General features: G+C 40.0%; 2 protein-coding genes across 7 annotated transcripts; both read right to left on the reverse strand.

Annotated features, from left to right (window-relative positions):
* Positions 1 to 7,489: 7,489 nt before the first annotated feature.
* Positions 7,490 to 77,196, reverse strand: STON2 (stonin 2). 5 transcript variants are annotated; one of them, XM_041400688.1, is made up of 7 exons: positions 77,167 to 77,196; positions 62,204 to 62,411; positions 61,517 to 61,771; positions 55,967 to 56,164; positions 19,486 to 21,321; positions 13,213 to 13,415; positions 7,490 to 11,944 (listed from the first exon to the last, which is right to left on the reverse strand). In XM_041400688.1, exons 2-7 carry the CDS (start codon positions 62,289 to 62,291, stop codon positions 11,861 to 11,863), a joined length of 2,664 nt encoding a protein of 887 aa, XP_041256622.1. In that variant the 5' UTR covers positions 62,292 to 62,411; positions 77,167 to 77,196; the 3' UTR covers positions 7,490 to 11,860. The 5 variants fall into 5 exon arrangements, with proteins under 5 accessions (XP_041256622.1, XP_041256613.1, XP_041256630.1 ...); XM_041400679.1 differs by lacking the exon at positions 77,167 to 77,196 and adding an exon at positions 76,675 to 77,145; XM_041400696.1 differs by lacking the exon at positions 77,167 to 77,196 and adding an exon at positions 76,662 to 77,145.
* A 7,501-nt stretch (positions 77,197 to 84,697) lies between these two features.
* SEL1L (SEL1L adaptor subunit of ERAD E3 ubiquitin ligase) lies at positions 84,698 to 119,263 on the reverse strand. 2 transcript variants are annotated; one of them, XM_041427634.1, is made up of 21 exons: positions 119,102 to 119,263; positions 112,018 to 112,055; positions 111,447 to 111,669; positions 108,235 to 108,402; positions 107,529 to 107,634; positions 105,635 to 105,797; positions 104,274 to 104,327; positions 104,133 to 104,192; positions 103,433 to 103,514; positions 102,971 to 103,125; positions 102,184 to 102,240; positions 101,115 to 101,183; positions 98,569 to 98,646; positions 97,357 to 97,419; positions 96,429 to 96,516; positions 96,034 to 96,182; positions 95,292 to 95,457; positions 93,765 to 93,836; positions 91,986 to 92,158; positions 89,838 to 89,966; positions 84,698 to 88,639 (listed from the first exon to the last, which is right to left on the reverse strand). In XM_041427634.1, exons 1-21 carry the CDS (start codon positions 119,175 to 119,177, stop codon positions 88,436 to 88,438), a joined length of 2,373 nt encoding a protein of 790 aa, XP_041283568.1. In that variant the 5' UTR covers positions 119,178 to 119,263; the 3' UTR covers positions 84,698 to 88,435. The 2 variants fall into 2 exon arrangements, with proteins under 2 accessions (XP_041283568.1, XP_041283563.1); XM_041427629.1 differs by having other exon boundaries at positions 93,765 to 93,839; positions 119,102 to 119,262.
* Between the last annotated feature and the right edge of the window lie 24,916 nt (positions 119,264 to 144,179).

The following is a 144,179-nucleotide window of genomic DNA, read 5'->3' on the forward strand; positions in this document are numbered from 1 at the left end:
GCCCTACAAAAGACGTGTTAATGCAACTGAAAGAGCTGACAGGAGTATAAATAAGTGACTAAAGGAGGAAATGCTTCAAAACAACATTGTTGCCAAATGCTTTGTCATGTAGAAAAGTCTCCAGGCTTCCTTTTATCGAAGAAGAATTGGCCATTACTAAAATGCATGCCCCACTGCTGTAATCAAACTCTCATGCTTGTAGCAGGAAGATTACTGGTCTCAGAGCGTAGACCACCCCTTCGTTTTTCACACGTGTGCATGTTTGACATAACGCTGAAGTCTCTACAAACTGAATGATTCGTAGTTTGAATACAGAGTACCAATGCTTAAATAACTAAAAAAAGTCCCTAAAATTCTGAAGGTTAGAGCTTCTCTGAAAGGGTGTGAGGTGAAGAAGTGCCTCTGAGTTCCACATTCTGCATTAATACCTTGCTGAAGTGCTTTTAAAGTAGTAGCACTATTCACTCAGACTGTTACTGTTATGAATCACAGCTACGCAGCTATGATGTTTCAGCGACAGCCAAATATTGCTGGCTCCGATGTGTGAAACCAAGTAACAAAAGTCAGATTAAAAAAAAGCTAGACTTAAAATACCTATTAGTCTCCTCATACACAATGTCCTACTTTACTAATCCAAAGCAGAGCTGTACATAGCATGCTGATAAATGTTTTTACTGATTACTGCCATATATTCCATCCAATACCTATGATGTGCAAAGGTCCACAGCAGAACTGAATTAACTTTAGCAAAGTTATTCCTGATATATACAAGCATCAGAGGATGAAATATCCATAGAGAAAAATTTGCAGAGTGACCTGTATAGTGTGCCTTTGGAAGCCTTGTGTACCTCAGGCTCCATGTGGTGACCCAAGATAGAGTGATTCACATGGGGTACACCAGAATGCAGACAGGCAGTGTGTAACTATGGCATGGTGCTGCTCTGTGTGAGTGATAACTCTGTGATTCCTTCGGGTGTGTGTGTGTTTGTGTAGCCTCAGCTTCCCTGGCACAGCTGGCAGAGTGGGAGACAGCACACACACTGCTGCTACCAAGCAGAGTTGTGCTGTTATGGATTTTACTCTGCAGTTTTTCCTTCAGCCACATGTTCACACGTCTGCTAAAAATGATTTTGTGTGAGGCAGGTTTGTTCCACTTCAGATGCTCACTGCCTCCCACTTAATACTTCTGTTCCTTTGTGCCTGGGTGAGTGGCCTTGCAGTCCACATCAGCTTCTGGGTTGCTGAGAATTTCATAGAGATGATTTAAGGGCAAGGAGTCTACAGGTTTCATGGAAAAACCATAGGTGTGCCCTACATGTTGCAGGCTGTTCAGAGGTGATCCATGAGCATGAGAGGCATCAGACAGACAAGCAGATTTTTTTTTTCCCTTCCCTTAATGAGTCCTAGGGTTGGTTTTCACAGGACTGGGTGGAATTTGCAGAAAACTCCAGTTCATTTTTGGCTGAATTTAGTCTTCCCAGTGAGGAACAGTGAACATAAACTCAGCTGGAACCAACCTATGGCTTATGAGTAGTTAATGTGGAGTTCTCATTCTGAGGCAAATTATCTAACTGCAAAGCTGCATTAGTGTGAGAGCTGCTGGGCAGCTGGAGTACCTGGCTTTAAGAGAAAGGAAAACAGCAGGAATGAGCCAGCCCAGTTCATCCTGTAGTGGAGCTTTAGGACCCTAGACATTTATTGTCATTCCTAACCTGTTACCCATTTCTAGAGCTCCTCTCTGCTCCAGTCTTCATGGCAATGATATAAAACCTAGGAGTCTTTGGCATACCAAGATTTTGACAGCTGCCAACATGTTAAAAAATGGGAAGCTGCACTTGTAGACTGGAACTCAAATTTTCCCTTAGCTGCTTCCTATTCTCTGCCTTGCTGCTTTAGAGGAAAGGGAGTTCTTCCATCTTAAGCATCATCTTCCACTACAGATCTCCTTAGATTTGCAATATGGCCTACTGACATCAGCCATCTCATTTCTCCCACCGACACTCTGGGAAGACTAGTGGTCAGTGTGGCTGTGACTGTGTCTCTATTGAAAGAAAATATTTCTAGTGAGGCATCCCATCGCATCTGCAATGCTTGCACTATTTTATGGTATGAGCAGAACACTTGCTGAGCAGAAAACAGAACTTCCAGTTTATAGAGTTTTCAGACAGCTGGATTTTTGCTGGAGAGGCTGATCCATGCTCTGACCCATCTGTTCAGATGCAGACACATCTTAAAGTTACAGGGTGAGGATGCAATGCTGCCTTTATTGGATGAGGTCTGTAGGCACAAGGGATGATTTTTCCCAAGGAGTTTTATCTGTCACTGCAGCCAGCCCCTGGTAGTGTGTACTTTGAGCTCAGCGGGCCTCAGCTCCATGAATATTCTCACTGGCCAGCTGTCAAGGAGGTGCTGATGGGTATCATCTAATGTGAAGCAAATGAAAGTACTTCAAAGCCAAAGTGATAAGGTCTCTATCCACATGATCTGAACAGTTATGACTGGTCAAAGCAAGTTCCTTGCCCTGCTGCCAAAGCCAGATGAAGTTGGGGGTGAAGCTGGAGGATGCAACCCAGTGGTGTAGAACTAGAAAGACACTTTGTTTTAGACCAGACAAAGGAAGATTACTGGCAGTACTGTGAACTGTGAACTGTGTGGCTTATTCTCATTGCTGTAGAGCTCTGTAAATGTTCATGTCCCTCCTGCCTACTTTCTAGCTATGGCTTTAAGATAAAATTCACATCTCTTTCTGAAAGGTGTGTCAGGCTATAAAGTGCTATTTTGATATCAGTGTAAATTGCAAAAGAATGAAGGGCACAGGGCAGGTACACTTAAGGTCTGTCATGCTGCAAATACTGTAAGTCTGCTAAGGACTTTGAAGGAGAAGATGTTCTGGGTTGGGGAAGCAATGGAGGGACATTAGATCTGCATTCAGCTGGGGCTCTGCCATTCCAAGACAGCCATTTAATGTTGTCTTGGTTTTCCTGTTATCTTAGAGGTACAATCCTTTATCTAACTCTTCAGATAGCTTGATTTCTTAATATTTTAAAAGGACTATGTAATATTTAAATAGAAGGTGATAGGAAAGAACAGAGTGATATCCTAAAATATATAGGCCTTGAGTTTTTGGATGACTTGAAAATATTATGCCCCCTGAAGTATATCTTAGTAGCACCTAGGTGGAGCTCCTACATGTGGCTGTCTTGAATCCAAACATTCAGACCCAATTACAAAATGTAACCAGCCTGGATTACCACTGATTTTATCAAAAATGGTCAGTTGTTCCCACATGAATGTGAAAAAGAATATCTCTCTTAGGTAGACAATTAAAAAAAAAATATTTTTGTATAGGAGAATCCAGACATAATGGGGCGTTTTCTACTAAACTTAAGGAGGAGACATATCAGGAAGGCACTATAAGGAACTCTGATCATGGCTGCACTGTGAATGCTTCTTTTCCAAGCTGAAAGCAAAAGAGGTAGCCACAAGAGGGAGGCAGAACTCCTATGGCAGTATAGTAACCTTAGAAAAAATAAATCAGAAATACACTTTCAAATTTTCCTTCCTTGGGCTAAAACTGTGCAGTAGCTCTTGCATTGAGAACAGTAATTGTTGGCTGTAACTCCTATGAATGTAGCCTCCACACATGGTAAATACTAAATGGTTAATGTAAGCAGAAAATTAATAACTAATAAAACATTTTCCTAAACCTAAAATTTAGGTAAGAAACTACTTCAGGAGAGATTGAAACTGATTGTCATGTTCTTTTTTGTAGATGGGAACTAAGACTACCCCCATTATTCAAAGGTTGTATTTGTGCTAGGCTCTAATACAGAAATATTTTGTTTCTGGAAGAATACTTTTTATAACAATTTGCTTCTTAGCGAATACATTGTAAAGATGTATTTAAACAGTTCCATTTCCATAGCACCTCAGCAAACAGAGAAGGAACTAGCTCAAATGGTGCTATTATTTATCCTATTAACTACTTTCACTGGGAAACAGGCCTTCTAGATTCAGTGACCTCAAAAGAGAAAGCAATTTACATGGAGGGAGAGGGTAGGTCTGGTGTCTAATTTCTGCTCCAAGGACATAGTATACTCAACAGAATTTCATAAACAGCAGTCAAGGATTGACAAACCTGGTCAGTACTCTAAACCCTCAAAGTCTTCAGTCCTTCTTTTCAGTCTTAAACTGTCTTCACCTCTGTACTCACCCTCTAGGTAGCCTCAAACAAGAAGAAAGGGGTCCCAAACCCGTTCATTTCCCAGCAGTGCAGTGTTCTGACAAGTGCACAGCTTTATAGTACGCAATGCACATTGTGAGCAGCAGGTTGGAATCCTCAAGAGAGGGAGAGTAGGGGAATACCTTGCTTGAAAACACAAGTTGGACTTGGCTGTATAGAACTGTGGTAGTTTGGGTCACATACAGGAACAGTTGGTGTTTGCAGACATCTTTCATGCAAGTTTATGAGAACTTCTGGGAATTATGTACTTCCAGAAAGAGGCAGAAGCTGCATGGGGGTGGATGAGACAAGATTAGTGGGCTTGGCTGCCCGGACTTGGACTGAGCCACAGTGGCTTACCTCGGGGTGGTGGGGAGTGGCTGTCTCTTTTAAGAGTGTCCAGAAAATAAAAAGGTCAAACTTTTTTGTCAAATTGTTCTTTCCATCAATGCATAATTGTACATATCCTTGCATGCCTATACAACACACACAAATGCTTTTTGTTTTTTATAAAAAATAGTTAAACATTATCCTATTACAGCGTTTTTTGTTGGAGGTATTTAAAGTGCTTTATGGATGTAAATTTAAACTGAGTATGTACATGACTATGCAGACAGGTAAGGATACTTGGGTGAAAAGGCTAGTCAACATCACTGAAAAATTAATTTGTCTGTTGTCCTTTTCTTAGCTAAACATGGAATCAGCTGAGGTAGTCAACTCTTACACCCAGTTTTGAGATCCAGCTGATTTACAACGGGCCAAATTCTGCGTGGAGTTCATAGTCCTGAAAACCGGTGAGACGTGATTCGTTGAGGCTGCTTGGTGCAGCAGGTCAGTAGTCCAGGCAAGAACCTGGCAGTGACCGCTAGAGAGCAACAGTCCCTTCACTTCTGAGAGCCCACGGAGGGTGAGCACGCAGCCAAGTGCCTTGTTCCAATCTGTGGTTCACTTCTCCAGGTAAGACCCATACCACGGACCCCAACTTACCAATCAGAAATGTCAGTCAATTCACAATTTCATCATGCCGTGTCTGCTGGCCCTGAACAATTTGAGAGCTGATTTTGACAATGTGGTTCAGATCCAAATTCAAATTTATTTCTTTAAAAGCCTTCCAGTCTTCTATAATATTCACATTAATTTTTACAGCATTTGTTCCTTTGTTCCCAAGATGAGTATTTGTAGACTGGAACTCCCCAAGTCACATGTTTTTTGCATAGTTCCTGACTTGTCACAGGACTTTGTGAGGTATTAGTACACATTTTTCTCTGCTGAGATTGCAACTTCAGCATATCCCATTTTGCCACCAGCACTGCCCTGGATGTTCCCCTTGCACCAACTGTCACTTCCTGAGAGCCACAGCAAAGGGTACCTGTAAGAATTTGGGAAAAAAAAATCTAAGAAACCTGCTGACTGCTGCAGTGAGAAACAAGGTTTGAATAACAGGGATATGGGCACAGGGGATGCCATAGCAGTTGAACTCTTAATCTCAGTTGAAAACTGTCTGCAGTTTTGCTTTTGTTTTGGTTGACCTGAAGTCAGAACTCCGCTACTCTGCCTGCATCTGTGCACTGACATGAGGTTTTCCCACTTCACTCCCTTTCAATCTGAGGACTCTCTGTATTAGTACAATTACTGAACTGACCATGCCCTAACAAAATTGTTTGCTTCCACAGAGAAGTTGAGCTCTCCTTTTCAGTCCTGCATCAGGAAAACCTTTACAAAAGAAGCTCCCAATTTTAGAAGTTACTTTCAGCTGTATTCAGCTTGTATTCAACCTTTTCCTTCAAAAGCTCTTTAGACTGAGCTGTCTGCTCCCAGTTTATCTACAGCCCCTGGGGTAGTAACAACTGGGAAGCTGCAGAAGGCCCCCAACCAGGGAAGGACCAGTCTTCCCAGACCTCCTGAACCCCAGCATGTGTCTGCCACTTGTTGAATTACCCCAGTGCTACTTAAGGCAGTACTACAGTTACCCCTGTCCATTAGGCTTTGCTGTCCCATTGTTCAGAGCTTCATGTTTCAGACACATCTGCTGGGACCCCGGGACCCACACCTGCACCTAAGGTGAAACAGTGGGCTGCTCCTCCATCTTTTGCTTCATCTCCAGCTGACCTTCACCACTTTTTGTCTTAAAAATTTACAATATCTGGACTAGTCAGGGTGGGCAGTCATGTCAACTAAGAGTACTGAAAGAAAACTGTTTTTTTCCTCTCCAGATTGTGCTATCTCCCTCTAGTGATGTCTTTTGTTTGGGTACACATTGCACTGGCACTCTGACCTCCCCATCTCTTGTAGGGTGTTATTTTGGCTTATCTCTAAACACTACACTGTTACCAAGGAATTTTGAGCTCCTTGGTTTTAAAATTTCTGTGTTTTTTTTTTTTCTCTAAATATTTCTTTTAAAAAACATTATGCATATTAGCAAGCTATTAGGGTTAATAAAATCCTACCCTATCAATTTGATATGTTCATTTCCAAAAGTCACTGAGTATCTGAGTTGTAGTAAAAAACTCTTAGTACTAACAGCCACTGAATCTTAACTTTCCTTGTTTCTTCTGGCTGACCTGATTTACTCTTAAATAACAAATATGAGGCATCGTACCTTGTGTACCTCCATTTTCTGATACTGTAAAACGATTGACTGTCAATTGTACTGAGCTCAGAGCAATACTCTGAACAGCACTTACGATGAGTATCTGATTTTATTTGACCAAGAGAAGTACCCAGCTCTTCAGTCTGATACAAGGAATGCTTTTTGAGAAAAACAACAAACTGAAGTTGGTCTCAGTGACTCTGAGAGAAGTGGAAAGATGTATGAAATGACACACGGCTTACTGAACTTTGAGAGAACAGAGAATCATAGCAGAGGTCTCTATATATTTTAGACCTGATACTTGCTTTGCAAACACGTTCTGATCACAGGAAGATACCACTCTTTCATGTACTCCTGATTTTAGTGGTCAGAGAAGAGACCACTGAGCGAGACTTCAATCCTCAATTACTTTGTTTCCCAACGCTGGACCATCTTCCATATGATGTTAGTACTACTTTAAACTGTTATGTGACTCAGGCTCTAGGCCTGCTCCATTTCCCTTGCAGTCTATTGTTCAAGCTGCCTGATCAAATGAAGTTATCTCTTTTCTGTATGTGGTCCCTTAACTTATGTTGTCCTTTATACCATTCAAAATATGCCTTTTCCTCTTCTGAATTCAAGACCTCTGATTTTTCAGAATATACAGCACATATGACTTCAATTTCACAGTGAAAATGTGGATATGCTATTTCATCTTAACATTTATTTAAATTTTCATGTAGTTTAAACAAAAACATGACATCCCGTTTCAAGTGATATAATGAAAAAAAATAAACCACTTCTACGAAGTTAGCCAGTGTACAGACTTACTTATTTTACAAAATAAGAAGGTAGGAACATGTTACAAAATAATAATTAAACCAATCAGTGTCAATAGTGCAAAGAATAAATTGCAAGTATGAAAGAGAGAGATAGGGAAGGAGGGTAGGACGGATGGGAGGATGGATGGCTGAATGTGTGAGGGGTGGCTGGCCGACTGAACAAAACAGGAACATTAGGAAGAGCTGTGCATGTTATCACACAAAATTTTGTATCTTAGACATGTCATGATGTAGATTTAACTTTAGTGGCAGAAGAGGGTAATTATTTAATCCATTAAGTGATCTCTGTGTGCTTTAAATTCTTGTGGTGGTCAGTTCTAGAGATTAATACAGCTATGCACACGAATTGCTAAGAGTCACTGAAATAAATTTTTCACCATCTGGAACAAAGGTGACCTATCAAGGACTTGATTAGTGCACTGAAGGGCCAAGGAAATGACTGAGAATTTTATACAAGCAAAAGAGCAAGCACCTCCAGGCTGAACTTCATACACCTTTTCCACTTGCTTTCATGCTCTTTCACATGCAATTCCTGTCTATCCTGGGAGGTGACTGTTCAAGAGGGAGTTTTAGCAGCTACTAAATAATGTGCACAGGTGTTGGACATCCTATCAAGTAACTGTCAGCCAGCAACCCACCAGAGAAGGAACATTATTTCTGCAGTGATACTGCTGTATCTGACTCCTTCATAGGATGACTAAATTTAAATCTAAATAAAAGAACAAAAATAACATCAATCAGTTTTAGTATTTCTCAGATGAATTCACCCATTTTCCTTTTCTAGCTGAGTGTCCATAGTTAATAAATGTAAGAGACATTAACTAAAATAAGCTCAGCTGCCTGGAGATATTGTTTGTCTTTACCCCTTGTGATCAAAGACATTTCATGTTTCTAGGCAAAATTCCATACAATACCACAAGTCTTACCACAAATATTAAAACCCTAATGAGAAATAGAAAGAGGACTGAAAGTGGGAATTACTTCAGGGAGTAAACGTATGCTTACCTTGAAGGCACATTTCCTGCATGGAGTATTTGAGTACTACAAAGCTTTCAAATATACCAAAGGGCAGTGACTGCATCTTTCTCAAAAGAAGCAGTAATCTGAAACTAGTCGGAGAGATTTTTCCACATGATTAAAAAAAAAATCCTCACTACAGGCACTGCTTGTATCTAAATAATTTCTGCTACTTTCAAACTCACAAACTTCTCAGTTCTTTTCCCTTCATTCCAATCAAGTCTGTTCAAATTACTACTGTACTCACATGGGTGAAGAGTATATGTACATAAAGTACATATATGACAGTGTGTAACACTGAAAAATTGGCACTATTTAATCAATAAAAAAACAGTGGAGACCTCAGTAAGGGCACTTAGGATCCCAGTGTTCAAATTCTCAATGCTTGTAGTGGTGCTGGACTGAAAAAATAATTCAGTTGAGACACCTGGTGACACCAACAATAGACCTTTTAAAGATTTTGGTTATTAGCAGTCTTTTGAAAAATCAAACTACTTAGTTTGATTTTCCTTAGGAGATAAGGAAATAAGATCTTTTGAGATTCTGGCTGGGGAACTCTTGAAAATTCAGTAGCAGGTACATCTAAAAATCTCTCCAGGGATGAGAATGGATTAAAATAGCTTTCATATAAACCAGAACACTTATCCAGTTTTGCCTGCATAAATTATGATGACTGGAAGAAATACTTCTGTGTACAACTACTCAAGAAAGATGAGAGTCAGGTTTTTCATTCACTGATTCTGAATTGAAAAAAAAAAAAAAATTAGTGATGAAGCGGTACAGAAATTAAGTAAATCCATAAAGCTCCAGTATGTTTATCTTTCAGTTACTGGAACATAGAATATTCTGTGGCACAAGTATGATAGAGGCCGAATAGTTTAACAATTCAACAGTGATGGAAAATTATATTCCTTTTATTTTCTCCCCTCTTAAGGTGTACAACATAACTTTGCTATCTTGTATTACTTATTTGTGTTTCCATGAGCTGAGCGGCAATAGGCAAAAAAGTCAGACACTGAGCCTGCAGGTCAGAGTAGAAAATCTCCAATTCTTTCACAAAACATTCTCACATTTCCTCAGTAACATCTCAGCACTGCTTCAGCTTGGGGTTTTCTTTTCTTTTCTTGATGGTGGGATTTCAGAAACTGTACATTAGGAGCTGCACTGGAAAGCAGGAAGACCATCCAGAAATTCTTTGACTGCCTTTGAACAGGAGTGAATTTTGTAGAGGAGCTGCCATGAAACTCATCACAGCCAGCCTGTGTCAGAGCTGAGAATCAGTCACAAATTCAACCCTGTGCTCCCAGATATTTCACAAGCTATACAAGTTATCATTAATAATATCATAAATTTTAATCCATTGATCTCAAAATTCTTAATTAAACTTAACAGCATTCTTCCATTTACAGAGAGATGTTGCACATGCTTAGTATTAACTGGTGTGCTCCAAGGAGCATCCTGGGCCCAGAAGGGCTACCTGCAGTGGGGTATTACAGGCTTGTCAGTAAGTGCTAGAAGGATTGAGACTTTACCTATTTACAGTGGTGTACCTGTCTAAGTATGTGTCACTAGGGTGATGCAGGCTTGAAATGTAGGTGCATATAAAAAAGGCATTTAAAAGTTCCCTACAATTTATTTTAAATTCTACCACTTCCAGTTTCAGACTCAATGAAATTAATTTCATTATTTATTTGTGATTTTAACATTGTAGTAAATTTTAAAAGAGTCACAGTGAAAGTACTAAATAAAGAGTGTATTAATTTTTTAATATTAAAAGCAAAATGAAAAAAAATTATAAAAAAGCTTTCATTTTAATCCATTATGATTTTAAATTACATTGCCAAAGTTTTCCAAATGTGTATTTTATAGTCAGTAGTAACCTTTCAAAAGATAAATGATTTAATAAATTACTTTACATTTAACATTATGAGACAAAATATTACACAAGCCATAGAAATAACTAAAATTGGGTACTTTTAACACTGTTTTCTCTGAAAATATGTGTAAATGAGTGATTTATATCTTCTGCACTTTTATTTAGAAAGAGGTTTTAAGACTTGCTATTACTTTCAGCTAAGTGGGGATAAAAAATCTCCATGATAGAAGCTTGCTAATTTTTGGAAAGAGATTTTGGGGCCCAGTTAATGGGAGTATTATAAAGATACAAGTTACTTATACTGTAGGTTCAAGATAGAACATGAAAATATTGTGCTGGACAGACTTCCAAGGATTTTCAGGAAAACAAACAACATTTTCTGTTGAAGTAATTGTGTTCTGACGTTTTCAATAACCACCCATTTTACCCATCCAAGAAAACATACAAAAACCCCCCAAACCCAAAACTAAACCACCTTGTTTTTCCCTTAAATATCTTTCTAGGCAGGAATGATCTAATCTTAGCAAAGTCCCTCTGGTATCTCCACTATTGTAACACACATTCCCTATTACTAGCAGCCATGACCATGTTTAGTCAAGATACCAGAATGGCTCAGACTACAAAGTAAAAATGTTAAGAAATTGCAGAGGCTTTCTTGTAACTTGTGCAAACCCCATGAAAACGTGCACAGTGACATGTCATTCAAGGGATGAGACAGGAAGGGCTGAACAGAGGGACAGCTCTGTGATCAGCTGTCCTGACTGTAGTTCATCTACTTCAACACAGATATCATTCTCTTGCTTTAAGATGCAGAGTGTGTTGATTCTTCAGAATGATGCTCAGGGTTTTCACTCTGTGGACCATTTCAGAAAGGAGATTTTACATAATTTTTCACTTGATCCTCCCTGAATTTTATTTGGCAGTTCAGAAGGAAGCAATTCAGTCAAAGGCCAAACCAAAAGGCATTGAAACAAAATACTTAACGTGGGAGGGCGAGATTGTGAGATAAAGGCTGTTTTCTGGTGTGGCTGAGATGGTTGCCAGACCATACTTGAGTGCAGAACCTAAACAGTGAAAAGGCAGAAAAGGCAGGCTTGATTGTACAGCTGTACTTGTTCCAGCAAAAGTCTGTGGATCCCCTCCGAACAAACCCTGAACACATTCTTCTCAAAGTAAGGATCTTCAGAAGCAGAAAAAATTATACCCTTCAGAGCATTATTTTAAAAGTAGTAGTCCCTATTCTTTTAAAAGAAAAATACACAACCTCTGCAAGTCCTTTCTTCCAGGTCTGTTAATTTGACCACCCCTCTTGGGACTTGCAGACTGATCTTTCTTTACTGTGTAGCACATTCATTGACATCTGCAGTACTTTCTCCCTTCAGATCCTCATTCAAGCTTTTTTTCTGCTCTATTTCGACCTGGTAGAAGAAAAAGAGGAAGAAAATTTGTAATGAGAAAGGAAAACAAAAGATTCACAAATCTTTCTCAGTGGTGGTTCTTGTGCTCAGGTGAAGAAACTCTTGGTGACCTGAGAGGGCAGTGAGGAAAAATAGACTGAGGATCAGGGTAAATTTGATTTTATTTACTATAAGGATTTTCAGTCTAATCTAAGCAGTTCTACAATTTAGCAGTGTCATGAAATGATTTCCAGAAGAGATAATGTCATGCATGACTTTATATTCATCACCATTCCCGGATGTACTCTGAATATAAGCTCAGAACCAAATCTGCAGACGATAGGTGGCTTTCTACGTGACAGCAGAAAATCAGCCTTAATTATAAATTCTGAGAAGACTGATGTATAAAGAAAAGAGATTTTTTAAATGATCTTGAGTTTGAAGGGACCCATAAGGATCATCAAATCCAACTCCTTGCTTCTTGAAGCAGTGCCTAACACTACCCCAAATCTCAGCACACTCCCTGCTGTCCTCAGGCTCAGAGGTGCTTTGGCCTACAGATACCAATTTGGATGGGACAGGGCCAAGGGGATCTGTGTTTGGGTTCTAAATTTCCACATCTCCAAAAACTTGGGAATAATCCAGTGTTTCAATTCTTAAAAAGAGATACTTAGGAAGATCAAATATTATCTCCAGGGAATTTAAGAAACTACTAAAAATATAATTACAATTACCAATAAAAATATTTGCCATGAGAATCTTTTCATAATCTCTTTATCATTGCTCTCAAAGACGGCAAGTTAGGATGCCAAATTCTCTGCTGAGTATTCAGCTAACATGCAAATCACTGAGATATTTTGGCAGGCATATACACAGTGCACTTTCCTCTCTGCTCCTCTCCTTAGGGCAGGCAGAAGAAATAAGTATTTAAGCAGAGAAATACTGTGATTCTTTTGTCTGCAGTAGGACTCCCACGGTAGCACTCCCACTAGGGAAGAGCAGCAAAACTCCCTGTTCAAACACTCCATATCAGCTAATCTCCAGGAGTTGGCTGTGTGCACGCTCTTCCACAGCCAACTGCAAGGAAATGTATTATTCCATCTTTGCTGAGATAATCCACTGCTTATTTGCCATGAGCCAATAGCTGCACACGGGTAGCTACTGCATGCAGCCTGGCATGAGCCAAATTCCCACCTCCATTGTCCATGGTATTTTATTTGTCTGCCCATACTTTTCAAGACAATGAAGCATGCAAAGTAACCATGGTGATTAGCACCGCTCAGTTTTACCTTGTAACTGTAGTGTGCTGAATAGTTGACCCACTTCCTCACATCGGTCTTGTCCTCGACAGAGATGGACCGAACAGTGGCTTTGGACGCAGAAGTGGTGGGCATGTCAAATTCCACATCTACATAGCGGACAAAACTGGAAGGCACTTCCCGGTCAGAGCCAAGCTCTAGGTGACAGAAAAAGCAGTGAGGATGGCCAGAAGCTGGAAAAAGAGAGCAAACAGTCATTAGAGTTGTGTCAGATGAATCAAAACACAACACCTAGCAGAAAGCAGCATCATGAAGCTGCAGGAAACTGAGAATCTCCCTAGGTGAATTAGTTCATAGCAAGTGTCTTACCTGCTTCAGTGTGGCTGAAGTTACCAAAGGAATTAAACAAAATGCAAAAAGGATTGCTAATCACTCTAGTTTGCTTTTAGTGAGTGAAAATGTAAGAAGTAAGAAGCACAGTAGGGTGGAAGTATTTGTCCTCTTGATTCCCTCAGTGTCTTTCACATGCTAAGTACATTGTGGCACATCCTTCTGAAATGTTGTGCAACGACAGTAAGGAAAGAAGGAATCTGGAAATATTTGATGTTTTTTTGAAATTGTTACCCTCCCTTTTTAACAGAAGAAAATGTACAGGATAAGGTTAAATAACTTTCTCATGTTCAAAAAGCAAATTTGTGCAAAGCTTCAGAGTAACCATTTATTCCTCACTGGAACCCATGACAAGGTGGCTAGTCATTAAGGATGGCAAGGAGAGGAGGTCATGTTTAGCTCTGCCATATGTAAATAACCCTTATTATTCTTTCTTCTTGTTTTCCTGGACAGCAGTAATGTTTAAAAATTAAAGCAGGGACTTCTAGTCAAACAAAGCTGGCCTTTTCTCTGACTGCTGCCAACTCCTTAAGCTCTTGAGCAAGTAATTTAATGTCTCTGCCTCAGTTTCTCTATTTGCAAAATGAGGATGAAAGCCTTCACAGCCACACAAGGCTTTCTGATTGAAAAGATCCTATTATCTACGTATGTGTAAATGAATGTATAAGTAAATGAATGGAATCTTTGCCTGCCTTTATTATAGGCTTTAGGATTCCTGAACACTTGTTCACCAGGAAAGTTCTTCTCCATGCAGGTCAGCAAGGTGTACAGGACAGAGACAACAAGGAGGGAGGAAGGCAGACAAAGTAAAGAGAACTGGGTGGGGAAAGCCCAGAAGCTCCCACTGAGAAAAGCTGGAATACACCTCCTTAGCCCAAAGTCAGCCTTGTTAAACTGAAGCCTGAAAAGCAAAATGTAGGATTTTGAAGTATGACTTGTCTCAATAGGATGAAATTACCCAGTCTTTAGAGGGATTAGGCATTGCAACATCCCACTTGACCTTGAAATAGAACTGGAAAAAAAATTTGATTTGGTGTAAGTCTGGGTAAGAATTTCATCTGGAGTCAGCCTCATACTTCAAAACGGTCTAGCCAAAGTTCCCTCACTGCTGGTAGGTTTGTAAAATAATGTGTGTGCAGCAAATCCAGTGAGAGGCTGTGCAGTTCAGCAGAGACCAGGATATGCAGCACCAGAGCTGGAGACAAGTTATGAATGAATGGGTGCAGTTATCAAGCAGATATAGAAGCTCAAGTTCTAGCAAGCATTAAAAATACATCTGCTTTTTATCAGGATTAATTATCCCAAGCAGAGTACTGACTCATTTGCCCTAGTTCTAGAGCAAGTCAGGATCTCTGTTTGACAGCCCTTCCTGGCTTTTCACAGATGGACATTCTTTTCCTGGATCAAGAGCTGTGGTTCACAGCAGACCTTCCTGGTGGTCCTGCCCACCACAGGACAGCAGCATCCCCAGGAGCTCTCAGAGGGATCATTGTGCCCTCCAGCACCACAGTGCTTTTGCTTCTGGCCAGTTCTTGAGCGTGGCTGTGGTGAGCACAGCCATGGTGGCAGCGCAGTTCAGGATCTGACACCGGGCCCCTGGGTGACACAGCACTGCTCTCTGGTATTGCATTATCAAGATGCCTAAAACTGGCTCCAAAAATCTGTGTTCAGCACTCAGTACTGGCAACCAACCCCCAGTCTCAGGCTCCCCCATCCTTTCATATCCCTTTCCTCACACTGTACCACTCTCTGCAGACTCCTCATTGTAATCCTTTCTGCTCATCTGCTTTGATATGCTTTTCCTGTCTAGTTTGCTGTGGGTTGCTCCCTCCTTCAGACTGGAGAATGCCAGCAGCCCAGGAGGAGTGGCTCTGTTCCCTGGTGTGGGCCACATCCACAGCTGCAGAACATTCAGCTTGTGCTGTGACACTCCTGAGCTGGCACGTGCTCAGCTGCTTTTGGGGTCCATGTGTGTGAAGGTATCCCTGGGAAGCGTTCAACTGGGCTTGAGCACACTGCAGGCCAGGTGCTTTGGAGAGCTGAGCTTTTCAACTCTTCATAATTTCAACTGGAAACTGGACACTTGGTAACACTTCCCCCCCCCTCCCAGCTGCATAAAAATTATGGAAGTTACTAATTTAAACCAGCTCAATGTGATAGGTAACAAGGTGAACAGATTAAGAAAGCAACTCCTCCACTGAAGCTATTACAAAAGTACCTAGCCCATCAGTGTTCATTACTGTCCTGGGCATGAGGCTCATGAGGCTCCATCTCTATAGACTATTCAACAGGCTCATTCAGAGCTCTTTCTCTAATGAACAGATACCCTTCTTAGTAAAATCAGGAGGAATCAACACACTGCTTTTGTTTTGCACCTCTTGTTTCCTTGAGCTACTACCAGTTTGTTCTGACAATCAACGATCTGATGATTAACATGCAAGTGTAACTGTGATTGGAGAGAATGTGTTCCAAATGACTCATGACACTCCAAATGTCCCAATATGTTTGGATTAAAAGATATAATTTACTTCAGAAAGTATTCCAGGCAGCATGCCTGGGATCCACAGCCAAACTAGAGAAAAGTTCAAATCCAGATCCAAGGCTCTGCACAGATGTGACGTCCCTGCTTCACACAAAGAGCATTTTCCCATGATCAAAGACTGTTTGAATGTTTCCCTAGTAGTCTACTGGTGGATAAAAAAAAAAAAAAGGAAAAAAAAAAAGAACATGTGAAGCCCAGCCAGCTGTAAATAGCCTGCAAACAGGCATTCTTCATCAACTCTTTTGTTCATATTAATTTTAAATATGTCACAGGCAATAAAGTTTACCAAGCTGTAAAAATGGACAAATATTTGCTATTTGGATTTCAGCAATGTGTTCAGTAGAATCCAGTCCCAATTTTTTTCCTTAGGTCAAATCATAGTCAGAGTACGCACTGTCCTTCACTAGTCACATGCTTTCTAGTGTTAAGTCATAAGCAGATACTTTGGCTACAAAATAATACAGACAGTGCTGATAACACTGTCTCCTAGAGTGAAAGTGCAAAGGGCTCCAATCTATTAGAAAGCACAGAAAGAAAAGATTTAGATAAGAGGGCAACGCTACTGAAAAAAATTCTTAATAATCTGGGAGCTTAGGATGCTACAGCCTGCATACAAGCAGTGAGTTATGGCAGGGACACACTCTCCTGGGAACTGCAGGTTTGGGAGTCATGCTCCTCACCTCTACACAGAGACTGCACCAGTCCACATTCAGGGAACGGAGTGAAGCACAGGTCCAGCTGGCTATCTGGAGACCTCCGGAGTTCTGGGATTGTGTTTGCAAGGGACTGTGTGTCAGAGCACACACTGTGCACGAACAGAAAGTCCCAAAATGTGTGCCTACATATGTACTCCTGTGAGTATGTCTGGCACACAGGCACATGTGCTGGAGCACATGTGCAATGCACATTCCCAAGTGGTGTGGACCCATTGTGTGGCCTCTGGAGGCAGGTGGAGCTGCAGGCTGAGGCCACCTGCAGCACTTCCCTCAGTTCCAATGTGATGCCATTACTTCTCCATTGCTCTGGAGTCCCAGGCATCAAAGTAGTTCAATAGCAGGCCAGATATTTATGGAAGACCCAGAGTGCTCTTAGGGGTGAGTTACAAGTATCCCAGAAAGAGAGCATAAAGTGTGAGTCAGTGGACTCATAGTTTTGTTTTTGGTGCTTGAGAACTGCATCATTTATGACAACTTTGCAAATACATGAAGTTATTATATGACTGGTGGATGGGGCTGGATACAGCCAAACATGAACAAGGCTGGTTGTTAGATCCCACATGACTATCACTTGGACAAAAGCATATGTTGTCCACCAGGCAAATCTAAGAAGGAGTGGGAATGAATCCTTCTGAGTGCCTCTTAACATACCTCTTTGTTTGCCATATGCTTTGAGAAAGGAGAACCACGGGATGAAGTACCACCAATAAACAGAAATAGTCTCTGAAGGGCAAGGTCAGATTTAAACTACTTGGCCTGCCCTGTCATCACTTAGGGATTCCCTCCCTCTGACATACCTCATGTGTCTTGGCCAAGACAGTGCTTCCAAGGCTCTTCCTTTCCCTGAAATAACATCTGATCTGACCGGAGGGGTGAGGACACTCTCTTCCTCTCAGGATGTAAACAAATACCAACTGCCCTGCGTTTTGCATGATGACACTGATGGATAGATGCTCTGTGGCAGGGGTCCAACAGCAGCAACAAATCTGTAATGTATTTCCTTCCCCCTGTCACAGTGTATATACAATAAAGAGTCACAATGGGAAAGAAGGAAACAAGAGGCACAGATCAGTATCTCCCTCTGAGTAGCAATGAGTAAGGCAGCATCACCCTGCAGGAGGCAGTAGAAACAGGGCCTCTTCTCCTGGTTTGCTACTGGCATGTTCTGTGATTGTGTTAAAGTCTGAGGGCTTTCGTTTCCTCAGCTGTGATATCTGTATGGTACACTGAGATCTTTGGAGAGAAGATACCACAGAAGGCCCAATTTCACAGCATCTCATTCCCAGAGCTCGTCAGATGGCATATTGAGATTTTCCTCACAAGCATGTTACTGCTCATAAACAGCCTGGGGTGAATTTTTCATTCCTGTACTTCTCTTAAGTTTCCAAGCCCTGTCTTCTTTCACCTCAGTCTACAGGAAACCTGGAGCCTTCCCTTTTGTCAATGATATCCTTCCAAATTTGTAACCCGTGGTGTAAACTAGTGTCCTTGGGGTGAAATCTGACGCAAAAGATTAGGACACTTGGATCACTGTTTTGTTGACACTATAACTCAAACTCAGGAGAAACATATAGAGAGTGCCAAATCTGATACCACAATGAATTTTCCTTCAGGGAACACTGAAACCCTCCCAGTGACCCAGATGCATTACTACAGCAATAATACTGAAAAGTCCATCTCATTTGTAAAATCCTAGATCAGATAGGTCAAGAAGTAGAATTCACAACAAATAAGAATAAACCTGAGTTGTCCAGCTTTATTGTGCACCATGGATGACAGGCAGCAAATAGAATGACTAGCAGAAATGGCCAAAGGCAACAGTAGCTTGCCTACATAATTTTCATGTTTAATTATGACCATGTTACTAGAAATACAAAGAGTTGGGATAGAAATACAAAGTGGGTTTCGTGGTGGTATTCTCTCTTCAGGTTTAAGCTGTAATTAATTCCCTGTATGCACTGATTACAGAAACATAGCCACAAAATGGTGTTTGGAAATGTCTATTTTTTTTTAAATGGTTGAGCAATGTCTTCTGTTCTCTTACAATCCCCATTTCAGATAATTCAGAGGCATTAATTGTGGTATATGCATTGAAATATGTAGCATGGGCCCAGTATGCTTGGAAAAGATATCACATGTGCTGGAGCTACAGTAATATATCTGATCCTGTCATTCAGTCCATAGCATAGAATCTTGCTTTTGCAAGTTACATGAAAAAGCCCTGCTTCTAATAACAGTACAGAGCACACAGATATTTGATGCCTAGGTTTCATAATCACAGAACCATTTACTGGAAAATATCTTTATGATTATCAAGTCCAACCATTACCTAGCATGAATCTAGTCTACCACTAAATCACCTCCCTAAGTACCACCTCTTTTAAATACCTCCAAGCAGAGACAGAACACATATTTTTGTATCTAGGAAACCTAAAATTGTTTTCATCATTAGCTATATCTGTAGTATATGTAAAACTATTAAAATGAAGGGTCAGACAAATACTTCATGCAACTAACTTATGCTCTTTGCTATACTACAGAGGATGATATATCTCTCATCATTTAAACTCAGTATTTCCTATCTTTCAAAATATATAACTCATTTTATTTTATTCCAGAGATTTATTTATTGCAGAGATGGTATATGCCACTCACCTGAGTTTTTGTCAGGCAGTCGGTTTATCCTCCATACGATGGAATTAAAGGCATGCTCGTATTTGGCAGTTCCCAAAGTTACTCTCATTACTGGCTCAGAACCAGACAGACTGGTTGATCCAAAAGTGGCTCCCTTGTTCACCTTGGCTTTCAAAGATTTCTCCCCCAGGACACTCTCCCTGCGGAAGTTCTTCACCCACTCACTTGGCACAGGGTAGCGGATCATCACGTTTTCACAAGGGACCTGAGTTAAAGGGTCATGGTTGGAAGAGAACCCTGTGGACATCATCAGCCAGCTCTGCACCTCCACCTCAGCACCATTGATGCTGGCAGCTGTCCTCAGAGTAAAAGGCAAAGTTTTCTCAGCAAAGACAGTCCTGAATCTCATCAGTTCAAACCGACAGGCATCCAAGGGGTTGAACAGGATAATACGGGAGTTATTAAACATATCCTCATCCACACACGAATGGAAGCGGCAGCTGTATAATTTAATCCACTTAGTGGTAGTAGTGGGCATAATATCCTGCCTTGCAACTATTTCATTCCCTTTGATCAGGATATCATTAAGGCCCAGTCTGCATTCTGCCAGGCCAGAAAGGAAGCTGAGGACATAGATATGAGTCAGCACACTGTGCTGGAGAATCACACTATCTCCCTTGGCCAAGATGCCATGAAACTCATCCCTAACATCCACAGTGATTTCTTCTTCTTGATAATTCAGTCCCACCGTGCTTAGGTCTGTTGATGAAGCTGGCAAGTTCATCAGCGTGTCTTGCACAGCAGTGATGAAGCTAAGGAAGTCTTCATAATCTGTAGTCCCAAGCTTGATAATTTGCTCTCTCTCCGCAGTGTGTGCAATGGCTGGCTTAGGCTGATACTTTTTTTTCTCCTTGTATGTTGTGCGATCCAACCTCACGCTGTGTATCCTTCCATTCTCATCGTAGTTCTGTAGCTTGCGCTCTGAAATCTCATGATTGATTTCAAGTTTGAGCTCCCGAAAAGGCTTCTCTAGTCCCTTCTCATAAAAAAGCTGTATACATCCACTGTTAGTCAGCTTGACATATATTGGTCCCCAGTGCCTGGATGACATAATGTTCTTCTTCTCTGGGATCCTCAGCATCATTGGCCATCCATCCTTTGGCTGAGCTGGTGCCAGGTTAAATAAAGCTGCATCCAGATCATATGGCATCATGGGGTCATCATCAGGCAAGGCAGGACTGCTCACACCATCTGGGTCTCCAATCTGGAGCTGTTTGAGCTGCTCTACAGCATCTGTGTGGGTTACAGTCTTGTTTGCCTCATGGAAACTGACAGTATCAGGCTCTTGATGGAGAATAATGAGAGAGTCTCTTTGGCTTTTGCCTGGAGCACTGGAGACAGAAGAGCTTTTGGAACGCCTCTCTTGCTCCTCAAAGAATGAGCTGAATGGATTGATGGGTGAGGGCTGGACATCTCGAAGAGATTCATCCAGAAAGGGATTAGTAGCACTCCATGGGGGTGTTTCAACAGAAGGCAACTTGGTTAAAGAGGAGAGATCTAGTTTTTGAATTTTGGAGAGGTCTCCCAATGTGCTTTTAGGACGTTCTCTTTTCTTTAAAGATGTAGTGAGATTAAAGTTAACATCTGGAGCCTGTGTTTCTGCAGGTGGGGTATCTGTTTTCAAGGGAGAAAGGCTCTGTGGTGCAAAACTGACTTCATTGTCATCAAAAGTCACCCAGCTGGGAAAGCGAACTGTGGTTGGGGTAGATGAATGGCCATTCATGGAGGTGTTGTTCAGCTGCCAGTTGACAGCCTCCATATCTATCTCTTCATCTTCCTGGAGAGACGAGGAGTTGTCTTTAAAAAAAGAGGGGAGGGGAGGAAATTTCAGCTAATTATTCTGGAGTTACCTAGTTCTCTCCTCAGAAAAACCTGTACGCTCAAGGGAGGCCTACTCATATGTTGGGCAAGAATAAGATAGTCAAAAGACTTGGCTAAAATGCTGAGGAGTCTGACAAGAAGTAATTAAAAGATACACAGTTGAACACAGAAAAGGAATCAAGAAAGAAATATTAAAGGAATGACAGCAATGATTGTACTGATCTCATCCCAACTTAATGACCTAAAGGAGAAACCACATGTCACAGTGATTTTTTTTTAAATTTCCCTCTCTAAACTTTCAGGATGCTTTTTTTCTCTAGTTATCTTCTGTTATTTGCCTGGAATGTTCCCTCAGTCTTGTTAACAATTTTCTTCCCTTTTCTGTCCCCATACCCTTTGCTCCAGAGAATAATCCAGTAGGAAGATGAATGAATATTGAGGAAGAGCACATCTGCAATCTGTCCCCACATACTTGCCTGTGCACTTGCCATTACCACAAAAGCACACGGGGCATGGTGACGGCACTACAAAAGGTGCCCAGGTGTGAATTTTTCCCAGGATGTGTTCAGCAAAGAGACTCTTTGCATACCCAGTGTGCAAGAGTCCTTGGATGTCTCTGAAACATCTCTTGGCGAAGCTGTGATCTAGGGATATAGGTTAGAGTAAGGAAAAACATGGTTTTGACTTGTGTTGTGGAAGCTGTCCTCATCCTCTCTCAGAACAGGGCACCTTTGAATGCTATTTTCCTAGTCTTAGGCTCTGCCAAGACACTTCCTAGAAAACTGTATCACAGTGTGCTATTTCAGTCCCAACTCCTGCCAGGATTGTTCTAGCGGTAATAAGATGTTTTCCAAAATGAACACAAATTCTCAGAGTTAAGAAATTTAATAATTTTCTTCCCATTTTCTTCCTACTGAGCTAATGAATCAGAATGCTATGAAAAATGAGCAGCCAGCATGAAATTATACTCTGTAGCTGCACCATGTTTGCTCTACAGCAGTGCTGGCATTTGTGTTTTTTGCTTCTCCCAGACATCCCATGTTTTACACAAGTCACTGTTCTTCAGTACAAGCAAGAAGTAAATGTAAAATATAGCCCTGTGGTATAGCTGTACACCTGTGATTTGAGCATAATTTACAGCAACAACACCACCAAACTATTTTAAGTCATTATTTAAATTGCCACCAGTTCTCAAAAAAGATGAGCTTGATTTCCATTCTGCCTCAACCATAACAGACAATTTGAATTTATATTTCAGCTACCATTCAGAATATGAAATAGGGAATAATCATGCTAGCTGAAGTGCTGCCATGAGCTCATTGTAATGTCTTGGCTAACTCGATATTCTGGCCCTCTCATTCCTTCAATATGTAAGTTTACCCAACCTTCTGATCTAAGGACAAAACACACCAACCAAGTTCTAAGGGTTATTACAATTGAAAATTATATATGAAGGTGAATGATACCAATTTATTTTTCAAGCCACAGCAATACAAAGCAATAACAAGAACAGACAGCTTTTACAGACTATCCATGCATTGCAAAGTGTCTATTAAAAGAAGTGCCATTGTCTCAGTTTCTCAGATTTTCTTCTCTACCCTGCTATCTCTCTCCCAGCTTTGCACAGTGCCTGTCTGTAGCCCCTGCTACTGGTCACACCACAAGGTGCAGTGGTGTATTCCTTATCTGCTAAGTATTGCCACAAGCCACAAAACAGATTTGGGGAGAGGAAACAACAATCCAACTGACTATTATCCACAATCACACCCTGAGTGAGAAAGTAATAAAGAACCCACAAAGAATAATCTGATATTGTTCTGATCCTCAGTCCACACCAATATGTTGCCTGTGCTGTCTCACATCTTTCCAGGACTTTGGTCATCCAGCATGTAGCACCATGAAGCAAAGGTGTTATGGTATTTTCTGGAAAACATTGCTTGTTGCTTTTAGGACTTCTAAAATTCCAATGTTTATAAGATCTGGGATGCTTAAGAGCAGACCACCTCTACTCTGCCTGCAATTTTAATTTCCTTGTGACAAGGAAAGGAAGCTTTGGTTCTCTTTAATGTATCATCTTTTCATTTTTCTATGTGGCTAAACCACGACTACTTTGGCCAAAAACATCAGGTAGTATCATGTTACTTGTGCTGGGGGAAAGGCAGCCATCCAACTGCTAAAGGACATTAATACTGCAAAGTGTTTATGATCAAAACTGTGCCATGGAAGTAGGAAGAAGATCTGAGGGAATTACATACCTTTCAAAAAAGAAAGGCAGATAACAGCTTTTAGAACTGGACCTTAACAAATGCCTGAAATTTCAAATTTCTGAGTACTCATCTATTTTGCCTCTTGAGAGAAATTAGCTCAGAGCTTCATGGCGTGACTGTTCCTGTTACCTGAATATATTAATTTACATATAATTCAGATAGCCCTTTGAACTTTAGTCTGTAGTAAAATTCATACCCTTAACATGCCACACCTTCCGAAGGGGTCCTGACTTCCCTGATGTGGTCTACGCCAGTCCCTCAGACAAAGCAGGCACTGCTAAGATTTCTGTTGGCATAGCTGGATCTATTTTAGGGCTCTTTACATAAAGTCCACCAGACACTGGTATACAGACTTGGTCTCCAAAGATCAGCCAGGTCATGAGGGTGCCAGCAGCAATACTTGTGGCGTCTGTATAAGCAATTATAGAAAAGCAGAAAATGCAGATAGACAGAATCTGGAAGAAATCAAGGACCAGGCTGCTGTGCAGTTATGTCTCCATGACAAAGGTCATACTTCCACAGAGTTTCCATGACATCCATATCTGGTCATTTTCTTGCTTTTTCACATCCAAGTCAATACAACTGTGTCTGTGCACATTTTTTGAGGCAGTCTGTTATGTTTCTGATCTTTCCAAGAGAGATGGTGTAATTTAAAAGATGTGAGTGAGTGGGCCATCACTTTGAGGTGACACAACTGAACTCCTATTTACAGCCTTGACACCAACCTCATATGTGGCTCTGGGAAAACATCACTATCATATCACATGATATGATAGTTCTCTTCCCACTCTTTTCTAATTTCTGACTATAGAAGTGTTACATGTGGAACACTGTTCCTCTGTACCTCAGTATCCAGTACATTTCTAGGGCTCTCCAGAACACAGTGTAAGTGGGTAAATGCCACAGAAGGGCATATAAACCTACAAACTGATTCAATTAATAGCTCTAGTGCATCTATGCACTTGAAAATACTTTCAAGTTTATACAAGCTATGAAGCCAGGCCTGTTCTTGTCAGCTTTCCTTTTATCACAGCTCTGTTAATGGTTGAAGTTGGTCAAATCTGTAACTGCTGCAGACAGCAGCATAAATATACAGTACGAAAGTGCACAGAAACTAGATACAAGAGTATACAGCTCAAAGCACAGAAGACTTTTTGTCAACAGGAGGGTACTACCAGCTTATTTTGCACGGAAGAAATCCTGTGAAGACAGCAGTTATTACATCCACATGCTTCCTATGTACCTTTGCTAAAAATTAGTGTGTGGTAACATAAAGAAATATCCTCTCACAACCTTGCAGGACACCTTCTTCCCATGAGCTTCAAAACAGATTTTGGAGACAGAAGAGGCATCCACCTTGCCTCTTTTCAAGAAGATTACAGAGGGCAGCTGGAAAATCCCAAACTTCTTAATCACCAACACGCAACAGGTTGCAAGATAGATAGACTTGTAAGCACTCCTCAGACTTCTGAGTGTCTCTGCAAGTTCTGGCATGTAGAAGAGGTCACTGCTCACATGGGCCATGCCCTCTACTCTTGCTACTGAACACACCACATGCAAAAATTTAACAGCAATTTAGTTCTCCAACATGTTAACTGTCAGTACAAAAGTTAGATTTTATGGCACAGCTAAGAGACATTTCAAAACCACCACAGACTATATAAGCAGCAAGAGAAGGTGCAAGATGAAAGATGGAAGTCACAGATCTGATCTCTGTAGTTTCCTCTTACTCATTCTCCTCCCACTTGACTGACTTCCCAGGTCACGTTGAATGGATTCATCCTCAGGCAACTTTTCCATTCATAATACTCTGCCAAATCACAACATCTCTTTGAACACAATTGTCTAAATTTAGGCCACATAAATCTGGACTGCTTAAACCTTGTTGCATCCCAAATCTATACTACAGTAGTACGACACAGACTGTTCCCAGCAGTGGCTTAGTGACTACTTAAATACAGTGCCTGATGCTTGGTTAACCATTGCAAATTCATAATAAGTCCTGAAAGAAGTTTAAATATCAAAAGAAGTTAAATCATCTGAGGCTACGAAGAAGTTATATGAGGGAGCTTTGAGATCTCTTTAAAGCACAATGAATTTCATCAAGGTTCAATTAATTTACCCCCATGAGTCTCTGTAAGAACTGCTATATTTCATTTTAAAGGTAAGCCATCATGCAGATACTAAACTGAAGATGAAATACCAGGAAATGATGACTCAGCCCTCACAGATAGGTTGCAGCAGCCCTCTTACTGCAAGAAAACTGTTGAAAAGGACAGTCCTCTACATACTATCTTAAAGGACCCTAGAAGTTTTTGTAGACTTTTTCCATTGATGTTTTGACTTTTTCTAACAATTATCTCTCTACACAGAAGTCTGTGTTTATGGGAAGGAAGAACTACTGTATTTCAGGTGTTTGTGCTTACAGCGCTTCATTGCCCAGAATTATTTGCCTGGTGTCCCCTCCACTCACAGCACCCCTTACTGCTTGGAGAAGGAAAAGAGCATCTTCCCAACAAACAAGACTGAACTAACCATTAAGACATTGGTTTCATACTACCAGAACAATAGTCGTTGCAGCTGTAAGTCTCATTGCACTATGCAGGAAGCTATCAATCATCTTCCTCTTCTCTATCTTTATTCAGCTGGAGAAACTAATTAATTCAATCAGAGCCCTTTCACTCTTCCTTGAATAAAGAAAATGTTCAAGATAACAAAATTAGTTTGTAACATAGAACTTTCTTGAGTGATTTAATTTTAAAATACTCAGTATTTTTATTGTGTTATGTTTATTGAGAAGTTAAAACTCTGGTTCATAAAAAAATTCTGTACCACCAGCATGTCAGATATGGTATGGAATAACTGAAAAAATATTTCAGAAATTCATAGTCTGTGTACAGTGAATTCCACTTTCTCTTGTACAGATCTTGTCTGCAACCACAGTTTTATAGAAGTTCCTTACATGTTCTGCAGTCTGTATTATGCAGTGCCCTAAGAAATCAGAATGTGTCTGGCTAGTCTTAAGACAAAACCAAGCATCTGTAACACATTGTGCACAAAATGGATAAATTAGATTTGTGCAGAAAATATCCATATTCAGAAAATGCTCTTTCCAGATCTACTGCTTAGTTTTTTAGCTTGTAAACACTTAGTGTACTAATATTCCTAGTCAGAATTACAGTCAAGAACAAGCACACAGCCTATCCAAAAATCACCAGAACACTGCAGCAAAGAGAGATATATAGCTTTGAAAGTGTGAGTGCCTGTGTCTCCAATTCATCCCAATTTATCATTTGAACAGTAGACTCCAAATTCATGTAACTAACTCCAATAGTTCATGCAAGTAATGAACGAGGCTTTTAGTATCTTGAATAAACTGTTACATTTTTACATCAGGCAGGAATTACATGTTAGAGGCAGTTACTTTTAAAGGTAATAAAATTCTCCTAGTCATAGCTAGAAAACATTTCATACTCCAAGTAAAAGCACTGCTTATCACTTAAACATAGCTTGCTTTGTTGTTTTTTTTTTAATTTTTTTTAATGGCTAGTCTAAAAAGAAATTGAAGTAAACACTTTTTTTTTCCTCTTTATATACTTAAAAGAGTGGAGTTCTTCTCTTGTGTAACACAATGGTAGTGAATGGGTCCCAGAACTACTATAGAAAGAGACTTTTTGATTTAGCCCATTTGAGAGCCACAGACAGGAAAGCTCATGAAGATCAGTTCATGTGTTTCCATTAGCTGGCCAGAAGGTGGTACATTAACACTGATATAATTGGAAGAAGTGTTCAAGATTTTTACAAGACTTAGACAACACTATGCCTATTCAAAGAATTCACATGCTACATGTGACATAATACTATTTGTTTATAATTAGAGCCAAGTTGTGAACAGATCTCATCTAAGTGGTGGAGAAAAGATTAAAACCTCCTTCTTCTACCTGAGAACTTATTTCTATTAAACAAACAGGTATACTAATAAAGTAATTGTCTTAGCAAATAAGCACACCTACAAGATTCAGTACAAAGCACCTTCATTTCTATCCCTGAAAACATGGCATAGATATGACTGACATATTTTTCCCACTATGTCATCTGTGTTCTCAGCAAGGTGTGCTTAGCCCAGAGACTATCAAGACAGCGACTACACCCCAGACTTAGTCATTGCTACTGCCATTGCTACTTCTACTGGGAGTGCCATTACACTCCCAAGTTTGGGTATGCAAGATAAAGCCTGTGTGTGAAGGGACAGCAGAGCTGGGAAACACCAAATGAACCTGTTTCAGCAGAGAGATCAATAAGAGAATGAGAGAGTCTCTGCAGAAGAATGAATCATGCTACTACATCTTTCATCCAGAAAGAGAACAAGGAGCAAAGGAGAACAACAAGGCATGCACAACATTTTTAAAAAGCAGTTCCTTTACAGGTACTTTGGCAAAGATAAATGAAGACATTTTTCCTCAACGTACTTTGGACTTTGCTTCTCTCCACAGATGTCTGCCTCCCTCTCTGATTTTAATCCACAGTACATACAACATATCCTTCAATAGTGGAACTGCCACTGAGATGAGACTATTGACCTCATGAAGAAATTAGAGTGAATAAGGAAAGAGAAATGTATCAGCAAGCCCAGGATGCTTCATGAAATTGGTATCTGGCAAGCAGAATAAATCTGCAGCCAGCCCTATAAATGCAAAGATAATCCCACTCCATCTTGGAAGAGATGATGCTCCATTGAACAAGCTCTATGCTGCAAAAGGCAATCACTTAAATCTCTCATACACAGCCAATATGTTACTTCATTATGCTGCAACTTTTTGAGCAATATATGGTGGACCAGTAACAAAATACAAAGGTTTGTAGACCTTGTTAGTTTTGTCTTGAGTACCTGAGGTAATACCACATGGAATAAACCTGTCATTTGCAGTGCCAGACTGCAGGTGGAAATGTGCCAGCTACTGCATCCACTCAGAATCTGAGGTCCCACTGAGGAGCATAACCTTTGATACAGCAAAGCAACACACTATGGTCTCATGCCTTGAGTTATGGATTCAAACAGCTGCTGCAGTACACCACAGGCTTGGGGTCTGGCCCCGCTGAATAAATGTGAGAGATGTTCCCATAGCTATAGGAAAATCCAAGGCAGGAGACCATCATGTGTGTTAAGCAGCTGAACCACTCTGGGTTTGCTATTGCCAGTCCATCAGTTCAGAAACTGTACTGGTAGTGACACAAATGGTAACATCAGCTGATGACAACTTGGTAATCAATGCAAAATAACAAGTTCTCTAATTCCTAGGTGGACACTTCATGCATGGCTGAAACCAGTGCCACCCCAACTATCTGCTCAGTCTTGTGCTGATTCTTTAGCAAAAAAAGACAAGTCAATACACAGGGATGTTGAATAAGCCTGTACCACTACTCAATCAATTGCTTACAGAAATAAACACTGCACATCATTTAGAGAGAGACAGGATATTTTACATCTTCAAAATGCACTACTGCAAACACTTCTGGCTCCTCACAATATCTAAAAGTAGTAGCACTAACTTCCTCATTCCTGTGCCCAAGGCATTTCCCAGGATCAAGTTTTATATCCTATCAAGTCAGCAGCTCACATGCTGTCTGCCAGATACGTCTGCCTATCTCAGGTCATGCGGTCAAGAGGTAATCTCATATTTATACACTACCTTCACCCTGAGCAATATCAAAATGATTTACAAGTTATGTTACTGCTGATATTTAAAACAAACCCAAAGACCCATTTAGAAATTTCTAATGTAAAATTCCATGGAAACTTCAGTTTCAGTTATGTATTTTAATAATTTAATTACCTGGTGAACTGTGGAGACAAATGTGTGTCACAGACAACACAGCTGATACATAGCTATAAATTACAGAAGATAGCAGTGCTCAACTTTTGCCTAATGCTAATACTTTTCACCCCTGTAGCTTGTTATGCAAACATTTTCTGTTTAAAATGCAGAGAACGCCATGTAACTGCATGAGAGTAGCCAGTTTTGCCAGTTCTTCTTGCCTCAAATCATATGTGTGCTCCAGGCTACAGGGAAGTTTTATGAGCTAACAGGTGAGGTGCTCAGTGCAAAGGTGAGAAGAGCTGTAACAAAGCCACGTGTATCTGAATTTGGTTTTTTTCAATTTTGGGGGGATTTCTGACACATAACACAAAGGACTGAAGGTAACTGGCTGGAAATAGTGTGAGAAACAAAAAGTACACGATCTACATGCAATGCCTGACCCACATAGATATCACTAAGGTGCACCTGCCAGCTCAATACCCACACCCTCAATAAAAAAAATAGTAATTAAAGGTGCTGGAGAAGCAGGATGATGCAAAGGATGACAGAGAAATGGGCTGCAAATGTCTCAGGTGCTAATCTGAACCATGTGACTGTTTAAGTGACCATCAGCTAGCAATTTACAGCCTCTGCTCCACAAGTTTTCTCTCTGTAGCAAAACAAAAATACTGATGTAATGGGAAGTGTTAATGGTTGTTGTCATGTGTGTTTAATAAATAGACTACCATAAGTCATGTGAAAGCCTGTGGGTTTTCTAGGAACCATACAGCATAAAGGGAATAAGCAAGGAAGATCCTGTCGGGAATAAAACAATTGTAGAGAGTAGAAGCTGTGGCCCTTGGCTGAGCAAAAGCTAACTTATGTGTGTCAAGGTAGTTCTTTGGGCACTGGCCATTGCAAGCAAGTGTATCTGGATGAAAACAAAGAGAAAGGTGGAGAGACTGGAGTAAACAGCTAAGGCTCAATGCTTACATACTGGACTGGCTGTGAACTGCAAGGAGAAATGCTAGGCTTTTGCTTCATCCTGTTTGCTCCTTCCATAGGCTGAGAAACAGGGTACTGTCCACACTATTTATAGGCAAGGAGGATTCTACCAAAAAATACTGGAGGCAAGTGAAAAAGGCCTACCAAGACCTTGGAAAGCAAATGCTTGCAGCAACAGATTGTGCAATTGCTTCTTACAGTGAGATAGGCACCACTTTATTTGGTTATTGTTCTGTTATTGTCTTCAAAATTCATATTGGGCTATTGCTAAGGTGGTTGCAAGGTTGAGTCAGGATGCTGCATTGCCGATTTTCATCTCTTGAGGCCTTTAAAGATGTGTTTTGGATATATGTTGAGGACAACAATTCAGAGAGACAGAACATAGTAGGAAGAAATATTCCTACTATTGGTAACCAAACTCCTGCCTCCTTTACAGGGACACTGATCTCAGTTTTTGCATATCCAAAAAAAAAGTAATGCCACAGGAGTTGTCTTGGAGAGTGTTATGAAAAGCAATGGCTGACCTGTCAAGAGTTTGTGCTTGCCCTGCCAGTCTGATGAGCACAACCTACCACCAACAACTTCAGCCAACTTTGGAAAATAACAAAGTTGACCCAGCTCACCCATTGTACACATATAACAAAAGGACTTCCAAAGAGGGTGGAAGACAGAAAACTTTCCAGCTTGTTCATCCAAATACATTTTAATTAATTGTCCTGCTGTACAGCCCTCTGCCCAAGCCTGAGTCTTGTTATCATCCCCTGGTGTTATCAGCATGTCATCTCCAGCCTCAGGCAGCTGTCCACCAGCCTGGGAGGCTGCTATGACAGACTGGCTCGTTTTACGATATATTGCTGTGATTGATGAGGCCATTCCCCCTTTTCTACACTCATCTGCTCCAGGCCTGAGACTCCCTTAGCACAACCAGTCCAGGCTCCCACCATAAAACCCCAGCTGTTGTACAGCTATTCACAATTGCAGGAAATCAACAGAACCAAATACTGGGCTGTTGCCTGTCTTATGTCATTTGGAGTTTTGCTTTTCCTTTTTTTTTGTATGTATGTGTGTAGCTGCCACAGTACACAGGATTATTCAGGGTCACTCCACAGAAGCAGCCAAACAGAAATGATCCAAAAAGCAATTTCTTCCTCCCTCCCTTGGACGATGGTGGTGTGATTACAGTGAACAGAAAGGCATGGGACTCTGTTAAGTGTGAAAATTTGAGCAAAAATGACCCATACGAGAAGAATGGAAAAATGTAACTCATTACGTTATCACAGCACTGTGGGGAGAAGTAAAGAAGAAACCTACACTTCAGACCTCTGTGCTGATTTTAAATTCCCATCTTTCCATCTTTAACAGGTTTAACAGGCATCTTCAATCCAAGCTGTGATTCTGGCTGAAGGCAAAACACAGAGTATGCAAGGTGAAAATTTCTGAATGCTAGTCCTGAATAACTTCTCTGACAACTGATTTCTTTTATAATTTTTAAGTTTTAGCAACCCTCATCACCACCTAGTCTTAGCTGTGTGCCCTATTTCATCCCCAAATGATGCTCACTATTCCTTTGTTGGGAATGCAGAGAGGGGAGCAACAGGGAATCCTGAAAATTTCTGTCCTGATGTGCCAGAAGTAGGAATTAGGCAGGGCACTAGGGTGGATAGGGTGGAGCTCTGAGTGTCAAGACAATCCCTGTACAAAATACATCACAGAAAGCTAAGTGGAAATAGACTTCTACATTCTGGAACTGTGGAAGGGACCTAACAGATCTCTTCAGGGTACAGGACAAGATTAGGGAGGGGAAAAAAAAAAAAAAGGCATGGACAGAGTGATAGGAAGCCTTACTGCCTCTATCACCAAACTGTGTAGCTGGATTGGTGGTGGCGTCAGAGAGACAAGAGCTGAGCACAGAATGTGACCAATGTGAAGGAAAACAACAGGGCCCCTACAGCTGCTGTGCCCTGTAAACAAAGCTCAGCTTTCTGAAGGGCCATGTGAGATTTTGCAGAAGAGTCCTGAAAGAACTGAGGTCTGCTCAAAGGAAACAACAGGGATTAGAGAAATGAGGAATGTGGGATAATAAGATGAAGACTTCACTGAGCTTAAACAAAAGGTACTCAGATTATAAAAATATATATTTTAATGTACTCTTACAAAAAGATCAAATTAACATTCAAGAAATAAATGGGCAATACTTAATGCTTAACCAAAATACCCGAAAGCAGTATCCTACATAGTGGCACTGACTGGTGGAGGAAATTGACAGGAGTTACCTAAGAACAACAACATTGCTGTGGACAAGAATGACTGCTCATTTCACTGGGGAGCATTCTATTCTGCCGTTTCAAGGACTGATCATGTCCTAGGAAAAGAGATTTTTTTTTTTTTTTGTCATGAGACAATGCTGCAAAATTGCTTCAGTATTATGAAAATGGGGGCGGGAGAAATTTTTTTCATCCACTGGTCTATTTGGATAAAGGACTTATATAAAATGTCAGAAATAGCTGCCAGATGAGAAAGTGCCACCAGCAGACTTCCACTAGGTATACAAGTCTAGAAGAAATATCTAAACTTGTTTAGGAATGTAATGTATTCTGATCTTTTGCACTGCATCTCTTCAGTTTGCAGACTTGTACCACTCATCTAGGTCACATCAAGGTCAGATGGCAGAAACAAAAAGGCCAGTCATGTGGACAAGGATATGCACCCTATGGAAAGGTTTGAATTTAACTTCTCACATGGAATGGCATTTCTTCTAGGCTTTGTTCAGAAACACACACATGAGCACTTGAAGTCATAAAGGAGAATTCCGCCTTCCCACTGGCTTCAGGAAAGCATATTTCTGCTTGAGACAAGAAAAGAGAATGCACTGGGAGTGTGTTTATTTGAACCAGAATTTTAATACTCTAGAAATGCTGACAGCTTACAAGAATAAATCCTGTATTTACTAACTCAGCAGTATCCTCCCCGCTAAATTTCTCCATCATCACCACACCACAAGGGGGAAACTCTAGAAAACAAGGTATCTATTGACACTTGGCAAATCTGCACTTGAGTTCTCTGAGATGGATCTAAACAAAACTGTTTCTTGGGATTAACTCTCATGATTTTGGATATGAAAAGTGGTTCACCCATAAAGCAAATTGAAGCCCAGATCTCTCATTACATGATCTGAACAGTTGTCAGTTGCCAGCAGCCTGACTGTGCGGGGATAAAAACCATGCCACAGTCCTGTGGGCAAGCCAGTATCCTTGTGAATAGTTTCAGGATGCATCAGGAAGCAACTACCAAATCCCAACAAAACCTAGTTATGACCCCTCTCCTTCATCACCAACTATCACTTAAGAGAAGCCAGAATTACTTTTCTCCTCTCTCCCCTACAGTTAAAACATAAATTAAGGGGATTTTCTTTTTCCCCCCTTAAACTTTTAGCCCTGTTCAATCTCTTTATGCCGAGCCTTTTGTCTTCGGGAAGAGGCTATTTCGCTGGAAGCCGATGGAAAGACCACTGTCCGGCAGACAATGGAGCTGTCTGCAGAGCAGGCGCTTCGGAGCGGAGAGCGGGACGTCTGAGCCAGAGGCATTCCTGGCCCGTTGCCATAGCAGCGGGGTGAGCGGCCTGCCCTCCCCGCCGGCCTGCCCTCCCCGCCGGCCTGCCCTGCCCGGGGAGCCCGGGGCTGGGTGTTGGTGCCGGGCCCCGCCGAGGGGAGGGCAGGGCAGGGCAGTGAGGGGAGCCCGGGGCTGGGTGTTGGTGCCGGGCTGCTCCGCAGGACCGGCTTGTACGGACAAGCCTGGGCGCGAATTACAGAATTTGAACTAGATCAAAATAACACGCACCAAACACGTTAAAAGCATTGCGTGCCTGGAACTGGCATCCTTCAGGGTCCACCAGAAATCTCCGTGTTGAGAAAACACGGGAGGTCCCTGGCTACAGTCATTTCACAGGAAGCTCTGGCTGATCAAGGATGTTGAGTGGACGGTTTGCAATTTCAGCATAAGGCAGGAACTAATTCTACACATTTTATCTCCTTCTCCAGCAAAGCAGGCTACAGCGGGAACCATTAGAAAGTCATTCAATGGAAGTGGCAACACCTTCCCGACACAAAGAATAAATACAGATAGCAGCATTATCCTCTGTAAACAAAGGGTAGAGTTTAAGAGGAGGACAGCTACTGGAATCCTACGTGCTTTCCCCAACTTTTGGCTCTCAGCACTGAGTCTCTGTATATACATGTAGCTCTAGACTACACAGATTTTATAATCCACATCTAAGTCTCACTGTCCAAACTGAAAAGTTCTGGTTGCTTTTGTAATAGGCAAGACCCTTTTCTCAATGATCTTTGACGGAAAAAAAAAAGAAAAAAGATCTATTGTTATCTTATTTCCCTTCTTACCTTCTTATTTCCCTTCTTATTTATTGTCATGCTTGGGTACAGAAATTGAGCAAACAACGTCAAGCAGACAAAGCAGCTCCCTTTTCATCCAAGACCAGCTTTACTTTTGATTTGGTTGGAAGAACAAGGATCCTGCCTGCAGCAGCTATCCAGTCCAGCAGTTTGTAAACTATAAGTTTCATATAAGTACAACAAAGTCTGAGTGTTTCTTCATTGTATTTTTGACCTGCAAAGCAGACTGAAAATCTCTCGAGAACAGGAGCTCTTATGAGAGTATATGAACTTCAGGTCAGGACAGAGTCTCCTGGATCAGCATTCCTGACAGCATTTCAGTGATTCTCTGTTGGTCCCAGCTGGAACCTGTACATGCTGAGGCAGCTGCAAAACAGACAATAAGCTCAATTGAACAGCTTCCAGCTTTGGTAGAGCTCTGGAGTTCAGCTTAAATTTGGGAAGGAAAAAGTTCAGGTTGGTTCTTTTCATTTATATTACTTCATTCATTTCCTAACAAGGGACCACCTGGAAAGGGGGTATTGCCCTGTCTGCCCATGGATGGCCAGATGCCAACAGATTACACTGCTGAGTGAATGTATTCCTCAGATGTCTGCACTTGCACGATGCAGTAGATAAAAGGTATGTAAAGCAGAACTGTATCCTGCAAGCAGCAATTCTGCTGAAGTGGCAAAAGGGAGCCTTTCTTGCTACACTGAGCCAGTAGGAGACACTTTTAGATGGAAGTAATTTTGTACACCTCATTTAATGTTGACTGTAAAGGTGTTTTACCATCTATTGGTATGTTCAGTAGTATGTACTTAGGGATAATGTGTGTGGATTCCCCTCAGGTAAAGAGGGTCAGAGGGAAGTAGGCAACATTATGGGATGGATGGCACATTTGGAAGCAGTGATTCTGGAGATTTGAATGATTATCACCTCTGATGTGATCTTGAGACTAAAAGAACCAATATAATAGGATTTAGGAAGAGAAAAACATGAAGAGGATGGGAAATAATTTCACTTGTGTATGTAGTATGGTGTGATTCCTGGTGGAATCTGATCTTTTGTCTAGAATTCAGGAACATAGAAAAACTTAGAACTGTTCAGAAAAGCTTCACAACAATATAAAGGAATAAAAACTCTACCACACACCAAATGACAAAAGCTCAACCTATTTAATTGGCTCTACAGGAGATTCAGAAACAATCAGTCGGTAAGCACCTACACAGAAAATTATTGGAGAAAAACTACTGTGATCTAATAAGTGATATGTGGTGGTTGGTAGGCAACATGGAGAAACTGAGATTAAAAACCATGCAGAGGCAATTAACCACTGAACTGATTTACAAAAAACCCTACTCAGTGAAGTCACAGGAGTGCTTTAGGTAGGTGAGATTATTCTAGTTCTCACAGGAATTAAGGTAGGGATGTGCTATGGTTTGTGACATGCAAAAGCTCTAGCTACAGTGTCACTTTAAAGCTTTTTGACCTTTTAATCTGCATGGGAAAAACCAGCAATGGTTATTTAAGCACCTCCATCTCACTCCCCTGTTGTGTGATCAGTTTCAAAACAGCTGAATGAATTTTAGTGCTGCTCCCTCACAGAAAAAATATTAATAAAACTAAATTAGATGTGGAGAGCTGATGTCAAATTGAGCATCTTGGAACTGGCTGTGAAGAGTGAAAAATTCAAGTTACAAAGAAAGCCAGACCAATATTCAGAAGGCCAAATATAAACGTATCTGTGAGGATGTCCCCACACAACCTACCCCCAAAGTGCTCAGACATACATGATCCTACACGTGATACTGTAGTACTAAATAATGTTGAAAATAACAGAGGAAATAAAATGTTTTGCATGTGATTATCCTTTCTTATAGAGCACAACTTAGCTGAAATTTGCTTTTTTGCACTTCAAAATTCGGTTCCTGATGTACACTTTTGTGTAAATCCAGCTGCTTATTCCTGCATACATGAGGGCAATGTGCTGCTTGTGCTTTCAACAAATACTGAGGCACTGAAATCCCCTAACAATGCAGCCTTGACGAATCTGAATTGCTCACTCACCCACTGAAATTCTATACAGAACAACTCAGAGCTGTTAAGCTCACAGCATAACCTGCTTCCAAACCTTCCCTTTCTGGAACATCTCAGTTTGCACAGACACAAACTTCCATTATAATTTCCACAATATTTGGAGAAAATTAATATAGCTCTTTTAATATGTTTCATTTTATCATCTACTACAGAGAAACAACTAACTTTTCCTCCGTCTGATGAGAAGAGAATAACGTCCCACATAAGTTCACGAACCAAACCACCCTCCTCCCCCACATCCTCCTCGGCTCTACAACACGGTGTTCCTACCAGTCCGGTGCGCGCTATGAACAGGGTACAGAAGGAAATTAAATACCGATTTAGTTACGTACATAAAACGTACAATTCTCTTTTTAATCACTCGTTCTCAGGGGACGAAACGTCAACTCTCTGCCTCATCCTACCAGCAGTGCTCACAGCACCAAACTCTGCCTGTAAACAAAACTTTGCCAAGTCAATAACATTGTATTGGAGGTTCCCTCGGACTTCATGGGCTGGAGATGTTTCCCCAGTCTCTTTTCTCTGTAGTATCAGCCATCTCTCCGCCTGCCCAGGCGCGCACCGGCCGCGCCGCTGCAGTACCTTGCTTCTAAAAGTTTATGCGCCGCTCCTCCTCCTCCCACGGAAGCAAAAAAACTAACCCGAGGCGGCCGAGAAGAAGGGATCTGTCCTGGCTGCACTCACCGGGGTCAGGTCGCTCGGAGGCTGGCTGTCCCCGCTGTGCCCGCGGAGGAAGGCGCCCGCCCGATCCCAGCGCGGCTCCGCGCCGGCCCGCCCGCTGGGCAGGGCGGGGAGGTGGGGAATGTGCAGGTTGGGGGCAGGTCTGGCACACCCAGAACAGCAGGAGGTGGGAGGCGGACAGACAGGGAGCGGCCGGCGAGACGGGAGCGGAGTTTCACGTTAAACTCCGCCGAACAAAACCCCCCGCAGTTTTAGGTTTTCTTCCTCCAATAAAAAGCTTTCTTGGTGTTTTTTTTGTTGTTTGTTTGTTTTGTTTGTTTGTTTGTTTTTTGGCGAAACTAAACCAAACTGCCCAACATTTCAGCTCATCACCTTGCAGAAATGCAGCAGGCTGCTCCCCGTGTCAGCAGTGGAACCACTGTGTCTCGTTAACTCTTCCGTCACCAACTGGCTTTAGGATTGGGATTTCCTTTTGTCCTCTCAGGTGAACTGTTTTGGATTTACTCCAGGCTGGGTAAATACAGAGATAACTTTCAAATGCAAAGCACATACAACATTTTAAAGAACTCTGTCAGCCAGTCATTCCTAATCTCCTTGGAAACATTTTCCTATGTTTTTCAATCAGACACAAGTCTCTCTCAAACTAAAGGACAGAAATTCAAGGGTGGTTCTTGATCATTGGAAGGATATGAGATTCCAGTGCAATCTTACAGATGGAAAATGGAAGGAATAAACCACCTGTTTTTAAACACCAAGCAAGACAAATTTATCGCATCAATAACAGGATATGTCCATTTGTGATAGCAGGAATTAGACTTAATGATCCAGGAAGTTCTTGCCAGCTCTTGCCAAAAGGAAGGAGAAGGAGACCCAACCTACATACCAAACAGCCAGGTCCACCAACACAGAGTGCTCCACCTGCCAAATACACTTCTAGGTATTCCCAAATGCCCTGATTTAGCCTGTATTTGTTTCTTTCCTTGCCCTTACCCCTGCCCAAAGCAGTTCAGGTGTAAGACTGAAAATCACATGAACAATCTGTCAGTGCCTCTGAGAAACAGCTAACATCCTTCTGCTCCTCTGTGACATTCCTGGGGTTATTCAAGATTTTCTTATTTCCCCATATTGATCACTATGTAGAAAAAAAATTACATATGATATTTTGACACACTGAGGAAAACAGACAGATTGTTTGAAGGCAAAGTTGTCTGGATAATTGGGAAGTAATGCCAAAAAATACCTGGCATACAGAAAAATGATTGATTTGCCATTTACCTATTAGATTATTTCAGTACAAAAATAATTTTAAGTACATTAAATTACCCACAGAAGGTAAATGGCTTTATGGTTTGAATGGTGGAGAGTGGCAGCATGCAGAACCAAAAATGAAATGCCAATCTATGACTCCTGGGTTTTGGTACAATGGTGATTGTGAATTAAATGATGAAAGGGGGTGAGGGTATGTGATGGAATGAGTGTGATCAGGGACTGCAGGGACAACTGTGTGAGTCTTTCCTGTGGGAAAGGTCCCAAACAGCATGCAACAAAGCTGGTGCCTGCCTTACTAGAAGGATATGTATGTGTTGATAGGCAAGGAGTCAGAATCAGGGGTTAGATGCCTTTCCCAAGAAAAAACCCAAAACAACTAGTAAATCAGGAATGGTCACATGCTGTCCTTACTTGTGCCAACCTATCTGTCTAGGCTGTTGCCAATTTTAGCCTATACTACTCCACTGAAATTAAACAATTAATGGAAGAACCGGAACATTTGTTTTGTAATCCCCCCAGGTCTGCCAACCGTGAAACTGTCCCTTATGCAACACTGTCACGCCTCACTTCCCTCCCACACCTTGTTGTAACAACTTCATGTAGCAGACAAGGCGTTCTCTGTCAGTGTAAGAAAAAGCTTCTTTCACAGAGGCTAAAAATTCCCAGGCTTATAGCAAGTTGAGGCTAAAGCAGAATGAGATGGAGAAATTAGCCCAAGGACAAACTGCTTGAACAAAAACTTTTAAAGGTGTGGGCTTAAACAAACATGCTGGCTGGAAAAGATGAAAACTCAGACCTGCTCTTGTGACTTTCCAGGTGAACAGTGTTCCTTTTCTCATTTTACCCTTTCTCTCCTCAGCCAAGGGAAAACTCTATGTAGATAGGTTTGTTTGCTGTTCTGTCTGTTGCCTCAATCTTTTTGTGCAGAACAGTAATGTAAGATGAGCAGGGAGATGAAGTCATCTTTCCCTAGACTCCCTCTTTTGTTTCTTTTTCCCAATTAGGGTCCATAATTAATCTGGCCGCCATGACAGAGCACTGCATGGGGTGCTGGGATGTCATAGACATACTGAAGCAAGCTTGTTTCTCAGGAGACAGGTTTTTTCCTCATAAGGTGGCAGTGCCTTGACCTTTTGTCTAATTAAAAAAAAAACCACCCCAAAAAATACATGCACTGTAGAGCTGTTATTATCTCTAAGCACAATGTCTCAAAAACTGTCAACAGCCTTTGTGAAAAATGTAAAGGATAAATTCACTTCAAAATGCCTGTTAAGCTGGTAACTCAGCCTCTGCTTGGCTGAGGGAAATCTAAGTTCAGTTCTGTTTTTCTTTTCACAAGAGCTCAACTTCACATCTCTCAACCTAAAGAAGGATCCTACCCACCCTGCTATTGCCAGTTTGGGTCCAGTCAGTCTGTCAAAACCCCACCTTGGACCTTGAAGGAAGCTCAGTCAAAATCCAGTGTGGCCACAATACCTTTCCAACAACCTCTACAGAAAACTAAAGCCAGCTGATAAATACTGTGTGTCTGGTACAGCATTTCTAAGATTGTCCTTTGGATGTTTGATACCTCTCTGGCAGGTAGTGTTGTAGATAGCAAACCAATAGATCTTTTACTGCTGGGGCATGCTTGGCAGCCTAATGGATCTCACTGCAGAGCAAATCGCTGAGGAGTCTCTTCATTCTCCCAGCTACCCCTGAGAAGGTGTAATTTTCATCACACCTCATGTTCATATTTCTTTTATTCCTATTCACCCTTACAAAATATGAAAGCCTGTTTTAACTCTGTTTCCTGAGGCATTTGAAGCATAGATAACAGATAAGGGCTTGCTCTTGAGCAGTATCTTGTCACTGCTGGCCTGTATTCATCCTGCAGCAGTTGAGAAAGAGAGAAGGAACCAAGCCCAGGCTGAACACAATCCTTGGCCAGCAGCATTTGGCTTGTGTTTATCAATTATTTTGCAACCACTGAATTCCGAACAGTTGCTATTCCAGGATCCTTTCCTTGGGAGGAAAAGATGGCAAAATTAAAGCTCAGTAGTCCAGAATGGCTTTCTGTAGTATCATCCTAGCAGGACAAGATGGTTTAGGCCAGGATATAATCAAAGCAAAAAAACTAAAACACAGAGAATGAAAGGCATCAAAACACATTAGGAGAAAAGGTTAACTGAAAGCCAGATATTCCTATATAACATGTGGCATAATCCAGGCACTAGTCAGAGCTAAATACAACTTCTCATGACTGAAAACATGAATAGCCAAACCCACTGATACCTGGGAAATCTAAGAGACATAATCTCTGACGAGTTTCTGCTTGTTACATAAATCCACATGCTTGAAGCAGCCTTTTGCCAATAAGTGTTTAAGGTCTGTGAGAAGAAAAACCTGTACAGAAGTTCACAGGTGACAGACCATTGTCCAGCTGGTCCAGTTCTCATGCTGAGAACCCTGAAAGATGCCTCCTTCAACCCTAAGGGTGTTCTAACCATGCCTGCCATTTGAAATGGATCCCTTCAGATGCACCTCCTGTCGAAAGTGACCAAAGCCCTCCTTGGCCTCTGAGCTGTAGGCAGGAGCTCTGTGCTCCAAAGACAAGTTCAGAAGTGTCTGAGAATGCTATTTTCCTCACATCCTGGTTGGATTCCAACTGACAGAAAACATTTCTCCTGCTGCTGCAAAGCAATCTGTGCTGTGGCTGAGGAGACCAGGATCTGTGTGTAAAGAGAGGAATGGGTGGGTGAGGAAGCCACGGGGAACACAATGCACTGTTAAGACCTGTCTGACTGAAGAGCACTTGCTTGGGTTGGTCTGATGTTCACCCATCCTTTCCAACAAAAAACACCACTGAGATTTTTGTTTGAAGTCTTTCAAGAATTTACAAATGAGAGTATGTATCCATGCACACCCACACACATATATAGAAATACAGATAATTATATGCATAGACAGAAAGAGAGGGTACCCTGGCTCACCTGCTGCACGCTTCTGCTGCCTTGTGACTTGCAGGCACGTAACAAAGAAAGGCTTCAACCAGTGCCTGAGGCAAAAAAATCTGAAATCTTAACTCCTGACCATAATGAGTAGAAGACATACCACTTGTCCAGTGCAGTAACACTGAAGGGAACAGAGACATAATCTGAAGAAGCAGCAAAACCAGTGCCCAAGTAAATGCATGATCCTCAGGATTTATGAGGAGGAAATAAAGCTTAAAACTCTGGCCTTTCATTCTTCTGGAACAAAGCAAACTCTGACTTGCTCAAGGAGTTACATATTTGTGAAACAGCTCCTAAGCCTTTAATGACTACTACAAAAAGCCATTTCCTTTATTTGTATAATTTATAATAACTTTATCTTCAAGTGGAAGATGATTTTTAATGAAAGACTTGTGTATTCTGCCATGTTACACAAAAGTCACATCTATTGTAACTTACTCCTGGTTGAACAAAGAGGTGGTAAACATCTGGACCACAGTGTCTGGAAGCTGAGAGAAGCCTCAGTCATCTTAATGACAGACATATTGCATAAGTCAGTTTCTTTATCGCAGTTTAGTGGAAATTTTGTCCAATTACATTTCCTAGTAGGTTGCCAGCACAGCCAGTACAGAATGACTATGCTAACTGGGTGTAACCAACTTTATTCTCACCTGCCACTCATTTCCATGGGACTGGGAGTTACATGGTTAAAATCACATTCTACTGAATCACTTGAGGAATGCTCAGAGTGACTTTCCTCAAGACCAGTAGTTACAGTAAGGGACATCATGACTCTGCCTTGGCCAAGGGGATGAGATGCACAGCTACTAATTGTGCTCAGAATGTGAGAAGCCAAACAAAGCCTTTTCACATCTGAGGCATCACGGTTGATTTGTCCAGGTCATGGTCTGAATGGCTGATGGAGACAAATTCTCCAGGCCGGCAACATGCAGTTTAATGAAGACTTGTTCAGTCAGCCTTATTAGCAAGGAATTTTGCAGTGTCTAAGGAGGAGGGGTTGATATGCCTTCAATAGGACACAAAGGGTGCTAATTTCTAATCTCTTCTCCATTCTTTAAAATTCGTAGCCAAATTATAAAGTATGAGAAGCTGAGGGGAAAAAACCCCATGCAGTTCATAAAGGCAGCCTTTGTATTCAAATTTCTGTGGGAGAAAACACAGAGTAGAAAATTATGTTGGAGGATCTTCACTCTTCCCACTATCTTACCTCCCTACAGGAATTAAAAATTACTTTATACTTAGAGTGCTCAACAGTCCTGCCATTCATCACAGAAGACAGAGAGAGCACAAAAACATGCCATGGCCATAGTTCATTGCCTTAGTGAGTCTAGCAGCTATTTTTTAACAGAAGTTGTATTTTCACCATTTTTACCATTTCTTCACTGTTTTTTACAAGTGTTGACTTGAAAATTACTTTAAGGTAAACTGTACTGGCAGATACAGCATACAATTTGGAGATTGTTACTGTATATTCACCATAGCATTTTCCTCTTTTTAAACATCTTCCCTTTTGGTTAGACATAGTCAATGTAGAAACTGAATTTATTAAACACATTGCAAAGCCAGCTCCACTTACATGAAAAAAATACAAAATACTGCATGTACCAAAGTGAACTGGGGTAGAAGGCTTTTGAAACAAAAAAAAAAAAAAAAACAAAAAAAAAAACAAAAAAAAAACCCAAAACCCCAAAAACTAAAGAAATATATAAGGAATGTTAAGTTCTTAAACTTTTCAGGAAGAGTAGTGAGGGATATTTACCTCCTGATGATTACTAGGCAATTAGATTAAAAATGGCACAAGAACATATTTTACACTTTCATTTCAGGTAGGTGACAGGCCTGGTGTGACTCTAGCACTTTGGCTGCATTATATGTCTCTCTGTACTATTGCATGGGGACTCTAGTTGGTTATGATGTTAAGCATAGACATCACTTACCTCCAAAACTTGTTCATCAACTTGAGTGGCATTTTCCCAATTTATGCTAATTTAAGTGAAGACTTCTGTACTCAAACACTACTCACAGTGTTTGAGTATAGAGAATAAAGCTTTTTTTTGAGAGGTGGGGGAATGATTTAATGAATTAAGATAGAAAAATGAAAATAGCCACAAAATTTTCATCCATAAAATTGAGTTTTAAAGATAATACACTTTTTTTTTTAATGTGATGGTAGAAACTCAGGTATAAGAAATCCTACAGCATCATACAAAATAGAGAATGTCTAGGGAAATACTGCAGCTTCAGATTCCTGTAAGGTGCAGAAATTATCATCACTGATGGAATTTAAATGACACTGCAGGGCACTCCAGTAAAGCATTAGCTACTGCTAGAGTTGGTATGTATTTTCTCAAAGACTATTATTACTTCACTACTTTGCAACAGTGCTACTTCAATTATCCATTCAACAAAGAGAAATTTAAATTCAGAAGTAGATTACGAAGAAATTCTTCTGCATGCAGTAGGGCCTTCTGCCAAGTAAAGGGGAATGACAGTCCCTTTACTCATTTTCCCCTCCCTCCCAGAAGGGAATGCAGGATGCAGCAGGTCGCCCACTAGAAACAAGGTGATGCCACCAGCATCAAAGCTTTTAAGCATTTAAGTTATTTTAAATTGGAAAGAAATAGAAGTAGAGCAGCACCCAGAAGAGAAAAAATGGGCAGGAAGAGAGAAAATCCCATGGTGAAGAAAGGGAAAAGGGACTGTGTGGGTTGAAGAGCATTACTTAGAGCAATGGCAGCTGGGAGGCTCAGGAGCCACCCTGAAACTTTTCTGTAAAGCAGGAGATGGGCTGAAACACTGTTCACTCTTAGTGAACACAAGCTGTTCACTAAGAAATAATTCAAATGCAGAAAAAGTATAGCTAGTCATCCATCCTTGTATTCCCTTGTACTTCTTCCCTGGAGAAAGATGCCAAGAGGCACATGAGCTGGGTTTCCAGGTCTAGCAGGAGAAGCCTCCTGAGTCCTGATCCCATGCTGTTTGATTTGAGAATGATCCAGGAATTATCAGGCTATTCTCAAATGCATTTGCTCATTGAAGAGTGCCTCTTCTCCCTGCCATCTGATGAGGGATGGGTTGATTTTTACTGTCCTGCTTTTCCTTTTATCCAGCAGACAAAGAGCTACTGGCTGTGGCAAAACCCTTCTCCTTTCACACCAGTTTGTTCCATTAGTTCAGGTTTAGGTTGTTCAGACATGCGAGACAAACTAGTTTTGTTCTGTGGATGCAGCTGGACTGTCAATCTCAGCATGGCACAGCTCACCCTTCTGCCCCAGCAGTCCCTCACCCTCTGGCAGACCTGGATCAGCTTGGCAGGGGGACAGACGACAGGGCTGAAGCCCCAGTCACCATTTTTTAACATCTGAGTCTCTTGGCAGCTGAATCATCTGGTGAAAGTAGATCGCACTCAAAACCTTCTTTGCATTTCCCTAACTCACTTGCCCTCTAATAGCCCCCCATTACTGACAGCATCACCCTTATGAGAATCCTCATGTCCACTGCCTCTGACTGCTCTGTTAATGAGATGCCATCTGTTGTTGATGCCTTTTCTACTGGAGCACTGACCTCTCTTAGCTAAGCTGCCTTGACCTTTAGGGGAGATCAGTTCATCTGATGCTGTCCATCTCTGGACACATACGTGACTAATCAGGAAATCAAGTGCTCTTCATGATGTTTGAACTGTGCTGTGACACACAGACTGGTTCCTGCAAGCCTGGGACACAGAATAGCCAAAGGAGCTAAAGCTGAGTCCTGTAATTTCAAACCAAGCAGAGATCAAAAGCATACCTGCAGAGTTTGATCACATTGTGGGGAAGCTCTCATTACACTTGTTATATCTAAAGAATTTGCAGTGGCATTGATTTTAGCTGAGATGTATGGTACCAGCAAGCAGCGCCCTGAGAACATACCCATGTCATTAATCCATTGTCACTGTGTCTTCACTGCCTTTGCAGCCATGCTAAATCAAGGAAAACTGCTCATGCATAATACAATCTGTATTTATCTTAAGGCCAGATTTACCCTTAAAGCCTGAGGTCTGCCATCAGCAAGGACAGATCTGTGTGTGCAACAATAAGCACACAGCTCTGCTGAAACCTCTTCAGCTAAGAATGTTTTCAAATACAACCTTTAAAGCAGTGCAGTTTGGTGGCTTTACCAAGAAAAGCATAATCTACTCACTGATTGAGTAGCAATCACAGCACTCACAGCAAGATGAAGGCTGTGCAATCCAGTTACAGCATTTGCTGAAGAGACACACCAACACTCAAAGAAGGGGAACAATGCACATGCAACTGCATCAACAGAGTGAAATGCCTTTGTGTCTCTTCCTCCTTGGAGATGAAAAACTCAAAAGATTTGCGGGGAATCCTGCAGGTCTCCCAGGATACACCATAGTTCACACTAATAATGTGTTGCTGGAGGCAACCAAGCCTGAACAAACAAATCAGTCTGGGGGAGGAGGAGTGGTGGGTTCATGAAAGCAAAGCAAAGCCATCAGGAAAGCCCCCCTTACTTCTTTTATATAAACTTTCCCACCCAGATCCTAATTCTGGCTGGCTGGTGAAGGGCCTGCTGCAGAGGCAGTGTAGTGAACCACCCTGGGCCATCCTCGTGTCCCACTTTGCAGCCAGCTGCCCGTGCTGGCGGCAGCGCTGCGCAGCCCGAGGCACGGGGAGCGATGAAGCTGGTGCTGTGTGGTGTGACAAATGCACTAACACCCTCCAGTTGTGGGCTCTGCCGGGTGCACCATGTGCCTCTCTGTACGCTCTGTGCTGGCCTGTGCTCCCTTTCCACCCCAGCCCCTTCTGAAGACTCATGCCTACCACCAAGCATACAAATGCACGTGTAGGAGAGGCAGGATGTAGCAAGCACATATAGACTATCAGTTTGAATATACTGCAAGGGTACTTGCCTGATGCACTGGCACCAAAGGAAATAACATCCTGGGATGTATCAAGCAGGCAATTCCTGAAGGTGGGAAAACAAGTATCTTGATATCAGGCTGTGGTGACACCTCAGTCTTGCACAGTCTTGATCACCAGATACTCGAAAGATTAATTCAAACAGCAATGTGAGCTGAGAAAATCTTTCCAGCATGAGGAGGAGAATGGAGAACCAGAATACTAAAGAGGTCGTCTCATTCAGTTTAGCAAATGAACACACAGAGAGAGATAATTACCCTGTATAAATATATTAAACTGCTTACACTGGAGAGGGCAAAAAGCTATTTGAAAGACAATATTGGCACGGGAACACATGGATAGGAAATGGTCATGAATACATTTACATCAGAGTCCTGGGAAATAGATTCCATTCCTATGATCTTAAGTGAATCATGTTTAAAGCTCTCTGAAATGTCTACATGTGAAAATACAGCAGCTTCAATAACTGTTGACTAAAGTCTCCACTTAAATGGAATAATTTCTACAAAGCCTGTAATGGGCTTGAGAACACAGAGCTACAGGACATATGTTGGCAGGATCTCTAATCTCCTTTTAGACATTAAATTAAATGGCTAGATTTGGAGAGGAGCACACTGAGCTGAAGCTGTTTGAAAATTTTGTTCAACTGTAACGACAATAGCTGGGACATGAGACTCTTAGAAACAGTTTTAGGTGCAAAACCCAGATCTGGACTTCTTCACAAAAAGTACTGAACACTCTTAATAGTTTTAAAAAACTGAGTCCTAAGTGATTAGTTCAAATCAGTGTCCATGAGATATACTGCAGTACCACAAGGGTACTGACAAGTAAATTGGACTGGCATCCATGTGACAAAACCCAGAATCACAACTCTCATTCTTGCTAACCAAGATCAGAATGAAGGAATAGCATGAAGTCTCCTCTTCCTCTCATGTAATATGCACAGTCATAATGCAAACACCAGTTTATACAGGCAGAGGATTTTGGTCTCATCTGTCAAACATGAGGACAATTAAGACCAAATTGCTTCTAATAACAGATGAACATGATTATTAAGATTCATGTCATATCTGTTCTCCAGTATTATACGGTTTGATCAAGGCTAGATGAGGTGAAAATCAGAGATATTGAAGTAAAGACATAAATCAGCAGTTTCCCTAGAGTACTGTGATCCAACTCTGCTAATTTCTGCCTAGAAAGAACAGAAAGTGTTACATTTTGTCCCTAGTACTGGGGTTGAATAAAAGAAAAAGGGAGGCAGAAGTCCTGATAAAAATGGACATTTATCACAAATTTCTAAGTGGGCACAAGAAAGTAAGTTGTGAACATAGAAGCTGAAGGTTTTGCTTAAATTATTCTGTTTGCTATTCATGTTTTTTACAAATATGCTTCCCATTTTATCCCACACTGTTCTTTGAGGAGGTGACAATATAACTGATCCCCTACAGCTGTTCATCATCACTTTTCCAATTCCTGTGATGCACAGTCCGCCTTTCATAGGTTTTGGATGATATCACATCAAGAGACAAACAAGTAAATCCATGCATTTGGGTATTGTGAAACTTCTCATTCTTACTTGCTGTCTGCTGCTGCCAGCTTTTTCACTGACTGTTTTACTCTGCCAGTTCCATTCAGCCCCTTCATAATCAGACAGGAAATTCCACACAGAACTGGGATCTCTAATCAAGAGCACATGCAATGACTTACAACTCTTGTTAATTGGTACTACTGCTGAAGCCTTGCTTGCTTCTCTGCCATGTAGAATCAAGGGTGGAAAAATGCTACTTCTCAGGTGGGCGACTCCTCCCTGCCGTGAATCCTGCTGTGGTTCTGGAGCTGCAGATCTGTGTTCTTTGGGGTACAGCCAGTGCTGTAGGGCAGCAGCGTGAAGCTGGGACAGTGTTTCTCCAGAGCTACTCCATAGCTACAGTGCCATTCCTGCCTCCTGTCAGCAGGACAGCAGCATGCTGCCAGGAACTGAACGCAACAGGCAAGATGATGTCGCTGAAAACTGCCACTGATGTTTTCCACTTTGAAAGAGCTGGATGTGGGGAGATATCTTGGTGTTCTTTGCTCCCAGCAGCTTTAAGCTTGGAAGCCACTTAGCATCCTGCAGAATTGGTCCAAATAAACCAAGCTGTTCCTCTGTGAACACAGCAATCAGATATCTGCTGCACTCAAGCATCCCATCTCCAATTAAGCTTTACACTGAAATGTCCTGTCCAGCTGCAAAATCTCCTGCTGAACTCCTCAAGCTTATCATATCAGCATGTGGCTTTCTGCGTTAGAGACCATCTGGGGCCAACATAAACACTGTGGCTGAGGAATCACAGCCTTACAAACAGAAATAAAGGGCTTTGTACCACCTAGTCTGCCTCACTGAGACAAACTACAAAGCACCTACTCATATCTGTTTTCCTGGGATATTGCCTTTATAAAGGCAGATCAGATGGTCAGTCCTGTGACTCGCCCTGGACTTCTCTCTGCTATCTTTTCAGCTGATTTATGTAAAAACATTGGTGAATAGGTGTGAAAAGAGTGAACTATATCAAGGATATAGGCTCAGCATTTAGCTCTCCTATAATAAAGATAATCCTGCTACAAATCCTCAGTTACTGTACCTTCCACTTCTGAATAGCCATGAGAAGAAAACTCAGCACCTGAACTAGGAGATGCTCATTTAGCTGTTTGCAGCACAGGGCCAATAACATGCACAAGATCAGAACTGATTCTACGCTAGCAAGCAGACAAGAAAGCACTCTAAATTAAACAACAGTTTTTTTATTTATATATATATAAATAAAATTGTTATATATATAACTATATATATAAAACAACTGTTTAAGTTTATATGTTTAATTGTTTTATTAGATATATATATTTACACAAAGTTATAAAGTTTTTAATTATAACATTTCCAAGCAATAATGAAAATTAGACTCAGTGAAATGCTGTCACTTTCTCCTCTCACGCTTTGCCTCCTCCTTGTCTTAGTCTTAGTTTTCTTATAATGTGGAGGAGCAGGGAAGGCCTAATTAATTCACAGGGGTAAGCACCATAAGATTCAGCCTAGTACTCATTAATAGGAGCAGACACTTCTGAGCTTTCTTCTAACTCCTTTCTTACTATAAGAGCAATGTTAAATCTTGTCCTCCTACACCCTGGTATTTCTCATTGTTCCTGAAGAAAAACCAAGAATCTGATAGTCCTACAGCAGCATCAACCGGTCTTCTTTGTGAGGCAAGGTAACAGAGAAGATAAATAATCAGTGTTAATTTTCTGGGGTGTAGGGGAGGCAGATAGTGGACCTTTTGAAGTTAGCAGACTACATTTAGGCCCCCAAGAGCTGGCAGAACTGAGCTCAGTGACATCTCAGCTTGCTTTAAATGTTGTCACTAGGACGTCCTTTTTAAAAATGAAGTTTTGAAGGGATGGAAACGGCTGATCAGGGACTAACTTTGCTGCAGTTGATGTTAATCAGAAAGATATTATGCAAATATTTGCTCAGGACATGGTAGTATTACAGAATGGCTTGGGTTGGAAGCAACCTTAAAAATCATCTTGTTTCAAGCACCCTGCCTTGAGTAGGGACATCTTCCAGTAGAGCAGCTTGCTCCAAGCCCCATCCAGCCTGGCACTGAACACTTCCAGGGATGGGGCATCCACAACTTCTCTGGGCAATCTTTTCCAGTGCCTCACCACCCTCACAGTGAAGAATTTCTTCCATATTGCCAGCTCACATTGAGCTTTGCATCCACCAACAGCCCCACATCCTTTTCCTCAGGGCTGTTCTCAGTGTATTCCCTGCACAGTCTGCACTTGTGCTGTGTATTTCAAACTGAAGGGTTTGGTGCAGAAATGACCAGGTGAGATTCTTTGGCCTGAAACATGCAGGAGGCCAGAGTGGACAATAATGACAACACCATCCTCCTTTCTGGCCTTAAAGCCTATGAATCAGATGACTGAACACCAAGATTATTTTGTAATTCTCACTACTGGATAGATAGAAATAAACATTTGTTTATTGTTGTACCTGTTATTTCCTCATTCTGTACTTCCCCCTTCCTCCTGACTGATTTTCTGAGCCTTCCCTCCCTGCCACAAGGCGGGACTGAGACAGTGACTCTGGTCCACTGCTTTTACCTGTGGTCTTAATCAAAGAGCAAGGTTGCCAGTCTATATGGCAAAAGCTATTTCTACTTCACCTAGGTCCAGCTTGCACAACCAAGCTGCAGGTTTCCCCACTGCAACACAGGGATGAGGATTGAACTCTACTGCAGAGGTCATTGGGATACTGCAGCCAGGAAGCCTTGAAGATGAGCTAATTTCCAGTACACAGGTCTGTCTTGGGATCACAGCTCTTCTACTGCTAAGAATTATCTAGACCTAGCTTCTCAGATCTGTCCCACTAATTCATTACTCTCCAAAAAGCTAAAAATGCATGAGAAAAATCTGGGATGACAATAAGGGTATAAAACTTCTGAATTGCTAGTTGGTATTGACATGAAAAATAAAGAACCCTGCCTCTGGTGCTGAATCTAGCCCTTACAGTTTGGAGTTGTTTAGGAGTGTATTTTAGGTGCTTTTTGTTCATGGTATTCTGGAGTACCCTACTCCTTGAAGCAAGGGTTGGATGTTCCTCTCTGTAGCCTTTCCAGCTGGCTTTGGCAGGCTCTCATGTACAATTTTTTGATGTGTTTGGGACTGGGACACAGCACAAGCTGGTTCTTAGTTACACAGCACAACTGAAATGCAGTTCTGGAAGGAAGGCGGTAATCACCAGCACATATTATTTTCCCCCCGCCTTGGTAATTAACATGGAATAATTTCAGAGTTTGTACCCTGTTCGTGGCATTCAATGCAACCAAATTGCACAGCTATATAATCTGTTCAAAGGTGCTTGTTTGAAACTTACAGAACACCATTCCTGCAGTCATCATATCGGGATTCAGAATCTAACTGGCTACAGTTACAGAAGAAATGTAACAGAACTACAGCAGAAAACCATTAGGAAAAGGTTTGAAAAGTTACTTGCCCTCTATTGCCTTCAAGAGATAGCTGGAGCTGAGCTTGTCAGAATTGCCATTTCCAAGTTTTGGAACAGAACCCCATGAAATGATGTTGAAAATAACATTCTCAGAATTAATTCCTTGTGCTATTTATGAACTGTCTGGATTTTGAGAAGTTAGGGGTCACACATGCAACCTTCTATCTCCAAACAGGCAGATGTTCTCAGAAAATAATAACATAGCCATTTCCTCAGTATCCCAGTAGTCCCAGATATAGAAGAAAGTGCCAAAGAGAACAACTGGTCAGCAAATTGAACCGTTAACATCAAACATGGCATAGCTGCAGCTTTGCTAAGATACAAATCACAACAGAAACAACAACTATCAACAATACACCTAAAATTGCTATGAGGAGACTTATGCCTACACATAGACATACACACACATAGCTTTATTACGTAATACAGAGAGATTCTATTATATATCCTCTGAAGTTTATAATAGAATATAGTTTATGAGCTATTAAAATATATATGTAATATCTTCCTTATTATATACATACTTGCTATATAATTATTTATATTTTGTATACAATATAATTTTTATAGATAAAATTATTTTAAAGAAGAATGGTGAAATGCAGAAATCTAAATTAACCTGTGAGGTATTTGGGCACAACCTCAGAACAAATCCATAACCTCAGTTACAAGAAGGCCTCTCCCTTGCTCCTCTGTCTTGCAGATATTTGGCCTTTTTTGAAAGCTGAGACAGGCATCTGCTACAGAAGGAACAAATGCTTGTATTGTATCAGTAACAGAGATGTCCTGTGTTACTTATCTTGCAGAGCACAGCACAAAGGCCAAAAGTTCCTACTTCTTTTCAGGCTCATTGATCCAAGCTGGGTGACATGGTGAGGCATGGTAAGAACTCTGAGGCAAGGGCACTTGAGCAGCACTAAACACAGCTTCACACACACTGTGAAACCCCAGCTATTGCAAAGTGCTTGCTGGTACAACCACATAAACACAGCCCTGTTAAATGGACAGTCTGCTATCACCTGACCCACATTTCTTGGCTAGCTGCTGCAGGCTAGAGTCCCTGTGCTGACAAAGATGAGGCTAAAATAAAATTATATTCTTGGTGCCAGAGTTCAAACAAGAGTAGGCAATGAAGTACAGCATCTTTTAGCTGCACTTTGATAGAAAAGCAAATCTTTTTCAGCTCTGCTCATGCAATGTTTACCTTCACCACTGTGAACATTGCTGCCTTTACAAGACATCAGTCTGCTTATCCCAACTCCATCAGTCAGGAGGTTTTCTGCAGTCCCCTGTAGCAAGGGTAAACTTTCAGGTTGCGTCATTCAGGTCTCTCATCTTCCTCCTTCAGATATCTTCCTATGCCATATCTTGCATAAACACATGTGTTACACAAGCTCAACCACGTAAGTTTTACACTCAAATTTTGTGTCATTGTGACAAAGTTAATTCCCAGCCAATTATACCTGCTTAGAGCCTACCAGCCCCCTACCAGCACATTTTTATGGCTGGGACTTGTCTCTGTGTGTGCCTGCAGTCAGACCTACCTTAGGCTTTTATCTGCTCCCACACAAAACCCTGTGCCCTGAACTACCACAGGCAGTTGGTGTTTAAGCATTTTGCATGCAGGATAAATTCAAGACAAGTGGTGAAATTATGGAACAGAGTATCCTTTTATCCTGTTCGGACAATAAAAATTCACCATGGCTAAAACAGTTATTTTATTTAGCATCTGACCACAGAGTAGAATTTTTTAATTTTGTCATCACTAGGTTTTTCTCACTTGAAACAGTATTAAACCCAGACTGTTTCATAGACCTGATTCTTTACCATCACCAAGTAGATCAAACATTGATTTATTATTTTCATAGGGTTTTTAGCAGTGAAATTAGTCTGATTTTTTTTTTTCCCCTCCAGCAAGCTTGACCTTGGAGTCAACATTCTGGTTAGCAGTCAATGTGACATTATCACACAGAGCATGAGGATTCCTCTCTTTGCCTTCATGGCAAAATACATGCCATTTCATTGTCTTGATGGAGCCTTCAAACTTTACTGCAGACTGAGGCAGCCAGTCCTTTGAGGGGAGAAATGTAAATCAAATGCTTGAATCAAGTCAGCTTTAAAGAACTGAATTTCTGGAGAGGGGCAGAGAAGATGGAGAGAAGAAAATGATCACGCATTTTTTGTCCGCTTATGCACTGTTATGATGGGATGACAGTGGACTGAACAAGAGAAGAGCAGCCAGAACTGTACAACAATTCCATGGCCACTAGGTCCTCAGCTTCCCCAATTCCACAAATCTTCCTGATGCCAGCAGCCACCTCAGGGAGTGGACTGTGAGGTATCCCACGAACAGGACAAACAGATGCACTTTGTTCATGCTGCTCTTTTGCAAACTCTACACCTGGTGACACAAAGACTCCCTGTATTTCACATTTCAAGTTCCAGTATCACTAAGGTACTGGAAGTGTAAGTGTATCTTCTGTTTTATGCATCTTATGTTTATGATTAGTGTATCTTATGTTTTAACTAATAGCACAGCTTTGCTAATATCAACTCCTCTTTTATTTATAAAAATTTTAGGTGACTGGAGTGAGTTTTTGTACTTGTCTTGCTAATAAATATGCCAGTTTGTGACTGATTGAGATAAGAAAGTTGCAGACAAAGCTTTTACTGAAGTATCAGCTTCAGTTTGTGCCATATGTAGGATATAATCCCATGTGTATGACAGGCATATACAGCAGCCCTTTTGTCTTTGAATTGCCTATACAATGTGAAGTTATATATGGACTGGGCATCTCTCATTCCCTTTGCTCAGATGGAGCAGCCTATACCAAATCAACAAAATAGCAATATCCAGCACATACTCCAGCTTGCCTATTCTACCTTTCTATCAAAAAGTGGTTTCCAAACTCAGAGGTACAGGGAAGCAGAGTATTCCAAAATAAAAATAGTCAGATTTGTGGTAACTTCATTATTTGAAAAAAGAAACAGCTCTACTTATCCAAAGTAACCACTACTTCTCCACAAATCCTTTGTCTAAAGTGCTGAGCCAGAACCTACCATGTTGCTGTTTTTAAACCTGCCTAGAAGTCTAACCGAGCTTCACTGAACCACGAAATAATACTCTTTGCAGATGATGTACACATACGATTCTTATGGAAGGGACATATGACCTCAGCGAGGCTTGGGAAGCCCATTCTCACAAAACAGATCTTATTTCCAACATATTTTTACATTCACTGCCTGAGAGAAAACACATCAAATATCTCCCACGTCTGAGCTATCATGACACCATGGAATCAATTTTCATCACTGAACTGCATAGCTACTGACCTTCCTCAGCTTGGGTTGAACGGCTTCCAACATAGTGCAGGTGCTTCCTCCTGGAGCTGTGTATTTTTTTCTGTGTCCTGACATGTCAGCTTTTTTATGCAATGTGAAAGCTTTGTCATTCAGCTGTTCCCATTCTCTATGACATGACTGGCACCACTCTGCTTTATTTCTCCTGCTTCAGATTACCCAGAGTACAACTGAGGAGCAAAGAACTACAATGCCATGTAGCACATTTTTCCACAATCAGGAGTGTGTCTGAATAGAGCCCTACAAGGTCAGATATAAGATCCTTAAATGGTTAAAATCTGCTACTGAGCCGTCTTATGTCATGTCTTACACTCCCTCTGCATTTACTGTTCAGTAACAGTGCAAAGCACTATGCAAAGAATGCCTCCAGCAAACTGGATCTATGTCTTGGCATTCACTGGAACAGAGAGGACCAAGCAGAACTGGGCCTGCCTCAGCTGAATACACTGCTGAGAAAATTTCTGCATGGAAATTCAGAAAAGGCATCCAGCCTCTCCCACAACATACTAGCTCCTAGATCAGCTTAAGCTAATGTGGCATGTCAAAAGCAGAAATGCTCCAAGTCTATCAACAGGTACATAGTTGCATTTGGCTCTAACTTCAGGAGCCGGCACATGTCAGTGCTGCGTAAAATTCAAGTGTGAATTTTTTGGAATTAGAGTAGAAAAAATGTTAGTCTGCCTAATCCTTGAGTTTGTTCTGCTTTGGATTCATTCCCTGTAGCTCAATTCTGAACAGTGAGTTTGAGTAGCAACAAAAAGATTGAGATGGAAGCTTGAAGGCTTCCCTCTTACCAGCTGAATCTGCTGCAGATGTTCTACCACTGGTCAAGTCCTCAGTATTCAGCGACTGCAGGTCTGTGTAGGAGGGAGCAATGCTTGGGCTGCTGGTGTCCTCTGAGTTGGTTGTCCAGCTGCTCTCTGAGGCATGGGCTTGCCTCTCAGAAGAGTTGGAAGAGGGGGAAGTCCAGCTGGGTGCTTTTGATGCAGACACTGGTTGCAGAAAACAGGTATTTGTTAGAGACATGCAGGGCAATCTACCTGAATATCACAACTATTCCAAAGACAAGGTAGATCAGTGTACTGGGGCTCTGTAAATACAAATTCCAACATCTACAGCAATACAGTTATTTTGTAACAAATGCAGAGCAACTTAGCTAGTGCCTGGCAATGTCACCCTCCAGCACTACTCAGCTGTCTGCCTTAAATTCCATGCTGCAAGCAGCCATATGCTTTCCTGTTGCTCAAGTATTGGAGAAGCTGTGACTTTTCAGAACAAGATTTCATGTTTCTGACAATGCTGACAAGACCTGAATATGTTTGTTGTGCAACTCAGTGGAGTTTTTACAGCACCACAGATTTTTTTAAAGTGGTTTTATTTTATTTAATTAAGCATTCCCTATCTGTGACACCCACTCAAATGCAGTCATCATCTTAGGAATGCTCTGCATGAAGGGGGAGTATAAAAATAACCTGAAATTGACCTATTAATGTGCACTAGGAATGGCTTTTGTTTCTAAAAATGCAGAATGTAGAATCCCAATCTGAATATACTACATAAAATTTTTGCTCAGTGTAGACCAAAAATCCTGTTCTACTAATTTGCCAGACTTGCATGTCAAACAGTTCAGTCCTGCCTAACCATTACCCAGAGTTCAGAACACAATCACACACATCCACTGCTATGAATTTGTATTCTGTACTCTTTGTATTACATGCTCTTTGCCCACAACATCACTTGAATGCTAGTAACAATGGGTGACTCTAGTGAGGAAATAATACTAATAGAACACAAAGTTATGGTTAAAAAGTCTTCCTGAACTAAGGAAAAGTGTAGGGGTAGAGACTAGTTCTAATTTAATATCAGCTTAATAACTGTTTTCTAAATTAGTACATCTGTATTTAGCTGTTAAACCAGCAAAGATCTTGATGCTCCCCAAATCTCGCAGTTACAGTGAACAACTACTGACACAGAGATTCTCTTCTCAGTATGTAATAAACAAACAACCCTTACTATGCTGACAGATACTTTGGAAAAAATGACAAATTAATGTTAGAGAAGATTTATCTCTCTCCATCCAAGCAATATGATGGGACACTTCCACATTATGGAAACTTTGATATGTGCATAGACAGAATATCCAAACAGTGCTCTCTGCCTTGCCTCTTGAGAAGTGTGAATTTATTTTGTATATCTGCACTGATAGCCTCAGCTAAGCAGGCAGTGATATTTTTATATGTGTACAGCTGTGAGCCTACTGACACTGAGTGGCATCTGAGGAATCATCCCTGAGGATGAGGAGCTGAAAGTCAGATCTGCCTCCTTATTGCACAGGTTGACAGCTGTTGTGTCTGATACAGAACCAAAGCCCACCCCTCCTCCCTGCAGTAACTGCACACTGTGTGGTGCTTGGTGCCTGTAGAGAAAGGATGATGAATGTATGATTGTAATCTGTCAGTCCCTCTCTCAATCCTTTTGTTAAACACGGCACCTCAAAAGCCGTCCTTAAAACTTCAGCTGAAATTGCTTTGACAGACAGAGCACTTTATTTGGACATAAAGGACAAACTGAAAAGCTGAGCTCTATATGTGGATCATTAACAGGAGCCAAGTGTTTTTTTAAAAGTGTGCTTTATGTCCTAGAAACTATGGATTTATTTTATAAAAAAAAAAATCTTAGATTTCCAGTATTTTTTTAAGTCAGTCACAGCAATTTAGAAACACGTGAGATCTAATAACTCAAATACTGCCAACTAGTTTTGTGCTTTCTAAACTCAATTGTTATCTAAGAAGACATCTGACTGGACTAGTGTTGCCAAATACTTCTATGTAAGGGCAAATTCATTTTATTCAAGGCAAGTTGGGCCATCTTGAAAGAACAGAATTGTTTGCTTTTTTTCTAAAAAGAGTCTTGTACTTCGGAAAACCAAAACAACAGGCAGCTTTTCCTGCCACAGATCTTCTTTAAATTCTTACTACAGTTACCTTCCACCTGTGACTGTTCTAGGCTCCCCAACACTAATTATTAAAATTAGCAAAAGGGCATTTTCAACTATGCTGAGCCAAAAGACCATCTAGCAATCTCAAAAAGCAAGACAAGCAAAAGTAAACATCTACACACAGTTTTAAGATCTCTCTTCAGATGCTTCTGCTTGCTGCTCTTCAGATTCCTGGAAGTGCTGCAGCCAAATTCCTAAATGAGGCAAGGCTCTTGTAGAAATTTTGAATTCAGTCTCTAATGCCAATAGCCAGAGTCACAGCCTTTCTGCTGTAGGAATTTCTCAGAAATCTGTTTATGTTGAAAGACCAGTGCCAGAACTATCCCTAAAATGCAAATTCTGTAGCACGCATTGGATACTGAAAATCAACTCATTTTTTCCTAAAACAAAAAAACATTTCCTTCAACATGCATTTTACTTTTCTTGACAGGTCTAAGCTTAAAACAATGGATTGTCTTTTAATATGCAGATTTACTTGAAGCATTAATTCCTCTTTGGTGTTTTGAGGACCTCTTCCTTGATCCCTACACTGTATTATACTAAACCATGTTAGCATAATTTCCTATTACATAGGACTTCAGATTTTTCTGATTTTAACATAGCATCACAGTTTCTAGTGACAGGTGTAGTTTCCAGCTGCTGATCTTGTCTTGCAAATATTGCCTACTTTCAGAGAGAACAGCACAAAGTAGTTAAGCTCAGATGTGCTGTTGGATAGCCTCTCAAGGGTCATGGTAAGAGTCCAAGTAATTTGAGCCTTTTAAAACCAGACAAAGCTCTTGGGAAGAAGTGGGCATGGCTGACTAGGAGGGATGATGTAACAGACTTGCCTTAGTCTAATTATGGTGACTAAGAATACCTCATTGAATTGAAGAGTGCGGCTAACACTGATAGAATAAGTGAGTTGGAGGCCCATTGTGTAACAAATGCAAATGTTTTGTCACCTGCTGGCTGTGATCATTTACAGATTGTGTAGCATTTGTGATAGGAACATTTGGGTCAGCCTAAAAATCTCATTTTTCACTTTGGCAGTAACAGTTTGACTAGGCTGATAATAATCATAACAATATTCAAATTTCTTATTTTCCCTGCAAAAGGAAAACAGAGAATGGGACACCACAATACATCATTTATCTGACTTAATATTTCTATGGCCTCACTCAAGAGTTTTTGCTTGTTGAGGAGAAATCCACATGATTTGGCAGCTGTCAGTTAACTATACATGAACCCCAAATATTTTGAAACAAACATTTTGTTTAGCATTTACTCTGCCCGAACCTGGCAGAAGGAAGGGTTTACAAGAACATACTAAATAAAGATCGTTTTCACTGTGAGGCTTGCTATGGGTGCTTTTCTTTTCTTTACCGCAAATTTTGACCTTTCTTTTCATCTTCCAAATTCTTTGCCTATTTATTCAGCCCTGTTTCTTGCCATCAATCCCCCAACCTCTGCTCCCCCAATAATGTCTTCAATTTTCCCAGAACAACAAGGGTTCAGCATTAGTCTACATTTCTTTAAAATGTACTTCCCACTAAATTCTAACTGTATTTAAATTGCTATTTTTTTAGACTCTGAGCATTTTAAGAGAAATATTTGCTTTTGGGGAAACCTGTGCCAAAATACTGTAGCCCTAATGTCAGAGCAAGACAGCATCTCTCTCTCTGAGGACCCATCCTCTTTGCTCTCATGGCACTCTGGAAATCCCACTTTGCAAGCCCTTTTCAAAATGTGTTTCCAGGCACCCTGGCCATCAGCCTGGGTAATTATCTGGTCAGCCCTGACAGGAATGCGACCAGGGGTGCTGAGCCTCCAGGACGTTGCTCTTCACGGCTGCCTGCACAGGAAACAGATTTCAAATGTGTCCATCCTTCTCACACCAATCCTTCTGTTTGTACTTAGCCTTTATACTCCTCCCTCCCCCCGGCTGGGTATTTGCTATTGTTCTCATGCAGAATGTTTGCTACTGGAAATGAATAATTGCTGTCACCACGGGCTTTCCACTCAGGGTGTCAGCGTGCACAGCATCTCCAGCTTTGCTGCCGCCCATAGAATAAATCGTGATCTGCACAATAATGGAGAACAACTAGGCTGAAGTTTATCCTACCTCTTGCTGTCAAATGCCCCTCAAAGTAAAGGGCCAGAAACAAAGACTGTCATTTCTGCTTCCCTTTAGAGGCTGTCAGCTGCACTGGTCTGGCCCTTTATCATACAGGGTCCAGAAAAGGAGTGGGACCAGCTCATAAGTAGGGATTTTAAAATATCCTTAGGAAACACCTCCTTAGGGCTCTTCCTTCTCTCCACATCACAAGGATAAATAAGTATTTACAACTAAGAACCAATAAATAAATATAAAGAAAGTGAGAGAAATCTCTTTTAGTCTGAAGGTTCCCCTACTTCTGCACAAAGATCTAACCACACTGTTTCAAAAGGACTAGTCTGTAGCACCCGTCAGCATAACAGATTGATAACCAGTTGGGGTTTATCCAAAACCCAATCCAAAGCTGACAATCCAAGTTTTCTGACTTCTTTAATAAATAACAGTCATAAACTGGAATTTATAAGAGAGAATCTCAATTTAAACATGAAAAAGTGAACTGATGTTTTCTTGGGCAATTATTCCACAACCTCCTGCAAGGAAAGACAGAAGTCTGTTCATGCAGAAAAATTAAAGCTCATATATCCACATTAGTCACCATAAGCTGATGAGGTAAGGCAGAGGATTTGCATGCATGTTTAAAGCAAGTCAGAAAGAACTGCTATATTTGAAGAAAAGTGCATGCAGCGCTGGAATTAAGGTAAATGTCTGTTGTCATTGCCGTTCTTCAGCTGCTAAATCACAGCATCAAAGACAGCAGGAAGTACTGATGAGCACTGGCACATGAGTTGCTGGTATCAGTGAATTGCTGGGAAAAAAGCATATGGGAACTAAGATCAGGTAAAGGCTATGATCACAGAGGTGATCATCATTCTTTGCGTTCCAGATTACAGAGGCAAATAGGCTCAGATTTTTCAATGGCTTTTCATACCTCTATGTAAGCAATGTCACTACTGAAAACACCTCTGTGCTCTTTGCCCATGAATGCATTTTGGCAATCTCCAGGACTTAGTCAAGACACAGGTGGAGTAAATCACAAAAGGTTTTCATTTGCTTTACAAAATGAAAATATTTTTTGTTCAATCCAGAAGGATAGTGTGAGCCCTTTTTTAAACTCTGATAACATTCATTGTGTTAAAATACAGTACAAACTACTCAAACCTCTGAGAAGCCAAAGAGCAAGGCAAAAATCCTGTATGCTCTCATTGTACTTTGTTGTCTTACTGGACCTTCTCATTGCTTTTGCCTCACCTGTTTGTGGGTGGGTTGATGAAGCACTGGTCCACGGTGCATCTTCAAACTGAACCCAACCACTGATGGATGATGACAGATCAGTGCTGGGACACACATGGTTACCAAGCACAGCAGAATCCACCTTGGGCTGCTCAGCTGCCTCTTCCAGCTCTGAGCAGAAAAGGTCCTGAAATTCTCCATTTGCATTGTGGTTCTCTTTTGAGGATGTGTCGGAGGAATTAAAACATTTCACCGAAGGAGACTCAGTGCTCCCTAAAATAGATGTAACATAGAAAGATTTACAGGGTTGACCATTATTTCAATGTTTTTTATTGAAACATCTAAAATTTGCCATTAAATGTAGGAAATTTTTTTTCACCTAATGCAGTTTTTGGATTAACACTGGGCAGTCTTGCATTTGATTTTAATAGGTGAGATGTCCTCCATGGTTGGTTGGATACTGTCTTGAATTTTGAAGCATAGATCCAAAACCTGTAGTAGATCTACATTACATCACATAAGGAGAGTAATTTGCCTTTTTGGCCCAAATTCTCCTATTACATAGGGGTAGCAGGAGATAATTCAATCTCTGCACAAACTGCTTCCAAGCAGAAGGCAAGCTCTCCCATGCTAGATATATGAAAGTAACTGGTCTAAATCAAACAAGGAAGTCTCACCAGTTCCAGAGAAAATCAGAGAGCTTACCTCGTGGGGGAAGAGGGAGGAGCAGCTCATCAGTGAAGGACACCCACTCGGACTGGTGGGAGGCAATGACACTTGTCAGAGATGTCATATTCACAGCAGGTCACTCATCTTCACTCAGGGATCAGAAGGAGGAGGAAGCAGAATGGGAGAGGTATGGTGAAGATGAGCAACAGAGGGAAACACTTCCTTTGCACTTTCTTTTTAACTGCTGTAAAGACAAGAAAATAGATTATTTCTCTTAGAAAATTAAATGGGAGGAACTAGTGCCACCATTTTTTATAATATAGAATGTTAAAGCAATTTAAAGCACTACCACCTTTGAGGCTAGAATGTCACCTGTGTCTAGAGGAGGGTTACACTTGAGCAACTCCTTCATATAAAGCTACTGAGGGTCTTGAGACATCTTCATGTTAAAACAGTCCATCACCAAACCCAATATTTTAGTCCTTACTCAAGGAGCCTCTCATAATCCTAGCAAGAGCAGATGAGGAGATTCTCCCAGGTTTAGTAAATTTTGATTATGATGTAACAATCCCCACTCCAAGCTGTCAACATGTCTTTGCCCACCTTGCTGCTTACAATGTCTAATCTCTCTGCAGAGCAAGCAATAAATTGCACATTTCATTATCACTAACATTTATGTAGCTGATTCTGGAATGAGGATGAGTGGCCAATGACTCTTATCGCGGTATAGAGAGCTGCCCTCTCATTTAGATGCACCTTCCACTCTGCTGCTTGACTGGAACCTCACATTTAAATTTTAAAAACTATCTTAGACCTTGTTCAGAGATAAGCATGATTTTGCTGTAGCTCAGCAAATGTTTTCACAGATGTGAAAACTGAATTTAGTAGGCCCTCCAACAGTATGCACCCCACACAGGTCTGTGAATCTGCTAGAAGGAATGGAGCACTGGAAAGTGTTCTGGTTGTTAGCTAGTAATTGGGAGGGTCAGGTCCAGGCAGAGAAATTCTCTCTGACAAGAACCCATGACCACCTCAGTTTTGCAAACCACTTCAAAACTCTCAGAAGACTCTTCCTAGGGAAATATGCTAATCCTGTCCCCAATTATCTCAAGCATTGAAGCTCTTGTTGCCATGGTGTTGAAGTACTTGAAAATACTGAAACTCAGACCTATTTGAATGAGCTTAAGCAACGTTTCTGGGCCTCCCGTCTCTCACCTAACTAAAGGGTTTTTCAGGGTGAAACTTCATGTTAGTGTACAAGAACATTTACTTCACCAAGACTTCTCTTTACTCCACATTAACAGAATTTGGGCCTAAAAAGCAGACATATTTAAATGCATTCAATCTTTAAGCATTTCTGAAGGAGACAGATCATCAAATAGCTTCCAATTTTATTATTCTCCTCAGGACCACAAAGCCCTTTGTCAGCTAAGGCAGATCAGCAATCAAGAGAGAGCTGAAAAGGTCAAAAGTTTGTAAGTCACAAGCCTGCCTGACAATTAGAGAGAATTCCTGTCTGAAGATGAATCTTTTTGAGCAGAATAGAATGCAAAATGTACCATTTCCTGCAAACACAAAACAAGATTCCTAGAGAAAATCCTGATGGTTAAGTGCAATCTGCCATAAGACTGATCCCCTTGCCATAGACTTTCCAGAGCCTGTGAACCCCTGACCAGTCACTCTGCACATCTAGCCTTGTTACACAACCAATTCCCTGCTGCAGGTTGAACAGCAGCACTTGAGCCCCTTTTCCCCCACTGCCATGGCAGGACCCCTGTTCCCATGCAGTGTGGGCAGGTACACACAAAATAATATCTATTTTGGGTGCTGTTAATAGAAACTACTAAGCTAAACATAGAAGCAAGCTAAGGAGGAAAAAAAAAAAAATCAGATGTTTAGGGTCACTTGGAGGCCATATGAGGGAAGGAGAGGATGACCTTGGTGTCTTGTTTTCCTCATGTGACCAATTAAGCTGTTTGTTTTGGGCTTGTTTAAATATCTGTAACTAAGTTTTCTTTTCCCAGACAACTAGATACTGACCTGCCCTTTCCCCTGGAAAAGTTCTGACAGAAGAATGAAGTGGCAGGAAATGAAAAAAGAAAACAGTTTAGCCTGCCCTTGGTGCACAGAGACTGCAGTAGAGCTCATTTTTAAATTAGGTTTTTTTCTCTTAAATTTCAAGGGGAAGAAAGATATGAAAGGAGGCAAGTAAATGGACTGTTTCAGCAGTACAGATACATGGGAGAATTACACCATTATTTTAAGATGGATTTCTTCTAGTACCCTACTGCCCTGTGACAAACATAATTCTTAAAATCCACTTAGTACTAGACAGCAAAACTAGCACTTTCAAATAGATAATAAGCATTATAAGCCCAGAAAAGCATCAGAATACTGTTCATTGAGGGTTATACAACTTTCCCATGACTGGAATTTTCTAGAGACTTCCCAGTTTGGTAAATAAAAGAGATTGTGTTGACTTATCAGGGTTATCATGCCCTTTAAACAGGCAGCCTGAAAGAGAAGAAAGGCAGTCTGAGTAGCTAATAACTTCAAAGATATTCAGAAAAGAGGCATTTTGAGGATGCATATGTTAGGTTAAAAAAAAAAAAAAAAAGAAAAAAGATAGAATTTTGCATTCTTTCAACATTCACAAAAGATCTTCAATCCTACAATCCCACAATCCTATCCCTTGACCTAAATGCCTGTACAGAATTATGAATCATGTATAGCCAACACCTGTGCAGACTATGTGGAAAAAATACTTCATCCACAAACTTTCACCTCTCATTCACTCCCCCAAATCCTCCTTTGAGAAAGACCTAAGCCCATCCCACTGTGAACCAACGGGCCTCAGCCAGCACAACACCAGTGCCGCTGTGCATTCAGTGAACACAACGATGCTGCAATCTGCAGAACTACTACAGAGGTAAATCTCTCCAGAAGAACCATTTGTATTGTGGGTAAACCTGAATCCTCTCTGTACCAAAGCAGTCAGCACCACTATTTAAACACTGCAGCAAGTACTCTGCAAGTGAATTTCAGAGTGTTCTTTCCTGTTCTTCAGAAATCTCAAACATCTCTGGCTATTCGTAGAGCAATGAATTTTGGAGCCTACTAGGAATAAGAACAAATGGATCCTCTAAACTCCAAGTGAGCTACAAATAAAACAGAAGTTTATGCAGCACAGCCCAAACAAGAGCAGATGGAAACACATTTCTTGGAACAAGATATTACCAGGCCAGACCAGCAATTTTTTTTCTCTCTACATGAACAGGATTGTTTTGATTGTTTCTTCTGGATTTATGTTATTATGTGCACTAAGCTTTTGCTGCTGAACTGGTTAAAAAAAAAAAAAAAAAAGTAAGCTAGTTTATCAGATTTTTTGTAAAAAAAAAAAGTGAATCAGAAGTTTGTTTGTTTCCTACTATTACACAGTAAGTACAATGTTTTACCTACTCACCCCAATGATCCTTACAATCAGTTCCAAGGTAGTGACTTGACCATGAGGAAAAAAAATACTCTCTAAGAAGGTGAAATTTCTGCTTCAGGTGTCCCTTTTCCACATTACAGCTTCACAGTGGTGCATGTAAATCTGAGTGACAAGTAGGTGACAGTTATTTCCAGATCTCCAGGAGGTAGAGATCATAGAGTTGGAACAAAATTCCTTGTTTCTTTAGTCCTCCCAGTGTTTTGATAAAACACATTATACAAGCCCTTTTGAAAACTGATGGTTTATTCTAAAATGACAGAACTGCTTTGATAACTAGAAACCTCTTATTTCAAAACTATGCAAATTCACAGACTACAGCCATTCCTTCTTGTGACATGATTACCCATCTGTCCTTTTGTACAACTCCACTCTAGCAACAGATGAAAAGGAATAGCATTGTCCTTCTCCCTTCACCTTGGTAAACAAAAAACATGTATTTGAGAAGGACACACATAATTATCCAGAAGTCTGACACCCAGCACCTTGTACAATGAGCCCTCAGTTTAGGTGGAGCCTTTAGACACTATGTGAGTACAAACACCAACACAGGACTAATGTTGATATGTAGAAATGTTTGTGGCACTATTGAGGCTCAGAAGTATCAGAAGTATCTGTAATGGATTTCAGAAGTATCTGTAATTGCATGGAGTTTTTGTAAACATACCGTTTCAAGTATTTAATTACTCATGTGTTTGGACAGCAAACTCAAACAGTTTCTCAGTAGATTTCAACTCTGCTTAGAAGACACAGCTTAGCACAAGTAATAATATTAAGCACTAAGGATCATTTCTCCAATTGCTTCAAGTTACATCCATATGATGCAGGCTGCAGTTGGCTGTCTGATCACTACCTGGAGTTATTAGGTTATATGGGAAAACAGGAGAAAAAAATCAGAATAAAAATACTGAGAATGAAATTCAGTTGTTTGTTTTCTTGTTTTCCAAATATAAATAAGTAGTAAGCTTGTGCTAAGTGCACAGACTCTATTGCCTGACATGGCAACACTACTGAAAAAAAATCCTGTAATCCATACAGCGATTCTGTTTTTCTTGCCTATACATTCTCTCACAATCCCAGGAACTGAAACATTAACTGGTTACAGTGGTTTGCATTTGGTTTTGTAGGAGACCTTTGTGGGAAAACAACTAGACAAGCTGTTAAATTCCACTTAGAAGAGAAAAGAAACTAAGCCAAAGGGACAGTAACAAAAGGAAAAACTCTGACATGGGCTTCTCTTGTAACAAACAAGCTTCACTCCCACCAGGAAAGCCTCAAGGAAAAATAAATAATCTTATTTTGACCATGTGTTTGGCAAACCTGTACAGATGAAACTATTCTGGTAGCATGAAGTGAAGAATGATTGCTGCCTTGGGCAAATTTCCAAGTGAGAGAGAGCTCATGGCTCTTCCTCTCAGCTTTTCCTGTAAATAAACACTGACCATCAGCACATCATGAGCTGAATAATAAACAAACTCCAAACTGGAACTCTGTTCTCCAGCATCGAAACCAAGTCCCAAGTACTTCAAGGTGCAACAGCATAAACAAAACACAGGGCTAAACAACAGGAAAATAAACCAAAACAATGAACCTGAGAAACACAGTGACATAAAGGAAGTGGATTTGGATATCATTCTTACTGAGACAAATCACTTTATCAACCTCTGCCTAAATGCCTGAGGTAAGATTACATCATGAAAGACCTAGATGATGACAGGAATTAAGTTATATGACAATATTTTCTCCATGTATACAGCTCTGTAAGCTTGTAAATTGCCCTGAAAAGTCCCTGGCAAAACTCTGGTTTAGATCTTAAACCAGTTTTACTTACTCTGATACATGCTTTTGTTTGAGCTCCATGACTTCAAATGTAGCTTAAAAAACTCAGTCACTACCTGGTGCATCTCACACAAAAGCAGAACAAACAAAAACTGACAATATGAAAGGAAGAATTAGGGCCCAAAGGGAGACCAATGGATATGCCTTACAGAACTCCTGCAGCCTCTCTGGGAGAAAGGATGGCTTTTCCCATTATGGGTTACACCTGAGTGAATGGTAACAAGAGCCTGCTGTGTCTGCAGAGCCAGAGCAAATCCCCCTTGTGCATTACAAAGTAGGGCATTAGCGCGGTCTCCTGGTGATTTTAGATAGAGATGGAGTGAGGTACTGAAGGTCACTAGAGCTATATGGCACAATGGATGACAAAAAAGTAAACAAGGAGTCTGCCTGAGCCCAGGACCCACTGCAGCCACCCTAATGACCATCCCCAATTATTCCAACAGATGAAGTGATCTGCCTAAATGCACACTGCAAGTCCATGGCAGAAGCAGTGTTAAAGCTGAGGTGACCTGGAATGACCTTTTTTTCTCCAGCACAACCAGCACACATAAAAGCATATGCCACAAACACATATCCCAGCTTTCCTGGAAGCTCACAATTCAGTGACAGTATGAGAGGAGAGTCTGTACAGGATGCATTGATAAGAAAGTCACAAGCATCTCTCCCAGGAATATTTGCATCAAGGCTAATATCTGGAAGGTCAACAGCTGCTCTTTTCTCTGCACCAAAATCTATCTGCCACAGAAGCTCCTCTGTTTTCCACAAAGAGAGAGAGACAGCACCTAAAATGCTCTCCTGCAGGCAATACCAGCATATCTAGGCAGTTCAGAAGGCGATAATGTCTCTCCTGCCAAGGCCATGCTTCAGAAGTACTTCATGGATTCTGGATGCCTCATAACGAGAGACAGAGATTCAAAGTCTGATGCTGGAGATAAACTGTACAACCTCCTCTATTGCTTGTCCTCCTAAAAGCATGAGAAATGTAAAAAGATGCTGTAGAAAACCAGCAGTGCAAAACAAAATGGTAATTTTTTTTTTAAATTTTTACTATTAGAAGTAATATACAGCAGGCAAAAACCAAAGGAGGATGTGAGACAAAATGTTTGACAGTGATAGTTCACATTACCAGTCACATCAGGAAAACAGAAGTTCTACATCTCAGGACTTTCAGAATAGCTCACTCTGGGTACATGATTCATTCAGAGTGTAACAGAAGCCATGTAATTGCATGGGAACGTGAAGGACAACTTCCCAAACTGTCAACTTTTCAACTCAAACTAGAATCTGAGGCAACAATCACTCGAATGCTTCTCTTACCATATAGAGCAACAGTGCAATAAAACTAGACTGGGACAAGATCACAGGAAAGGGGCAATCTGTCAATTTGTTTAGCAGAACATTTGCGTCTCTAAAATCTGGCGTTTCCCTCCTCCCCAGTCAGTACTGTACAAACAGGAGAAAAAACAGAAGAAAAAAACCACTAATTTAAGGTTTTTCTTTCAAAAGACTAGAATAGTTCAGGTTTTACTTTGTTCAGCAAAATTCTGTTGGTAATCATAGTAGACAAGAGGAAATGTAAATGCAGTAAGGGAGGAGAGGTTGCTAACATCCCCTTAGGAGAGGGTGGGTTCAGGATCCTTACTGCTCTTGTTTTCTGAAGGTCTCCTCAGGGCAGAAGTCCAAAGCAGCACCCAGATCCCAGACTTCAACCTGCCCACATGTTCCACAGATTCCTCTGCTTCAGGATGGTGAATTTGGAGTAGTCACAACTATTGCACAACACAGTAGTATAAAATTGATGCTCCAATCCACAGTATGTGGAGGGAACTGTGTTTAAGAATTGATTTCTTCTTTCAAACATCAAAAACAGTCATATAAGGAACGTGTGTTTCAAAAGAAAATTCCCACTGAGTGACCTGGTTTGCACATCTGATATTGATGCTTTAATATGTTCTCATTTAAATTCTACACAGACAAGCTAGCCAGATGTACTCCATTTACCAAACCCTCCAAAAGCTCCTGTGCTTTATTTGCTGTTGTGATGATTACAAAAGTGGTTTTTAAAGTTATCTCACCAACACAAAAAGCACAATGTTCTACAATTAATCACTGTGGAACCAACTATGCCATTGCAGGCTGACATCACTGAAGACAGCCATCAAGAAGCGAACACAAATCATAAAATCCTATCTACCTGTCCTTCTTCTGTACTGGGAGTAATGACAAAAGAAACAGGGAAGGGAGTAAGCTATCATAAGTTTACTGGAATATCATGGTAGATGATAAACACTCTTTCAGAAAACACACAACCTGGCTTGTATGAAATGCTGTCCTGTTGTGACAGATATCAACTTTCCAGCACTGCCTATATGCATTGCAACAAATCACTTCATTTCAAGTATTCACTATACAACTCAAAAATTGATCCTGCTTCCATCAGTAAGGATGGTAATTCCACTGTGCAGTGTTTCACCTGCACAAACGAAACCAGGGATTTATTTTCTGATTATAAATAAGTTAAATGCTAGAAGATGGGGAAAAACACCTTCAGTGAAGATAGTGGGTACAATTATTTGCCATCAATCATTATCAGTTAAACTCTCAGTTTGACTAAGACAGCTGGGGGAAGAGGAAAAAAGAAATTCCAAACAAAAAAAAAATCTCCAAGAAAGAAAGAAGTCAAGCCCTCAAACACTAGCCACATTCAAGACAAGGGAGGAACTGAATTCTGTAGAGAGATGCTTCACTGGAGGCTGTATGCCTACAGAGAGGATGGGCATTGATCTGTCTGAGCTGTGAGTATGCACAGAATGGGAGAACAGATTCAGACTGAGAGAAAAACACAGAATCCAACTGTGAAAGCATCAGGAAGACAAGGACTATTGAGGAAGTGATGCAGCCCTGAATGAAAGCAAAGAAGTTTTCTTGTGCTGAATGTTGGCTCAAAAGGGTGATTAGGAACACTGTGTGAGAAAGTTATCTTCTGTTCAAGCCTTCCCTGTATATCCATGTAGCTAACAACTATTTATATATAAATAATTTCTCTGTAATTGTATTTCTATGTGTTATCTTTTGTAACTTCTAATCTGTATCAGCAGCACCCTTCCAATTAAGAGTTTAAAAAGGGATTTTTGTTGTAAAGGAGATCCTTCTTGATTATTATAGATAAAGGCAATATTAAAATGTGAAACTGTCTCCCAGTTTAAGGAAACCCTGCTTGATTATTTAAAGCCAGACAAAAACCAGTACTCTGGAGAAGATAGTGCAGGGAACAAGCTTGCCCTAGCAGAAAATTCTTTTGATGACCCAACCGGTCTTTCCTCATTTCCACTCTCTGATGAGTCAAATGCAACTTAATGTGATGCCAGGACACTGCAGTCCTTCAGGGCAACCCACAAATATCATGTTTGTTGTCACTCTCTATTTCAGAAAGCCTAAATATAGGCCCATTAGACATCATGGGTCTATTCCTCTAGCATGGCTACTCCTGTTTCAAGAGAACGAAAAAACAGCCCTAGGGAAAAAAAAAAAAGTGTGTGAAGATTGAATTTAAAGGTACCCAGTATTTTATACAATATTACCAAAAATGTATCTGAAGTAGAAACAAAGTTCCTGACAAGTCAAGTTCATACACAGCACAAAAAGAGTTTGTTTGCAATGGTACTGTCTAATGCATTTGTGCCTAATTGTATTTGTTTACTTGTCAAAACATAAGAATGCCCAGTATACTAGCATGATGTAGAACAGAGAGTATGATAAAATCCTTCACTTTTTGTTGTTTGGTTTTGGTTTTCTTGAGGTTTTGGGCTGTTTTGTTTTTACTAACACACACTAATAAGTGGTACTCTGTGGCAGCGCCCTGATGATAGTCCCTGTGAGACAGCAGGCAACCTTGTGCATTCCAAAAGAGGAATCCAAGACATGGGACCACCTATCTAGGTGAGATCTTTTGAGTGCTGCAGAGGTACAGGGGATGAGTGATGCAGGCCCCTCTTGCACATGGAGGCAGCAAGGCACTCGTATTTTACTACACTCAGTATTTTGCTGAGGAAGCTGCAACAGGGAGATAATGCAAGTCTGATACCAACTGCAGGAAGGACGACTGGTTGCACCTCATGCTAGAAGGCATCAAATAATTAATACCAACGTTATTGCATGGCTTCCATGAGATCATCTTTTAATGATCAGCTCCAAGCACATTCACATCAATAGCCTGGACTGGATACAGAGAGAATCTGCAAACTTTTCTGGGAAAAAAAGCATTGAATGCTGGTATCAAGCTCTGAGCCTGCATGTAGTGTGGTAAACTAATATAGCTGTCTCCATTCAGAGAGACTGGACAATTCAATTGCAGAGGTCAGAGATGTGTTATTTAGGAGAGGAAATCCCAGATCTGCCATATCTATTCTACCTCAGTTTTATCCTCTTCAGTGACACTTGTGTCATGATGGATTCTCGCTGTTAATGCCCCCAAAGTAATCCATGCACCTATCAACTGAGATCTCATTCCTCATGCTAAACTCATGTACTGGATATTTTAGGATAAATTTTGGAGCATGCACCTGATGTTTCCACCATGTATAATTTTTATATATAGAATATAAGCTTTAGCCAGGTACATACTTGAGCTGTGGTGAACTTGAAAAAACCTAGCAAGGACCAGAGAGAAAGGAGCATTTCTGTTGGCAAGTTTCTGTCATTAGGAGCAGCTGGCAACTAAACAGCAACTAATCATTAAACTTCATAGGCCAAATTCTTCCTTACAGCTATTCAATTGAAACTTCTCTGTTAGAAAATAAACAGGCCTTGTGCTGCGGAGCTTGACCAGCTCTAATTTCAGCTTTGCAGCTAGTAATACTTTTCTCTTCAAAATTGCTTAGTAGATGTTTTTTCATGCATTTCCATCACCCACACAACCACAAAACCACCATGAAGTTCTGCAAAATAGTACCTTCTGTTCACCAGAGGCCCCTGATTCAGATAGCAAAATTATTCTATCGTGTAGCCACCCCTATTTCAAAAGTAAATTGAAGAAAATTCTTTCATTTCATTTCCCAGCTGGCAAACCCAAGAGCCCACAGAGAGAACTGGTTTCTATAAATATTCATGTCTATAAATGCCAACTAAAACTTGGTCTAAAAGAGCATAATGAATTAAGAAACAACTCAGCAAAAAGACATCCTTTCTCTCTAGCTCACCAGGCAGGGCTGCTGGCCCTTGGACCAGGAGCTCCACTTTGAGTCTCAGCTCTGGAGCACACTCTCTGCTCTTTGAATACCAGCATAGTTTTTAACTGCTAGAGCACCTCTGTAGGATTCTGAAGCATACTGGTCAGTTCAGCCCTCTGTTTCAAGCTGAAGGAGTTGTGCTGAGACATTTAGTTCAGTTACCTTAACAAGGCAAGACGAATCGCAACTCCTTTAGCTCCAGACACCCAGTCAGACATCTGAGATAGTCACCTGATGCTCTGCCTAGAGCCAGTAGAAGGAGCACAACATCTCCAGAGGATCCTTTGCCTGATCTATTTTCAAATGAGGTGAATCTCCCTCCAAGAAGAGTATGGTAATCAACTTAGACTTGCATGTCTTTTTCACACCTAAGGGTGTAAACTTCAAGGAAGTCTTACACACATTTCTAGACATTTCATTGCAGGTGATTGACAGACATTAATATATCACTGCTGAAAAATATTTTCAGTATTATGGGAAATAATGCCTGTCAAAAAAGTACCTATTGAAGGATTTTCAGCATTGATGAGAGCAAAAGCTCTTTAATTTTATGGTTTCCCTTCAGAAACTGTATCTCTATAGAAGTGATGTATAAGAAAGCTATACATTCCAGTAACCTACTTCTTTTAAGATTACTTCCTATTTTAAAAGCACTGTTTGTTTCTATGTTTATCTAAGGGACTCATTGTTCTAGCACCGATGTCTGCTATTAAGTCTTTCAGCATTGTTCTACGATGTTTATTCTTTTTCTTGTATTTTTTTTTTCTGTCAATATATAATAATGACTATGCTAAATTTAAAAATGCGTTGTCAAGTTGGTCCAGAGACTATATCCTAAGTTTACATTAATAAACAGCATAAAACCTTACCAGTAGGAGCTGAGTGGTAGAGTGAAATACTTAGTATTAAGGGCACAACTTTCACAGTACCTTTTTTGTGGTTCTTACTTACAATTCTCTCCAAAATCATCCTGTAGACTGAACTTCCATTAGCACTTGGAGTACATTAAATGAGCTCCTCCTTCTGCTCAGTTTTATCAGAATCAGTTTATGTGCATCTTTTTTAGATGAACAAATGCAGGTGATCAGGACAATAATTTTAAAAGTGCATTCCCGCTCTAAATAATGTGCTCATGTATTTTAATCTATCGTTCTTTCAGAAAAAAAGAGAAATGTGGAACACTGCTGTGTGTTCCCTGGTATTGCCACAGGACTGCATCTTTAAATTTTTTCAATCACAATTTCTGAAATTTTGCTCCCTTTTCAGTTTTGAAAAAAATAGGACTTTCCACACCATTCCACTTATCCGAACATTTAGAAGACATTGAAAATTGACAGCAGAAGTCAATAGGGGATACATAATCCCTTCCTGGGAAGCAGTCTTACCCACATAGACACCTGTAGATGGATTTCTGACCCTGTTTAAGGTCCTGGTAAACCTTTCACCACCTACAAGGAGCAAAGATTTAATCCCTGAAGTTTCCAGATGTACAAGCTGAGTAGTAAGGCTTCTAATTTCCTAGGACTCAAGTTCTTGTGGTCATAATTACAGCCATAGTCTTGAAGACAACACATGCTCATACCCAGCACATAAAACACAGGCATTCCTTCCTTGAGGTTAACCACTTGTGAAGTTATTACATCCATTAGCAGAATTCACAATCCTGTAAGAAAACATCATGATGGACTCCAAAAAAATGTACTAAGACATCTGAGGACAAAATACTTTTTTTTTTTTTTTCTGTAATGCAACCAAGAGTTCAGAAAAACTGGCCAAGAATTGCCTTTTGAAGGTTGTTCTTTCCTAGTTGACCTGTGGAGTGAGTTTAAGTGATTGTCTTAGATAAACACAACTTTTAGATGGCAAGGATTATGTTAGAAGACTGTCACCACCACATGAATCCTTATAGTTCTATAGCTTAGTTCCTAATATCTTTTTGGTTTTCCAGTTTCCAAAGAGGAAGCTGATGATGTCGCAAAGACAGCCTTTAACAGGGCTTCAACAATTCAAAATTGATTCTGTTAGCTTACTGCACAAAGCCTCAGTGCAGCACCTGGGTTAAAAGCTGCATGAAGACAGGGTACTACCAGAGCCAAGTGTCAGAGCAGGAGAATCCACAAACCACGACCCTACAGCTGATGCCACCTTGGAAACTCACTGACTGGAAAAGTCACTGCTTCAGGGGCAACAGAAGCCTTGCAGAGCAAAACATCTTGAGAGGTTTGTAACACACTTAGATACCATTTCTCATCTTCACTTGCTGATGCCAGACTTGAGATAGTGGAAAATTATGGACTCTATAAACATGATGCATTTAGCCCACTCACAATATGGTTTTAACCCACACACAGTCTGGGTTTCTCTACCAGGGAACTGTACCAGCTGCCAGTTCTTCACAAGATAGGTGGCAAGGCAGCACAAACAAGGACTCAACATGGGGACTTGGCCATTACTGAGATGTAGCTGTTACCTTTTTACCTTGCATCCCTTGAAATGTAATCTAAATCAACCACACAGAGTATTAATTGTGCCACCGATGTAGTGAGAGATACAAGGAACTCAAGGAAAGCTCTGCAGTTAAAGAACAAGGTATGCTCTTCTGTTCTTAATGATAATGGAGGACACCAATTATGAGAGCACACAACTAGTCAGAACTGAGATACACAGCATCATGTGGGAGAAAAAAACATCTGACCCTTTTCTCTTACTGGAAAGTTTAATGACCATGATTGATATTTTTAAAATAATTTAAAAGCCAAACCTAGAAAAGAGCAGAGATGGCTAAAGTTGCCAGCTGTATTCCTACATTTAAGGAAACCTGTATGTTAGATCTCTGCTACTCACTTTGTACTTTAAAGCATCAGAGGAATATAATGAAAAACCAAAAATATTACACAGAAAATGTCAAAGATTTACCTAAAAAAAAGCATGACACAACAAAGTAATTCATAGTGAATACTGCTTTAAATTATAATCAATCAAATCTGAAGATTCTTGGAAAAAAGAGACAACCTAGCCATTAAGAAACTAAGTATTTAGGCAAGTCCAATGTGTTGCATAATCCCGCATAATACATCTCATAGAGATGGGGGAAACTGCTCTTTAAGCTTTTTGGTGATAACACAAACTTCATTAAAATAAACCTGTTTATCTGGACAATATTAAGGCAAAGTCCAGATCTCACTTGTCTGTGTAATGCAAGGTATGTTTCCATCCCCTTGGCAGAGAAAAAACAAAAACAGAGTCGCATGCCAGCACTAGCGAACACAATCATTTTCCAAGCAACGTGTAGCTTGAAATTTACTTGCCCAGACTAGTAATTTGCAAAATACACATTTTACAGGAGACAGGAATGATTCATATCTGATTCACAAGTAAAGAAATGTCAATGTTTGCCAAATTTTTGCCTTGACAATACCAAAAGTGCCCTCAAACCAATACTGCAATATTATCCCAAGGATATTTCCCAGCAAAAAGTACAACTAAATTATGAGAAGACATGAGCTGCAAAACATCACCCGATCAAGTCAAGCAGTCGAGCATTTTTAAAACTTTTGTGTCTCTGGAAACCTGAAGTCTCAAACAGATTAAGCCATGGGAAAGAAAGAATCAGAAAAGTTAAGGCTGGATACAACTAATTAATCCACAAAACAATTAACAAAAATCAATAAAGAAAAGTGGAGATGCAGCACGGAAAGAAGACTTAACACACGAACTGAACAAATGGGCAGAGAGAAGGCTGTCTGATCGTATATCAACACAAAAATGCACTTTGCACGGAAATATGTAATTTGAGCATTTTAAACCTGCAATTTACATAGCGTATTCAAACGCGACAACAGAAAGACGAGCGAGCGATTTTTGTTTGCCTTGCAATATCTGAACCGCAGAAAAGCATTTCAAAAGCAGCACAATTCAGCGGAAAAAAACTCCAAACCATGAGTAATTACACAGAGCAGCTGAGGGGTAGGTGGATACGAGCGGCTTCCCCGCGCTGCTGCTGAGGAGCGTTAACCCTTCCGCAGCCGAGGAGCCCGGCCGCACATCCCGAGGGCTGCTGGGCTGCCCGGCACCGACGCCCTCCGCGGAGAGCGGCCCCGAGGGCGGCGGGCACCGAGGGAACGGGTCCGCACTCGGTGCAGAGGGTCGCGGCCGGGAGCGGTGCCGCGACCCCGGCCGGGGAAAGGGCCGGAGCGCCCAGAGGAACCTCGGGCGGCCCCGCTCCGCAGGCACCGAGGGGCAGACGGCGGCCCCGGCTCCGCCAGCAGGGCCACCTGCCTTCGCTTTAGGGCTCCTCGGCTCCAGTTTCTGCTGTGCTCCGCCCGCGCCAGCGCTGCCCGCCAGCCCCGAGCCGCGGCCCCCCTGCCCCGAGGCTCCGAAGGTAGAGCACGGGGAGCCCCCTCCTCCCCGCGGGCCGCGGCTGCCCGGCCCCGCACACCTACCGCCGGCCGCGCTGCTCCGCGGGCGCTGTGNCGCTGCCCGCCCCGCAGCGCCGGCACCGCGCACAGGTGGCGGCGGAGCGGCCGCCTCGTCCCGCGCTCCCGGCATTGGTCCCTTCCAAGTTCCTTAGGGCCCGCTTCTAAGTACGATTCAAAGGGAACGGACTTCGCCGTCTCTGTTCACCCAGGGGCAAAAATAAATAGCGATGTGCAAATAACAATCGATAATGCAAACAAAATATCCTTCTGCTAGGGGTTATTCAACGGGCATGCTTAAATACAGCGCTATTTATCTGTAACTGGTGAGTTCGTGTACACACTTTTAACACCAATTAACAGGCACCGCACTTGTTTTGTTGGACCCTGATGAATTTTGCAGATTATGGATTAGGCAGGTATAAGAAAGTTAATACAATGTCTATGAACCAAATTGTGTTTAAACTCTTAAACAGTAAGAGTATTACAAACCTAATAAAATAAACTGTATGGTAATATTAATCTTATTTCTGCCTTTAAATAGTTCAGAGAGCAATTTGCATATGAAAATGTCTTCATGGAGAAATTAACTTCTAACCCCAGTACCATTCCGAGACTCCAGCTGAAAGGAAGCTTATGCAAAATGAACATGTGCATCATTAGCGCGAACGTGAGCACAGATGTGTACATTTACAGCCATTAGCAGGTTCACAGAATGACTCTGGAGAGCTGAGGGAGTAGCAAGTCACCAAAGAGCTTCCTAGAAAATGGAACCTTGCAAGCTGAGAAATGTTATTGACCATTTGCAAAAAAACGATGATAACAGCCTTAATTAGGAATGGGGACTGACTATAAAAAGAAGAAAAAAAAGTTGCATTTTTATTTTTCTCCGTGTGACCTAAGAGTTTTAAAAAGTGCAAAACCATAGGGAAAATCCCAAATGCAAAGTGCAAGATAACCATGTAATCACAACTGATGATACACTCAGCAGCTTAGCGTGTCTGGTTCACCTGACTGATTCGAAGGGCGTTTCAAAGGGGTCCTGGTGCAGAGCAGAGTGGGGACACACACTACCGAGCACGCCCGAACCGAAGCCCAAAGCCCCCGTGGCACAAGCGGGGGACATGGCGTGTCCAAAGCACCGACGCGAGTGCCAGCTAGAGGTGGCTGGGGAAAAAGAGCACACAGCTCGCACATTCCCAAACGGAACTTGCTGATTCGGTCTTATCCTGCAGTAGATGCTGATTGCCCAGACAAAGCCAGTCACCTGGAAGATGTTTAGTTGAATAATCTGCCCAAATGGGTTTAGGGTGGCTGTCAGACTCATTTATATGTGTACAGGGTGAATTCCACAAGGACTTGGATAGTTCTACTCAGATACAACTGGTGTCTTTGTTTTTCATCAGGCTTGTTTTATCAACCAAAAGAACTACAGATTAGTTTTCCAATTGTTTCCCTTTATCTTCCCCATCTTTAATAAATCCAGGATCCAGAATTACATTATTGACTTCTGCTGTACTGTAATACGAAAGATCCTGGCTAGAAAGAGACTTGAAGGCCATCAATCCTTACCTGGTTTTGGTCAAGTTCTGATTCCCCATTTCTTCTTTTGCCTTTTCCTCTTCTTTGTTTGCTAAATAAAAGTAAAAGCTACTAGAGTAACTTTTCACAACAGTATTTGAACTTGTAGTCACAAAGGCTTGTGACACTTACAAATGCTGTCACAAACAGTCCAACAGTTGCAGTGGTTGCTGTATCTCTCATTGCTAAAGCACAAAGCATGAAATGTCATCAATCAGGTTGTAATCACCAGAAATATACTTTCCATCTTTGCTTTCTTTTCACTCCAGAGCATATTTACTGATAGCCTTTAGATGGTTTAAGGGCTGAGGAAAAGGATGTTTCCTCATTTAAGAAATCAGTAAAGGAAAAAGTCTTCCATACAATATATTGCTTTTTTAGCACTTTTTCCTCTTTTATGCAGCTTACCAGGCTTAAATTTGCTCTAGAATCAATTACTTTTTCTGATATTAGGTAAATTGAAGTTCCTGTACTAAGCATCCTTTTAAAAAGGAGGAGTGGGACAGAGGTAGGGGGAGAGCAAAAATTCGTTTTACAACATTTGATTCTCTTAGACTATTGATTCCATGCAAATTATGACATCATTGCCACAACATCACACAATCCTGTTTAGTATTGTTACTCTGTTTGGACTTGTAAGAAATTTTTGCTTTATATTTCTGAAGTTCTTTTACTAGTAAGATCTGGAATGGAAGGAGTAGCAGGTAACATACCTGATAAGAGTTCTCACAGTTTCTTGAGTCTTCTCAGAATCAAAACCACAGAAAACAATTTTGGTCAGCCCTGCAGTGGTCAGGCAGTTGAACTTAATGGGCATTACAGGTCCTTTGTTCCACTGAAATATTCTATTACATCAGAGTGTCAAACCCAAAGTTATTCTATTAAAATAAGCATATTCAATTTCTGGTTGAACACTGCTGTTCCTACAATTGAAAGAGAAGTTAGAATATACTTGAGCATTTATCCCCACCAAAGTAAAGACATAGGGGAAAGAAAAAAAACTAAAAAAAAAAATTAAACCTACTCCAGAGAGTCTGATTTGCCTACTTCAAATAATTTGGGTTTGAAGAACAAAGATTATATTCTTTCATTTTCTAGAATATGACAATATTAACCATATTAACCATATAAAATACAGCATTCTATTTTTGATATTCTGACTGATGTTGAAGATTTATTTATGATATGACTCTACAGGGTTAGAGCATGTGAAATCATAACTATAAACACATGTACTGAGTAACTAAAGGCTAGAATGATCCCAATTCTAATTTATTTTGAATATACACATCACCTGACTTTTTGTTCTTTCAACTTGGCAGCTAACTAGGGTTTTTAATGTTAATATTTCATTATAAAGATATTAATAATTCATTATATCCTGGGAAATGATGCTATTTTATTCCAATATAAAACCACGATTCTCATGCAAGCTTTACTGCAAATTTAATTAAGTCTGTCAGTTAACAAAATTCAATATATTTTGTCATATTAAATGAGGCAGTGTGACTTAACCCTTAGTAGTGTGCCAACAAAGGCTCCATTCAGAAGTATACAGAAGCACTTTGAGATTTTCTTTATCTATCTGGGCTTGCTTCCACAATTAAGTTGGTACTTCATATTTCTTTATACTGCATCACAGAGTAGTCTCACAGGAGTGCTACTTCTCAGCCAGTGAGCTGATATTGACACACAGAGCAGTAAAAGATAATAAATGTGTGGTGCCAAAAGATTGTTTGCTCAGCTTTACCTCAAACCATGTGCATACACCTGCATGGTCTTTGCTCCAGCTGCCACAGCCCAGCCTGGAAGATCACATCCTTCAGGAAAGATTTGTTAAACTGTACATGGCAGTAATGGCAAGTTGTGTTTAAAAGAAATATTGCTGGGACAAATGCACTATTTCCAGCATGGCAAGCCATCACCTTCACTTCCCCATCACAGATGATATTTTCCCCACAGGAGGACATTCCTCAATGATCAGATCCCCTTGTTTTGCCATCTAATAGCAAACCAAATGACCAGTATCTGCAGAGCTTGTTCTACCTGCAATCTGAGCAACTGAAGAGTTTGTAGAATAGCAGTGCCAGGAGTGTAATGGCTAGTGGAGAAATCTAAAGCCTCAAATGCTTAATATAAACATAGAGAGCTAAAGGCTTATCAAACATACTCATTTTATGTAATTTGAAATCTTTCTTTTCTGTAACTGCAAGCAAGTCTCTATGATTTGGCATTTAGAAATCCCAAGGAGACAGTGGAAATTAATATTTTATTTGCTGTGCTTAAATAAGGAAGAGTATTTTAAAGTGACAGAGAATATTGCTTGTTGTAGCACCTTTCACAGTGCCAAATGGGATTAATGAGACACTAGATCTGAAATCTTAAAGGGGATTTATTTTTAGCTTACTTTTCTATTAATTTTAGTAGTATTTACCATAGAGTTTTTCAGTTTTCAGCCAAAGGATTATTTGCCAACTGTTTACTCTAAACATGAGAGCTGTGTTTTATGACGCTGAACTTGTATCACCAGAAACATTTAGAAGTATTTTGTATCAATCTACCTTTTGGAATTGAACTAAGAATGACAAATGTAGTGAGCAGTAAACTCTTTGGGGCTTGTAAACCCAACATAATAATTAGGCCAATTTTTTGCAATTACATGTGCAAAAAACCTGAAGTATTTTTTGTGTCTCTATGGAGCTATTCACTGAATATGCAAGATAGAGTAGTCAAACAGTTAATATACAATGTTCAGTATGTTAGCTGAGAAATTACATCAATGAAGAAATCCTTCTTTCTTGCCCTGTTTTGAGAAGTTCCTACCTACTCGCACCTTTTGCCTTCCAAAAAATCAGACTCCTAGTAGGGAACTCAGTCAGTTTAGCAAAGAGGCAGGAAAAGCCAACACAGCTGCATGCAGTGAGATCACCACATTTATCTCACTGGGTCTGAATTCCCTTACTAGAGTCACCTCCCTTCTGTGCAATGTTTCCCAGATTTCAACAACCAAGTCAAACACAGAATTATTTGTAAAAAAAATTGAAATCTTTAGTTATCCATATACAGCTGAACATTAACACTGGATTCCACAAGAAAGGGTATACATATTTTGGTGTAGCTATTCTTCCTAATGGACTGTCCAGTCCTATAATCACTGGGATGAAAACTAGACATGAAACTAAATATAACCTGAAGAGAATTAATGCAAATCCTCCTGATCTCACTGCCCCAGTAATAAAGAAAACAAAATCACTTCGGAAAATTCGCCAACATGTAGACTATCAGGACTTCAGCCTTTGAATTCAAAGCTGGATGATTGTTCAAGAAGTATCTTTTTTACAAAGCAAAGTTATAACCGTTAAATCGGAACATTCCACATATTTCTTCAGTAATTTTAACATCGGCTATAATAATGACGTTATAGTCTATGAAGCGTGCTTGACTTTATCACATACCCCTTTTTAATACTAGCAACGCAAATTGGCTTTTCTGTTAAAATTGCTGATGACTAGATTTGGGAAACTTTCCAAATAGTAGCAATGATAACAATAAAAATAAATTATTTAGAAACACCTAAAATGCCATTAATTAATAGAATTTCAGTATATAGCAAAGTCTGGAGCCTAAAAAACATTAAAGTAAGATTGGTCAGAAACAAATAACATATTTTTCATTAGTTTTCAAGCTATTTGGATAGCTCAAATATTACACCAGATGATCTCAGTGAAAAATGATTTTAAAAAATTTCTTCATCACCTGTTGCTAAACATTTTCACTTATTTTACTGGGAAAAAATTTGTACTCTAAGAGAATATGGATTTAGCTTTGCAAAAGAGACCACTCTCCTGGAAGCTGTGCACATAATATTCCATCTATATTGGAAGACAGCTTGGCACATTTCAGAATGATTTACATACTAAAAAAGTTTTAATAGTCAAGGGAAGATAATTATTAGATCTTACCAGAAGCTATAGTGATTTTTAATTTTGAACTTCTGCTCCACAAATATGAGAAGTAAGAGTACTTAATTAATTTCATTAAGTTTCCAAAGCTCCTGTAACCAAGGACTTTTTACATCTCTGTGATGTGTGTGTATATACACACATACATTCTCCCAAGATATGACAGTGACTCCAAGTGTGGAAGTTACTCCATTCCCAATCTTTGAGACCTCAAGTATTTAACAAGTGCAAGCCGCCATTATTGTCTAGCACCCCCTTGTGGCTACAAACACACACCCCCCCAGGTACAACATTTTTTCCCCCCAGCAAAATTAGTTAATTAGAAGCAATAAAAATGTTGGTATGAATCCTGTACAGAAATGGAGCCACATAACAGATGGGAACTGGAACAATTAATTTTATACAGAACAGCCTATGTTTAGGAGGAAGAATGAAGAAAAACAAGCATATAAAAATAAGAAATACAGAAAATGATTGACAGCAGAATTGAAGAGCTATAATTTCAGTATTTTGCAACACAAAAAACTGATATTCTTCAAAGTTATTTTCAAAACTCTGGAATTGTAACACAGGTTATATGGAAAGCTCAAAAAGTTTGATACCAAAGAAATAAAAATGTGAGCAACCCATCTCTGTGGAAGCTAAACAACATCTCTCTTACTACCTGAAGTACAACCACAATGGTACTCCACCTCCACTTAAGTTTTCTTTCTGGAAATAAAATTTAAGACTATGTTACAGTTTTCATTATCTGGATATATGGTACACTGTCCTCCCTCATTCTTGGCTTCAGAAGAAGTTGATTACAGTTGTCTGAAAATTTTTGACAGTAAGTAGGCTAGAGTGACTTTTTTCCTCAATTATTTTTTATAAAAAAAGGAATCAAAGTCATGATTCCATTAATATCATGACAGTTTAGAGAAGAACATTGTCATTATACCAAATAACACATTCTAATCAAACTGGCCTTGTAGGTTCAGAAATTATACTCTCTAATAATATTTTAATTGATTTTAGTCTCAAGACTAAAATATAGAAAATACAGCAATATAAAAACCAAACCCAAACCAAATATACTAGTTTTCAATGAACATTATCCTGGAGATTTTAAAGATGAGCAAGCTACAGAAATTCCCAACACTCCCCCACACCACATCATATATTTACCTGGTACTCAGTTCCCTCCATAGAACACATGACTACAGGCTACAAATAAAGTATCTGTTTGATCCCACCTCAGTTGAGTATGTCAGCAATCACATCTCAAACAATGGACTTTTTTGGAAAGTGAGGGATGACCTCACTAAGCTTGAGCTTTGTTAGTCGAACTCAAGCTGGTTTTAATAGCTGCAGTGCTGCTTTTACCTACAACAAGTGCTATCGGCAGGAGCAGACAACATGAAAGCCTCCAAACACTTCAGAAAACTATGTCATTTGGGCTGATGCCCAGGATCACTTACCTATTGATACCTTTCCTAGCCATTATTGATCTCGCACTGTCCTTACCTTCCTTCTCCCCAATCAACAAGCACACTGGAAAGCCCATCAACTTAAAGAATTTAACAAGGGAGGACTTGGTCTCAACAGGTGGAGCCCAAAGGGATGAGTGGGTCAAAAACAGCCTGCAAAGCAAACAAATCTGTCAGCTTGGAGTAGTCCCTCCCCGAGTATCTCAGTATCTGTTCCAACTGACTGAATTATCCCTGTATTAGTATTGAAAATGCAGTAGTAATTCTGACGTTACTGGTCACTGCTTGAATCACACAGCAGATTTGTGTCTACCAGCCAAGGTACAAATGCTATATGCACTGTCTCACACATACACACACACAGAGGGCAAGTCTATAGCATAACTGAAGACAAAATGTATAATGACCCATTCCCCCTCTCCTTGCCCTTCCTAAGGAATGGAAGTGAAAGTATGAGGATCCTTATAGGAAGGGATGCATTGAACAGTGGCATATACCAGTGCATAAGACTAGCAATTCACGCCTTCTGTCATCATAACCACTGTGAACACTGAGGGTAACCACACAGGTGGTATCTTTATTTCACAAGATTAAAGATACAGTACAAAATGAATCTGTACATCTTTCTATTAACAGAATTTGTTTACACAATTATATTACATTTGACCAGCCTTTATACTGATTTTAAATACAAAATAAATTTACAAAACTCCTACAAGACCCTTTAAAGAACTGTAGCTGATAAAAACAAAGGGTTCCCCCCAATAGTCCCTATTTACCATATGCATTTGCAGTAGTTCAAATCAAACTAAATCTTTTCAGTTTAATATTCTCTGAAACAAAAAAATAGAATTTCAGTTCATTGTTGCCTATCTAAAAGGAAAGCAACTTGCAAAGGTGAGTGTAATCCCCTTTTATAGGCCAAAACTAGCATATAATAGGTGGAAATTAGATAATGCATAGTCTTAAAAGTCCTTTCACAAGCCATATCCTAATGTTCTTCCCCCAAATTAAAACATTTAATTTTTTTTTTTTTTAGTAAGAGTAGCTGACTTATGGAAGATAACTAAAAAGTGAGTAAAACTATCTCACAAGGATGATCAAATGCCTTACCTTCTATTACACTGTCCCATTATGGACAGTATAAAGCAAGAAAATTATTTCAACAGATAGCTATGGGACAAGTTTCACCAGTGATGAACTAAATTCTTGTTTTCTCAACAGTTCAGTGCTTCTTTTAACTAGCAAGAACAGCTAATGTCTTTGATTAATAATTTGAGATGCAGAATAATGTGTTTTTTCATGTTTTCCCACAGTTTTCCTACATATAAAAATTCCACCAATAACACTTACTGCTCTGTAGTTCCATTTTCTGTGCAGGGAAAGAAGAGCATGTGTCTATGAAGGTCAAATAGGCAGGCTCTGGCCTATGTTACTACACACAAAGAATACAACTTTTCGTTCAAACCATGCTGAACACACCCAGAAAGGTTTTTCTTAAATCAAGTTTCCCTTCTAAAATACTCCTGCATATAAACTATAAGATAACCTGTGTGCTACCAAAAGGAAAAAGTACTTCACTGCAGTAAACTGAGCAACTCAGCTTCTTTAGGAAAAAGATGCTTGATTAACTGAGTGCACAACAAGGAACATATTGCTAGTAAGAGTTAAATATACTTTCCTCAAAATGCAAATTTCAGAACAGAGTAGTAAGGGATTGTCACAAAAACTTAAGTCATGGTGTAGATAACTGATTTAGAAAACTTATTCGTATCTTTAATCCCTGAGTTAACTTGCCATTATTTATGGCAAGTACCTTTTACTTCTACCACCACATTCAAATGAATGTCATCTGAAAAGTTAGTGGTAGTAATTTGGTGGAAGGGAAAAAAGCAGGAGAAAGACTTCCTTATTGCTCCTTCAAAAAGCATTTTTTTAAAATGAAGTAACTTGCTGATCTTCAATTGTTTTCTTCTGCTGATTTCTTGGATGTAAAAATGCATCAGATTCACTGAAAGTCATCTATAAGACTGTCACATAGCAGCAGTGATGAGAGATTCTCATGCAAGTAAGCGAGCTTTTAGAATTTAGTTCTAATAGATCAACAACCAAAACATCTTAATAATGCAGTAACAAAATTGTTAAATTGCCTAAGAGAGCAATACCAATGAAATGAATGGTATTTAACTGAAAAACGTTTTCCATATAATCTTTAATTTCCTCATGCCAAGCCAAAACGAGTTATTAATTGAGTGGCAAAATATGTCAGAGGGAGTGTTCAGAAGTCACACATCTTAGAAATGCAGCTGGGGAATGCTGTACATATAAGACACTACATTTAAGTTCAATACTGTTTTCATCTGCTAATGACGATTGAGACTGAACAAGGCATTCCTCTACCACATCCTGCAACCCTCCACACTAAAATTAAAGATTTGTCTTCATATGACCAGCATAAGCATTATGAAGTACTGAGAAGTTCTACCTATAACACTAGTACCTTCAATACTAGTCATCCATGACATTTCCATTTACAAAAGAATGGATTGCTTATCTTCTATCCCAAACTAGAGGCCTATTGTGCAATGACCTCCTTGCACATGTACCAAATATGAAACCATACCAAACTCTCAATTCCAAATAAAGTGTATTGATATGTTGTTGCCAATACACCGGAAAAACATTTACATGAAAAGAAGCCCTTAACCCTTTAAGCACAACAGCTTCTGTCAGAAAGCAGCTAAAGCCTCCTCAGTTGCATTCATTCAGGTTTATGATAGTATATTCAGAGGGTTTAATGCTAGTACAGAAACCAATATTTCACTACCATTGGAAAATAAGAACAGACACTTATGCATTTCATGCTCCTAGACTATTCTGCCAATGCTTCCCAACCCCAGCCCCAGAAATTATAGTTCAATCAAAATCATCACTAAGTGAAGATTCCTCTTGCAGTCTTAAATCATAAGTCCACAGGTCACAGTCTTTACACTCATTAAAAGGCCTTTACACTGACCTGGTGGCATCAAGAAGCCTTCTTTCTCTTTGGATTTTATTGTTACAAGGGGTCCTCGAGATGGCACAGCCAGACACACTACTGTGACTTCCCTCTACGCCAGGTACAAGAGAGGTTGGCAACAGCCAGAGCACCCCTGTAGCTTTGGAGTAGCACCACTGGCATAAGCCCATGCCCTTTTGTAGAGTTTTGCATTCTTGTGGCTCTTTTTTGTAGATGCATTAAGCCAGATGCATGCATGAGATACACACATTTCTTTTTTGCAGTGCAAATCATTAACAGGATTGCTGAAAATTAAGCACAGAACTTCCAAATCCAAATCCAAAAGCAAGTCAGCTAACTCACTGAGATTTCTGGCTCTCTCCTTTCTTCAGTGTGTGCAGTAATACTGGGGATTTTTGCTATCTAGACTCAGCCTCTTAGTAAAGACAATTTTAAATTTAGGAACTCTATCAATATGTTTCATGTCAAGAAGGACTGCAAAGTACACAGGCTCCTGAAAAGTTTTAGAAGTATGTGAGATCTGGGTGCTGTGAGGACAGCTTTCGACTGACAAGCTTTACAGACCCCATTCTGTCCCACTCCACCGCACTAGCTACATACTGACTGCTGAGAACTAAGGGGAATGGAGGAAAATACTCAAAACAAAAAAGCACAAATGGAGAGTAGCATGTTTGCTGGCTTAGTTTTACAGGGTTTATCAATAATCTATGTTAAACCATCCAAGACAGCCTAAAAGACCAAAATGTAAGAAATACTAAAAAAATGAAATAAGGACTATAGAAATACTTGGGATGCAGGTCAGAATTTAAGTTCCTAACAGCCCTAATCTTTTCAGAATTTGAATATAGGTCAGCGTCTTGGACTTAAATTGGCCATAAATTTATTATTATTACTTTTATAAAGGGCAACTGCTAGCAAGCAGGCAAAAACCTTCCACTGCTAGCCTTCTGACTCTCTGGGAGATGAAAAGGACTCTGAATAAAGAGGAACTAGATACAGCAGGCAACATTTTTGTAGTAGCACTCTTGTGTTTCCATGAAAAAAAGCCATAGTGTTATTCCATTGGCACTGAAATAACATTCAAATCAGTTTCAAAATAATTTTCTTATCCCTGAAAAAAGGCATCATTCTAAGCAGCTTTCAAACATTTTTTTTAAACTTCTTTGTGCCTCTTTTGGGGGAGGGACTGTTGATCCAAAGTCCTAATTCACAATGAAAATTGTTCCTTTAGGAAAAATCCAGTTCTTTCACTGAGGCTCTTGTTGCTATTGTGGTGCTTGATGCTCTGGGGGCGGTTCTTGTTGAGGCACAGCTGGCCGCAGTCCTGCTGGTCTGGGAATTGCTTGGTGTTGCCTTTGTCTGTAAGCTATAATTGTTCCCAGGAGCAAGGCGATGATAGTCATAAGGTAGAGGTCCCACTCAGGCCCCAGCAGCTGGTCCATATCAATGTGTGAGAATACCTCTCTTATCTAAGAAGGAAAAAGTCCACATCATGTTAAAGAATACAAATGGGAAATAACTTTGATTTTAAATTTGACTTGTAACACTTTTCACGTGCTTCTGTTTTAAAACTTTGTGGCACTTTTCCTCTCTGAAAAAATAGTATCACATCAGTGACATTCTTAGTTTCCAGGACTAAAAAACCATTAAGACCAAGAGCCATCCTATACAGAATGAGGTACTCTATTTTCTATTTTAGAGATGAAAGTTCAACCATGGAGTTTTGTGGCTTTCCCATGAATGACAGAGCATTAAGCCTCAGGACACTTGTGTGGTACAATGCTGAGATTGTGCAGGTAACGAACAGGGAATTTTGACAGAAGTGTCTTTTTGTAAGACTTCATTTGCATAAGGATTAGCCAAGACACACTTCTCTTCTTCACTACTGTATCTGATGATACTACACAGTCACTGCCAATTTAAAAAAGGAAAAGTTGTATTCTGCACACCAGCTTCTCTGAGTGCTACGTGAGTGTTTGCCCAATTGACTTACGTATCTTGACTGCCCTCAGCCTCAAGTCTACTATAATTTGTCAAACTCTGCTGAATTGTCTGAAACTGCATTTGCTCTAAGTGGTAACTTCCATACCATTTTAATTTATTAACTAATTCAAAAAGACAGTAAGATGTCAGAACACTGAGAAATATTGGAAAGACCTCACTTTAATTCCAGACAAGTTTTTTTTTCAGGGCCACCACCCAGTAGAAACACTACAAAGTACCTAAACTATCTAATACAAATACATTTTTCCCCCATAGAGATCAAACACAACTATAATGGGGTTGTTAAAGCTGAATATAAAATAGCATGAGAATTAGGGATATAATTTTTTTCCTCTGATCAATTACGTCAGTTAAATCTGCTTCATTTTGATAGCAGATGGTCATGGATAAGAGCAGTCAAACAGTTTTGAGAAATTCTCTTCAAGGGAAGAACAGTACACAAGAGCACTGCCTGTGCACATTTCAGATTCACAGAGCTTCACAAATAGGAAATAGGAATGAAAGCTCCAGTGACTTTCTTAATATGCAACAGCAGAAAACAAATCTATCCTAAGTTTGCAGAAGGTTCAAGCAATACTTCTACTTAAGTAAAATGAAAAATTGAGCTTCTTTTTAAAATTGAAAATACATTTGCTCTTCTCTTTTTAACTCTGCATTACTTACATTGATTTCTCGTATGTACTGCAAGGAATAAATCACTCCAAGCTTGCAAAGTGCTAGGAAGACTGGAACCTGAGCATCTGGGCTTGCTTCAGCTGCCATGTCATAGAATCGTTTTGCAAGATGAATATCCTAAAGTTAAGAAAAATCAAAGCACAGTTTTGAAGAACTTGAAAAATTAACCATAATTTTTATTCTAAGACATGTTCACCTTTGAATATACAAGTAAATGGAAGCTTCAATTTGAGGATAAAGCTATTTTAACTGATAGTAGAATTGAAGTTCACAAACAGGTTAGTAACAACATATTCAACCTATTCACTGTAAACCAAGGCAAGTATTTCAGTAACTCTAGTACTCTAACATCTCAAACACCACAAGAAACACAAAATACTAAGAAAACCCAAGCAGCATTTCCTTTCAGTTACACTACAGTATGCCCCTTTCTTCAAAACACTAACTCTCCAATTTTCTTACATACTACAGTGCTACTACAGTTTCTATGTCCCATCCAGAGGCCTCTAGAGAAGAACAGACTTCAGCAGTAGACATCCTATTACATCAGGAAATATGACTATCAGTCATTTTCACAGGTGCTCAAAATGCAGCAATTCTGTGAAAGGAAAGCCAAATATTCTGTTTCATGCAAAACTCAGTCGTAGCCTTTTTTAGAATATCCTGGCCCAGCCCCTAACCTTATCTAACTCAGTCCTAAATATCCACCTTCTCATCTTATAGCTGTAATGTTTTAGAACACAGAAAGCAAAGACATTACATATTCAGAATTACTAAGACTGGTTTTATACATGCAATTTCCTTGCTTAGACATTCTCAGTACGCCTTTCCTCTATCTATATAAACTATCTCTATTTCCCTTGCAATTTAACATTTCATTCTGTGGTGGATCTGAAGGAGAGAAAGTATTATTCATCTGCATAAAGCAAGTCTACATATGCTCATAATGAGCCTCTATGCACTCATTTTGGCTCGCTGTGTGCAGCCATCCTGCTTCAGGCTGGAGTATACTCTGTGCAAATGATGGCATTAGGAATAATTTTTTTTTTATCATGGCGAACATGATAAAACAACCTTTTCAAACTTTTTATTATTTGATCTATATTGTGTTGTATTCAAGACAGAAGCAAAATAAAAAGGTCCATGCCTGAATTTTTTTTTTCTTAAGAAAACCTCCAACTTTAGAACTATTGCTTTTAGCTGCAGACTTATTTTCAGAAGACAACTACTTTTGAGGGCTCAGTTACAAAGGAAAAACCATCCTAAAGTAACATTTGAAATTAAACTTCAGAAAAAATGCAGTTTGTGTACTTATTGTCACTTCTACATCTAGGTCACTAAGCATTTTTCAAATGCTGACTGCCTGATGCTGCCAAAGTAACAATAATGACTTATGACTTGCTCTTCATTGTTCTCATATTTTGTAAAGAAGCAAAAATTGGTCTTTTAATAGACCAACAGAATAATTAAAAGGTGCATATGTGGACAAAAAAAAGATGAAGCTCACTGAAAATAGAGAAAATGAAGTTATTATTAAATCCATTCATTACGCTAAGGTAGGCTGCTCAAAATTAGTATGCAATTGCCAGTTACATTATTTTGACACATGCAGAAATATGTTGCTCTGGATGCCATAAGAATTAATTCATGGACAGCAAAACACCACAGGCTTCCTAGGAGAACCAGGAACCAATACTGTCTTCTTTAGGTTATGTAGTTTGCCTAACTTGAAAAACCACAGCTGATTTGGTCGTGGTTATGCTTTGTTACCTTTTTTTTCCCAAAATGTCATGATACAGGAAACAATTTAACCAGTGTTTCAGAGGACAAGAATAATCCTGTACTAAAATACCATGAGCCTGGAGTTGATTTGCTTTATTTCACTATGCTTCAAAGTCTTGAAAGCATTACTGAAGCATATGGCATTCTTTTTGCCAATAATCACAGTTCTGGGCAAATGTTCCTTCCCCACCTATGCATCATTACTTCACACAGTTAAGTGTGAAGTCAATATACTTGTCCATTGCCTATTAGTGAATATATTGGGAGACATGCTAATTCCAGTAGTTGTAAACTCAATTGAATACTAGCAAATGTACTCAAACAAAGCAGACTCTCAGTGTACAGCTCACTCACCTGCTTGATGCCCAATCCCTTCTCATGCATGTAGCCCAGATTAAACATTGCCTGAGCACTGTGCTGCTGTTCTGATGCCAGTCGATAATGAATAAATGCAGTTTCGTAGTCAACATCAGTACCAAACCCATAAAAATGGTAATCTCCAAGCTTAATTCTTGCAACAGTGTATCCTATAAATCAAAAAACAACAAAAAAGGATAAAATAGCTAAGCAAAGAAACCCTTTTGGCTTCCTATGAAGATGCAGTAGGAGCGTTAGCATTACTTTTCAAAGTTTTTACAAACTGTTTATCTTTCACCACCCCCTCACATAAACCACTTTCATTTTTTACATTTGGTTAAGCTAACCAAAACACAGCCAATTTCTATCTGCAGGTAAGACCTTTTCCTAGTAATGCTACCAACATTTTTATTGCTATACAGTGGTATCAGCTGAAAACCTGTAACATGTTCATGAACAGTCCCTTATTATAGAAAAACTTTTAATTTGCTATATAGCCTTTAAAGGATTCAACTTTTTTTAAAAAGCAGTAACACTGGAAACTTGAAAAATAGTCTCATCATTCATGCCATCATCTCAATTTCTTAATTTTCAACTAAAAGTCTTGAAAGTCTGAATTTGCATGGTAGTCTTCCTCTACAGTTAAAAACTAGTAGACAGTATTAGTGTAGATGCATGCCTTTGGAAGTCAGATACCTCAAGATATTTCATCATTAAGTTCACTTTTAGTTATTTTAGGGTAGGCAAACAAGCACCAGAGTTTAAATTTGTGTTGTTTGGATATCAAGTGTGCATTCTTCATCACTGCTTACTTTGAATAGGAAATTGCATATCTTAATGAATGATGAAAAGTAATAAATTACTCTGAAGAATTTTTGATTTATTTTTCCAAGCAGATATACTTTTCTAAAAGTCAGTGTAAACGTTGCTAATGTTGTTTACCACTGCTCTGCAATTCCATATTGAATAGCAAAAGAAACACAAAGTACATTTGTATTTTAGTCCTTTTAGTCTTTAGAATCACAGAAAGGCTCACACCTGCAGAGATAATGTAATGACACTATAGCTAACAATAGACCAAAGAACACAAACTACCCCACCTGGAATACAATTCTGTTAACAGGAGGAGGTAAACTTTCCCTCTTTATATGTTTCATAACAAAACAGATGAAAATCGGACATTAATGGCTCTACTAAATCTTAAGGAAACCTTCCTGTCTGACCATTTGGGAGGCACGCTGGCCATCACACTCCCACCACTACAGAGTTACTGCAGGGACTGAAGCTCCTTCCCCCTTGGCAGTGCGTGGCTGCAAGGGCTGATGGACACTTGACTCCCTACTTGTGCCACTCCTATGCAGTCAGACAAGCTTTTTTTACTAGTTTGACCCTGGGTTTCCAAGAGCAGAGTCTCAGATGCCTGAATCTTTTAAACAATTTAATAATGGCACAGTAACACAAAAAACAGCTTGAAGTTGGATTTCTGAGGAGGAATCCCAAACAAAAGAATCCCTGGGCTTTTATACCCTCACAGTCTGTTCATACTTAAGTCTGGGGACCTTGGCTCCTGCCTTGTGTCTTGTCACCTGGCTGGGCCACAGGTCCCCGGGCCCCTTGTTACAGAAAAGGTTGACAGTTCATGGCTCCTTGCCTTGGGCTCCTCCCTGGAGTTGACCTAGAGCTCAACCTGCAGCTCACACTGCAGATGCAAACCTATACTGCATGTATTCCTCAACATTAAAAGGAACAGACTGGAATTGTGAGGTACAGACATACCTTGAGAAGCTGCTCTATTCCAGTGAAGCAAAGCTCGAGGATAGGTTTCATTTTCTCCTACTATGCTAGCTTCTTCTAAAGAAGAAAATAATCCAGTTAAATAGAACCATGGTATATGCACACATGACCACAATAAAACCCCTGCTTATCTTCAGTCTGCTGAAATATGTTAAAAACTTGAAGCAGTCTGTGTTATAGAACAAGCAAGATTCAACTCATCTGAAACTTATAAAAACCCCTTTCATTTATACAGTCTTTCTATGTATCTGCCCACATAAGAGAGCTAGGAACAAACTATATAATTTCACCCTGAACTATGGCTTACCAAGCATCTCTCCCATTCCAACTGTATGAGACTCTGATACATACTTGAGGAATGACAGAAAATGCAAGTCTTAAGAGCATATAATTTGGACTTTGACAAATACAAGCTTGAAACATAATCTGTTACAGTTTTGGCCATCTAAAACCCAGGACTAGTCAGGTAAAACAAAGGCTTAAACTCCTTAACCAGCCAGACTGCAGTCTCTTACATGGCAGTGCTTCGGCTACTTCAGAAGCTGTTCATGTCACAATTTGAAGGTTCATGAACAATTCAAAGGATTTGTAACTTGAGCTCCTAGTGTAATTATGGTTTCAGCTATACTGTCCCACACCTGACACAAAGATTTTATATAAAACATGAAGTAATTTGAAATCAATCTCCAGTTGAGGTGCAGATATATCTGAGTAAAGATAATCAGAGTTTTAACTCGGGGGAAAAATGCTGCTTCTTTGCAAGCATGCATATCCAGCCAAGACTGTCATTACTGTACCTTTTCTAAAGATGATTCACTAAGACACCTTTAAAAAACATTAACTGGAAATGAAGATGTTAGATTAGCCCGTCAGCCACCAAGAGGTGCTTTCAGTACTAAGATATAAAGTTAGCAGTGAGACCTAGATTTGGTATCGAGAAAGTTTAAAATACTGGGTTTTGCAGTTTGTAGAAAGATTTACCATTGTACTTCCATTGTCTCCCAATGACTTCAAACTCTAATAAACCCAATTTCAAGCCATCTAGTTCTAGTAAGACACATGGGACAAGCTTTTTTTCAAATCTAAGAGAATCAGCTGCCCAGTTCCTTACCCCTGCTTCAAGAGTAGCATCAGTAAAGTCACACAAAGAAGAAGATGCTAAGTAAATGCATTACATGAGAAAGAACAAAGGACACTGAGACTTCTATGCATAGTACAGGTCAAAAGTAAACCTAATGCAATCCCTACTTTTACAATTGCGCTCTGGAAATCTAGTGAATTTTTAGCACTGTGCAATTTTCTAAAGACTCTCTGGTTATGCCATTTTAAAATCCCTAAGTCAGAAATTAAATGTATTTTAACTTCCAGCCTATAAAGTCATCCTTAGAAGCAAAAATAAAAACTGATTGCTTTTCAGTGTGAAAAGCAGGAAAGAGGACAAGAGCTTCATTAAAGTTCTAACATGACACCTCCAGGAAAACCCTTTTCAGTATATATTCAGATTCTTACTCTGATCAAGTATGAAAGCAGCATTGCTTTGTGCGACTTCATAGCCTTGTTCTGCCAGAAGAAGATACTGAACCACAGCAGAATTTGAATCACCATCTTTATAGCTGTTGTAGGCAGTCATCAGTCTTTCAGACCAACGCCCCCGTTCACAAACATTCTTAAACAACTGCAGAGGAAAAAGGAAGGGGGAGGACACTGGCTGTCAGGAACTTCAAAAATTTAGGTTTTGCAAGAAGTATCACTGTAACATTCTGATGCCTGTTCAAAATATTTGTATTTCACATGAAAACATGACAAGTAAACTCCACTGTTCAAGACAGGCTTACTTTAAGATACAAATTGCTAAGCAGATAGATGCTTAGCAACTTGTAAGATTCTTAGTAAGTAAAGACAGTAATTTGTAAGATTCAGATGCTTACTCAGAATTATTTACTATCTTGGTTTTGTTACACTTAAATCCAAGTATAAAAGAAGAATTTAGTACTTATAAGTTACTGTTGCTTGCTTCGCATTACATTCTTTTGATTTTCTTCAAAGTTAATAAAGGAAATACAAACTTGACATAACAAAAACGCCAAAGATTTTTCTCATGAAATACAAACAAGTTTGCTAATATATCACTTTCCTTTTTGACAGCCTTGACTCCGCAGTCACTGCTGGAAATGTCCTATACAGGCTGATATGGTTACAGCCAATCTCTTGCAAGTCAGTTTTAGTGATCTTGATGAACAGGTGATCTTACCTCAACAGCAGTATGACAGGACCGCATCACTCCAGTGCCAGTAGCATGCATCTGAGCCAGATTATAAAAAGCGAGAATGTGGCCACCCTGGGAGGCCAAGTTAAAATACTTCAAAGCTTGTTTATAGTCCTTCTTGACTCCAATGCCATCTAAAAGAAAGATTAAATCATTGCTATTCATTCCTATCGAAAACCAGCATTGTATGAAACGCTTCTTACTCTTTAAAATTACTCTAGAAAAACTTTGAGAAAAAGTCAGGAGAAAACAGAATGAAATACAAGTTCGATGTAGTAAGCCCGTTCTACATGCAGTGTATGCACACCTCTAATGCCACCTAGTGAGCAGTGACTGAAAGGGCAGGCGCTTAGACCTGCAAAGGTTTTGATGCCACTTACTGTAATACATGGAACCTAGCTGAAGCTGTCCATCAACCCATCCCTGCTCTGCAGCCTTCTGGAAATACTTCAGCGCTAGCTCATAGTTCTGCAGGAAGATTTGGTCCAGTCATTAGAGCCTTGCAATACACCAAAGTTTAAGAGAGAAAATATGCATGTGCACATGTGAAAGGACAGATCTGTTTTACAGAAAAATTACAGTAAGATTTTCCAGTGAAAATATTCCCCTGTTCAAAATCTGGAAGCAAAAAACGAATTAGACTGCAATGATATTTATCCTGTTGTATCTCTGCAGCTATCTCAAAGCTGGCATCCACATACAGCATTGTTATGAACAGTTATGCTTAACAGAATGGAAGCTCTGCTCTGTTTCTGGAACACTTATTTCCTCAACTTTGGGCTAATTCAAATTTTGAGTATCTGTTTGCATAGCCAAATATAAAATATTTGACAAGAAACCTTCCTGTGGGAAAAGCAATAAAGCAAATGAACTAATTAAAAGTTTCAGTGTTCCTCTACTCCCGCAAGAGTCACAAAATGGGGACAGTTAGGATTTGTTTTATTTCACAAGAAAATTATAGACAACCTCAAATCTCCTGTTAAAATGCACACTTTGTGCATTTCTAATAGTTTAAGCAACATTTTCAAACTTCTGAGAGCAAAATCAGGATGTTTCTTTTATAGCTGCTAATTTCAAAGTGCTTTTTTACATAGCATTTTTTACAGCCAGCTCCAGTACTACTTGATAAGAAGTTTTTATTTTTGACATTCTCATTTTTAAGATTTCCTTAAAGAATTTTCAGTGTAACAGAAATCTTCACAATTAAGCTTTCCACAGTACTTCCCTCCAGGAAAAAAAAAAAAATCTGTTGACAACAAAAAGTCACACAATCACCTATGATTAGAAAGACGACTGTCAAAAGCTTACCACTGGAACACCTCTTCCGTAGAGGTAAGCCATTCCTAATCCACTCTGTCCAACTGGATTACCCTGAAAACACAGAAAAACACTTCTGCAAAGAAAGGCAAAACCTACACCTGTATCTTTCAAATCTGGTATGTGTTTCATCATGAAAACATATAGTACTCAAGACAGATTCATTTTATGCTCCTAATAATATTTCTTTAGGGAGGTAACAGCATTTACAGTAACTTTCATTCAGTAACTACACAGCTGATGAACAGGGAAAAAACTTTCAGTATTATTTATGAAAGTCAACTGTGCACTTTTACAGTGTCATACAAGAGGTAGAACCCATAACCCTAGAAATACGAGGCATTAATAGTTTACTTATCTTTAGTTTTTGCAACTTCAAAGTGTTTTGGGTGCTATAGAAGTTCCCAAAACAACTCCAGGAACTCTAAGAACCTGTATTAAGGGTGAAATGGTGGCTGTCCTGTAGGCTTCATTACTAACCACTGCCGCTGCAAAACCAGGCACTATGGCACTACTTCAGCGCCAAGACAGGCAATAGGACACATCAGAAGTTTCAGTCAATGCAGAGTGAGTGCATTGAAGATCCTCACATAAGCACAGAGATGTGGAACAGCATTCAGATTGTGGAATATAAGAACTGTGAAGGCAGTTCCTTAAAACAGTTCCTTCAGAACTTAATTTACTGTGTTTCACATGCCGAACACCCTTCCTGGAGAACTACTCACACTTTAACTGTACAAACACTACCATAAGGGATAGATCAAAGACAGATACAAGGGATTAACATGATCAAAAAACATCATCCCAAAGAGTAAACAGTCCAATGAGATGAGAGGTAAAAAACTATTATATATTCACATAACAGAAGCACTGTGAATTCCTGTGACATGACAACTTCAAATTAACAAACACTAGCACTTCACAGAACTGCAGACTATTTAGGTGGACAGTATTTCATAATAATGAAATAGAGTTAGACTCTATCATGAGAGCTAGACTCCTTATGCTGCACAGAGCTTTATAAAGCACCATGGCCAGAGCAGTTTTTGACATCTTAGGCAAGCAAGATTATGGGCTAATTAGTCTGGGACATAAGCTGGGAATAGGCATCTGCACATGGAAGAGCACATGAAGCATTTGCAGCGTTTCAGAGCTTATCAACTTAGTGCACATGCTGTAGTTCCACCTTACAGGTAATCATACCATATCAGCAGCTTTCTTGAAATACTGAAGGGCTGTTTCATTGCTCTGAGGTACAACATCACTTCCTTCTGAATACATCTGAAAGGGAAAGCCATTATTGAGGAACAGCCAAAGTAGTCAGTTTAGCACGAAGACCATGAAGCAGATTCACTATACATATTGAGAGGGAGTTACAGTACTTAGATTATTCTGATTATCTCATTACTGAATAATCATTAAAACTTGTCCAGAAGCAGAAAATACATCTCTCTGCTGTAAAACTCAGAGGGTTTAACTTTCTAATGGAAAACGAACTGCCCAAAAAATTAATTTTTTTTCAGGACAATACCCTTCATTTTTAATTTCTACCAACGTGCAGTGAAAAACATGCAATCAGGCAAAATTCTTAAGACCAGTGGAAATCAAACTGTATTAGCAGTCAAAATACTTTGCAAAAACAAGGCAAAAATTGGTAAATAAACACAGTTCACTTCAACAATAATTAGTGACAAAACAACCAATAAAGAAAGCAGGAACTGCAATTTCTTCTGTCAGGTGCCTTGAACAGCATATTATGCTTTTTTTTTTAGGCTTTAAGGACATTTATTTTGAATTCTCTACTACGATGACAGCCTGAAAAAGATGACCTAGAGCTGGTGTTTATTATAGGCTAACCTTAGAAGGCACTCAAATGGAGTAATAAGGATTTATCTCCTCACAGGCTGAAAGTAGTCTGCAACCCAGATCTCAGACAAGTGACCTAAATACCTTTCTAAGCAGTAATGCATTATAATCACTGCCAGCAGCCTGCAGATCATGTTTTAAATTAAAAATCAGATTGGGTTAAAGGTCATCTAGATCCAACTACCAAGCCATGAGCAGGGATGCTAGCAGACTAGGTTGCTGAGGGCCAAAACCAGCCTGGCCTTGAACACTTCCAGGGATGGGACACCCACAACTTTTCTGGGAAACCTGTTCCACTGCCCCACCACCCTCCTAATAAAGAACTTCGGCCTAACATTTAACCTAAATCTCTCCTCATTTAGTTTAAAACTATTCCCCCTTGTCCTATCACTACCTGTTGTGCAAACTGTTGCTCTCCCTCTTTTATCTAAGATCCTTTTAGGTATTGGAAGGTTGCAGTGAGGTCTCTCTGGAGCCATCTCTTCTCCAGGCTGAAAACCCTCAGCTGTCTCAGCCTGTCTGCATTGGAAAAGTGTTCCATCCCTCTGATCATCTTGATCATCTGTATTCACTCCAACAGGTCCATGTCTTTCCTGTGCTGACGACTGCACACCTGGACAAGTACTCCAGGCGGGGTCTCACGAGGGCAGAGTAGAGGGGAAGAATTGCTTCCCTCAACCTGTTGGCCACTCCTCTTTTGATGCAGGCCAGGATGCTATCTGCCTTTTGGGCTGCAAGTGCACACTGCATGTCCAGCTTTTCACCCATGAGATCCCTCAAGTCCTTCTTCATAAGGCTGCTCTCAATGAGTTCATCTCCTAGTCTGCACCCATATTTGTACAGGTGCAGCCCTCCCATTTGCACTTATTGAGCTTCATGAGGTTCTCACGGATCCACAACTCAGGTTTGTCCAGGTCCCTTTGGGTGACCTCACATCCTTCTGTTGTGTCACTGCACTGCTCAGCTTGGTGTCACCTGCAAACAGCTGAGGCTGCGCTTGACCTCACTGTGTGTGCCACTGGTAAAGATATTAGAGGGCACCAGTCCCAAGACAGAGCCCTGAGGGAACCTCCTTGTCACCGGCCTCCACCTGGACATAGAGCCATTAATCACAATTCTCTGGCTATATCCATCCAGCCAATTCCTTATCCCCCAGATATTCCACCCTTCCAATCCATTGTCTCTCCAATTTGAAGACAAGGATGTTGTAGGGACCATGCTGAAGGCTGTACAGAAATCTAATAGCTGATATCAGACATTCTTCCCTTGCTGACCACTGTCTTCACTCCATCACAGAAGGCAACCAGATGGGTCAGGTAAGATCTGCCCCTAGACAAAAAAACCTTAAATTTGTGATAACTGAAACAATGGCCCACCCTGCAGATGCATTCAAGCTTTACTGCAAAGTAAGTACAGACCTATTGGCAATTGTAACTCAAATGCCTCAATTCTCTACACAGGATGAAATGGGAAGAATTTCCTTCCCATTTCCTTTCCCAGCTCAGTATTTCCTGCTGGGCGAAGTTTTGAGAAGCCTAGTTTTTCCCCACACATTGTGTAGAAAAGAACAGTTGCCTATTTAGAGTTTTGAATTCTACCACAGAAAAAGGACATTCAAATACTTAATTATTTGATTTAAAAAGACCCAAAACCTAGTTTCAAGCACTATTTAAAAAAAACTCAAAAAATTCCTAAAGAAAAACTTAGACAAGACATAGCAGACTACATCACTCAAATCTTGCAGAAAAATTCAAAACAGGAGCTAAACTGTGATACTTAGATTCTAGAATTCAAGTTTTAGATTGCCTGATATCAGAAAGGAAACATTTGCTATTTTTCATTGCAAGGCAGTTTTCTTACTTTTGACAGTGTCTATATCTTACCTTTCCTAGAAAAGCCATAGCATGGGAATTGCCAGCATTAGCTGCTTGATTAAAGTATTCAAATGCTCGCTGTAGAAAAGAAAACAAGTGTTTTAATCACCATCACTATGATTTGAGCAACATTTCTGGCAAATGGAGTAGAGGCGGGTAGATTTGTTTGCCAAGTTACAAGGTTCTTCTGGGAATAAAAATTACCAATCCCACCTAATTTAATACATGTGACAGGGTTCTTTGCTTACATAATTGCAATATTAAGCAGCAATCCCTCTAACTAGTGTATTCCAAAAACCAGAAGGGGGAAAAACCAACAAAGTACAACTGTTACTATGCACAGGTAAATCTTACTTTCTTATTGTATCATCAAACCCTATTTAGAATAGGCAAGATTTGCCAACTCCTATTCTACTTTTACACTGAAATTGGTTATACTCCTTCTGACCACTCACTATCATCTCTGAACCCTGCTGAAGTAGTCATTTTGAGGTACTTTAAATATGATGACTAATAAATAATTTCTGTTAAATAATTACTGTATTAAATAATCCTCAGGACTGCACACCCTTAGCTCTCCATTTTTTCAATACATACTTCAAGAGGAGGTTAACTATTTTAACTTCCATAAGCAACGTAGCTAGCTTGGCTTACATCTGCAGAAGTTCTATTTTCTATGTACACTTAATATCTTTAGTATTTAAAGTTGCAGTGTTTTGTCTACAGAAGCAAAATATTCTTGCAAACCACAATCTACACTACCATCACTAATGCATGCCCACTGCATCATGAAGATTGTACCACATTAACAAAAGCTCAGCCAACTCCAGTACTACTTGATAAGAAGTTTTTATTTTTGACATTCTCATTTTTAAGATGGTTAATCTTAAACTAGTTATGTAAAAAAAATCAGTTCCATCTTCTAGTCACATAAATATTAAGTTTTATTGAATAAGGCTATTGAAATTGTTACATCCCATACAGCGGTACTTACACACTTTTGCACACCACTTTCTCAGTTATACTTTCTCCCCCTCTGCCTAGCGTAATATACATCAGAGATATAAAGAAAAAGTACCTGATGATTTTGTTCTACTCCTCTTCCCCCATGCAAGTGCAACTGTCCAAGGCCAACCTAAAAAAAAATTTTTACATTGCAAGCAAGTCACTCGTCCCTTGGGAGTTCCTTTTCCTAGCAATACAGATACTAATTACATGCAAAAGATAGACAATATCAGAATTAAAGATGCCACAAAGTTTGAAGGCAGAGATTTGATTCAATAACTACAGCACAGTCCTACTTTTCCACACTAGCCTAAATGGAAATTTATCCTAGACAGAAGCAACATACTGTCCTAGATGTAAAGTAACAACTGTTCATTTGAATCCTGCCTACCTAAGTCTTAAGTGATAGATGATCAAGGTGGCTTGGGACAATTTGCCTCTGTTAGCATCCTCCCCTCCTGGACTGTGTGTAAAAGAGGTCCAGTCTGCAGCATGCAGAACTCGTGCAAGAGCAGGAGCAGTGAGAAAATGAAATCCCTTGTCAAGGCCAGTATTTTTATCTAGCCTTCCTGCACATCTGAAGTTATCCTTGAAATAGTTTGGCTGCTTTCTAGTGAAAACCAAGATGTCATTCCTGAGATGCTAAAGTTCTTTTCAAAAAAAATGTGCATTTTCTGTCCAAGTTCTACCTTAAACACACTAAAATGCAAGTCCCTTCACATAAAAACTAAGGGGAAATAGGAAACAGGTTGATTCCAGATGAAAAGAACACTAAAGCTCCAATGTCTTTCCATATTTCATAAAGCTGTTCCTGTAATTCTTGAAAATGCCTGAATGTCATCAGGTGAACTGAATCTTACCTGTGCTTGTACATCTCCCTTCTCTGCTAAAAACTGGTAATACTGGATCAAGTCTTCTTCTAGCATCCCACTTGCCATTCCTGGATTTTCCACTTCATCTGCTAAGCGAATTCGTTGAACCACTGTGCCGCCAGTCAAGGAAATGTCACTAGCAACTGGAAAACAGATGAGATGAATTTTCAGACAGGTTTTTTCAATACAAAAGTTACACCGTAACTTAGTAAAACCAGATGTCTACAGAGCTTCAAGCTTTTACTCAAGAGAGAATTAATTACTTTGATACCCTCCAAGACATTTCAATAGAGATAAAAATAGCATACCATAATGCAGAGCCAAAACTTGTTTAACAGCAGAAATTCTCTATTTATTCTATTAGTGTTGGAAGTACTTTAGTATCTTCTAGTGAAATAATGAAGAAGTACACAGAAAATCAAGAATATTACCCTAGTAAAAAGTTTTTACCATGATTAGCTACAAGTCGGTAGTGAGTGAGAGCAGATTCACAGCTCTGAAGGACTCCTATCCCAGCCCAGTACCGGTAACCCTAGAAAGGAAAAGACATAAATATGGGACTATCAATTACTTGAGAACACACTGCTTGCAATGTTACAAACTTCTTTCACATGATTTGATCAAGGTTTGACGAGACAATAGGCTGGACAAAAGCCATGAGTCCACTGTAGCTACATAAAAAACAAATGACTGACACTATTAAAGGTTAAACATGGCCAGTATAGGTCAGATATTACTCAAGAATAAGCAAATAAGTAGAACGATGCTTAAGGGTGAACATGTAAAGCCTTTTATTAACATATTGCACTTTGTCTTAAATCTCACAATACTGATTAAAACAGCATTTTCTGTAAAGACCTCTTTCATAGTTCTCATTTGATTAGAAAAATTTTAAGTCTGATAATTCTGATTTAAGTCAAGAGATTTAAACACAGTCCATCTAAATTCATAGCAGCACATAGCTTAAAATGAGCAGACTCATCCTTGAATTTAAAATGAATAATGGAGAAGATATTACTGCCCACCCAAATGCATGCAAAATGATGTAGTATTTGGACAGGGTATTCATATGAAAGGAAATCTTAACACTGAAAATGTAGGAGTACAAAAACACTCTTGCATGTTTAAAGTTATTAACAATCTTACTTACCAAGATCATATGAGCGATCAGATTTCCTCCTAGAGCTCCAAAAGTGTAATACACCAGGGCCTTAAAACAAAAACAACTGGTTATTTACCATTGGCCCCCATGATAAAACACAAGACCACACACTTAAAATTTCTAAATTACCTTAGCTTGACTAGAATTGACTCCTAGGCCAGATGCATATAGAAATCCAAGCGCCTAGAAATAAAAACACACCTTTTAAAAAACCATGGATCAGTTCTCCTGGAATACATAGGCAAAAAGATTCAAAGGTGCAAAGACTACGCCAAGCTTTACCTTCAGTTTGGTGCTGCCTATATCTGTGCTCTTCCCTGTCCTTTCAAAGTATTAAGTTTCAAAATCATTCAGTTGCTTAGGATGCTAACATAAATTAGTGTTTCACCAGAATTCAGATGAGTGAATCAAAAGCAAACTACTACTTCCCTAAATATCAAGTGCAGATCCAAAGGTCCTAAATAGTGGAAGTATCCCATTTTAAAGACCCTCAAGTGAAACCAAGCAGTATCTGTGAGGTTATCCATGTACCCAGTTTGCCTCAGACACCAGTGTAAACATCTGTGAACCACAGCCTTGCATAGAAGGCTGGTACTGTTTGATTCACAGATCCTACAAATTCAGTTTTGCATCTGTTCCGCCACTGGTTACTTGCAACTGTGACTATAAATATAAACAATCAGAATGCTCTGAGCTATTTATCTCAGGTACTTTCAGAACTTATTTTTGTTCTTAAGATTTACATAGTTATTCTCTACCTATCACACCTGTTACAGCTGATAGCTCAGAATAGAACCTAGTAGCACAGAAGATAGTGTGTATGCAAAGATGTCTATATTTCACAGTGTTCTAAGACTATTCCAGGCAATCTGAAAGCATACACAAATATTCACATACAGACAGTATTGAATTTTAGATCAATAAAAGTCAAGGTCATCACTGAGAGATAAAGTCTCTAGAGAAAACATGTTCCTGCTTTCTACGGTAAATGGGTACTCCACATTAAACAGGGAACAGCTGGAAATTTGGCAGCCAAAGTGAAGAGAAAGTTAATAGCCCCTTAAGAAGCTGACACTTTCAAAACAAGCAATAACTAAACAATAAGTATATGCAGATACTGAGACACTAAAATCAGTAACACCCATATTTTATGACATTTTGTAACAGTAAGTATAAATAATTCTGCGTTCAAAGGCACAGGGACAAAGCAAGTCCCGATCCACTAAATACATGTCAATATGCATCCAAGGTTGTCAGTCATATAACAGGGAAAAAAAATTAAAAAACCACCACCATCCTATATTACTGGTAGTTAAACACCTTAAAATTCAAACAGAAGATGTGTTTGTGTTTACTTTGAGGGTACAGGTGCCATCTATAAAAGCACCCTAGAGGAAGTACAATCTAAAAACCTATATTTATATGTTATATTTATTTTATTTCATTTATAAACCTATAGAAGCATGTGTAACACCTAAGGATATACATACCATTTGTCCTTTAGGAGAACCTTCTTCTGTTAGTTTTTCAAATAGTTCTTTTGATGACTGGATGTTCTGCTTCAGGTAATCTCCAAACAACAAAGCATAAGACACTTTCTCCATGGCCTTGGTATGATTCATGTCAGCTGCTTTCAGAAGATACTGATATGCTCTTAAGAGAAAATAATTTCTTTGTCAACTTGAAGCAATGTAGCAAATTCCATTCATAAACCTGAAGATTCTGGAGAGGGGTTTTGTTTCTCTGTTTTAGCCTTTATTTTCTAAAAATGCATCTACCTACAGTAATTTGTTCCAGCTACAAATCATCAGCAGAAGCAACAACACATGTATTTAGTTAATGGACAAGCTGAATTTTAATGTTTGCTCTACTCTGTAAGCAAAGCAGTATGCATTTCCTCTCCTCTAAGATATACAAGAAATGTAAAGTCAAATGATCATATTTTTGTAGCAACAATTTTTACTTCTGTACTAGGTGTCCAGTAGAACCACACCTGTAACAGTCTTGTATATCACAGTAAAGAGAAGCAGTCTGAAAAAGGCTACATTATGTAGTCTCTACAATCTGAGTACAAAACCACTCCAGTGAAAACACCAAGCCTTGGGCCCAAGACAACTACATACATGATCAATTTTGTACTGAAAAAGTCATACTAACAGGGGGACCTCTGGAAACTCCTCTTTCTATTTCAGTCTCAGAACTGGTAGCCCTTTAATGTAATTCCACTGCAGCTGCTTTCACAGCAATTAAAAACCTCCTAACCTTACTCATGGTCACACAGTATCAGCAAGCCTGCTTCATCTTAGCCTCAGGGACCTTTGAGAGCACTCCCGGATTTTTGTTTACCTCTCCTTCTTTCTATTCTCAGGCTCGTTCTTGTTCTTCAGGACAGACTGAGGCATACCTGGATCCTCACAGACATCGTCTAAGAAAGCATAAGGTGTACAAGACAACTAACACATAATATTGTTTCAGAATTCTGACACTATTTTGTACTAAAAATACTACTCAGAATCCAACAGATACTGCCTCTCTTTGTCTTTGCCAAGGTACAGACAACTTCAGATGTGCCTCACTTTCCCTGACACAAAGTAGAAATACACTCTCTTATTTCCACAAATGAATCTAAAATAGTTAATAGTCGTCACATATTAATCAGCAGAAGTCACCACTTTCCACCACTTGAGCAAACTGTCAACATGAATAGGAGGAAGATCTAAATTAACACAGCAATTCTAAATTATAGTGGTAAGTCCACAGCTATTTAATCAGTAATTGGATGCCTTCAGAAGAGAAAGCAGAATGAACAGAACACTAATTTCTAATTTTTTGATTTGTCTACAAGCATTACTCTCTTCTTTATAACAACATTAATTTTTAGAATTTTAATGAGTTGTTGATCTGAAGTTTAATACTATTTTTATGGTGACCAAAACCATCGGAAAACAGGAGAAAAAATAGCAGGACAAGAAATGTCAATTATTCCCACTTCATCTTTGAAGCAGAATGAGAACCAACTGTAAGAAGCATGTGAAAAAGGGCAATTATCTTATATCACATTCTCAGTTTTTTTCCTGGCCAGTTGCCACATATAAACTGGGGCTAGAGAACTGCAGCATCACCTTGCATTAAATCAATGTTTTGATGACACCCACTCTTCAGAAATTAATTTTACACAATTTTTACTGCATTCAAAGGAATGCAGGCATAATTTTTTTTCTAAATACCCTGTATTTACTCTCTATCTTCTATCACTGCATAGTTTGATGTTGAGTCCAATAAAGCTCAAAATCTCAGGACAGCTCATTCAAGTTCTTTTTGAGTTAAGCAAAAGTGACCAGCCATATCATCCTTCTCCTGTGGGGGTGGATGAGGTATACTTACACTTTCTTCTGAGCCTTTTTACTGCTTTCATTAAGGATTTTCATTCCAATCTGATATACATCCTCAGCTTCTTGCATCTGCCTTCTCTTATTAGACTGCTCTTCAGCTAAAAAAAACCAAAAAACAAAGTGTACATTAAGAGCTCAAATTATACCACTGAAGACTATCCTCTCAAAATTCCTGTTAGTTCTGAAGGGTAAGTACAGCCAGAAACATGCTTTTCAAGACCAATAAACAAAGTGATTACAAAAAGTTGTCTAATGGATGTGTTTGATATATTAACAGATAATTTCTTCTTGCGTGATGTCCCTCATATGTAAGTTTGCTGATGAAATGTTCTTTTCATTCATCGCTCAAAAGAAAGCTGTGCGGGTTCCTCCTTCAGAAGGACATTTCCTAGAGAAGGGTTGCCTTTGTGCAACAAATCAGTAAGTATAATGGGAAACACTGTCAAACCCCTATCCTCCTACAGCCTCAGAAACTGTTTTATAGATGCCTTCACTGCAAGATTTCCAAATCAGGCCTGGGAACTGGCATTTTTTAGAAGTTCTTGCATCATGAAAACTTTGCCTTTATAACTACTTGTTTATTGTGGTATGAAATGGTCAGGGACTTCTACACCCTGAAATAACGAGTGTTAAGAGGACTGAAAATACTAGCCTAAAAAAGCATTCACTGAACAAGAAAAAGCCAGAAGGTTGCTTACATTCACAGAAGCCCCACTTTTGATCTTTCTTGTAATCATAGGTTGTTGCACACCAAAGCCTGCCATCTTCCCTCCCATCAGCAGTGCACTCTGCATATTCCTTCTCCATAAACAAGAATGGAAAGTGGCAAGGTTCACCATCTGCAGTGCCTCCAATAGCTGTCAAAACTGAAAATACACACCCCGCAATTAGACTACTCTCCTTAATTCCCACATTTAAATCATGTATTATAAACAGAAAAGTGCTCCCATGTTGGTTTTAGCACAATCACGACAGAACACCACACAAGACAAAATATAATATTGAAAGTACAGGAGTATCAGCAGGGAGTACATTTGAACATACAACTATATGAGAAGATTTAAGTGAAATCACTGATGTAGATGAAAGGATTCTCATCACCATGAGTTTGGTAATTTTCTGTGAAGACTAAGAATTCTCTCTCTAGGTTTTGAAATGGAATTATTTCAGTTAGACTTTCATAGAAGTTTTCCTCTTTCACTAACCTAAATCAAACAGCTGGGTTCAGCTTCATTTGAAAACATTTGCAAAATCATGCAATTGACAATGTCAATTTCAGAGTTTTTTTCCAAGTTAATTTTGTAATTTTCTTCGTTACAGAGAAAATTAGTTCTTTTTTTAAGGGTTTACATTTGAAAAGCCTAAAGATAATACTAATTTAAATATTTCATGTTGATTTTTTGAAGCAAAAGAAAGTCTTCAGGTATAGCTGGACCTGTTCAAACTGCTCTTCATAATTGGATGCCTTGGCACAGGTTCCACCACATCACTCCAAGTTAATTACATTACAAGAGATACTGTTATTTTCAGTAACTGCACTCAAAAATAATGTGTTAATATGCAATTAGCCTGGAATAATTTCAGACATTTGTTACCTACAAAGTAATATACAAGCCCCTGCTAAGGGTTCATGTAACTACAACTTATGGGACCCCTTAATCACTGTCATTTGAACAAGCCCCATGTCCAGAAGCACTCCTCGAGAACTCTTGGTTTTATTTGTACTGTTTTGTACCTTGTCTCCTGTGTGGAAAGCAGTTTTACACAGGCTCTGCATGAGATGTAGCTGCATACTAAAGTTATGAAATTACTCTGCCCCAATGCTCCCCTCTTCGCATTTTTTTAATTCTAAATTCAACCATAATGCTGTTTTTGTTCTCAGATAATAACAAAGACTAATCCCAAGAGCAACACAGCAGTGCAATCACAGGTTAAAATGCTCACAATAGTTATTTATGTACTTAGACATTGATAAATACTAAGTGAGGCAAACAATTTACCCAGAGGATAAATTAGTTTTTGTCAATCCAAATGCTCCAGAAGCAATTTACCTCTTTACTCTCTCTGAATAAAATACATGGTCTTTCACTATATTTGTCCTAATTTACATATGTCTTGTTTCGTACTTTAAGCTGCAGAAACCCCAAATATAGATTACTTGTAAGTACTGGCAATATTACTGTAAGATTCTTCCAAATAGGAAAATAAGTGCAACAGGAATTGCCAACTCTTTATAAACTTGTAAGCAATTTTCAGCAAAAACTGTTAGTATGGAACATCAGTGTTATAAAACCCTAAAACACAAAATAGCAATAACTAAAGAAATAGCATTTTCTTTACACATGATCTCATCACTCATCAGAAGAGAGCAGGACAACTTGCTTAGAAAGCTAAAACCTTTACTCATACTAATTCTAAATTAGTGATTTTTTTGTTCCATATCCTATAATACTTATATGGAAATTTGCAGGATATACTTTTGTTCCACGCAATGTCATGACCATACACAGTAGCTAAACTGTTTTTAGGAAAGCTTTTATGTCCCTTAATGCAGTCCTGTCACCAGTAGCTCATCTGGAGTGTAACATCTCTACCTCAGATAGATGCTCAGTTAAAGCGTTTGTAAAGCCGTCCTTTAGCACTCTTCTCTCCTAACAGAAAATAGATACTTTTCCTTCAGAATTGTTTTTTTAAATGAAAAATCCCTCAATTCACACTGCTTATTTCATTCGTAAGATGTTCCAAGAACTGTGCAAGACCTAAACTTATGGTTTTTGAAAGTCACTTGCAGTATGTTGATGGGTATAGTTAAGAACCTTAGTTCCTGAGGAGCCAGTCAGCTGGATATATTTTTGTGTGAGATTAAAAGTATCTTAGAGTTTACTTTTCAAATAGACTGCACTGACTAAATGTGGTGCTTAGCTCACTTGTTTTGCAGCAGAAAGATATTTAGTGGATTTTACACACTTTTTTTCCTGTACAACACAGCATCAAACAACAACACAGCAATGGTTAAGCCTATTACTGAGTTTTCACAAACTGATATTAGTTCTGCTCTAAAAAGGAAACGGCTTAGAAAACACTCAGTCATTACACGATAGACCTCATTTAATAACTCCTGCTTTCTTTTGACATTTCAATATTGAGAAGAAGTTTCAATAATTGAGTTGAGAAGACAAGTACCATTAGTACTACATAACTGTATTTCTCAGTAATATTGAAGTTTTTATGGACAAGTAAAAAGGAAAATTCTGCTGCATAGGTTAAGGTACCCAACTGGGCCATCTAGTTATCATCAACTACTCACTGCAAATCAAAAAATCATAAAATTATGCAGTAAAAAAGCCATATTAGAATTTCCTGGGAATTCTGGCCCAAGACATAAGGTATTACCCATATTTAAAAACTTCATTAAGTTTACATGCAGTTCAGATGCTGCCCTGAGGCTCTCAATGCTGTTCCAGGAAGCTTATCTTTACATTACTATTTGTTCCTTTTCTGTCAATTGACTCACCAGGCAAACAGCCATGGGATTGAAAAAGACATGCAAATTTCTCTTTGTATTGCTGGTGTACATACAGAGCACAGAATCTGTAACTGACTTCAATTCGAAGAAATCAGGGCATTCTCTATTTGATAGTTAAAGCTTTCCAGCAAGATGGAAACAGTAAGAAAAATGTAAAATTCTTTCAAATGCATCTGAAGATAACTACTCATTTCTATTACAATACCTTTCAAGACTTTGTGATGCTATTTCTAATGAAAAAGGCAGCAATTACTATTCCATTGCAGAAAGGTTAAGACACTTGTTATTTCACATGTTCAAAATTACTGTTTGTATTCACCCACATGCTGGAGCTACTCAGACTCATCTATGCTGCCACTTGTTCTGAAGTCTGTGAGCAGTTACCTGGACTCTGTATTTCTGCTTCTTCCAAATCCTTATTTAACAGATTTGACATTTCTAAAGAGTTCAACTCTTCCAGCGAATTCTCTTTTTCCTCTTCTTGACTGTGAAAGCTCTCTTCGTTCTCTGACTGAGAGTCCGATTTCCCAGATTCAAGGAAGATCTGACCTGCTACCACTCGAGTTCCTGTGGAATGATCCTTTACCTGGTCCTCCGCAGATAAAGTCTGAAGGAAAGCAGCCACACAATTTAGAAGATTAGAAACCGAGAAGCAGCAACTGGCTTAAAATCCATTTAAAAACTTCTTAAAAGATACAGTTAATTAATTGAACAGTTGAATCAAAAGTAAGCTGAACTACCTTTATCAGCTCTCATTGCCTGTATCCTTTCCAGGTCTTTGAAAAAAAATGTTTCAAACTTGTAACCCAGTACTAATTTCTCTGATGCACAGAAAAAAATGAGACAGCAAGAATTATAGAAAAGCTTAAAACTTAAAATCAAATTATTGTTCTGAATTCCAGACCTTTGCTCTCACTCCACAGGCAAATCAGGATGACTAAACTTATCTCCTCACCTTTGACTCCAGTGATTCATCTTGATTTCCTTCTTCATCTAGAAGAGACATTGTAAGTCAATAAAATGCTTTTCCATGAGTAACTATCTCAAAAATAAAACCTTTAGTTACAATACTGTACCATTGTTCTGAAATATTCTAGTGTACTAAGTTGACTAATACACTTCAGAAAAACTTTATTACTGTGACGAGGAGGAATTAAATTTTTCAGAGGTGATCCTCTTCCTTAAATTATGCCAACACAACTGTGTGTTCCATAGTGAAAAAGTGTGGTTTTTCTAAACCCAAGTCACTGTCTGAATGGTTAAATCCAACTAAACTACTTAAAAAGGTGTTCATCAAGTGAAAAAGGCCTGTGGAACATAATGTTTTTAGTCACCAAATCAGCTTTGGTACCAACAGCTTCAGTAGTGACCAGAAAGTTGTATTCATACCCCATGCTTATAATTAAACATTGTCCTTTATAGAATGCCAATTAATTCTGCTTGACCAGCATATTCAAACCTTTATATAGAGGTTTCTCTTCAAAACTGTAAGGAATTAGTTTGTCTTTAAGATACTCTTCAAGAGATGCAAGTCTTGTTCAATTGTCATTTTTCTTGTCTAAAAGCTATATGATATTTGATTAGAAAGACTGGAAGGAGAAGAAATGGTAAACAAGAAAGGCTATTAGGCAGACACTAAAGGAACACATGTGAAAAGGTGAAGATAATCAGAAAAGCTTATTTATGACAGCTTTACCATTGTTTTTCTGATTTTTTTTTTCTGCAACAATTGTTCTGTTCTTTTAACTAAAATGGGCTTCAAACATTTTGAATTTTCAAGCATTTTCCCATTTTGATGGGAAGCCTCTAAAATTAACACACTGAGATGCGACTGTTCAGGGTCATCAGTATCTGATACCATCTAATTTCAGCAAACAAACCCCCCAACATTTAAAAGAAGAAGCCACAGGCTTCCCTCTCTCTGGTACACAACTCACATTAAAATAAAAGCTCAAAACAAAGAGACCACTTAGCAAAGCTGCCACTAACTCCTCCTATGCTTAGAAATTCCTCTTTCTGAGGCACTGGGGTGCACAAGGCCCTGTAGCAGTGGCAAAGCAATGATGGGCTGGAGACCTGCACTGCGACTGGAAAAGGTGTCTAAACTGATAGAAACTAATGCCCCCATACATGAGATTCATTCAGTACATTACAGTTAGCCATGAAAGGCTACCTGCAGAAACACTTCCAACAGTTTACAGAGCTCTGCTGACTCCTGTAAGCACTTAGCAGCAAACAAAACTTGCACAATTTTCATTCTCATGCAAGTAAAGTGACTTACCAGAGATAAACCATCTCTGAAGCAACAAATTCTAGACATGACACTTCATTGGGTCATGTTTTGAAGCCTAACTACTATAACCCTTGCAATGAAAGGGTAATCTTGAAAATCACTTTCTGGAATCTAGATTCCATATTGTTACTTGAGGTACAACCTTTGATTGGAACAAATGAAAAGATGAGGGAGAATTCAACTTTAAGCTGTAACAGCGTAACAGAAATTAAGAAAAAATGTGAAGACTTGTAAGTGAAACTGCAAAACTATGGTGATGACTGAGTACAACTGAGACATATAAATAACAGCCTGTTAAGGATGATGAAGAGGATGTAAAGCTCAGAGTTTGACTGCCAGCAGTCATGGAATTAAAAAGGATCTAGAACAGCTGATACAGGTAAGCAGCTGTACGCTACAGGTCTGAAAATGAAAATGCGTAGAACACTTCAGAAAAACTTATGGAGACAGCAGAGCACTCCAGACGAAACACACCCTGCAAGGAGCAACCAAGACAGCATAAGAACAAACAACAATTTGGAAAAAAACCCCAAACATTATGAGGTATAAGGAAAAAAACAAGGCTAGCTGCATTTCTGCAGAGACCTCAGGGCTTAGCAGCTTGAGGAACCTAAAAGATAAGGGTGATTGTGATAAGTCATAAGAAGGTCTGCCACTGAACTTTGACACTCCAGATCATGATATGACAATTGGTCTTTAAATTCAGTAAAAGTACACATACATTTAGGATACTTGCTGGTGTTTCTATTTTGAATTTATGAAAGACGTTGTCATTTACCATGTTTCCCACATATTACATTCTATTATCCTAAATAATTTTGACCCAAGACCAAATGCCACCTTCAAACTTCAGAGCTTGTAAGACATCCAGACATGCTCCTGGAGAGCAGGAAAACTAAGGGTAACCTACCCACTGGCTTGTACGCTCCTTCTAATATCTACAAAGCACTTATAAAGTACCTGTTATTGCAGTAGGAAACATCATGTTTGGTTTTTTTTGAACAGCTACACCAGCTAGGGTGATTGTTTTTGTCTCTACAAAACCAGCCTATATGCCTGACAGCACTAGAGCTTTCTAACATTTCAGAAAAGGCTTCACTAACTGATTTCAATCTGTGGTGGTAGGTTCACTTTATGCCAAAAGACCACACAAGAACAAATATAAATAGGTTACACTGTCTATGCACACATATGAAAGAACAATTTTATTGTAACTTCATACACAAAGGGCTTATTAAACTGAAAGGCAAGAGACACCTCAGCAACATAAGGTAGAGCTCACTAAGTTTAGTTTGCTCTTCTTTAAAAGTAAATAAACCTATTTCCATTCTATTGCATCACTTAAATTTTCTCTGAAGAAACCACCTTTGTTACTGAGAAGTTGTACTTGAATGATTGTCTTCAAACAGTGGTTCCAAAAGGCACTAAAGCAAAACCAAAATATTAATTTTTCTTAGCTTTGAGACTTTTTCTGAAGTAGGCAGATGAGGTTGCAGAGATAATGAACAGTATGACTAAAGGAGGGATCACTTACAGAGTTGTTGTTTCACAGAACTGCTGACTAATATGCACCCACTTACAGAAGTGTGTTTACTCCTATGAAACTGTTAAAACTATTCTGAAAGTGTTAATGAAAGGTCACAGCTGGGCTTAAGAACAGTTTATTAGTCAAGGCTGAGCTATTGAACAAAGTCGCAGATGTTATGTTTATGCACCTGTTTCAGAGATTAGAGCTGATAGTTTAGCTTGTTTTTCCACCCTTCAATTACAAAAAGTAACTAAGTTTTTTTAAATTATAATTTGGATCTGTTACCAAGGCTGTCTAATTCCATAAACTTCCTCTAAAAAGGCCAAGTGGAAATTAATCGTACCATTTGTTAAACAAATAGGGAGTACAAGGATCTATTAAAAGGAAAAGGTAGGCAAAAATACCTGCGGCTCAAGTGGGCAGTTGACACTGTTGTACAGATTGCTTCACTTACAAACAGTGCTGAGCTGTAGACATTGCTGGGTGCTGTCACACCCAGCTAGAACTCTAAAGCACTTCACAGAACCAAAATTTTTTTTTCAACCATCCACCAGTTCACATACAACTAAAATGAGTTTTAAGAAGTATTAATTTTTCCTCAATTAGAAAGGCCAGTGTTCAAGCATGCTATGTAAAATATAGCAAAAGTACTCTGGCAGCCTATGCCAGAGAAAAAGATCCTACCATATGCTGGATAAAGCTCCTACCATTTTGAGGGAATTACTGTTTTCAAGAGAGCACTAAGGAGAGAAGGTAGAAACCAGAAGAGCTACGCAGTGTGATTCAGCAGTAACATCATTAGCTTGAGGGAGTTCAACAGTTCCAAAGTTTTGCTGTACTAGAACAGATCAACTGACATTCCATAAACCTAAAGGGCTGCCTCTATTAGTTTCAAAGTTAAAATGGTCACTCATACTCAGGAAGTAGCCAAAAATTCAGTAAGTGAAGCAGTCTCCCACAGCTCTGATGAATCCCTAACTGATTGCTGTTGTCAGTTTCCTTCTAGTTTTTGCCAAGCTCTTCAAGCCTCAAACACTATGACCACAAAGCAACAAGTGGGCTTCTGCTGAGAGCAGGGATCTCCCAAGCAGAGTGTGCACACCTCAGGGAGTATACCAGCCAACTCACCAGGGCTGCAGGAATAACATATCTTTCAGACTGTTAATACATAAAACCTTTCTTAACATAGTTGTCATTCCACCTTTCTTTCATTCTTTTTTCATTTGTGTATGTTTTATGAGGCACATAATACATTAGGACAAGAGTACATCAATGTTTAACTTACAAAAAATACATATAAAATGCATGCTCAAAAATCTTTCTGTGGAGAGGGGTGCATGAACAGAAAGGGTTTGGTACTGACTGCTTTAGAGCATCCGTGAGAGATTGTCTGTAGTATTTCTGGCAATTTCTTTCAATGTTGTTTTCGTGCAAGTGACTAGATAGACATTGAAAGAGAACACAAACTGTTTATCCAGTTCTTGCAGGAAAGAAGGAAATCTTAAGAAAAAATTACCTCAGACTGCTTCTCATCAATTTTTTCGACTGATATATTCAACACAGAAACAGACTCAATAGCATAGATGTTATTCCCATTACACGAAGCTTTAAAACATGCAGCGAGTTAAGTAAAATCCTTAAGTGGCACCTATTCAGCAAGAATACTTCCAAAGTATCCTTGGCAGCAAGTAAATTGTTCCCAGCTACAATCTGTGCAACATATTCATTTTAGTTCAACTAGAAGATTGAGATATAGGTCAGCCCTCACCCTGAATAAAAATCTTTTTTCCAGTGTCCTTGCAATTGCTGGCTAACTAGTTACAGAATTTACTCTCCAGCAGGTCCTCAGTAGGAACTGAGATTCCCAAACAGGCAACAAAGTAAAGAGTTTAGGGACTACTTTTCAATCAGGTAAGTAAAAACAGAAAGGGCAGGGAAAACCACTGGGCTCTGCTATATGGAAGAATAGGTATTTGAAATTCCCTACAGGTACATGAGTGCGCTCATTTGTCCCACCAATCAGTGGGACAGCAGAAAAACATCTGCCTGTTGCTGAAGTTAGCCATGAAACATGTAGCAGAGTCAGAGGAAGCATCACTTCCTCTCTTCAGGCAGAATGGGAACATTTTTACCTCTTAGTCTGTGAACAAGAGGAAACAATCCCACTAATCAAATAATACTGGCAATCACGAAAAGAAGAATTTTTCCAATGTTCTTAATGAGTGATCAGCAGGGGAAGGCCATCACTCCCGCAGTGACCAGAAGACAGCCAGTTTCACCTGGAGAACACACACATGCTTAGCATTTTTGTTACTTTTGCCAGCGCTTCTTAATATCTTTCCTCAGTCCCAATTTTAAATTCCTTTGTAATCTGCAGCAATCTCATGTTTAAAAAAATTTAGTGCCCCTTCCCTTAAGGTTGAATTTTCTTGCAATTCAAGTTTTCAATAAATTTATTTAAACAAAGTTTATGACAATAGAGATACTTCAAATACTCAAGTTATATTTAAAATATTCACAACTAAAAAAAGTCCTTATTAAAAACTCTTCCTAAAGTTAGGAAATGTCATACCTGGACCATTTTTACTCATTCTTCTCAAAACCCCTCCCACTATACTCACATCCCAGACGACTCTTTCCAGACCAGACATTAGAAACAATGAAACATTCAAGGAAGCATTTAATACACAGTCCCAAGACTTAGAGCAATCTCTAATACAGAAAGTCATACTGTTACTGTGGGAAATCAAAGCATGAAATGAGGGCAACTTTCAGAATGATTCTTGTCAAAAACTGGAGCAATAAATGTATTCCTCTCACAGCTTTCTGCCAAATGATGGACTACGGACACCCTCTCCTAATTAATTGTGGATATCAATGAAAAAGTTTGACATCACAGTAGCAATTTTAGTTTGTAAACAGCTCCTAAGCCTACATTCATGTACTGTGCTTTCTATGGCTTATAATTAATTGTATTAGTTCAATTGATTCTAAATATTTTGCTTATACAGACTGAAGTAAACTATCAGAACTTCATGCCCACAAAACAACTTTGTGATAGTGGACTAACAGTCAAGGCAGGAGAGCTACATGGTAGTACAGCCACTGATGCACACTTGACATGCCCTTATCACCTAACTTCCAGGTACACAACAGATGGTTCATCTGACATTCACAGCCCCATCTCACCTTAGATTTTTTTCTTCATATACACTATAAATGAGAGCATACAGTTCAAAAGTTTGGCTACATCCCTCTGGTTTCACAGAACTTGTGTGTACTCTTTCCATAAATTCAAAAGTGCCCTGCTGGCTTACAAAGCGACCTACAAAGCTCATGTAATCCAGCAATATTACTTTAAAGTTCAACTTCCTACTGCATACAGGAAAATGAACCCCAAAGTATTGAACTTACCTCTAGCGAAAACGTTAAGTTACTTTCCTAAAATAGTGTAAAAACAAATTCCCAGTAGCACTACATATGGCTGTCGTTAAGGTAGTGGCTTCTGGCTTTATAAATAAATGCACTACACATCCCCCCCACCAGCCCATGGTGGAAAGAAAGGTGTGGGAGGTAGAAACCCCAGGAAAGGAAGTAGATGACAACACATGAGAATCAGACAAAACCCGAGCTGCATAACAACAAAATAGGGATGGGAAAAAAAATATTATGGGGACATAAAACAGGACGCATAAATGTTCTCTACGTATCGAGGTGAGAAAACCGTTCTAATAAGGCTGAAATCAGCATTATCAGCGCCTAGGGGAGAAAATGCGTTCTAGGGAGGAAAAACGCCCCATTTCGCTTCTAACCAGCGCAAACACTACAAAGCTCCTAAGGAGCTGCTTAAAGGCAGGCACCGCACTGAGCAATGCGTCTACCCGTAGCAGGCCTACGGAGCAGCGCCGGTGAGGCAGAGCTCAAGCCAGCCCGGTCCCGCCACCCGCGGCCACGCAGCTGACAGGAGCCCCGCTCCCCGCGCTCCGCTCCGCCGCCTCAGCGCCCCGGAGAGGTCGGCGCTGCCCCCACGCACCCCAAAGCCCCGGCGAGAGCAGCGGGTCACCTCCCCCGCCGTCGCCGCCTCCGCGCCCCGGTGCAGGCGTCAGGACCCGCTGAGATACCTCTGCGCCGCCCTCCCCCGCCGCAGGCCCCGGGGGGCAATACCGCCGCAGCGCCCGGGCCCAGGGGGGCGTAGGGAGGCGGAGCCGCGGTACTCACCGGCCGCGGGAAGCGCCCCGGCCGACAGCGCGGCCAGGCACAGCACCAGGACCACCCAGCGCGCCCGCCGCCCCATCCCGCCGGGCTCTGAGGGGCCGCGCCGAGCGCCCCCGACTCCGGCTCTCTCGCCCCGCCCAGCGCGCAGCCGCCACCAATCAGCTGCCGCGCTGACGGCCGACTACGGGCCGCTGGCAGCAGCACACGCAACCCCGGGGAACGGCTGGCTCTACATGGCCCGCTCCGATTGGCTCGGCGCGGGCCCGGCTCGCCCGCCACGCCCTCCCGTTAGCAAATAGCGCTGCACGTGTCTCAGCCAGGGCTGTTGCGCGAGCGGTTCCTTCCGAAACGGCCCCTTCCATTGGCTCGTGCGCCGTTCCTACAGCACCCACAGTTCCTTGCGAGGACCGCGCCGCCGCCTGGGAGCGTGTGCCCCTGGGGCACGCGGCGGGGCGAGGACTACGTCACCCACAACTCTCCGCGCCGAAGGGCGCAGGGCGCGAGCGCGGCGTCGCCGCCCGGAACCTCGCCCATTGCAGACCGCAGAATTTCGGGCTGTGGGGTACGCTGCGTTGAGTCAGAGTATGGAAGCAGCAGTAAATTAAGTGCCTAAACCAGCACAGATAACATAAAGAGTTTTGGTGCAGCTGTGGAACGCAACTGTTCCCTTCTCATAGGAATTGCATCTCTCTGTGGCTCAAAAAAAAGCAAACGAGGAAGGGAAGTAGGAACCCAGCCTTTAATGGAGTGAAACATGGCTGGGTAGTAAATGTCACCGCGTCACAGGACTGTCCTGTTACACAGTGCTGTACTGAATTATAAAGTGGGTTTTTTCCACTCTGTCTCAGTAGTGTCAAGCCGCCTCAGCCTTACAGTGCTACACTTGGGATCTCTGCAGGGTAACAGTGGCCACCAGCGGCTTTTTTTCCCATGGGACACAGTGGCAGAAGCTGTGGCAAGTGTAGTCCCACCCAGACCTGGCTGAGGGATTTTCTGCCTGCTACAGCAGGGTCTGAAGGCAACGGAATGCCTGCACTGCTGCAGACAAGTGTCTAAAGAGCATATAAGTGCCTTGGATAGAGCTAACAAGTCGTTCTGTTTCTAAGTAGCAGAATGCTGAAGTACCACTAACTTTTTTTCTATCTACACTACGGCTAAACAGCACACATGGCTAAACAGTTTGGCAGAATGAAGTTGCACAGGTGTGGGAGTGCCATTTTGGAATGGGTCTGAAGGGGTTTCACCAGTGCGCTTCTCTGTGCTCAGACCAGCCCTAAGTTTAACCTATGTTTTGGTAAATGGAAAAGCATAAATCCATCTGCTTGTGAGTGCCACCCCCTGGAGCGGAGGAGGGAGCCCATCCCGTTTGGGGAGTGGTGTGAGCCCGCTGTTTGTGGCAGTGACAGTGCTCAGGGGGGCCGGAGGGACTGGCCCTGGGAGCAGCGTGAGGGGCCATGAGGTGGCCAGAAGCCTTGGCAGTACTGCCGGACATGGCTCTGGCCTGCCCAGAAGGCATGAGGGCAGGGGTGGCTGGGCAGGTTTGGGGAGTGTGTTGATGTGGCCTGATTTCTCTTGGTAGCAGGGGAGGGCCGCAGGGGTAGCTTCTGTGGGAAGCTGCTAGAAGCTTCCACCATGTCTGACAGAGGCGATCTCTGATGGGTTCAAAGGTGGACATGCTGCTAGTGCAATTAGAGAGGTTGATAATGCCTCTGTGATGACATGTTTAAGAAGAAAATTGAAACAGTGCACACGTAGTTTTTTCCCAGGGGTGGCGAGGCGCTGCCACCAGGGGCCAGGCCTGGCACGGTGCGTGGCAATGCGCTGCTGTGGCCGCTGCCACCTCGGTGCGGCTCGTGGCAAGCCTTGCCTGCCTGGCTGCCCCAAGCCAGCCGTGCTGCAGGCAGAAGGGCAGGGGTGGCAGTGGTGGCTTCCCCTTCCTGGTGTCCTGTGTGAGGAGAGGCGTTAAACAGGCAGCTGCCAATGCCCGCTCAGCGGCAGTGGGGCTGCGTGGCTGGCACTGAAAACATGGCAAGCAACTCTGATGCAGAACCTAGATGAGATCAACCTTTCGATGCTGCAGGATCCTGCAGGAATCTTAGTTGTTGACAGTGGTACCTACAAGCAGTAGTTTTTTCTTCTAGTCAGAGAAGAGGAAGAAGTGAGGACATGTGAAGGAAAATAACATGGCAACACCCAGGTCAATGGAAAAAAAGGAGGGGGATGAGGTGCTTCAAGCATTGGAGCCGAGATTCCTCTTCAAGCCGTGGAGAGGACTGTGGTTAAACAAGCTGTCCTCCTGTAATGCATGATGTCCATGGGGATGCAGAGATCCACTCGCAGGCTGTGGGAAAAGTCGGATCACGTCAGGAGGGGTGGATGCCAGAGAACGGTCTGATTTACTGGAAGACCAAAACAGGAAGAGAAGGCTCCTGCTTCCAGACATAGAGAGAGAGGGCCCTGGGTTCCAAACTAGAGCAGCCTATCCCTAGTGAACTGCACCCTGTGAATGAGTGACCTACACCACAACAGTTTTGGGATGACTGTTTGCCCCTGGGAGGGACCCCACGGCATAACAGAAAAAAGATTCCTTTCCCTGTGAATGAACAGAAGATCTTGAGTGCTGATCTGATCAAAACCCCTGCACTGTTGATAAGGAAGAGGAAGGGACTGAGGAGGGAAAGAGGATGTTTTAAAGGCTTATTTTACTTCTCATTATCCTCCTCCGACTCTCTTAATAATATATTTACCTTATACCTTTAAATTTGAATCTGTTTTGCCCTTAGAGTGTTTTTCTCTCAATCCTTATCTCAAGTCATGAATCCTTCATTAATTTTTTTCCCCCTCTCCTCTGCCGGACTATAGCAGAAGAGGGTGAACAAACAACTTTTCTAAGTGCCTGGCATTTGGCCAATATCAAACCACGACAGGTAGCCATGGTGGAGGGCTACAGGACTGTGAGAAGCTGCCAGAAGCTGCCCCCATGTCTGATAGAGCCAATGCCAGCTGGCTCCAACACAGACCTGTCACTGAGCCCATCACTGACAGTGGTGGCACCTCTGGGGAAGGCGGGAAAATTACTGCACAGTGGCAATGGCTGTGGAACAGAATATGTGAGAGAAACAGCTCTGCAAACACCAAGGTCAACGGAGAAGGAGTGGAAGATGTGCTGGAGGTGTGGGAGGTGAGATTGTCCTGCAGTCCATGGAGGGTGGTGAAGACCATGGTGAGGTAGCTATGTCCCTGCAGCCCATGGAGGTTGATGGAGGAGCAGACATCCCACACCAGAGCAGATGATGCGGAGTCTGTGACCCTGTGGGAAGTCCATGCTGGAGCAGGCTTCTGGCAGGGCCTGTGGCCCTGTGGAGAGTGGAGCCCACACTGGAGCAGGTTTGCTGGTGGGACTTGTGACCCTGTGGAGGACCTGCATTGGAACAGGCTGTGCCTGGAGGACGGACTGTACTCTGTGGAAGATACCCACACTGAGGCAGATTGTGAAGAACTGCAGCTTATGGGAACGAGTCAGGTTGAAGAAGTTTGTGGAGGACTGTCTCCCACGTGATGGAGCCCATGCGTAGCAGCAGTATTGTGAAGAGTCCTTCCTGTGAGGAGCAAGAAACAGCAGAAAGTGATGAACTCACTTTAACCCTCTTTCCCTGTCCCACTGCACCGCTAGGAAGGAGAGGTAGAAAATTTGTGAGTAAAGCCTGGGAAGAAGAATGGGGTGGGGGAAAATGTGTCCTTAAGATTTGATTTTACTTCACATTACCATACTCTGATTAGATTCATAATTATTTTTCCCAAGTCAAGTCTGTTTTGCTCTGCCAGTCTAACAGTAATTGGTGAGCGATCTCTCTATGTCCTCATCTTGACCCTCAGCCTTTCCTTATATTTTCCCTGCTCTGTCCAGCTGAGGAGGGGAGTGATAGAGTGGCTTTGGTGGTCACCTGCTGATGAGCAAGGGTCAACCCATCACAGCTGCCCAGAGCCCTTATGGACTCCCAGCCCATGAGTTGTTCAAGATTTCATTGAACAAATCTCTCCTCAACTTGATCCAGTCAGCCTTCCTGCAAGCAGAGGCTGAACTAGATGACCTCTGGAGGTCACTTTTAACTGAATTTGTTCTACATCTAAAGCTCTGTGTGTGGGGTTAAGTGAACTGGAGGAACAAGAGGAAAAATTCAATGGGGGAAACAGATTTTTTTTTTTTCTGAATTAATTAATAACCTTCCAAGCAACAACAACAAAAAAATTAGATAATATTGCAGACTGAGTTAGTTCAGATTAATTTAGTATATTCTGTACTCTAAGGGTCTGGTAAATTTATTGCTGCCTTTCCTTTTATGTGTGCAGCAGCCATAAAATTCCCATTAATTTTCTTAATCCATTTTGCATGTTCTTCTCTGAAGCTTTGAATGGAGTGTTAGGTATTTTTGCAGTGTTCTTCCTCCCTATTGTGTGCCAAAACGTTGTGGTCTTTTATGCAGCAGTCCAAGTGACCAGACAAATTACCAGGGCTCATATTACATCCTTTGCATTTCAGGTACTCTTAGGTATGCTTTCTCAAACTATTATCTGATCTAAATTTTCAAGAGGTTTTTTTATATGACCTGTTAAGTACTGCCTAGCTTGTGTGGCATGATGTAATACTAGATGTTCTCTAGTTAGGAGACTGGAAGTGCAGGAGTAAAGTTAGGAATACTTTAGTGATATGTATTCTTTATGATTATTTCTCATATCCTCTCGTCTTCTGTCTAGGTAGTTTGATCATACAACTATCTGTGCTGTACCAACATTACTTTTTACTTTGATTGCAGAAACTTTCTTGTATTTTTTTATAAATGAAAAATGGCACAAGTGGGAGAGGTATGAAGCTTGGTAGATTTTGAAGAGCAATTTCCCAAGAGTTCTCTTTGCAGAATGTTCTCATAAAGTTTTTCAGCTTGCTTCAGAAAAACTAAAAGAAGAAAGCTTCAGATAGATCTCAGGGAAGAATTCTATCCTAAAATACACTGGCTTTGGGACAGATGTTTCTGGCAAAAAGTTATATAATTCCTTTAGCTTTTTAAATTAGTGTACAAAATACATAGTTTTAGGCAGATTAATTTTCATAGATTTTTAATTATTAAAAAAATTACTATTTTTTTAAGCTTTTGCACACTAGTTTCTGAGAAAACAATTACAAGGAGAACAATACTCCTGTATCTCCAGTGTTCATGGCAGTTAGAGGTTATGATTCTAGCAAGGCCTATATGCAAAGCAAGAGACACAACACAGGGGTTATTTAAGCAATCTAAGTGAAAAAAGGTGAAAATTTCCATGGTTCATATCACCTGGTCTGTAAAATCAAGTGCCCAGTCACAGGGAATGAGGGAGAGAGAAGCAGTGATGAAGAGAGGAAAGAAGTCTCTTCCAGTATATGTTAGAAAAGAGGTTGTTGCCGTGGCTTTTGTGAAGACACCAGTCAAGAGGAGCAAGAAGGATGTAGGTTGAAGAGCTGTCACCCAGTCTGGACCAGTAACAAATTGTAGGGGTTAGGCAACACTGTGAACTACCTGCATTCGCATAAACAGAAATGCAAATAGCCGAGGCCTGTTTCTGCTCTCCAAATGGTAAGGGTTGAAGCTCATTAATGAAAACATCAGCCCTTGCTTTCTAGCTTCCCAAATATACCAGCATTCACAGATCTCTGTAATATCAATGTGGGCTCTAATATCCATGCCTGGACTCATGGTCCTCACCCATTATTTGGGAACTCCCCTACTTACCAGGAGAGTCTGGCTTGATCTTCAGTACAGAACAGATGCACACACTCATGCACTGTTCTCACAAGCACGCTTGCTCAGGTGTTAGATCTCCCGCTGGATGGTGATCCAATGTCCATGTGTGCACACTGTGTCCCTTACATAGCTGCTGACTCAGAGCTGGAGTCTTTCCAGATCTTCTATTTCATGGCCACTCCAGCTTAAGATTGGCTAGCAAAGTATATATGCACACATGGATATGCATACACACAGGTGTATGCACAGTTAAATTCCCTAGGGAAATATAAACAGTCTGGTGTCTCCAACTGCTGGCACTCAAACATATGGGCCCTGTGAGCCACAGTCCCTGCTCCATTTTCTTACATTCAGACCCCACCAATACACACCCTATTCCCAGTGGGGAATGATCCCTTCCCCTGTTGCTGGCATTCAGATCTCAATTGTATTCTAGTCTTTCTGTTGTCACCTGGATCTAAAACCTGGTTACCCGTGGAGTGTTTTCCAGCTGATGGCAATTGGACATTGTGGCACTCATGTAGGATAGAGTGAGGTTACAAAGGCAAAGTCAGTAATATAATTTATTAAGAGAAAAGGATACAGTGTGTTGATCATGTGTTGATCACGTGCTGATCACATGTTGATCATGTGCCTCAGACAAGCATCCTATGTTTGTTTCTCTGCTATCCATCTGTATCTCTAACTTTCCTTACATTTTTCACTTCTCATAAAGAATCTATAATTTTTACATAAGCCCCACAAGTACTTTTTACTTTTCCATGGTTTTGGTACACTCTCACAATGACTTTCAAATATGCTATCATATTCATAAGTCTTGATTTCTTCTCTGTTCCCTCCTCTTCTCCCCCTTCCCTCTTGCCCCTGCCTATGTCGAAGTAGTTCCTTCTAACAGCCCATCAATCAGTGACTGAAAAATCCTGTCTTTGTCTACCTTATTACCTGCTCATTAAGTTTTGTGTATTCATTCCCTTTATTGCTTTATTGTTTTCCTTGTCACTCCTATTACACTGAATGGTCCTTAACTAGAGAGCTTAATGAACCAGATGCTCTTACAGTCTATGTACTCTTAGAGTGGCTCAGAGGAAAAATACTTTTGTTTATTTAAGGTCCTGGAATCATGCTGCTTTTTGTATTGGTTCTGATTTTACCTCTGTTATTGAATTACTGCTATCACTTGCTTTTTTTTCTGTTCATTTTCTCCAAGAAAGAGCTCCAGTTATCCTCAATGAGATTTCCTATAGGATTTAACGAAACCTGAGTTTACATTACATTACATTGATGCTCACCACAATTGTAATGTTAGAGTCCCAAAGGCATGACTGAGTTGTTTATATAGATTTCTTCTGTGTACAGATTGTGCTGAGAGCTTCAGCTCGGTGCCTAGTGTGGGAGTCCTCCAGCAAGAACAGTTGGTGTGCTTGCACTAAAAACAGTGTTATCCAGTTGTCTGTGTGCTCGAACTCCTGTCTTTAGTTGACAATGAATAGAAGAACAAATGAGTTTGCAGGTGTTACAGCAAAACAAATGCTGGCCTACTCTGGAGATATAGTGACATCAGACTCACTTTTGTTCAAGTCTGGTGAAAACATAACATTTATAATTTAAAAACCATTTAGATTATTGTTCTATTGTTCTTTGTAAAATCTGTAGAATTGTATTCTAGCCCCTAATTTTCAGAAATGAACAAAATGAAGAAAAGAAGAAACAGTCTAACTGTTAAGTGTCTATAATTGGAAATCACAAATGATAGTCTGTTCCCTTTCTGTACTACTGACCAGAACCACAGAATTGTTAGTGTTGGAAGGGACCTCTGGAGATCATCTAGCACCACCCACCTGCCGAGGCAGGGTCGTGTAAAACAGGTGACACAGGAACTTGTCCAGGTGGGTTTTGGGTATCTCCAGAGGGGGGGACCTGACAACCTCCCTGGGCTGTGCCATTGCTCTGCCACCTTCATTGTAAAGTTCTTCCTCATGTTATGTGGAACTCCTCTCCTCTCCTCTCCTCTCCTCTCCACCCCTGCTGCATCCTTTTCAGTAGCTCCTTGTCTTTGCTGTACTGAGGAGCCCAGAACTGCACATGGCATGCTGGATGTGGTCTCACCATGGCTGACTAGAGTGGGAGGATCAGCTCCCTTCACCTGCTGGCCATGCTCTTCCCAATGCATTCCAGGATACCAATAGCCATCCTGGCTGCAAGGCACTGCAGGCTCATGGCCAGCTTGTCATCCCCCAGGTCTCCCAGGTCCTTCCCAGCAGAACTGCTCTCTAATATGACAGCCCCCAGATTGTGCTGGTGTTCGGGGATCTTCCTCCCCAGGTGCAGGACCCTGCACTTTGCCTTGTTGGACACCATTAGGTTTCTTTCCACCCAATTCTCCAGCCTTTCAAGGTCCCGCTGAAAGACAGAACAACCTTCAGGATCAGCTGCTCCTCCCAGTTTTAAATCATTAGCAAACTTGCTGAGGGTACATTCTATCCCTTTGTGCAGGCTATTGGTAAACAAGTTAAAATACGCACATATATGTGCATTTTTGTGTATGAATGTGTTTATCACATGATTTCCAGAGAAGTGTCTTATGAGTTGCAGTGCAGATGAAATTAAACCTAATGCTGCCTGCAAACTAAAATTTTCATCTATGTTGCACTTCAGTTGCAGTTACAGATTTAGCAGTGTCAGTTATTTTGGTGGCAATTTCCAGAGTAGCCTGAATTACTTAAAAGCAAGAAAACCTCAAAGGAGCTGAAAGCTTTCACGGGAAAATAGGACAAGATAACAAGTACAGCATGGAAATGGTCCAAGGGTAAGTGGGACCTGGTTTTGATGTTTTTCTTCCTGGCTTGTGAGCCCTTTTCTTGAAAGTTTTAGTGCAGACTTCAGGCTCAATACCAAAGCCAGAGCTCTGCTCAGTGATCAGGAAAGGAGCAGGATATTTATTACAGTAATAGGGCTGGGTATTAACTGGGAAACATCTCCAGAGCTGGGAGATGTAATTCTTGGAGGTACACAATGGCAGATGAAGAAAAGCACATCTCTGAAAACATAGTATTTTGCTATGTTAACTATCCCCTAGCTTTCTGTCAACTCTCAGGTATCTAATTTGTGTTTACGGTATGCCAACACTGTTATTTCTTGGACTTTTTCAGATAGCTCTTAAATATGGATAGTTAGGATTTGTAATAGTTTGCTTAGAAAATGTGAGTCATTCAGGTAGAAAAAACAGAAAACAATCACAAGGTTTAAACTATCAATCATAAATAAACAATCTTGGCATTCATGCAGAGTGTAATTCATTCAGAGAAATGGTTAAACAAATACTTTCAAATAGTGAACATGCTTGGAGGATTTTTTTTAGATTATTTGGGAACACAGAATAGTAAAAATTATTAATTATTTGTATTTAGAAACACGTATGTAGAAATAATTCATGTGTAAAATAACCTAATATTTGATATTAGAATATTCAGAATAGATGTCAGCAAGATTCTTTCAAGCACATAATCAGAGAACTAATTCAGGGTATAACAAAGGGGACTTGTAGAAAGCCAGGACTGAAATGTATGAGTTGGGCTCTGCTACTCAGAAATGGAACAGGACCTTGCCACTAAATGATATTGTCACACTGATTCCCACAAAATTTCCACTGCTATCAGTTGCATTGTGTTTCTCATGTCCAGACCCTGATGCACTAACAATGGTCAAGTGATCAGATGATCACTTGATGATGAGAGAGAGAATAATGGAAAAGTATCAGACCTATTTTATTTTGAAAATATTTGCTTTGGTGAAAAAGCTGTTTTCTCTAATGCTTTAGCTGCTTCTGTTTATGGTTTAACTGTAATTAAAAGTGCAAGCTGCAAAGTGAGATGGCTGTGAGAATGTCTGTAAGAATGTAAGAAATTTCTGTAAGAATGGCTGGGAAATAAATTGGAATTAATTTTTCTTATTGCTATGTGTCTCATAAATTTTGTACCTTGTTAAAGGACACACAGATGTCACAGATGGCTTCAGAGTTATGGTGCTCAGGTTTTGCCAGTCAGATGTGATTTAAAGCAGGTTATTCACCTACTGCTCCAGGAGTCTGAGCTTTCCAGTGGATTGCTCAGGGCAAGAATCCTTCAGTTCATGCCATGGAAGGACAGATGATTCTCACATTGGGAAGGAGTACAAACTGCACTTCAGATTTTTTTTTTCCTCTGGTGTGATTGGGAGTTTTAAATGTTTGGCATATTAGTCTTTTTTGACTCCTTAACATTCCCTCAGGAATGGTGACCAGCTGGTGACCACTGATGACCAGCTTACTTCTCTTGTGATCTTGGGGTTTTGCCTGCTTAGCTGATCTGTAAGCCACAGCATACAAACAGTTCTGATGGAGCTCAGTGTTCGTGTTGCAAACTTCGGTATCCTTGGCTATAAACTGACTAGATTAGAGATCCAGCTATCCATTTGTTGTGCAGGAGGAGTTCAGGCTTAAGAATAATTTTGACATGAGCAGAAAGCTGTCTGTACTACTGCTGCCATACGTGTTGCATTTGGTTTAGCAATTGGGCGTTGTTCCTCAGCAGTGCCTGTTCTAAATACTGAAGTAAAATAACAATTTAAAGAAAGACGTTTGCGATGTAGATTAGATTTGTCCTGAATTGTCTGGGGGTCCTCTCTGCTGTAGCTTCCTGCTGGGTACTAACTCAGATACCTCAAAGCTTCTGAAAGCTGTGACAGTTGGACGCTGCAAACAGTGTTTTAAGGTTGTTATTATACCATATCGGTATATTAGATGTATGCATATCTATATTTTCCCCAGATACGCGTGCCTGCCCTGTGTACCTTTGTTTGGGTACGTTTGTTCGTGACCTCGGCTGCAGCGCGGGTCCCCGCCCGCCGCCCGCGGTGCCTGCGGGAGCCGCCAGGTGTCGCTGCGGCGCCAGGCTGGGCCGGGTGCGGCTGCCCGGGGCGCGGTGCGGGCGGCGCGGGTCGGGGCTTGCCGGGCAGAGAGAAGGAAGGCTCCGCTGGTAATCCCAGGGGTTTCCCTGCCGGTTACACTTACCCAGGGGTCTCCTTTTGAGTGTCTGAAAACACCTTGAACGCTGCTGCGGTTCCAAGGGGCCACTGCTGCTGACTGTCCCGAGGGACGGTGTGCGCAGCGACAGGGCGAGCGCAACAAGCGCCAGCTGAAACAGAAGCTCCGTCGTAACACGAGGAAAAGGTCCCTTGATGGGAGGGTGACTGGGCACTGGAACACGCTAGCCAGGGCGGCTGCGGAACCTCCTATTCAAAAGCCGCCTGGATGCGATCCTGACAGCCTGCTCTGGGTGAACCTGCTTTAGCAGGGGGGTTGGACGACATGGTTCCTAAAGATCCCTTTCAACCCCATTCTGTCATTCTGTAAAAATAACAGGCAAAGCGTTTCTCGTTCAGAGTCCACTTTTTGAGAAGTCTTGCCGTAATCTGTCAGGACTTACATAGCTCAACTGTGAAATGGCATTAGTAATGCATCGCTTCTCTACTGAACAAGAACTTGCTTGTGGAGTGATATTCTGGTATTTTAATAATAAAGCTATTTAAATCTCTGGTAAACACCACAAAGAAATCCAGTGCAAGGCAAAATTTACTTCAGTACATTAAAGAGCGTGTGGCATCATTGTGCATAATCTGCCTCACCAAGTTGTAGAATAATAGCTGATTTCTTCATCATGAAAACAAGTGTTCAGAGACTAAGACATTTTAATCTCTAAACAGGTTTGAAGTATGTATATCCAAAAACATGAGGAACAGTTTATGTTTCTGTCCTTTTCTTTTTTATGTCTACTTTCTACTTTTACTTTGGTGTTTTTTAGCTTGTGAGTTTTTGAGGGGTTTGTTTTTTGTTTTTTTTTTTTTTTTTTTTTTTTTTTTTTTTTGGGTTTTTGTTTGTTTTATCTAAAGGGGATGGACTAGGTAACTTTGTTTTCACTTCTGAATTTTCAGCAATTTATAACTCAAAACAATTTCATTTTGAAATAGCACACTTTTCTGATTTGAGATTGAAACATGAATGATGTAGTTTTTACACATTCTAGATAACTGTGGCTAAGTCTTGCTGTCTGATTTAAAATTGGTCTTTCAGTGTTGCTGGAGATGTAGCTGAAGCTTGACATTAGAAGTGCATCCAGTTCCAGTTTTGTAATGATTAGTGGTTTTTTTAATCCCAAATTTCATGTCTTTGTTTCTTTTTGTTTATTGACTGCTGAAGTGAACCAGTGTATTGTGAGGGTAGAAATAGATCAGCATTTTATGTACTGTACTTGCTTGATAGTGGAGATAATTGGCAAAAGACACTTAGACTTCAAAAAGAATAAATAAAATTAATATATTTCATGAATATATTTAATTTAATTAAAATTAAATTGAAATTGATATCAAGATAGTACTGTTATTTGATATGTATTCTCTAGGATATTTTATTGTGTGGAACAGTAAGGTAGAGATGCCGGTATTTTCTTAGTGACTCAGGAGGAGGAGCAGTTCAAAGGTCAGAGTTTCTTTGTGCATCAGTATTACTATCACATATTTCAAATAAAGCAAAATGGGATTGGAGACAGCCCTAGATATTTAAGGCTGTATGGTTAAGTGGGTGTAACTGCTGCTTTGCAAACATGTTCTACACTTTTCTGGATGTAATGGACTAGAGCCATTTGAGTCTGTTTTCTCCACCATGCTGAAAGTTTTGACTGAAAAGCAAGGTAAACTGCTGATTCCTTGCTTTAAACTCAAATTTCCCCAAAGTTCACGGAAAAACAGTTAGGCTCCAGGATTTGTTCATGAACTGAGCCTTGACTTCACGCTTGGACCAAGTGTGGCTTTACTTTGGTGTGACTAACTACCCATATGCGCAACTACTATGTTCCAGGGTTCAGTGTTGTGAGCTAATGAGAAACTTCTTTAGATCAAAAACTTCTAGGCTTCCTTTCTAGCCTACCTGCAGACCACAAAGCTATTAGTTTTATAGTCAGACACTAGTCAAACTACTGAACAGATATAATTTCTTCCTAATGATATCCATGGTCTCATCATACTCACCACAATTCCCAAAGATTAACTCCCGTAATTGTTAGCTTAGTCAATGCATAGGTTCCAAAAACATTGTCTTGACATTCAAAGATCCTGAATTCCTTAAGTTCTCATTGTGAATATAGTAATTTGAATATAGGAGACTTAATTTGAAAATGTCAGTTATGTCAATTACACCATTTGTAAAATTAGAAATATGAATTAGGTTAAGATTAGTATATATGAAAGAGATTTGTAATCCTTGAGTAATCTCTTGGAAATATAATTACTCTAAAACCTCTCATGCATTAAAATCTCTTTATAGCTTTATAAAAGTACATGCTGCAAACATTTTTTTCTCCCTTCTTGCTAATGTGTTTATATGTACTTTTGAATAAGAAAAAAACAAACCCAAAACCAGACATTTTGACTCTGTTTAAAAGTAATTGTATAATTTCTCTTAGGACTGCTAAAAATCTTAGTTTAAGATGAAATTAGTGAGACAGGTTTTCCAGAACAGAAAGCATCATCTTAACTGTGCCAGTGAAATCATGTGCCTTAGAGGTTTAGTAATGGGTTTAATTGTACAAAAAATTAATTATTTTGATGTTCTGAAGCAAACTTTGAAATCTGTGAATTGTTATGTGATGTGAATAGTGTCCTAGAAATGCATGGTATCACTTGTACCTAAAACCAAAATGTGGTCGATGTTTTCCTGGGTCAGATTTTATGAAAAGAAGCTCATTATGAGGAAAAAATTATTAGACCAGAAGCAAGTACAGAGTACAGTGCTCTCTGATGTTTTTTTCCCTAGGTCAGAGGATACATGGTGTCTAATGACTGATAATATTATAGTTCTGAGATAGCACAATCCTTCTTGAGCTTTTCCATATGTTTTCTTTTAATCTTCTGCTACTTTTATCTCATCTGTTCTCCAGTGCCAAATTACAGCAAATGTTTTCTTTCTGTTTCAGCACCTAGGATTTGAACAATATTTAAATCTTCTTTTCTATTTCGTACCTTTACTTTTGGATATCTTACAGAAAGCAGAGAAGTATGATATTATGAAGCTGTATGTCAAATTTTATTAGGGAACATTGTGCCTAACCCTGACTTTTAATGTATGTAGATTTGTACTATCTCAAAGAATCACAGTCTTCATGGAAAATGGTTGTATTTCCATTGAGATTCATTGTGGGGAAAAATCCATTTCTTTTCCCTCAGTTTCCTAAAATCCCAGAGCATAACCCCGGATGGTTTTATTTTTTGAAACATAAGTACTTCAACAGCTGCAGCTTATTATGAATAAACAGAGTATGCATGTGAACTGCAGTGAATGTATATCAAATTACCTGCCTGATATGTGATATCACCATGCCATAATTTTGGGAACTGTATGAGGTCTGTAATCAAGTTACATTTAGAAAAGTAGCTGTATGATTCTCTTGCACTTACACCTGCCTTCTGAAAAGATAAATCTCAGATTTACAGAAGAAATGTTTTATGTGTATTCTGGTTAAGCTTTTATGAGATGCTATATCAGCAAACAAGAAATTGAATTTCAAAGCCTAGAGGAAAGGGACAGAGCACATATAACAAAAAGAACTAATTCTACCTGTCTTGTCTCTCAGACTGTCTACTAAATTCTCTTTTTCTCTGTGTGCTTTAAAGCAGAACTGCAGAAATAAGTTAAAAAAAAAGACTAACCTTACAATAAAATCCTATGGTGACATATTCTTCACATCTCTTGTGAAGTGTACAGAAAGAGCAAAGGTTTTTATGCTAAGTTTTGAAACAAATGACCTCAGACATGTAGATGTTGAGATGGAAATTTTCAGAAGTTCTGTAAAAGAATTTAGCATATGCAGCTAAGCTGGAGCAATAGAAATGCCAGCTGACTTGCCTGAGCAGTCACAGTGCTGTAATTGTGGGTGCTGAATCCCTAACTTACCAGGATTTGCATTGGTACAGATTAGAAGGAAATACTTGTCTGGATAAGTAGAAAGAGCAAACATCTATAAAATAGCTTGGTCTTTGTGGACAGTTTGAATAGTAAAAGAGCTACATTTGGAGACTAAATTGTTTATTGTGAGTTGCTCTCCCAGCTTCTCTAGTAAATGCTCTCATACATCAGTGTTCAGTGCTTTCTCAAATAAAACAAACCAGTCTGGCACTGTGCCACTGCCTCACTTCCATTCACATGCCATTATGTTTATCACCAGCATGCATCTTTCTCTCCACAGAAAATACATAAATGGGCAGTGCTTGACATTCTTTTGCTTTCCTTTTCCTTCTCTTAGTTTGCATCAAGCTACCCATGCACTACAGAGATCATACTTTTTTCTTTTTAGTATAATTGAAAATGTCTTTTGCCTTTCTGAAAGAGTTGCATCAAGAAAATCCTTTTTTCTATCCTCATTTTTTTTCTTTAATAGTCCTGGTCAGGGCAGTAGTTTATTTTGGTTTTGCTTTTTATGTGAATATATGATTTAACAGGCTAATCATGAGACTGCGGGTAGAAATGTTTAAAGTAGCGTCTAATTTTCAAAAATGTAAGTGACTTTTCTGAGGTCATCTGAAGCCATCACTCTGCACTACCATTGTCAAATCATGGAGTTTTTACGGTTTCACAGAGATGGAAAGCTGAACAGTCATAAGACAAAACTGGTCACAGATTGTGATCATATCATAGATCTAATATCCAAGCAAAGATTGTGATCATATCATGGATCCAATAGCCTATAGTTCTCGTGGGCTGCAGGGGAGTCAGGGTGTGTGTAGGTAGTAGTGGCTACAGGGACACTTACACTTCTCAATTTGAACAGGTGATGGCAATCATGTAAAACTTGTACTAATTCTTCACATAATCTGCTTAGTCTAGTCATCAGCAGATGTCTGAGTGGTTTGGGCGGAGTGGTTGGGCTCATACTACATTGAAATAGTTCAGTTATGTGTAATACTCTTGTCTGTGTGTTGGCTTGAATGGAAAACATGAAGCATGCTTTATTTCATTGGGACTTCGGGGCATATAGCTGGGGAAGAATGTGCTTGTAAGTGCTTTGCAAGGTAGGGGCCAATGAAAAATGTTTTTAAGGATTAAGAAGTGACTGACAAAAATAGCTCTGTTAATTTAAATCTTGTCATATATGCTTCCTATGCTGTCTTTCAAAATGGTAGCACACTAGTGAAAGTCTCAGAAATTAAGTGGTTAACTTCTCAGAGAAGGATACAGGAAAATTTGTTAAAGTTACATGGACTGTAATTTGTCAGGAGAATTAGACACTTTTTCCTTAATCTGTTCAGAATTTGTGATCTGTGGAGTACTGAATCCTAAGTGGATGGTGAAATGTATTAGGCTAGGGAATAGCCTCCCAAAGAGAGGTGGAGAAGTCTGTCCATTGGGCTATTTACAGCTGCATATGGAAACACTGGGGAGCTAAGCTTATTATTGTTCTTAAAGGATAGATTAATCTGTGATTTAGACACAAGGAATCTGGCCCCAGGGGGGCACAGAAGGGCGTGAAGGGGAAATGATACAAATTTTCTTTAATTTGATTGAAAATATGCTGTATATTTCATTGACTCAATTTTAAAAGCCTTCCCATTCTTCTTTTTAAGGCAGACCCTTACTCACTGAAGAGTGGACTTTGTTGAGGCAATCTAATTTCATTTTTCATCAGAGTATTTGACCTCATTGATAAGGAAATCAATAAAGGGGTCTCTTTTATGAGTTGTTTGCATGGTTATCAGAAAAATTACCTGTTAGAAGCCTGGCATATTCGTATCACCAGCTAGGGAACAAGACTGCTCTACCCACTGGTTGCAGGGAAGAGAATGCTCAATGTGGAACATTGGTTTCCAAGTCTGAGACACTTGAAGGGCAATTCTTCTGGGCTCTCTTGGGCCTTATTTTGTAAAGTATTTTCATGAGGGATTACAAAGTGGGCTACTCTTTCCCTTCTAATTTGTAAGTGAGGGTGTAGAAGTTTTAGGGTGATACAGGTGTTGAGCTCAACTAAAACAGATCATGATACTTGGTGAAAGTGTCCAGCCTTTATAACAAGAACTAAAGCAAGAAAATAGAAATTAAGTCAGTTTTGGGTATTCTTCTGCCTTTGAGCTCACTGACTAGGAGCTAGTTGGCTTTGATGCTTTGACTTTCTAGTTTTGTCATGTGATTTGGTATAGGGCATTGATATTGTGCAACATCATTTTCTTCTCCCATCTAGCCATTACTCCACTGTCTGGTGTGTCCTCTACAAAGGCAAAAAGGAATAATTCCTGTCAGGATTATTTTGTCCATCATCTTGATGGTTGTGCCAAATACTGGAAGCCCCACGGGGAAGAGATTGTCAAATGCACAAACCCAAAGTGGGAGTTAACTGTCCATAAAACAATTCAGGCAGAGTTTGTAAACAGCCCACAGGATTAAATAATGTTCATAATTTGAATAATTTGGTAAATCCTTACAATGCCAATATGCAAGATTAATTTACAGTGGATTTCAAATAGCTACGTGTTCTCTTGCTTTTTTTGAAAGCTGTGTGAGTCTTCCTCTTTACCTGCTGGCATGGCAGGCCTGCACAAATTATGGGCATATTCATCCTTGGCTGCTTTGGAGAAATGCTGCAAGGGGAAGAGTGCTTGCCTTTGAAGATTGATTCCTGTCTCTGATTCCTTGGTCCAAAATACCAAAGCAGCATAACTACTTTAGGAAGATTTATGTCTTCCTGTGGCACCTGGTATAGTCAGCTTGCAGTCAATCTGTCTGCTAGGTGCAGACTTAATTTGAGAGAGTAGTAAAATCTTATTTTCTAGTTGCTGGATATGAAAAGCTAGACAACTTTTCTGAAGGGGCTTAGAGGATTTCAGTTAAGGTGAATAACTCTCTATCTACTAGAGAGAGAGAATTGTCTGATAAAAAAGCAGTCAACCAGTCCCCCAAAAGAATTTTATGGCAGAATGTATTGAAGACATCTGCTGAATGGGACAGTGCCAGCCCCCAGGCCATATGCTTCATGTCCCTGGCATATGCACAGCTAAGCACAACAGCACCGAACATATTGGGAGAGGTATGGATGCCTCTCCACCATCTCCTCCCACTCCTCAGAGAAACAGAATGGAATAAACTTTTGCTGCATAAAAAACTGTATTAGAAATTCACCAAACCTTAGGCAATTATCTAATCAATAGAAGGAATCAGAACACCTCTGTGTCTGTCCAGCTCTGACAGTCACTTTTTAACTACAGCTGAGAATCTACCTTTGTGGTTTTTTTTTTGTGTTGGGAAAGATTAGGGTTGCAAAGTCTTCTGTCTCTCAACTCCCTGTACACTTCTTCAAAACCATGAGATGGAGAGTGTGTGTCAGGGGTGTTGGTGTCCCAGGTGAAGTATTTTCTGGTTCTCTTAAAAGTGATTTCTTTCAGCTGTGTTTCTCACAGGCGACAGTTCTATTTTTACATTGTACAACAATTAAGAGTCTTCTAGGTTTATGTATTTCCCTGTATAGTGTAAAAATAGTAAAAAGTAATTGCCAACATTCAAAGTCAAGTGAAAAGCATTGAAGTAGCAGTTGTCTAAATTTTGCTTGCAGTTTCATCTGATTTTTTTTTCTTGAAGTATGTTTTCTTCCATGGACATTGTTACTTAGACAATCTTATTGTACTCTTTTTTCCTCCCAATTCTTTCAGTGTAAAACTGATATAAGGACATTTTTTCTAACTTGATGTGTACTTTGTCCCTATGTTAAAGCAAGCCATGGGAGGCAAAGTGAGTACCAAAATCTAACAGTAGTAAGATGGCATTTTTACGGTAGATTATGAAAGTATATTATGAATAAGATCTATTATGAATCAGCCTCCAGTTGATAGCTGTAAATTGGGTCGAGTTATCTGTTGCTAAACTGAAAATAAAATTATAAATAGTGATGCAGAACAGCTAAAAATATTCAGCAGCTGTTTCTGCTCTGTTTTTCAACCCTTGTATGATAGATAGTATATGTTTATTCATTATAGTCAAAGTGCAATATGGGGAGCACTGGGTAAAAGTAAGTACATTATGACCAGCAGTTCTGAAATCCTACTAGATAAATAAATCTAGCATTTGTGTTCTGAAATCCTACTAGATAAATAAATCTAGCATTTGTGTTCTGAACCATTAATTAAATAAAGAGTGTTGGAGAGTGAAGAAGCTCTGTAACAATGATAATACAAACACTTGGGAGAATCATAAGGAACTATCCACCACTCAACAGAATAGTGACTTTTGCAGAAGTCTTGGCAGCAGAACAGAACATTTAGGATGCCGTCTACAAAAGGTTAGAGATGAAGAGCATATTATTGTCAAGATGGTTTTATGGAAACGTTTTCTGTCAAACAAAACTGTCATCACTTGACAAGATCATAGATCTGGCTGATAAAGAGAGCATAATGAATACAGCATTCTTGAATTTCTCAAAGGCATTTGTCTTATCACTCTAACATCTTGATGGGGGAAACCAGTGAAACTTGGCTCTGAGAATTTATATATTAGATGGATTAAAATCTGGCTTCATGGCTGATCTAAAGTTGCTATTGGGGAGAAAACAGGGTGTCTGTTTTCTGACAAGGTACCTCAGGAATCCTGTTTGCTTTATATTATTCAGCATTTTAGCAGTGTTCTGAAATGTTATTTAAATTATTTAATAGCAAATAATGCTGCAATTATAATACTGCATTATTACAGTGTAATCTAAATTGTTAAAAGTCATTGCATTCTTTACAGATAAATAAAACATTGTATGTGTAGGAGAAGAGAGTACTGGCCATACCTATTCGAAGAAACTCCTGAAAGGGAGTAACTTCGAGCAGTAATTATGAAAGTGAGTACCTATCATGATACAGGTTTTTACTGAAGTGATGTTCAGAACGTTTCTGCTATGAACACTGGGACTCTTCTGTAAATCGGAATAGCAGGTAAACAAATAGATGTAGTTTTACCTCTGCATGAAATACTGGTAAGAGTGCTCCATTCAGTTTAGAGCTTTCTATCCAAAACCAACATAACAACATTGGTGGAACTTCAGAGGAGGGCATAAAAATGATCCTTAGCTGGAGATGGATTTAAATACATAGATATATTTATCTTCTTTTTGTGGAGTCTCAAAGTTGACTTAATATATACTAATAACTCCAGATGAGGACATGGTGCCCTAGAAGGGAAAAATTTCAGTCTTCATTGCAATAACACAATGAAATAGATGAGTTTACTCTAAAAAAGATGCAGTATTTAAGTGAAGGTTGTTTCAAGCAGTTCACTAGGGAATGTGGTGGTCTTGCCCTCACTTCTGATGTTTTAACATTTTAAATTTTCTTGTTAAAAAGCATACTTAAATATAATTCCTAGAAATCTGTATTAAAATGGAAAGAAATCATGCTAGATCAAGTCTGCATAAAGTCTGCAGGCATTAAAATCTGTGGAGATCTGTGGTTTGCTTGGGCATGCTGGTTTGACTGAGTTTGTCAAGACTTTGTCGAATGAACATCCTAAATATCTCTAAGGAAGAGTGTGGGGTAAAATGTAAAGCCATAATTTGAGGGGAGGGAGATGAAACTGAAGTAACAAGAAGAGACGTATTAATGAGATAGGAAGAAAACACTAAACCTCAAACAGGAGAAAAGGCTAAGAGGAAAAGAGATGTTAGAGAATGAAACTCCAAACAGATGCCCCAGCATGTACCTATTTCATGCCTGTTAGTTATACCTTACTTATTAGTTTCACCTATTACTTTTCATTATGGGGAAGAATAAAATGCTTCATTTGGGAGCAAGACTATGATTGCCACATATGATGTATTGGTCATTTCAGTAACTTCTCTTTTAATTTGGTTCGCATGGCTAAAGGGAGTTCTTTTCAATTTTGCAGCAGATCATAAGAATTTGGGACTCGAAATTTTAGCCCACTCCATTTTTGGACTACAAAATAAATCTTTTGCAGATTTATCAGTTTCTGTGTGCTCTTTTTACAGTATCTGACAGCTAACTTGATTCAAAGATTTTCCACTTTTTCAGTCACAGCAAGAGCTGTATTTATTATAAATTCTCTCTTCTACTACTGAAATGAGAAGGATATCAGGTGTTAAAAAAATTGAGCAGAAAATTTGCAATTGAAGGCAAATCCCTGGATACCACCCACAGCCTTTTTTTCCCCCTCCCCCCCAAGAGTCTTTGTAAAGACTTGTGGCCAAAACTTAAATAAAAGGAAAAAAAAATAAATTGTCTTGAGAACTGCACCACCTGATTAAAACTTTGCTTACCCTGCAGAGCAAATCATACCAGTGACTACAAGAAAGCTTGAGATGCAAGTATGTTTACTGGCATATACAGAATTGTCCAATGCACACAATTTATAAGTGATGTGAAAAATGATGTTTTGTACCAATGGGGGTGAAGGGTGCAACCAGACACAAGAAAGGTTTGTCAGTTTTTATATGTAATTTTCCCTTGAGTCCTTCCCATTACTATTTTTTCCTAACAAGTCTTTGTAACAGTGAAGTTAAGAGACAAGCTGAAAATCACATTCATATGCATGAAAAGCTTTTGAAGCAGAGAATATTTTTGAAGTTAAACCATGAAGACTGTAACAGCAAAAGAGAGCATTTTTCCTCTACTGAGCTCCCATTGCTATGCTAAGGTTCTTCATGCATTTGTAACCAGCTACTTGCCAGCCCCAGCTGTTCTGAAGGGAACCTGGTGTGCCAGACTTCCCCTCTAACTTGAACATGTGGAACATCATGTTTCAGCAAAGGCATATCTGATAGGCAAAACAGTGTGTCTCAGGGAAAAGATGAGGATGTGGCTGCTGTACTTCACTCATTCAGCTAAAATATTTCCTGATAGGTGGAAGGCAGTGCCAAAATCAGTGTCTTGACAAAAACCACAGTTGCTGACAAAAGCATCTGCTCAAGATCTTCTGTGAGCCTTTATCTGAGAGCTGTCCAGGTGTATGGCCTTACTGCTGTACTAGGGGCTTTTGCAGCCATTTCCTGCTGCAATTAATTTTTGGCTTGGTTTGCATCTGCTCACAAGATCACAAAATCTTGGAAAAGATGCTGGGAAGGAATCTCTGAGCATATTCTCACCCAACATCACTCTGAGAGTAGGACTGTTCTTACTGATAGATCAGGTCAGCTGTGGTTTTGTATGAAAGCAGCTTGGAGATTCCATCATCTTTCTGGATTATGTTTTCTAATGCTACATCACGCTCCTGGTGAAAACACTTTTCTTCATCTTCAGCATGATCTTCTCAAGCTACTAAAAGCTGTGGCTTTTGTTCCTTGCCAAGTTTCTGAAGTTAATAAAATGTGCTAATTGGTGTCTTTTCTGCAGCAAAATTTCCTTCCTGTGCAATATCAGGGCTTCACCTTTTAAGATGGCTCTTTATGAGCATTAATGAGCAGTTTAAGTCTCCATGATCCATTCCTTGTGTTGGCAAGACTTCTGAGAATGGCCACTTCTCATTGTTAAACAATTCTGTATATCTATGGGCATCAATTTGACAGGAGATTATGACTAAAAAATTGCTGTAATACTCTTGCCATAATCGGAGCTTTTGCACTTCCTCTGTAAATTTAGCTCACTTTGCATTAGATATTCACTGAGTTGGTTAAGATAACTTTAGACACTTAATCACTGTAGTGTTATTAAATAGTTGCATATGAATGTGTTCAGATGACTTGTAAGCCTCATGTAATCAGAGGCCAGTTGAGCCATCACAGGTGGTTAAAAGGAAAAGACAATTTTGTCTTGCTGGCTTTAGCTATTTTATATTAAAGTAAATGAAGCGTGTTGTAATCATGGTGGGGTATTACTAGATTATCAGCTCTGGGACTGATACCCTTTTTTTGGCCACAGTACCACAGTATGTGTTGTGGTGTGTTTTGAGGTGGGGCACCCCGGGGTGTCCCCAGCCCAAATATGTTTCTGATGTGTTTATTTGCCTTTTTTTTTCCTTTTCTGTTTTTATTTTGGGTTGTTTGTTTGTTTTGTTTTGGGAATTTTTTTGTTAATTTGTTTGTTTGTGTGGTTTCTTGTTTGGTTCTGGTTTTGTTTTTTTAAATTTTTTTAAAAAAAATTAAAATCAGTTTGTGTTTGAGGTTCTTTAGTTGTAAAACCTAACAGTTTAGAGTCTAGTTGCATCCAAGATGACAAGAGTTCCAGAGAGACAGCTTATGTAGGATTTCTAATCTAGTGTTTCTGGTCTGGTAAGAATACAAGGATAATTTTAAAAGAAAAACAGAATTAAATTTCTGTTTTAATTCTGTTTACCTCCAGTTATATTTTTTTATTTACATTAGGATACTTTTTGAGTGTAACACTTGATCTTTACTTGAGAAATACTACACACTTTGTGGGTTTAAGTGATGAGAGTGAATGATAGGTGGTGGAAAAAATGAGCAGAAGGAGTTAGAAGTGTTTGTATGTGCTACATTACAGGAGGTCTATGTATTCCTTTGGGATAGGACTAACAGTATTCTGTCTTGCTTTGTATGATGGAAACTTTGACTTACTGTGCATATTAATAAAAAGAGAAGGAAGTGAAATGCTCAGTCTCCTTCTTAACTGCTGCTAATTAATAAGCAGAATTTCTGTAGGAAAGATACTTATTTTTGGGTTGCACAGTCTTGTCAAATCAGACTAATTTTCTTCAGAAATATGTTGTATTGCTACAATTTCGTTCATCTTACTGTGCCTTTGTCTTTAATACTGTGCTGAGACAAATCAGACTAAAATAACGTTATCAGTCAGATGTATGGTCCACATGTCAGCCTGTGCTTGCATACACGCAATGTGGAACAGACCTATCAGGCTGCTTCATGCTCCCAAGAAATCCATTCCCAGGACAAGTACTGCCTGTGCATTTTTCAAACCTTTTTAAGAGCTGCTCTTAAGAGCAGTCCCATACAGCGTTTGGGCTTCTCCCTTTCAATCACTGATGAACTGCCTCCCCAGCTTGTTTCAGAGCAGTGCTGGCAGGGATTACGGGATGAAGTGTAGTCTAATTTTTCCTTTTGATGTGCAAGAAGTCTTGACCATTTCAGTTTGTTACATATTCAATGGCACTTTTCCAGGGAGTGGTTTGTAGCCCTGGTGTTTTCTCCAAATGTCTTGTGAAACTTCCCTTGTGATTTCAAATTAACATAGCTTTTTTTTTTTTTTTTCCTTACATAATGAAATGTTATTTCATGCTGTCTTTTCCAGTTGTGCTCAGAGATGGCTGGATTTCAATATTAAGTGAGCTGCACACTGCTGCTTATGTAAATTATAAAGCATGCTGAGATCTCTAGGGAAGGAGAATCATTAAAAAGAGGGGCTATTGTTGCTATTACTGTTGTTACTAGAAATAATTATTACCTATTTATTTTTGGAAATTCTATACAGCATTTTTTCTATAAGAGCTCTCCTTGTCTTGAGGCTTTTTATGTGGTCTTTAATCTTTAATTTGCAGCCTTAGGAAACCTTTTACATACAGGTTGAGACAGATTTTGTTACCAAAGAAAACCCTCCTGCTGATGGAGCTCTGTGTTTAATTCTTGGCAGTGCTGGGGAAGCACTTGGCTTGGTTTGCCTGCTGTTGATCTTTTTCATGTAGCCTTATGCGAGATCTTGATAATTCTGAATTGCAGCTCAAAGGAAAGAGGACCACAGTGTATTTCAAGAATACTGCAAAGATATTATTCTATTTGATTTGAAAACTTGGTTTGATAAGCTTTTTTAGACATGTATAAATGATGCGGTTCATTTTAACAGCAGGACTAAAATGGTGGTAATGTAGTTGGGCATTCAGTGTGGTCAGTGAGCTGCACATCTACACTGTTAAAATGCATTTTGAAAGAAATGAAGGAAACATTATACCAGTAAATGTAGCACTGAATTACCTCTGGTTTTTTTTTTTTTTTTTTTTTTCCTGGCATTTTTGTACAGGTACACAGTTTGTGGTAATTGGGAATGGGGCTGTGGCCGAGCCTCATCCCCAGTGGGCACAGCTGTGAGCATCAGGTGAGCAGCACTGACAGCAATGAGCCATGGAGTGCCCAGGGGCACTGACCAACCACAAAGGGATCAGAGGGCACACAGGTGCAGTGCATGAACGCGAGGGATATGAAATGTTGGGCTAAAGAACAAGAAATGGTAGATGCTTGAAGTTTTCTGAAGTGGTATCATGCTACTTTATATGGGTTGAAGCCTACTGAAATTGCATGATGATATTCTGTGTATGGTGGCTGTCTCAACTGTGG

This window comes from Onychostruthus taczanowskii, unplaced genomic scaffold, assembly GCF_017590055.1.
Source record: "Onychostruthus taczanowskii isolate IOZ18803 unplaced genomic scaffold, ASM1759005v1 scaffold1, whole genome shotgun sequence".
Taxonomy (NCBI): Eukaryota; Metazoa; Chordata; class Aves; order Passeriformes; family Passeridae; genus Onychostruthus; species Onychostruthus taczanowskii.

What these genes read in the sequence shown, in the direction of transcription:
- STON2 (XM_041400688.1), bottom strand. Translation starts at nt 62,291, where the DNA reads ATGACATCTCTGACAAGTGTCATTGCCTCCCACCAGTCCGAGTGGGTG. An exon ending in ATCAACCCACCCACAAACAG is followed by an intron (nt 56,165 to 61,516) that starts GTGAGGCAAAAG and finishes TTCTGCAACCAG; the next exon opens with TGTCTGCATCAAAAGCACCC. An exon ending in ATCTGCAGCAGATTCAGCTG is followed by an intron (nt 21,322 to 55,966) that starts GTAAGAGGGAAG and finishes CTTTTTTTAAAG; the next exon opens with ACAACTCCTCGTCTCTCCAG.
- SEL1L (XM_041427629.1), bottom strand. Translation starts at nt 119,177, where the DNA reads ATGGGGCGGCGGGCGCGCTGGGTGGTCCTGGTGCTGTGCCTGGCCGCG. An exon ending in GAGTAGAACAAAATCATCAG is followed by an intron (nt 101,184 to 102,183) that starts GTACTTTTTCTT and finishes TCTTTTCTACAG; the next exon opens with CGAGCATTTGAATACTTTAA. An exon ending in CTATGGCTTTTCTAGGAAAG is followed by an intron (nt 98,647 to 101,114) that starts GTAAGATATAGA and finishes TTTCCCTTTCAG; the next exon opens with ATGTATTCAGAAGGAAGTGA.